The sequence below is a fragment of the Pangasianodon hypophthalmus genome, chromosome 13 (assembly GCF_027358585.1).
Source record: "Pangasianodon hypophthalmus isolate fPanHyp1 chromosome 13, fPanHyp1.pri, whole genome shotgun sequence".
NCBI lineage: Eukaryota > Metazoa > Chordata > Actinopteri > Siluriformes > Pangasiidae > Pangasianodon > Pangasianodon hypophthalmus.
In genome coordinates, this window is record NC_069722.1 from 5655663 (window position 1) to 5777894 (window position 122232).

The 122232-nt window shown below is 38.0% G+C and overlaps 2 protein-coding genes across 6 annotated transcripts; both read right to left on the reverse strand.

The window, feature by feature from the left end:
* Window positions 1-22646: 22646 nt before the first annotated feature.
* Window positions 22647-59800, reverse strand: mpp3a (MAGUK p55 scaffold protein 3a). Of its 2 annotated transcripts, none has more exons than XM_026916724.3 (19): window positions 59661-59800; window positions 49323-49381; window positions 48685-48803; window positions 47403-47480; window positions 46373-46453; window positions 41699-41836; window positions 40624-40705; window positions 39378-39463; window positions 38376-38450; window positions 38090-38286; window positions 37920-37984; window positions 36957-36977; window positions 30907-30972; window positions 30397-30558; window positions 29268-29348; window positions 28052-28145; window positions 26386-26494; window positions 25257-25382; window positions 22647-24043 (listed from the first exon to the last, which is right to left on the reverse strand). In XM_026916724.3, exons 2-19 carry the CDS (start codon window positions 49357-49359, stop codon window positions 23864-23866), a joined length of 1797 nt encoding a protein of 598 aa, XP_026772525.1. In that variant the 5' UTR covers window positions 49360-49381; window positions 59661-59800; the 3' UTR covers window positions 22647-23863. The 2 variants fall into 2 exon arrangements, with proteins under 2 accessions (XP_026772525.1, XP_026772526.1); XM_026916725.3 differs by lacking the exon at window positions 30907-30972 and adding an exon at window positions 35241-35282.
* Window positions 59801-65823: 6023 nt separating this feature from the next.
* Window positions 65824-97785, reverse strand: si:ch211-198m17.1 (mucin-5AC). 4 transcript variants are annotated; one of them, XM_026916298.3, is made up of 15 exons: window positions 97554-97785; window positions 80225-80845; window positions 78223-78732; window positions 76120-77190; window positions 75933-76034; window positions 75728-75837; window positions 75239-75297; window positions 75000-75127; window positions 73484-73621; window positions 72440-72482; window positions 72206-72243; window positions 71846-71939; window positions 70420-70591; window positions 69325-69339; window positions 65824-67690 (listed from the first exon to the last, which is right to left on the reverse strand). In XM_026916298.3, exons 1-15 carry the CDS (start codon window positions 97621-97623, stop codon window positions 67556-67558), a joined length of 3306 nt encoding a protein of 1101 aa, XP_026772099.3. In that variant the 5' UTR covers window positions 97624-97785; the 3' UTR covers window positions 65824-67555. The 4 variants fall into 4 exon arrangements, with proteins under 4 accessions (XP_026772099.3, XP_026772101.3, XP_034165794.2 ...); XM_026916300.3 differs by lacking the exon at window positions 80225-80845; XM_034309903.2 differs by lacking the exon at window positions 69325-69339 and having other exon boundaries at window positions 65824-66608.
* Between the last annotated feature and the right edge of the window lie 24447 nt (window positions 97786-122232).

The window sequence follows — 122232 nt, forward strand, 5'->3', positions numbered from 1 at the left end:
CTGACCCTGACCAGGAGGAAACGCTTACTGAAGATGAATGAATGAATTATTTTTTAGGTTTGAAATAAGCAAACACTTTCTCTCTGTCAGGACGAGAAATTTTAAATCCATAGTAGTGTCACAAACAAAGAATTGGATGCATGTGTCAGCATTTTTATTTTATAAACCAACATTCCATACATCTATCAGCCACAATATAAAAACCACCTGCTTAAGGTGTGCTGTGGTATCTGGCAGATCCTTTTAAGTCCTGTAGGTTGTGAGGTGGGCCTCCATGGATTGGACTTGTTTGTCCAACACATCCCAGAGATGCTCAATCAGATCGAGATCTGGGGAGTTTGGAGGGCAAGTCAACATCTTGAACTCTTTGAAAGTCACACCCCCTGTTGCGTCACTTCACCCATATCTTAGCAGGCACTTCCATTTCTGACCACTCAACAGCGTAAGTCCAACTAAATTAACAATAAGCAAACATGGGCTTCAGAGAAAAGCATTCACCCTGTTGACAAAAGATTATGAGTTCAGACCCCGATGATGCCACAGCCATCTGTGGCCAGGAGTCTATGAGAGCAATATTGGCTGTACTCTCTTGGTGAGAATGATGATATTCCTCCTTCTCCTGTCAATCAGTGACACTAGCCAATCATAGATGGCTATGAGCTCATGTGTGCGGAAGAGGGCAGTTAGTGCTTTCTTCTGAGAACTCTGAACTAAAATTGTGTTTGTACCAGTAGGAAATCTATGACAGATTTTTAGGGCCACTGTTTAAAAAATAAAAATACAAGAGTGTCAGAGTAAAGTCATAATATTTCAAGAAAAGACTGATGATATATCAATGGGAAAAAAGTCACATTATCAGATATTACAAGAAAAAAAATTGCAATGTTCCAAGAACAAAGTCGTAATATTTAGAGAAAAGTTATTATATAAGAAGAGCAAATTGCAATATTTTGCGAATAATGTCATAACACTATGACAAAATGGTCAGAGCAATGTCCATATGCCATAACACACTGAGGACTCGAAGCAGAGTGAGCCGGTGCGCCATTCCTCTGGGATCAATCATTTGATCACCATTCAAATTGTCCCCTGGGAAACTACGCACCCTCATTGATTGGCATTCAGATCAATAGTTATCGATAGCCTTAAAGACAACCACTGCCTGCATTCCAGTTCATCACAAAGGTGTTCAGTGGGGTGGAGATCAGGGCTCTGTGCAGACCACTCGAGTTCTTCTACACCAACCTTAGCAAACCACGTCTTCATGGAGCTTGCTTTGTGCACAGGGGCATTGCCATGCTGGAACAGGTTTGAGCCTCTTAGTTCCAGTGAAGGGAAATTGTAATGCTACAGCACACAAAGACATCCTGTACAATTGTGTTTCAAACTTTGTGGCAACATTTTTGGGGAAGAACCACATATGGGTGTGATGAACAGGTGTCCATTAACTTTTGGCCATATAGTATTATATACTTTTTTAGTCAAAATATTAGGATTTTATTCTACATTTTTCTAAATCTTGTATTTTTAGTTTTAAAACAGTGGCCCTAAAATGCAATCATAGAAAACATAGCCTAAGAGCTGTATTTAGAATGCAATTTTTACTCATGTAAGTAATTCACGAATTTGAACAAACAAAAGCAAGATGGTTGGATTTCATTCCATGAATAAAGTCATAAGATAAGGCACAAATGGTAACGCATCGCTTTATTCATTTGAAGTTCATAAAAATTGTTATATGAATAGTTATAAATTTGCAACTGTTTGTCCATTTTACAGTTGCTGATGCATCAGATTTGTACAGCTCAGACAACAAAGTAAACACTAAATGATCCTGTGTATTACACCTTGTCTTAAACATAAGTCCAAGTAAAGACATGGTGTCTGTGTTGCTCCATAAACTCAGATCAATAGCACTCTGTCTATAAAGAGCCTCAGCATTGCGGCCAGTTGCGTAAGCCCAGTGTTTCACTTCACTCCTGTCCCCATGTATTACAGCATTCTGCATTCACCCTACCTCAACTCATCTGAGATTCACCTCATCGGGTTATTAGCAAGTCCTTCAGGACATGAGTCAAGTGTGGCGGTGCAGGGAAGCAGAAAATGTGTTCAGCATGGGGTCATGCATTGAAAACCACTGTGCTAGCTAAAAACTGACTAATCATTAATGATTAACACTCGCTCCAGCGCACCAGAGCAAGAGCAGTTGTGTTCTTTACTTAGAACCCTCTGTTATTCCTTAGAGTATTAGCACATCACATCAGAGAGAACATTAAAGGTTTGGTGAATTACTTTGTCCATCATATTTTGGTAGGAATTTATTTAAAAAGGCCCTCCTTAAGGAACTACTTAATATTTATTTTTAAATAAAATATTCCTGCCTTAAAAATTCATAACACAGAGATTCACAGGAGGAAAACTGTGTGCATTAGGTTGCAGACATCTGCATAAACATTCATTCATTTCTGTATGTGACTTAGAAATTCATTATAGTTTTATAAAAAATTATAAATGTTTTATAAACCCCTTCATGTTTTATAAAGACCTTAAACTAAAGAGGCAACAATATTCCCTCACATCCATGTGCATGTCACAGGTTACTCCCTGAACTAGTACAAAAGTTGCAATTAAATTTTTACACTTGTATTTAATTATATGTATTCCTTTAAAGTCATAGGTTATTATTCAGTATGAAGTAGGTATTAGGTTTCTTTTGCATTCTTTTTGATCTTCCCAGGCAGGCATATAAAGCAAATGAATTAGGAATTATTTCATAACTGCAGTGTAACTAATCGGAAAAGTATGCAGTTACCACTGGTGTAGCCAGGCTTTTTACAATGGGGTGTCCAAGATAGACCCATTGAATTGGCAATCTAAGGTGGGGCAAAATACTAATCCACATCCATAGAAAAGGACAAAGTGGCTCCCTCTATGTGTGTACGGCCTGATTAGGATCATCATCAGACAGAAAACTCACACACCTAAGCAACATTTGTTTTGTCATCTAGCAAGTCACAGCTAACAAAACATTAGGTTACATCTTATGACGTACACAAGCCCTATGAATTCAGTATAATTGGCTAATGGTAGCTAATAATGTACAGAAGAAATCCAATGTTATGCTTTCAAATAATAAATATCATTAACATAAAAAAAACAGTGGTTTTTGACTAATGGTTGTTCATCTGTTTGTTTACTGTGGTCATAGTAATAATAATAATATTACTAATTCATAATAATTCTCTACTGTTAGCGAGCTAAACTTGCTTATTTCTTATATGACATTACACTCATCACATTGATAATCCTCATCAATGGACAATGATAAAATTTTCAAATTTCCCAATGATGATGTAGTGGGCATTCTGTTATTATTCACAGTCTACTGGGGTGGTCAGTGGGGTAGACAGTGGAGTGGCCAGTGGGGTGGCCATACTTCACACTAGGGTGGCATTGATCACCTCTGCCCACCCCTTAGCTATAGTCAGGTCCATAAGTATTTGGACAGTGACACCATTTTTGAAATTTAGCCTCTGTTCACCATTACGATAGATGTGATTGAAATGTAGACTTTCAGGAATTACAGCCATTTTTTTTTTACAGAGTCTCTCCATTTTCACAGGCTCAAAAGTAATCGACTGACAAGTAGTTTCATGGCCAGGTGTGTTTCCTGATTATTTAATTACAAATTAAGGAGATAAAGGGTCTGGAGTTGATTCCAAGTGTTGAATTTGCATTTGGTAGCGGTTTATGGGAACTCATTCATGGGAGCCGAATATGGGGTCCAAAGAGGTGTCACTGCAAGTGAAGGAGGCCATCAGTAGGCTGACAAAACAAAACGGACCTATCAGGGAGATAGCAGAAAGTTGCCAAATCAACAATATGGTACAGTCTTAAAAAGAAGGAATGCACTGGCAAGCTCAGCAACATCGAAAGGCCTGGAAGACAACAGAAGACAAATAAAGTGGATGAGCAAAGAATTCTTTCCTTGGTGAAGAAAAATCCCTTCACAACATCTAGCCAAGTCAAGCACTCTCTCGAGGAGGCAGGCGTATCATTGTCAAAGTCTACAATCAAGAGACACCTTCATGAATGTAAATGCAGATGGTTTACCTCAAGATGCAAACCGCTGGTAACACTCAAGAACAGAAAAGCCAGATTAGACTTTGCTAGAAAACATCTAAAAAAGCCTGCCCAGTTCTGGAATAAGATTTTTTTGGACAGATGAAACCAAGATTAACTTGTTTCAGAATGATGGGAAGAGAAGAATAAACACACATTATGTATATTGCCTTTCAGACTAAAACCTACCACCAGATATTGTAAAACCATTGTTGTGTGCTATAATTACAGAGTACTCTATGTTCAATTCCTCAAGCACAAAACATTAACTTGACATGGTTGAGCAGGTTTCTCCTATACATCAGGAGGATTCATCCATTCAGGAGCATTTCTCTCCACAGAGGCCACACAGGTGCTAGTTCAGTCTTTTATCATCTCAGGATGGGACTACTGCAACTCTCTCTTGGCAAGACTTCCCCTGCGTGCCATCAAATGCCCTGCAAATGATCCAGAATGCAGCTGCAAGACATGCTCTCAGACTCCCAATGTTCCACCACATCACCCAATACTGTGTTACTGATGCTTGCCTTCAAAGCCAAAAATGAACCAGTCCCCACTTTTCTGAAGGCACTGAACAAATCCCGCTCAGTACCACTTTTTGTCAAGCCTCTAGCATTACTTGACATGATCAACCATCCCTCAAGGTACAAGCAAGACATAAATCACAACTTTTCTCTGAGTTTCCTCTGGCTGTCTGAACAACTGAGTCAGGAAGACTAAAATCCTATCTCTTCACCAATGAGCACAAAAAAAAACCCTTTACTTGTACTGTTTTACCTGCTGTACCAACTTGTACTATTCCATTCTAACAGGCTCTCTTGGCTTTATTCATAGACCCTGGCCTGTTTCTGCTAGCATGAGGATATGATTTGGACAACAAAGCATTTCTGTAACTCACTCTGGATAAGGACACCTGCCAAATGCTGTAAGTGTAAATGTACAAAGGAAGAAGAAAAGGTAATCTTAGCCTGATGCAGTAAGTGTAGCCTCTGAAGAGCAATGTGTCAGAAACCCTTGAGTGAAAATGCGACTCGATGGCTGGTTTCAGACTGAACAAACCAAACTCTTTCTTAACACACTACATTTGCTTGAATAACAAGATCACCAACACCCAACAAAAGCCAAGCAGCTGGCTGTTAATATTCCTCAAGGATCAGTATAAAGAGCTTAAGTAAGAAATAACATTTGGAGCTGCTGTTATAGGAAAATAATGAATGATCAAGTGAGGCGATGCACCCTAATGCAAAGCAGAGTTACTCTTACCACTCCGAAGTTTATTATTTTCTAATAACATTTTATTAATTAAAGAATGATACCACCTAAGTCTATCAGTTTATAGATATGTAATGTTGTGAATGTTTTTTTTATCACTTAAGCTTGAACGACTATAAACAGTCGTTCCCTCACCACCCTCTCTTTCTCTCTCTTTAGTTAATAAGAAAGATTTGCACCTTGTCATGTTACAGAGAAAAATGAAAGCACAAACAGTGCACTAACACTGGAGACTCCTTCTACAAAATAAACAAACACCGCAAATAACACTTCACCTTATCGACTATTATACGTTTTTTCTTTCTTAAATAACACATTTTTATTAGCCTTGGACCATGTGAAGTGTCCGTTATAAAAGTCCCTGTGAATTAACTGCAAATAGAAACGAAAACGTATTAGAACGAGCACATTAATATTATATATTGCAGTGGAACTTATGTCTGCTAAAATCAATCAACACCTTTTGACCAAATCGATTTGAGAATTCCACAGTGCTGTGGTAAAAAAAACAAGATCAGTGGCTGAATAGCGAGTTTTCTTTAAGACAGTATAACACATAGTTGTATTCAATATTAAAGTTTTAATCCACTCTTGCAGTTAGTTGGTTGCTATTGCCAGAATGGCATTGACCTTTCTGTGACATTGCCTGAAAAGTTAAATGGAAATTTAAACACCACAGTCAGTTTAGAACAGTGGCTCTTCTTTGGTCTGGTCCAATAATTCCCCATGATTCTGATGTTTTTTTGTTTAATTTGTTTTGTGAAAGAAGGTTTACTGTGTCCCTGCAGAGAAGGTTTTACGCTTCAAGCTCATGCCAACTGAAATTCATCTTCCTTTATTTAATGAGCCTGGAATGTGTGTGATAACAAAATCAGTAATTTTCTTCTGACTCCTTAAACAAGCAGAAACCAGTTTTTTTTTTTTTTTTTGCAGATTTACCCTTGAGGTGTTGGTTTATGAAAGTTATCACATGATTAAGATTTGGAAGACATCGAAAGGGCTTAATAGCTTCACTTTCAGGGAAAGCCTACAGGGGATAATAATAAGGTAAGGAATATTGGTAACTTTCTATATTCGGAGTACACTGTGATTTAGTAACTAAAGACACTCTGCAATTTTGCCATCCAGATGCACAAATGTCTTTTGATTATAAAAAAAGGGCAAAGACAAACAAAGTTCAACCATTTCCTTCAAATCAAGAAGAAAAGGTCAAGTTGGTTCAAGTTCTAGTCTCAAATTATAATCACTGGATTGATTTCCAATTCTAGTGTGCAGTATATCAGACAGGCCTTGTGAAAGGAAAGGTGATATCACATCACATGAGGTCTATATAGAAAGGTCAGGTTCGATGTAGAAATGAATTTACTTTACGCAGAACTTGAACAATGCACTCAAATAAATCATGCACAATGTCAGGAGGCTAGCATCAAGAAAAACTTAAAATTAGATAACTTTTCAAAAAACCTTCTTCTACACAAAAGAAAGTTCGGGTCTCTTTCACTGATTTACTGTGTGTGTGTGTGTGTGTGTGTGTGTGCGCCATGTATTTCTTTCTTTTTTGCACAAGTCACCAGAGGAATTTTTCAGCAAAGCCTGCTAATCCACAAGCTCCTGAAATGAAATCATGACGGTTCTCTAAACACCTCAGGATCTCTAAAAGGAGCTCTAACCTTTTCAGAGCTAGACACCTTCACATTGCTGCTATTGCGTTACGCAGATAAATAGATTGATAAAGTGCTGATAGAGACCCAGTTGGCAAATAATTCAAAACCCATTAGGCAACATAAAGGCTATGGATGTTTCATAGGATGCCCATGGAGTCCCCAAAATGTCATCAATGTACGATGCGGAAGCAATTTTAAAAGCCTTTATCGAGAAAGGAGTTTTCCTTACAATAATCTTTTCCTGAGACTTTCCCTGCTCTTTAGTACTCCTTTCTGTATTTTTCTGTGGTTATCAGTAACACTTCGTAAGGTAATACTGCAGGAGAAGCAGTATTATGTAAAATAATTTATAAATTTGCATACGATTATCTAAAAATGTACTAAAACTTGACACCCGAGGATTATGAACAGGGTATACAAAGGGCTGTGTCTTTCAAATAAATGCAAGTACCTGAACAAACAAATTAAAAGCATGTTTTTATTAATATTGATAATTACGTTACTAATAGATATAAAATTTGAGTTGTTTCTATGCAAAACACCAAAATATGGGGTGGTGTCTATGCAAATTTTCACAAATTCCCCCTGTTTCATTGGACACCATGAGCATTGCTTTCATTCCTTTAGTACTCCATGTGCCTTTGTTTTGGTTTTGGTCCTGTCTCATCACTGGTCTGTTATCACTTGTATTCACCTGTTTCGTGTTTGATTCATCATAAGTTTGCCTTCTTATATACTGTGTACGTCACTGATCTTTGCAAAGTCTTGTCAATTGTATAGATTAGATTCAACTTTATTGTCATTGTGCAGGATATGAGTACAGAGCCAATGAAATGCAGTTTTCCTCATATCCCAGCTTGCTAGGAAGCTGGCATCAGAGTCAGCCATGATACAGTACACCTGGAACAGATGGGGTTAAGGGCCTTACTCAAGTGCCCAACAGCAGCAGGTTGACAGTGCTTGGGCTTAAACCCCCAACCTTCTGATTAGTACCACAGAGCCTTAACCATTCAGCCACCACTGCCCTATTGTGTAGTGCTGAGCCTTATACCACATTCGACTCAAGGTTGCAACATGTAGTTCCCAACCTTCAAGCAGGACAAGCAAAAGAAAACACCCCCACAACTAGAAATTTGGCAATTTGGGGTAGTCTTCTCGAATAAGAGTTCTTCATCTGCTGTCAAATCAACATGTCTGTGCACAGAAGTAAACAAAGTAGCACTTCTTAACTTTAAATGAGTTTTACTGTGTAGACAGAAGTATTTGCTTTAGACTAAGCCAGACAGACACATTGGCTTGTAAAATCTATAACATTGAATATACAGTTCACTGTTTGAGGAGGAAAATATACTTCACTCACAGTTAGATGGCTAACTTGTTGCTAACAAAAGACCCATGCCCATATTCTCGTTACTGATCATGGATTATCCTCTTTTGATGTTACCCATGTGTATTAGATCAAATTCGCACCTGCACTGTGATTTACCACAACCATTTCAGGAACAGAGAGTTTGTGTGTAAATTAATACAACCACAGGGCAAGTAATACATCTGAGGAAAGCCATATCTGCCAGCTGAAGACAGAAGCTGAAGTTCCTGAGAATGATCTAATATCCCGATAAAGTGGGAATATTTATTATATTCTCTGCTTGTTCACACATCTGAAGTCAAAATAATTTTAAACAGCCTGTGAAAAGGTTTTATTTACATTTAGCTTAGAAACAGAACGCACACTTGTCTATTTTTTGCATTAATATTGTAAACAAGTTTTACCACCTTTAACTGCCATTACACTCGACATCTAATTATGGAGGTGTGTGGTAAGTTTCAGTTTTATAATTCTACAGTATATTACTAGTGCAATTAGGGCATTCAGAAATCTCATTTTAATCCCTCTACATTGCGCATGACATCAATTAACGTAATTATTCTTCGTAAATCACCAGCAACCCGGCCCCTAACTGTGCTCACTCTAAGTAAATTAGTCTCTTTATTTGGGATCTTAGCAAATCAGGGCCAGAAACAGTTTTTTTTATAACAGTGCTTGTATTTAAAAGCATTAGGCGATTTTGCCAGCTTGCACCTCATCAGCAAGCTTTTAATTATTCACTCACTGTGGACTTTATGACCTTTAAGAACATCAGATAAACTTGTGTGGGTTAAACAGAAGAGATTCTAAATAGTGCAGTTCCAGGAGTAGTTCATTAATAACTGTTACCAAGATATGAAGATTTTTATGCCAGCAATACACTGGTTTATTACTGACATGAAAATATTCACATTCCAGTAACAGTTATTAATACAAACTTCTACACTAAACAGATTAAAGAACTGATTCTGCTGCCAACATCAAATTTAAAATAATTGGAAACACTTCAGCATTGGTATTATATTCATTATACCACAGTGTTATTGAATTCTCAAGTTAGAAGTAATTAGTTAGAAGTTACTGATTAATTGTCTAACCTAGCAGCTCCAGCTGCAAAGCAAATCACAAGTTTATAATAATGCGCTCGTTCTAATATGTTATTATTTACACAGGGACTTGTATGGGAGATGCTCCACATAAACAGATTTTTTTTTAGAAATCCAGTCGTAGAGTCTTTTGTGAGGAGATGTTTAACAGTTAACATTACTGGAATGAGTCTCCAGTGTCAGGGCTTTGTAACAGTCAAAGGTAAAGCTGTAGCTTTAGGTTTTCCACCATGGGAAAGTCTTCAGGATGGAGGACAAGCCGCTTTTATTTTTTATCTCAATTTCAAGAGGAAAAAAAAATATAGAAGCTGGTGAGGGAACTGTTTTTTTTTTGGCTTTATAGCTGCTATAAGGTGAGTGATAACAGGAACTAACTTGCTTCACTGACATTAAATGTAAAGAGATAAAATTCATAACATGTGCTTTAATAAATAAAAATGATAACTGTTGGCTAATTGCTCTGCTATAAGAGAAAACACTTCAGGATGTGCTGTAATTGGAAAATAATTAACTTTAAGGTGGCAAGGATAACTCCATGTCATCAGTGAATACACACATTAACAATGACAAACATTTGTTAATAGTCTGTCAAGCTGTTAACGATATATTAATGAAAGTTAGTAGAAAGTGTTTCCAACTCATAATGGTGTAAAGTTTGGTCCCAACTTTCTTTCTATAGCTCTATATTTTCATACTTCTTGTAATATCTGTTTTATCGAGAGTGAGTGAATTCACCAGCAGGCACCTCTGCATCTAAACAAAAATCAGCATGACTGAGGTGTAACGTGATCTTGAGTGAGCAAAGAGGCAGTTAAAATCAAACCAGGTTAAGAAAGCTAATTAATATGCTCTGAGGTGTAGAATAATAATAATTGGCTGGTTATGTGTGTGCACCATATGGCTCTTTAGCACTAGAGGAGAGATGAGGAGGAGTAAGAGGAGGATGAAATTGACACCAGAGACCTTGTTTTGTATTCCTTGAGCTAACAGAAAAACACTCTCTCTCTCTCTCTCTCTCTCTCTCTCTCAGTTTATGAGTGTCGAGGTCTAAATTCTTCCTTGAGTTAAATGTTCCTCGTTCATTTTTTTACAGGGGGTGGATACACAAGATGATTTAAAAGTTGTTTATATAGTTACTACAATTGACCTGCAATAGAGTTCCCGGTATGTTTATTGCGCTTTCACCTTCCCAGCTATGACTAAACTGCACTATAGAGGGAAAGGCACTAGTGTGCTATTCAAACAGACTACATGCTGTGTATGTGTGCAACAAGCTAATAATGTAGGGTTGTGTGATTATTGGAAGCTAAAAGGTTTAGATCGCTGGTCAATAGGCTTGTGCGATATTAAGTTACCACAACGTCACCACCAGTGATGTTTATCGATTCATTGGATGATGCTTGTATGAGTTATGACTCAAAAATACAGCAAAAGAGCGGGTGTTTTTCTCTATTAAACGAAAGGTGAGCCATCCGACATGTGAATCTGGAATGATTTCTGTCAAGCTAAAGGAAGAATATTTTTTACAGTTGTTATTGTGAAATAAAATCCATCTGTATATTGACTTAACTAACATTAGACACCTATATATTTAGCATCAGTTTACTATATTTATTAGGAATGTCAATGAAACAATTCAGCTGAAAATGATCAGGATGGTCAAAAAAAAGGGAGGGTGTTGATGTAATAAGATTCAATAGGCCTACAACAAACTGATATATCTAACCCTTTACAAATAATGTCAGTGGTGATGAGAATAAGAAAGTGATTAAATACACTGCTTGTGGTGGTGTTTTTTTTTGGGACTGGCACTCTCTTGCACTCTCATACTCAACACTGAACAGATCAACAGAGAAAATGTCGGCCATGTAGACATCATACACCTGATTTCGAAAAGGGTTATATTGAAATGTGCTGTTACTTTTTTTTTTAAATGTTTACTGAGCATTAATGCTGAATCACCACAAAAAAAAAAAAGGAAAGAAAAAAAAATCCACCATCCAGCTGAGTTTTCTACACTCCTTAAACCCGGAAATGGTGAGAATGCTTGTTTTCCTATCTTTTTCAGACTAGAAATTGAATCACTTATCACAATATTTTAAAATGAAAAAAATCTTGATCATGGATAAATCAATATCGCACAAACCTACTGGTCACTGATTCTTTCTGAAAATTTCTCTAAAACCTTCAGGAAAGTCCAACCCAATTCAAACACATGGTATTCTGCTAATGAATCTTTCCATTAGACCTAGAACATCTGGATCAGGAGCTGGATTTGGGTTCAGTACTAAATTCCGCACGATGCCGGATCTCCAGGAGGAGCTTCAGAGAACACTGTGGAGTCAACAGTTAAAGATAAATCGTTCTTCTGCCCCCTAGTGGTTGTGGAATTTGTCACAATAAAGCAGCACTAGTGGACTTCACATACTCTAGATTTACAATCACATTCATTTACATCCATTTAGCTTTAAAGCTGCTTTTATTCGAAGCACTTTACACGTGAAGCAGAGTCTGATCCAAGCACAGAGCTAACTACGATTGTACAAATTAGCCAGAACCATAGGCAAGATATCTGTAAGAAGAACAGCGAGGGAAACAATTAAACTTGAGCAATTGGAGCGTGGGCTAACACAACAAAGCACCCAATCAAACTATGAATGATACATTCTTACATTCACACTGGAGAGTGGAGAGTGATTCAGCATGAATTCTCGAGTCAGAAAAGCCGACCCGTTTTGTGTCTAATAACGAAGCTGACAAATGAAGTCCAGACAAATGAAATGAAATCAGCAGTTATTAGAAAACGCACAGAGCAGAGACAAAGCCTTGAAGGAAGCAGGAAAAAATGTGTGTCTCCATGTGTGAATCATGCACACACAAGAACAAGGCCTGCCTTAGATTTTCCCAGCAGCATGCTAATTGGATGAGCTGTGATAAGCCAGTGACATACTCAAGTGCTTTGTGGGAGCATTTTGTTCTCACAGGATCAGGCCCAGGAGTTTTGCTGCAAAGGGTGAAATCCCAATTATAATTCCTTCACCATGTCGAATAGGAGCTGTCAAGCAAGTCACATACATTGCAATTCTTCCCATCCTGTTCCTAAAGTGGCTACAGTTCAGATGGAACATTTTTCAGTTTTTGATCTCTTACTACACAGTACAGGAGCCAACTGAAAACGACATCTTTGTAGTTTTTTTGTTTGTTTTTTTCCCTTCAGACAAAACAGCGGTCAGGAAAAAAGTGAATACAATTGAAAGCCAAAAGCCAGTTTGCTGAAGGGGAAAGGTCATGGGATGTGAAAGACACTCATTTCATTTCTGGTTTCTTTCACATCATGCTACCTTTATATTGGTGAACTTTGACCTGACCTGGGCCGAGTTAACTTTTTCCCAGTTTTCTGAAAACCGAATTGAATCATTACTGGAGTGCAGTGTTACACACCTACTACATGGCACACATCTGGGGGTTAATTAATTAATTATAATTAATCATACTAATCATATTATGACCAATCATAATTGCTTGATTGCTTGATCAATCAATCAATCAATCAATTAAATAATAATAATAATAATAATAATAGCCATCTTGTGCACTGCTCTATGCAACATTCTGTGGTAATATCTTCTTTCTCTCTGCCTGCTAGCATTTTCTCATTGCAATGTTGGCACCTCTGTGTACTGTTCTTAATTATAGCAGAGATAATCTAATACAAATAACAAACATTAAAATAAATCATGCTGTTATTTTAGAAAGAAAGAATCACTGGTGGGTTGAAGCTTTCTGTACAGAGATGAGTTTTAATGTTTATACAAGGAGCCTCCAGTGTCAGTGCTTTATAAAAGTAATGTTTTCCGCCACGGCAAAGTGTTCAAGACCAAGGACGATCAAATTAGCTTATTTGTGTGATGATACAAGAGCACAAGAACATCTGTGTATAAAACCTTCAAATACCTAAAAAAAAAAAAAAAATCATTAATAAACAGGCAATGTCAGAGCCACCCAGCCCACGCATGTGTGTATTACACAGACGCTCAGAAAGCTGTTTCACTGACGAGGAAGAAATCTTACGTAGCTGTTGCTACATTGACTTTGAGAGAAAAATTGAGCCTTCATCATGACTCAGTATCTTATTTGTCATCCTGAACATCTGGCTATTATTTAAAAGAACACAGTGCTGCAGCCTAATTATCCCACAAAAGATATCCAGCGAGCTCTGCATTTTCCCTACATCATCGTCAATTACTGTGATGGAAATGAAAGATGGAAGATCTGGAAATGTTATTAATGTTGGACTTAAACAAAGAGACTGAAACGCTTAAGAATCATAAATTAGAATAGTGGTAAAGAAGCCTGGCTTCAGACGAGTTTCTCACAAAGCTCTGCAGACAAATTGGTGAATTAGTTAATTACAGTATTGAGCCTGTTCATGCAGAGCACAATTAAAGTTTCATGTGTGTGTGTGTGTGTGTGTGTGTAACCATGAACACACAGCTGTGTGTTTGTACAGTTATGGGATAAAAGCCCATATATTTCACGTGCTCATATGTTCATGTGTAATTATGTGAGTAATATGTAATTAAATGATGAAATATTTATGCCCCGAAATTGTACATGGCTACATGTGACGTGGAAAAATGAACATGTGAAAAAGAAAATCTTGAGCATTCAAATCAAATGTCAGAGAGAGCGAGAGAGAGCGACAGACAGACAGAAAGAGAGAGAGACAGAAAGAGAGTGAGACAGAAAGAGAGCGAGACAGACAGACAGAGGGAGAGAGATTGTGTGTAAGAGCACATAAGCAAAGAGGTGTATTTGCATTTATCGAATGCCATGGCAGGAGAGACAGAGATTAAGAAATTGAGGGTGAGAGATTGAGAGAGAGAGAGAGAGAGAGAGAGAGAGGGATGTAGGGCTGGTAATTGATGTGCTCTTCTTGGTGGACAGTGCCACGTTAATGAGATCGAGTGTTATCCAGTTTAATTGTTTGTGCCAGCAGTGGCTATGGATGAACACACGATGCTCAGAGAGTTAATCAATGAAGAGTGGGGAGGAGAGAGAGAGAGAGAGAGAGAGAGAGAGGAGAGAGGAAAGGATGTAGCCTTACGCTTTCCTGTTGGTGGTAATGAAGCTAGTGGTACTGTGTTGGTCAGGTTTTTTAAACTGGGAGTGCTGGCATTTTAACCTGCATGGATGTGGCATGTGTTATGACGTCACACCCTACTGACAGTCAAATCATTTTTCTTTTAACAGAGAATGTGCTTCGATTACAAAGATTTATATCAGAAGTTGCTGAAGCTCTAACAAGAGGTACAACTCTAACATAAATGATAAGGTTTATATTAATGCGCTCATTCAAACAGGATCCACATCATCTAAAACTACTAATAAACGGATTTTAAAAAATTTATTGTTCAACAAAAGAAACATGCATAATTGTTGATATGGTGAAGTTTACTTATTTATGGAAGGAGTCTTCAGTGTCAGCGCTTTATAAAATCAGTACATTTCCCAACACATCTCATCTTTACATTATAGTAAATATGAACAGTCGTTCTCTCACCTCACAACGTGAAAAAGGCACAAAAATAAGGCTGCTCGTCATGTTACAGAGAACGTAGAAATGCAAACTCCTCTGTCCTGAAGACTCCAGCCTCGTAGACGTTCAGTGACATTTATAACAGTTACAAAATTATAACAGTTAAAAAGAGCAATGTGTCATTCACTAATAAATTGAACATTTTAATTGTTGGCAAATCACTGTGGTATTGGGGGAATTCTATCTCTGACACCCTCAAAAAACTACTCAAAATACTCCATTTTGAAGTTTGTTTATCGATATTAGTTTAGCAGTTGCAGTTAAAGGAATCCTGAAAGTCAGAGGTGGAAGCTTGGACCCACAATAAGCTCGACTCTCCTTACACCCTTCACCTAAACAGGAGTCACAGCCAACCGGTGAGCCATTAGCTAACTGTAATAAATTTGATTAGCTAGCTAGCTACTAAATAAATACACTTTTGAAAAAAAGAATTCTTGGTTCTTTTAAATTTAAGATTACGCTAAGAGTACATTTGGTCATTGAAGTGTTAAAACCACAGTAACAGTAAAACTGCAGAAGTAAGTTTTTCGCTAAAAAATACCGTCTTTGATGCGAAAGATGCTGACCTCGGGAAAAGCAATAAAAAATTTTGAAAAATGATGACTATTGAATCATCATACGCATTTTCTGCCACATGAGAAGGAAAAAGGTCTCTAGTCTTCCTCACACATTAAATTCTGAATGTGCAGTGCATTACAGCTTTAAGCCATATTACTGATGTGTAGAAACACAGCCTGAGGTGTGAATAAACTCCAAGTTCATTCTGCTCCAGTTTGCTGGAGGAGATTTTGCAAAGTTTTATTCTCAAGAAGGCAGGATGAGAATGCAGGCCAGACAGAAGCCACATCCCCATGGCATGGAGATTATAATACTTTCAAGTTCAAGTTTCATGACAGCAATGATAACCCTGTGAAATGCCTGCTGAAAGCTGATTGGCTAATGGCAGCCATGTTTTTAAGTAACAGTCACCATCAGAAATCCAGTTACAGATTAGCACAGCGATGCCAAACACCAAATTTCAGCTCGATCGGATTTACTATGCTTCCTGAGAAGCAGGTATTTGGATTTAACCCCGCCCCCTGAGGATGACCACGCCCCAACCTTGGCACACGTCGTATAACTCTCCTGCTAATGCAACATGCAGTCACCTCACGGTTCAACATAAAGACAAAAATACGATAGCCAAAATCAAATAATTAACGCATGCTTTTTATGGTTAGTGTAGGTTGAAATTTTTTAATTTCTCATATGTTTTGTTTTTTTAAGGTTACCAGTACCTGTTTGAATTGTTTTTTTAAATTACCAGTAGCTGTTTGAGTTGTTTTCAGTTTTTTTTAAAGATCACCAGTACCCATGAGTTTGTTTTGTTTAAAGATCACCAGTACCCATGAGTTTGTTTTGTTTAAAGATCACCAGTACCCATGAGTTTGTTTTGTTTAAAGATCACCAGTACCCATGAGTTTGTTTTGTTTAAAGATCACCAGTACCCATGAGTTTGTTTTGTTTAAAGATCACCAGTACCCATGAGTTTGGTTTTGTTTAAAGATCACCAGTACCCATGAGTTTGGTTTTGTGTAAAGATCACCAGTACCTGTTTGAGTTTTTTTTTTTTTTTTAATTATCAGTAGCTGTTTGAGTTTTGTTTGCTTGTTTTCAGTTTTGTTTAAAGATCACCAGTACCCATGAGTTTGTTTTTTTAAAGATTACCAGTACCCATGAGTTTGTTTTTTTAAAGATTACCAGTACCCGTTTGAGTTTTTTTTTTAATTACCTGTAGCTGTTTGAGTTGTTTTTCTTTGCTTAAAGATTACCAGTACCTGTTTGAGTTTTTTTAATTACCTGTAGCTGTTTGAGTTGTTTTGTTTGTTTGTTTTCAGTTTTGTTTAAAGATCACCAGTACCCATGAGTTTGTTTATTTAAAGATCACCAGTACCTGCTTGTTTTCAATACCCATTTGCTTTCACTTAAAAAAAAAAAAAAGATGACCAGTGCCCATTTGTTTTGAGTTTTGTTTAAAGATCGTCATTAGCTATTTGTTTTCATTTTGTAATGATCACCAAATCCTGTAGTCATTTTTTGTTTAGATTTTTTTTTTTTTTAACAGATCACCAGTACCCATTTTCAGGTGCTTTTTCAAAAGCAGTACCAGTACCCATTAGTTATAGGGTTTTCATTATTAATTTAAAGATCACCTGTTTGTTTCAAGGTTTTTTTTTTTGTTTAGATCACAAGTACCCATTAGTTTGGAGGTTTTTTAAAAATCACCAGTACCCAATAGTTTTGTGTTTTTTTTATGATTAAAGATCCCCAGTACCCATTGGTTTTGTGGGTTTTTTTATGATTAAAGATCACCAGTATCCAGCTGTCAGGTTTAAAAGATCACTTGTACCTGTGTGTTCAGAAAATGTGCATGAAGCTCACCTTTACCTGGATGTTCTTCTGCATTCTCCAGCAGTCTCCCAAATTCTCCAGTGTTCTCTCCAGCATCCTCTGGTGCCTGTAAATCTAATCTGTACCTGACTTTTAAAGTGCTGATTTCATTTGTTGTCCATTCCTTTGTTGCTGTTTCCATAACAAGGCTTTTTTTTTTCCTGTGTCCAACCCCCAACCTAGAGGACCAGTGGGTCATGCTTTGTCATGCCTTTACCCTTTGACCTGTACATCATAAGTGACCCTACTAGGAGCCCAAACTCCTGCCATCATAGCTGTAAGGGTCCCTGAGGTACACAAGCCCCCTGACCATGACAAGGTGGCGATCCCCTCAAAAAAACAGGAAGGGGCCAAGGAGGTTGGCCTGGGTCATTAAAAAAAAACTACTAGCAATTATTATGACTTACTGAATAATAAAATCGGTAGTGAGACTAATAAAAAAAGGTAGTTATGAAAGTCAGCAATTTAAGTCTGGGCCCACCAACAGCCCCGGGAGTTCAGGGGGTTAATAATTTTACCAAGATACAATATTATAACCTTCCAACAAATTTTCAAATATCAATACAGATGATCTGGTATTTATCATTCCAGTGTCAATACTAATTGATTGAAAGCTATCTGATATTTTCAGACACTTTTATTTTTTATGACTAAAGCCTTACAAGGGTGAGAGAGGCATTGATTTCACACTCAGTACTGTTTATCTCTACTCTTCTACACCTGTATACTCTAATGAGTTATAATCCCTCCATCCGGTGTCACCCAGAAGAGGACAGGTTCCCTTTTGAGTCTGGTTCCTCTCATGTTTTTCCTCACCACTGTCACCTTGCTTGCTCATTAGGGATCTAAGGCTACATCCGGATTACTGTAAAGCTTCTTTGAGACAACGTCTTGTTAAAAGCACTGTATAAATAAATCTGAAATCAAATTTGAGTTTGCTTACAACTGCAAGTTTCGGCACTGTTTATTTTTGATTTAGTTCTTTCATGCTTGATCTATAATCTGGCTTTAGTGCATCCTAGAGTGTCTGCGGATCATTAATATGTCCAAGATTGCAACGTTTTTTTACAGACCTAGAATAAAATAAAGCCTAGAGGTGATTAGAACCGAAGAGCCGTTCGTGTTCGTGCTCTGCTGCTCCTGGCAGGATTAAAGACTTGATGTGTTTTATGACAGAACAGGACAACTTTAAAGACACATTTTAAGGCTCATGTGTGGGAGGTGAAAGGAAACGTTTCTCTCTTTGAACTGAATGTATTTAATCAAGCAGTCGTAGGTGTATGACAAACCATACACAGATTTCTCAGCGTTTTAATGATTTTATTTTAATGAGGTTCTTCAGTATTTTATTGATCATATTTTAATGAGGGTTGGTGCAACATGCCCTTTGGCATCACATAAAGAGGACTGCCTACTCTTGTTCTGTCTAAACTCCAAATGAGGAAGCAGAAGCCTTTATTTGTCACATAGAGATTACAGTGCAATGAAATTCTTTCTTCTCATATCCCGGGAAGCTGGGGTCAGAGCACAGAGTCAGCCATGATATGGCGTCCCTGGAGCAGAGAGGGTTAAGGGCCTTACTTAAGGGCCCAGCTTGGCACTGAACTCCTGACCTTCCTTCTGATCAGTAATCCAGACCCTTTAACTATTGAGCCACCGCTGCTCAAGAAAGTTTAGCAGAGATGTCTGTTTTATCTGTTAGGAGCTGCATAGACTAGTCACTAATATATTCACTAGTCACTGCTGTAGGGATGATGAAAAAGTAGTAGGGGCAGAAAAAAAAGTGAGGCAGACAGTGAAGAAAGCAGACTAAATGTACTTTGTTCGTCTGAAAATATTTCAGACTAGATGAAGCCAGTTCTACAGTCAGCTGTACAAGACTACGCTGTGCTGTTAAGTTTTATTTCGTTTTGTTTTGGTGTCACTTTGCATGAAGCATAGAGGTGTGCTCAAGACGGTTCTGTAATCCCACTCTTACTGCAGAGGCGTGAATTTTCTTGTGACCAGCACTGTGTGAAAGAGTGCTTTCAGAGCCGCGGGTTGCACATCACTATCCAGTTCCATTCAGTTTAGAGCTGCCAGTATGTCCACACATACATTTTAATGACTGATACATCCTTGAATAGTGTAATATGTTGCGTAGATATATTGTTTTGCACATTTACTCCACAAATTGTAAACACCATAAGCGGAAAATGACTGAGGCTGGAAATGAAATTTGTAGCTTGTTTGGCTGTTAAGTGAAGTGCCGTGTAATGCCTTCTTTTCTGCACAAATAAAACAAAAGTTTTGTTTTTTTTTTTAAAAAAAAAGGGTGTTAAAAAAACGTGATCATGTGTCATTGTAATTATATTGTATTGGATCTCATGACAGCTACAACTGTGCATTTCTTTTTTTTTTCTTTTTTTTCTTTTTTTTTGCTGTTTTGGATGTTATGCACACATCAGCAGGAAACACCCTCTACTAGAACACCTTGCTGAAACATAAAGACCTGCTCAACTATTATATGGCAGGATTTTTATTTATATTTTATTTGTAAAGGCAGCTGCCAGATATACAGACTAGAAGATGTGTAGAGAAATGGTTTTGAGTAAAAGTGGCAGTCAGAACACATCCAAATGATATCCTGAAACTTTCAGCACACACATACATCACTGTCGAAATTACGCAGGAAATGACAGATGCCCTGATGAAATGTTAGGTTATCATACAGTACTGTGCAAAAGTCTTAGGTACTCTATTTTTTTTTTTAGTACAAACTTTGTTATAGAGTTTTATTTTATGAATTTTAGATTATTGATTCAGACAAAAACATTTTAGATTTCAAACATTAGTTTTCCAGCACAAAATTAAATGTTACAGAAAAATGTTTGTTTGTCAGTAACGAAAGCAGCATATCACATAAGAGAGCAATTTTCAGACAAAAAAAAAAATTAATGAAGGCTGCTGGGTTTTGCTGTAAAAATTAGAAGCAATCGTGACAGTCAAAGTCTCCAGAAGAACTGTGGCTGCTTCTGCAAGATGCTCAGTAAAACCTTTTCCTTATAAAACTGCACAAATTCAATTCAATTTAATTTTATTTGTATAGTGCTTTTAACAATGGACATTGTCACAAAGCAGCTTTACAGACTACTCATACCTGAGACTACTATTTTTTTAAAGCAAAGGGTCATCACACCAAATATTGTCTTTATTTAATTTATTACTGTTTACTGCTCTTTATAATATTTTTTTCAATTGTAGAAACATTTAATTTCATTATTTTTGAAGGCGTCTTTTCTCTACAGCATTTCTTTGCATGCGCCTAAGACTTTTGCACAGTACTGTATACATACATAACCAAACTTGTCCTACAGCAGAACAGAATTATGAATGAAACTGTAAGAATACATGATTAAAGCAATGATTTTGTGACGAAAACAATGTAATTTACACAAACCTTCCGCTATCTAGTCAAGACATACTTGTTCAGGTGTTCATTTTCTGCATGGTTTTGACACTGGAGTTATGAAGCTTTTAACTGATGAACCATCAAACCCACAGTTGTGCGTGACATCTTGGATGATCAGATATAATTGAGAAAAGAAATGTGAGGTGGTCTGGGAAAACCCACTGGATGTTGCTGTGGCTGAATTTTGGAGAAAAAAAAAAAAGAAGAAAAATTGAAAAATTTTTTCCCAACCAATAATATATTTTGACACATTCGATTGTCACTTTAAATTTATTTAATTAAAACAAAAACCTGTTTTTTGTAAAATATTATTATTGGCTAAGCAGGCAATTTGACAAAGACAGTGGTATAAACCATTAGTCTGCCTAAAGATGTCTGAAACCTTGCTAGCTAAGAGTGATTTCCTCACACACTTTTATCAAGCTGTTGGATAGTTATGTGTCGTAGAGAAACAGATATAAGCCTAATCGATCAGGTTTGTAAGCAGATACTGACTATGATGATGTCCACCATGCTCTTGCACCATCACATCATCATCACCAAAACAGAGAAGAGCACTTATACCTTCTGTACAGATGGACGCGGACCAAGTTATAAAATGTTTCAATGAACTATTAAAAATATCGGAAATTATCGGAAAGCCAATAGAACAGAAGTGTCTGAATTATTCAGTGATTATTTCCCCACCAATATTAGCATGGACAGTTAACAGTTACTGCGTATTAAAAATCAAATGAATAAATAGCAATTGCTTTGTGAGACTCAACATCAAGAAAATGAAATATGGAGTAAGCAGAATTTAAAAGGCTAGAATTTTACTTGTGATTGGGATATGTGCAAATAATGCTGCATTCCACTAAATCTCGTAACACAAAATTTCAGAATTTCAGTAGTTTCCAGAGAATGCCCCCTCAAACACAATCTCAACCTGGAATTCCTGCTTGAAAAGTTGGAACGCTCTTCTCAACCTAGAGTTCAGCATGTGACATCAAATCAACATGGCTCACAGCATCAACAGTAAACAAAGTAGCGAATGAGTTATACTGTATATACAAGTGTTAGCTTTGGATCAATCAGCATACAGACATATTAGCTTGTCAGTGTTTATAACATTAACGATATAGTTCACCGGTTTGAGGAGGTAAATGTACATCGCTCATCACAGATGAACATGGAGGCATCAAATGTTTTTTTCTTCCCACTTTTGTAGCTTGAATGCATGGATGTAAAGAAGAAGAAAGAAAGAAAGAAAGAAAGAAAGAAAGAAAGAAAGAAAGAAAGAAAGAATGAGAAAGAAATAACTCCGAATTCCCACTTTCGAGTTAAGTGGAATGCAGCATAAGTCACTAAGTTCAGGAAAGTTTTCAGAATGATATAAAGTAGAAAATATGAATATTTCACCATGTGAAGGGTTTTCCCAGGATGCCACACACATTTATGCAAATTGTATTTACACATTTATTGAAATGCTCTTTGACATCAGAGACTGCTGCTTGCACACTATTTTTGTAAGCTTTGATTATTCAGGCATGCCTTTCCAAGAATTTCTAAGAGCCCACTTTGACTGCTAGCCGAGTTTAACACCAGAGAGTTTTAAACTGAGTATGTATACAGGGATCACGAACCTTCAAACCAAGCTGTAAAATGTTTTATTGCATTGAAACCCAACTCAGATGCTACTGTTGAGTGGTTGTGTAGGCATTTTGATCCAACAAGCCACAATCCTTCTGCTCAGAACATGTGTTTAATATGCTGCAGGAAACCCGTGGTTAATACGTTAAAAATTCCTGGACATTAATCAACATTAATCAACTGTATAATTCCAGTTACTCAGGTAGTTGGTCAATTTTAAAAAGATGGCTGATGAAGGTGAAACACTTTACATCGCACTACTGAGTGCAAAAGTTTACATCCCCTATGGTTTCTAGGTGGAGAAATTAAACATTTCAGGCAGTTATGAGGTATTAGAGAACATTTACTATATATCACATTCAGTGTTTCTCATTTGTTTAATTTGTCCACTATTAATAACTTAATATACACAATTTGACCATTTTTTGTTACTTGTGATAATGTTTTCACAGCTATGAAACCTAACAAACCTAATATCTTCATTTTATCCATGTATATAGGTGTGCAAACTTTTGCACTCCACCGTGAGTTAACAATTATCCCTTAGATATTTTGACACATCATATTAAGATGCATCTACAATACATATTTATAACATGTATCACATCACTTAAATGGGTACTGAATGTATTTCACTGAAATTGCTCTAAGATGGACAAGAAGAAATGTTGCCTTTTGATTTTTTTTTTCTTTTTCCAAATCAACGTTAAAGGTCAGAGGTTGGAGCTTGTCGGGGTGTTTGGTTGTAACATTTCAGGTTTAGCAGTCACTATAAACGCATTGCTAAATAAGCCGGGGAAATAATATAATCTACATTTAGGTGTGCAGTATGTAATATTTCTGGACACAGTGCATGAGTCTTTAAATAAAATTCCAAAACTGGTTAATAAAATAATTTACATGATTTAAATAAACGCATGTCTATAAACAGAATTCAAAAAGAAGCAGCCATGGTGCATATGTATAATCATTGTTCATACTGTGTATGCATATCGGTGTACAGAAGATTCTCAGATTTTTTTTTTTAATGCCCCAAGACTATTAAACTTTGATGGATCATCACTTTTATTCCTCTCCTTCAGGACGAGTCCGTCTGAGTTCTGGAGTTGTCTGTCTTTCCTCATCGTCCATCGTCCAGACAGACCTCAGTTATGTCCTGTAGTGAAGGAGAGACGTCCAGTGTCCTATTTTGTCCTGCTTTGGGATGATGGATGGTTTTTAGTTCCTGACCCAGCTGACTGGCAGCCAGAAGGCCTCCCTCTCCAGGCGCTCGAGGATGATGCGTAGTTCTGCACAGGCACTCGCAGTGTCCTCCTTAATCAGGACCCGATCCACCAGGTGACCGTACTCCTGCTCAATCTGCTGCGCAGACTGACGCATCTCCTGCAGATCCTCCTCCTGAGGAAGGACGAACAGATTATGGTCACTACATAGTAAGATGTATGATCCGTTGATCTAGATCATTTTTAAATATTATAACACAGTTATAATGCTGTTAAATTCTCGAATCTGATTGGCTAGAAGGTGTCGATTAATTTTCTGTAGCAGCAGCTCCGGCAATAGTTTTAGCTGCAAGGTTTATATTAACGTATTCAATATAATATGCTATCTTAACATCTGACACGTATCATGGACGCTCCACAATAATACAAAAAACTATTTTTTTAAAATTCATGCTGTTATTTAACAAAGAAAAATATATAATCATTAATATGGTGACGTTTTCTGTAAGGAGATGTTTATTTAACATTTATGGAAGGAGTCTCCAGTGTTAGTGCTTGACACTAATAACCTGCAGTGTATGTTTTATTAACATCAAGATAGAGAAAAAGTAAAGGTTGGTGAAGGAATCACATTTATAGCTGCTATAATGTCAGTGATAGCAGGAACTAACTTGTCTCATGGACATTCCACTACATTAAAATGTACAGTATGTCATTCATTAATAAATCAAAAAATGTGATTGTTGGTAAACTGATGTGGTATATGAGGAATAAAAGACATGCTGTTGTTGGAAAATAATCAACATTGGGGTGGTAACAATAACTTTTTTGGGGCCACATTACACCACCTCAATTACTGATTATTTTCATACAACAGCACACCACGCCCTGTTTTATCCTCCGGTTCAGAGGATATGAATGTAATTGAACACAGTTATGAAGGGAAAGTGTGTATAATAAATTATTAGATCATATTTTTCATGTTTCATAATTTATCATATTTATCATTTATCAAAGGTAAACTTTTGAAATGATATCATGTTGAATTGTTTCACTATTCATATTTTTTCTTAGTCTTCTTAATTTTGCAAAGGTTTGCACTCGACAAAAATTTGTTTTTCACATTATTTAGAAACAATGAGCCAAGCATGGACAGTCAACTCTGACTGCTGGGCTTGATTTTAAACTCATTTTTAAAATTTATTTATACAATTAATTAAAATCTGTGCGTACACTGTGTGTGCTGTGTGTATGGATGTTATTATGCTTCATTATTATGCGTCACTATGCTCATTACATCTGGTTACAGGTACTGAGCTGACGGCTGGAAATGGAAGAATGAAAAGAAAAAGAAATGGCTGAAGGAAACGGCGAGGTTAAAGACTCACTGTGAGTCTCCCGTGCTCTCCTGCTGCAGGCGAAGACGCACTGCGACGTCTACGACCCTCAGGGATCCGCGGTTTCACAAAGATGACGTAAGGCTTAAACTCAGCAGTCCTCAGGGTGTGTAATGCCTGCAGCAGCAACAAAAAATAATGGAATAAAAAGTCATTTACACAAATCCAGACGCCTTTAATTAAAGATCAGTGAGGTAGAACAGTGACCAGTCATTAACATTTGTCTAAGATCTGGTTGTGGTGAACAAATACAGGACCTGCCAACCCCTGAGGAGGAATAATGAGTATTCCCGGAAATCACTTGTCTAATAATCCTGGAAGGAACTGTGAAATGCTTCCACACGGCCGACATTTCCACTGATCTGCTCAAACTGTTTGAACATGTCTGATCTGACTGGTGCAGGAGAGCAAACATTGTGTTTAATCACTTTTTAATTATCATTACCAATACAATTATTTTAAAAAGTTACATCTGACACTTCGTTGTAGGCTTGTTTAATCTTTTTGACCATTTTCGGCAGAAAAATTTCAGTACTAATATAACTACTATACTACTAATATGAGGAAAGTAGGCGGGGCTTCCAGAGGTACCTGTTAATACAGGAGAGTTCAAAGCATGTACACAACTGTCAATCATTCCAGATTTTTCTGCTTTTTGTTTAGTCTTGACTGCTCACAGCTAACTGCTTGAGAGTGTGAGCCTGTTTAAACTTTTAATGCCTTACCCCGTCATATATTATTTTCTCGGGGCTAAAAAAATCATTATATTTTTAACGGATGAATTTTGCCTTCTAAGTGAATGAGATTGGAATATCAACTAAAAAGTTAATTAAAAGGGAATTCTGATTTCATGTTGTGTTTATACCCAACTGAGATTGAGATTTTTGTCAGTGCTGAATATTGAATTGTTTTGATCTAGTTTTGAGGACAAATTAAACATATTCATAATCTGTGGCCTTACACTGGTTTGTGATATCTGGAATTTATAAAGACAAAGTAGATTTGTAGGTTCATTTTTAAAGCCATCTTTAAATATCTTTATTTTTGGACATTGTGTAGTTTTTTTGTAGATTACTGCACTTTTTTCTGATTTCACACCAGCGTTAAACCCCCACCGCACCTCAGGCTGCACGTCCACCAGACACATCTTGTTCTTGGCTTGGACAGAGCGGATGGCCTCTATACTTGTGCCGTACTGGTTGTCCTTATACTCTCCATACTCGATAAACCTACACAGCAGGAGGAAACAGAACACAGAATGTATTAAACAAAATGAATTAAAGGAGCAGGTTGTAAAAAATAAAATAAAATTAGAGCTCGCTGCTCTCTGAGAAGTGAATTACAATTGCAAATCCATGAGCCAAAACTTCACCCCATGATGAAACTGCATGTGCTTTATGAGTTGCCTTTTAAATAATAGAGGCGGAGCTGAACAGCTGAACAGCTGAACAGCTGGGGGTGGAGCTCATTTCAGGGCCAGAAAAATGGAAACAGAAGCCAAAATTGAAAAAACTAACCAAATCCATTACCTAGCAATGTTGCAAATCCTAATTCTGAAGCAATTCCTTCTACAGTATTTCTAAAAATATTGTTATAGGTCAGCTTTTAAATATTACAAACCATATCTTTAATGTACAATATTAACTTTCTAATCATTTAAGCTCTATTCCCTCACATGCTTCAGCCTGTGTAACACATTTTTTCTTACTAATAGAAGATCAACACAAAATGACACTTACGACATGTTTGACTGAATCTTTCTATTCACAGCTATGCTGCATTTGACTTACTTGGGAAGTGGGAATTTGGAGCTTGGAATTACGTCATTTTTGACCGAGATACAAAGTGAGAAAAACATGGACGCCTCTATGTTCATTTCTTGATAGCAACAAGCTAGCCAGCTATCTGTGATGAGTGCTGTATATTTTCCTTCTGAAAACAGTGAACTGTATAGTCAGTGTTATAGATTTGTATGCAAATATGTCTGTATGTTGATTGACCTAAAGCTAATACTAGTAAAGGCAGTATAACTCATTTCAAGGTAAGAAGTGCGGTGTGAACTCGGAGTGGAGGAGACCGTCCAGACGTCCTGAGTAGGTTTGGAAATTACGACCAGAGTTACAGATTTCGGAAATTACGACCAGGGAAGTTACAACCTTTAGTCAAATGCAGCATTATACTACAGATTTTACTACAGATTCAAAAATTGGGTTTTTGTGTCTAACATGCTTTAACTATTTTTTAAAAAAGAGAGATAGAAATGTATTTCTTTCTAAACCTTTTTTTCTAAATTCCTTCCTTTTTGACTTTTGGAGGTAACTTGCAAAAGAGACACATTTTTCTTGCTAATAGAGGAACAGTACAAAAGGACACTTTCCACGAGGTTGGCTGAATCTTTCTAATATTTTAAATTACAAATGTTAAAATTAAATATCTGCAGTTTGTAAATCTGCAGTGACTTGCCGCTTTTGATTCCACAATTTACTCATTATCTTTAGTACTCCAGTGATTTATTAGCTTTTATAGCTTTCATAATAGAGGTACCATCTAACTTTTATGACTTTGAACAGAAGCGCCATCCAGTATACGATTGTTGATTCAAGTCATATTAACATCTTACAGCCACACAATGAGAGAAGTTTCCCGTTTGAGGCGAACTGACTTAAAAATGAACTTCCCACAAAATCACACTTCACTGTGAATCCATTCCTCACATATTTTCTGCCTCGGATGTTTGACGTGTGCTTTTACTCGGATTAGTCAGAGCAGTTTCAGAGCTCACTCACTTGTTGTTTTGAGCGTCAGCTTCGAAGGCCTGCTTGGAGACAAAGTGGTACTCGACCCCCTCCTTCTCATGGCTCTTCCTGGGCCGTGTCGTGTCTTTAGGAGAGTTCGAAAAGAACAAACTGTTACAGAAAATCCTCCTTAATGCTTTTGCAAAGTGTTTATTAAAGAAACAGGATGTAGACTGCGGTAACCTATACACTACTGCTCAAACACTCAAATCATAGCTTAAAGTTCTTCGTATTATAAAGTCCATTTTGTTGCAAAACGCACTGTGCAGCTTAATATTTTTCTAATAATTTGGAGGAAACTGAAAAGGTGTCTAGAAAAATGAAGACTTTCATATTTAGAATAAAGTTTTGAGAAAAGAAATTACTACATGTAGATTATTGCAGGATTTATCATTTAATAAATTATCATTTTTAATCCCCAAAGTATTATAAAAGCATTAATCTAACACACCTTTCCATATCTGGTTTCAATTAAATGATTTATTCTAGAAAATTGAAGATTTTGTGTAGAAAATATGCCAAGTGATTTTTAGTGTGAGAAATATTGATTCCAGAATGTTTTAGTCAATTAAATAATGTGTTAAATAGTATATGATTGGTGATTTCACGCTTTTTAGTTTAGGATATATATGATTTATTCTTGACATTACTAGGGAATAAAATAATGTAGTGAATAAAATATGGCAAGTTATTTCAACCTTTGTTTTAATTTAAGATAAATATTATTTATTCTAGATATTTTGTGAATAAAATAATGTGTTGAATAAAATATGTCAGGTGATTTTAAACTTTTCTTAGCATGTTTGTTCCAGTATGATATAAAATGATACATTAGTGTACCAAAACATGAATAATATAACATCTCTGTGGACAATACGAACTATATGGTGAGGTTCAAAAGTTTGTATACCCTACAGAAAACACGAAGAAGACAGTAAAATGACAATAGTGTAAAACAGATTATAGATACATTTTATTTATTGAAAAAAATGCAAACTGTTTTTATATTTTCTCAGTAAACTGAAACTCTGTAGAAACAGCATGAGCAGTTATAAATATGTGAATGTGATTTTCTGCAAAATACACTTTTCACAGCAAGTATATATTTATCATTGTTAATAGTTTGAATTGTATTTCTTCAGTAAGTGCCTTAGAGTGTGTGTGTGTGTGTGTGTGTGTGTGTGTGAGATGATGCGAAGGAACTCACGGGGTACAGCCACAGCATAGCGATGGGGGTTTTCTGCTATTACTTTCTGCTTCAGCTCATTAATTCGTGCTCCGAGAGACCCTGCGGGCACAAACACACCAATACTGCAGACCACACTCAACTTTCTTTCCATCGAGAGCTGCGAATTTACATTCCCGCTAAGACTTATGTTCACTGCAAAACAAATAATGAGCCAAAAGTTTTTCTGAGAGTTAAAAACGTACAATAGCCTTAGTGTGCGACTCTCAGGTCATCCAAATTAACCTTCTGTAGTATGCTGCAATGTAAAAGCTAAATTGGACTAAAGACAGTTCAAGAAATGAGATAAAGACACTGGGATTGTAGACCAATAATCAGCTGTTAATCTGTTTTATTTTGCTCTTTATCTGTACAAGCATCGCAAGAAAAAAATGCCAAAAATCTCCATCTCTGTATTAAAATAAAGACAGCTCGAAAACAGACATGTGCAATTTCACCCATAAAATCTCCCTAATATGTATTAATCTGTAAAGTGACTCAAAAATAGAAAAAAAAGACCAGAACACTTATTTAGTGGATTTTTTTCAACCACGCTACCACCACCAATCTTCAGGTTATAATTTGGGAAGTTGTGAAAAAAAATGTTGAGGTGCAATATCGATTTTTTGACCTAATAACTCACAAATTCATGATATTACATTGTTATTTTAACTAAGTTATTATGTCATCTTAATAACTCTTTATTCCATCTTAGCACTTATCTTTATGTAAAACTATTTTCAAGATATTATCTTGTTATTTCGACATATGGCATAATTTTACAACACCCCACAATCACTCGAAAAGACTAATTTATTGAATATTTGCTTATAATAATAATAATAATAATAATTCTTATGTCATGTCTTCTGTCTTATATAAGCCAGATATTGCTTTAGTGGAATTCAGTTACACAAACTGTACATAAGTCTTTTTAGACTGTGCTGTAGATTTGTTTACTCACTATAATAACCAAGGGTTTGTCTTAGATATTGATAATATTAATATTGATCTCTGTAAGCAGGTGCTTAAGCTTTTAATAATTCTGATGTACTGTGATTTCCCTCAGGACCGAAGCTTCTCATTGTGATGATGCAATTCGTTGTCTTACCGATCAGCACCACTAGTCGAGGTCTCTCATTGGGCCGTTGTTGGTATCGTGTCACTTCCTCGTAGGTGAGCAGCTCAGGCTCAGTGGGGTCAGATGCGTTGGCCTCCCCTGATGAGCTCTGCCGATCCTTACGGCTCAGACGGAAACTCCTCCGCAAACCAGCTGAGAGAAGATCAAAAGGTCAGACGAAAAGTTATAAAACAAAAAATTTCTGATATAAACTGGAGTATCAAATGTGGCCTTCATGCAACTTCCTGTTTACATAAACAGACTGGAATGTATATGAAGAAATCTACATTGCATCACTTTATTGGCATTTATTGCCTTTTTTTTATTAATGCTAGGCATTCCTTATATTTATTAAAATCATTTTTCGATCATTATGTACACATTAGCTTAGCAAAGTCTCAGTGGAAGCTGACAGTCCTGCTGTTAATTAGCACAGAGTAAAGGAGTGTGTTGGTGTAAATGGATAATAGGGCACCTGAGTGGAATGAACAGGGACTGTACCTGTATAAAAGTCCCAGGAAAACACCTGGCCACAGGAGGGCACCATCGCTTTACACTTCGAAGAGACTACAACGCGTATTAGACCACTAAACACTTGCGCACAGGACACTCTCTGCCCTCAACTACCAACCCTGGGTCAGTTCTCTCTCTCTTCCATCAGCTTTCACTTTCACTAATGTTCTGCTCAAGTCAAAATGACCTCCTTTCAATATAAATATATACATACATACTAAAAAAGTGTTTTCTTTTTCTTTTTTTTTACCAGATTGAAACTTCATAAACATGACTCCATTTCTGCATTTCAGAGTATTTGAAATTACAGACATTTGACTAAAGTGAAATGTCTGCATGTGAAATAAGAATGTAAATAAAACCTTTATTTTAGCTGCTGTCCCATTCCAGTCATCTCTTATATACACCTCCATCTACGCACATTAGGAGGATCCTTACAATCTGTTGCATGCCTGTTTCCTGAAATACTGTTTATGTAACTACTTACCAAGATGAATGTAATATACATAAGATATTTTAAAAACATGAACTACAAATTGATTATGAACTATGATTGGATGATTAGATCATGATTACATAGGTATAGATTTTTTTTGGGTTTTTTACGCTTTAAAAAATTGTTTCACAAAAAATTATAGTTGGATGGTTAACAGTTTGATCCAATTAAAAAAATAGTTAATAAATAAACTTATTAATTACCTCTGAACTAAAAAAAAAGATTAAAAAAGCTAACTCTTCTTAGATGATCTAATCATGATACTGTAGATTAATATGAATGGTTGGTTATATAAATGTATTTATTTACAAAAAATACTGTTTACTAAAAAATACTCTTTTATAATTTAGTTTTTTTTATCATTTTTAAAACTAATTCCTCTTGCTTGGATCTTGATTATATAGTGTAGATAAATATAAATTGTTAATCCCTCAAGGGTTCATTTAATGCTTAACAGTTTCACCGTCCAAAAACTTCAAGGTACTTATAAACGTACTGATCAAGGTACATTTTATAAATAACTATGCCTTCTTGGATGATCTAACCATGATTATGTAGATTAATATAAATGGTTGATTATATAAATTAAGTACTGTGTATATAAATTTCAAATGAGCTGAAGGCAAGATTTATCAGATAAATTTTTTAATACCCTTGAACCAAAAAACATGATTTTCAAAACAACTCTACTTGCATGATTGGATCCTGATTATATGCATTAATATTTTAAGATTAAGATGTTGATTATTCTTACTAAGAAAAATTACTTAAGGGGAAACCCTACGTTTAACAAACTGTATAATAATAATAATAATAATAATAATAATAATAATAATAATAATAATAATAAGTTTATGATTTCAGAATTAAAAAAAAAAAAAACTTTCATGTTACACAAATTATTAGAGGATGGCATGATAACCAAAAACCCATGTGCTAAGCTAGCTATTTGGTTAAGGTTAGTATTGAACACTTGTTTGACAGGTTTGTTTGATGTTACATAAATTCATGAGAATATGAGAATACAAATCGAGACACTAAAATCGTGTCAGCCTGTAACAAATGCAAGTTAGTTTATTAGCAGTTAGCTAGCCAGTTAGCTAGCCAGCTATCTATTTGCGATATCAGGAGATATCGTGTTTATTCATATTTATAGATAGGGTGTAGGTGTAGAGATGTTCCTAGGTAGATTGGGCTTTAAAATGATATTAGACAATCATCCAATCATAGATTCATTTTCTGGATTGTTCTAAAATCAGAAGCTATATTTGTTGCTAAGTCAGGAACAGAACATGAGGGTTAATCTGATTTTTTTTTTTTTTCTGTACTGTACCAGATCACCTTGTCTAGTCTTTTCTCTGGGTCTCTGGAACCCTGACCTCAGGTCAGTTGTAAAGGGCAGAGTGTATCAGCGTTTGAACACTTAGAGCAGTGAGTGAACGAGCAGCCAGTCGTGCGAGGCGGCTGATTGCAGGCCAGCAGCTTGGGCAGCGAGGGATCAGAGGGTAAAGGTCACGAGCCAAGGCATAGAGAGGCAGGAGGATGGAGAAAGGATGGGAAAGGACTCAGAAGAGGAGAGGGAGAAGAGCTTAATGCCTCAATCTGACAAGTTCAGCCACAGTTGGGTTTTTGATCAACAACAGGAAGTGTCAGGAAAGCTGACTTCCTGTCAGACATGATGGAGCCCTGATGATAAGATACCTTGATTTACTCCAACTAGATGATCACAATGACTGAAAACCATCACAGACGTGTTCCTGTCATTTATCTGTAATCTAAAAAGACAGGCTCTTTACTGTTAATACGTATTTAACCCTTTCATGCATAGTGTCCACACTTATTATTATTATTATTATTATTATTATTATTATTATTATTCTGTATCATGCAGCAGCATACCACCCAGAATCTTGCTATGTTTTGTTAAAGCATATTTTCTATAATTTTGGTCATCACTGTTAAATATGTTAAACCTTAATATTAAAAATTTTTGTAAACACATTAGAATATCTATTTTTTATTGTTATTATTTGATTCTTCTTTTTGTACTCGTGGTATTCCTATACGTCTCCTTTTTAATACACGCGATATTTCAAAAAAAGAAAGAAAAACATGCAATTTGAAGTCGTGTAAAAAATCTAAAGGATATGGATGCTTTTAAATGATTTATGCATGAAAGGATTAAATAAATAGACTTGAGCTAGCACTTCTGCTTTTCAGCACTAGATGGCGCTGATTGCATGAGCTTTGTGACATTACACCCAGACAGGAGGAAATATGGCGTGAAGGTGACCTTGGGGAGAGTAAATTATGTAAATTTGACATCCATAAGGGCTTTCGCCTGTGTGTTTGTGTCTGTATCTCTATATTTTCACACTATGGCTTTAAAAAAAATAATTAAAAATAGATTGTTTAGGTGTGGGTAACTTTGAGAAAAGGTTTGATTCAGTTTCAGTCCAGGGGTCCAACAGTATTATATAAATTCAGAACTATTCTTTGTGTATCTTTATGCATTTCTTTACCCTATAATATACATATTTATTACTAGTATGACCACTTTATTAATAAAATTGATATTTAATTTTAGATTTGAAGGGGTAAAAATTTACATTAGAAAAAATTTAAGACATTCTACTTTTATTCACATAAACTGAAGAACATTTGTGTCACTAACTAAGCACTTTTTAGAGTTTGGAATATGTAAGGAATGAAACACTTTGAGGTGTGCTGTTGTAGGAAAATAATTCATGACAGGGTTTGACCTGATGTGAAGTGGAGTTACTGTTACCACCCTGAAATGGATTATTTTCAAAGAACAGCGTGCCCTTAAGTGTTTTATTCCTCTTATAGCAATTTGGCAAGGATTTATTTATTTATTTATTTATTTATTTACAAAGAACACATTGAACTTTTTCACCATTTATAGTTACATACATTTAATGCTGTGGAACGTCTGAGAAACAAGTTAGTTCCTGTTATTTATGTACATTACAACAGCTAGAAACAGTCGTTTCCTCAACAAACTCTCGATTTAGTTTCTCATGAAGTTATTAAGACTAGAAAAATGCAGCTTGTCGTGTTACTGAGAAACCAGAAAACACAGACTTTTTCATGGCAGAAAACTGACACTGGAGACTCCTTCCATACATGTCTACTTAGAGAAAACTTCACCAGATCAGCGTTCGGCGGTTAGGCTTTTGTTTGTTAAATAATAACACATTTTTAAAAAAAATACATTCATGTACATTTATGTTAAGTTAATCAGAATCATGAATTCAACAATATAATAAATTCAACAATATAATTTTTTGTTTGATATTTTTGCAAAGAATCTTTTGAAGCAGAATCTTCCAGGACAAAATCATGTCTAAGTATCATTTATGTTTCCTATCCCTAGACTGACTATTGCGGGAGAAAAAGGCAAAGCTCTAAAAGCTCTAAAACTACTCACACTACGTTCACACTTCGCCTCACACCTCTCTGTGTGTCAGGCTCACATGAGAAAGCACATTCATTAACACCCTGCGCGTAATGAGGGTCTAATATGACAGACATTAAGAAAGTGACAATGCTTTCTGTCTCTCTCTGTATTTCTGTCTGCTCAAAAATGGCATAGTGAGTAGAATTATTAATAAAAATCACCTCATCCTCAGCAACAACCTCATATTGTTTATTCCATTCCGAGATTCACTGTTTCTCCATCTGCTTGCTTCAGAAGGCTTCAACCTGCTGCTACATCCTGAAGAGATGATCAGCAAGGGTGTGTGTGTGTCTGTGTGTGCGTGTGTGTGTTGTAGGCAGCTGAGGAAGGCATGCAGGCTCTCACCTATGTAGTGTCCATTGAAATAGCCCTCACAGTCACAGTCCTCTGTAGGGAAAGCAAGCAGGGAGAGAGGGAGTGAGCTCAGGAAAAAGACAGGAGGACAGGAAGAAGCGAGGAGAGGGGAGAAAACAGCATGGATGCAAGCTCTGGAGCAGCAGGCAGGAAAGCATACACACAAACACACTCTCACACACACGCGTGCACACAGGCAGGCAGGCAGGCAGCAGATATGCAGCATCGCAGTAAACATATGTGTACAGGGTGTATATATTTATGCAACATGTAATGGACAGGCAAATAGTCATCGTGATATAGGGTTAATATGGAGTAGGATTAGCTACACTGAGCCTTCACAGCACATTCATATGCTTTGTATACAGAGATTTATGAAGGATTATATCAGATGACATTAGAGGGGTTATGTAGTTTGTTTTAACATAAAAGGGGATTATTGTTACTGTATTTTTAAATTATTTTAAGTATTATTACATTTACATTTTTTGTCGTGTAAAAAGTAGAGAGAGAATGAGTTCAGCTCCAAAAAAACAAAACATTCGGCTCTAAAATAAAACTTGCCTCATGCGCATAATACAGTATGAATGTAATATAAAAAGAAGGTATGTTTTGTTCATGAGGTACGTAATAATGAAAATCCTTTCACAGGCTCTATTTAAATGCTGTTTGCGTCATAGGTGAGAACATGCCACGATTAACTAATATGAAACCAACTTTGCGACTGTGATGTAAAATCATATTAAGAAGCTTTCTGGTCATTCTGAGAGTCTAATGCATAATGATGATAAATCCTCTCATTAGGAAAACCTAGTAAATGGCATAATTTTTGAGGAAACGAGTTTCCTCAAATTTTATACCTGCTTTTCGGTTGTACTAATTTGCTAATTTTGCTTTTTGGTTGTACTAAAAGTAATTTTGAGGCTCAGTAAAACACATTATGGGTGTTATTGAATATATTTGCACATGTACAGCCATGTATTTTGCTTTTTTTTTTTTTTTTTTTTAACATATAAATGTCCCAAAATATATGCATTTTCATTAAGACAAATATGGTGTTTTGCTCATGTGAAAAATGCAATCTCTACATTAGAGCCTGTTAGTAAATCAGCTTCTGAGGTTATTTTTGCAGTCTTATTTTTCTTTAAAGATTTATACATTAGAATAAATATACAATGTACAATGTGTGAACTATGGTGTTCTTAAAGTGGTAGAATCATTTTGATAAATATTTGTGAATTGTGATATTGAGCAAAATCTTCATAATTTCATAATTATCATTTTAGCTGTTACTGTGCAGCCCTAATTTTTAGCCTTTTTTACTATTTTTATTTTTTCCCATTTCGTACAGTCATGCCAATAAAGCTAACATTAACTGATGAGAGAAAGAGGACTAGCCTAATTAAAAGTGTAGAAAGATATGAAAAGGAGAAGAGAACAGACAGGGATGACAGAATAGGATCATGGGAAATAGTGAGCTATGAAGAGTGTAGTCATGTCCATTTGCCAGTGTGCCAGTGTGCCAGTGTGCCTGTGTGTGTGTGTGTGTGTGTGTGTGTGTGTGTGTATACATGACTGACCATCTGTTTTGACTAAGAGCAGAGCTGGATGACAGACTGATTTCCTGATCACTGGGATCGTGAGCAGCATGTTTGTGTGTGTGTGTGTATCTGTGTGTGTGTGTGTGTGTATATCTAGTGTACCTACCTTTGTCACATCCCTGGTCATCTAGCGTAAGCCGTGGTAAAGGAAAGAAAAATCCATTACATATTTTGTGCTGCTGGATTGTTGGGTGTGGTGGATGTGTGTAATTACAGATAATTATATAAATTATATAAGCATTCTCATCCTGTGGATGTTTTTGAAACAAATTGGGGACAAATCAAACCACTTCCAACTGCCAATAGGAGCAAAACAGAAAGTGGCATAGAAAGTGAAGGGAAAGATTTTTTTTTTTTTTCTCTGGAACTGGTTCATCAGAAAAATTCAAATCTTGGTGCTTCATACCAAGACATGTGCAGTGGTTGAAGTGTGCATGAAGTGCATAATTAATATTATTTATAGTGTTCATATTTAGCAAAACATATGAGTATTTGTAATGTCCTGTCCTGATCAATTAGTGCATGCACTGTATACAAGATATTTCTATTAAAAAATAGACCACATTCTCTGTCTATACTTCTTTACATTACTCGGATGCCATACATTGCCTTCTTCAGATCAGGTCTGGAGACTGGCGAGTCATGGCAAAACCACTTTTCAAACATTGATTTCGCTGTTTTGGATTGTTTTCTTGTTACAGGATAAACCCATGTTACCACATTTCATTTGGAACAACATGAAATTCTTGTTTTTGTAGATAAATTGTAAAACAGAGATCTGCTTTCTTGTTTTTATTTAAAAGCTATGGGGAGCACAAACTTTTGCCCTACAATGCCTAAGATCATAAAAAGGAAATTAACAGCTGAATCACTGAAGTACAACTGTATGTTGATTTATTTTCATGAAACTAGTTTTTGCTACTATATCTTCTATCTACTATATCTACGATATAAATTATTGATATAAATGATCAATTTATTTGCACAAAGACAAGAACAATGATTGCAGTTTCTCCTGCATGTAAATCATTGCTGTGTATGAAGAGGAAGGATTAAAGGAAGTACTCACATGCAGTTTGTTTGTGTGATTTGGAATTTGGTAAAGTGCCCATTTTGTGTCTGTAGGCCAACCGCCTGAGAGCAAAGGGGAGTAATGTGATAGTGACACAGAATTCCTTTAATAACATCAAATAGCATGTTTGCATGACTTCTGTGATGCTGAATAAACTCATCTCTCACCTCTCCTGGAACTGTTTAGAGGGGATGAGTCCGGCGCGCAGGTTGCTGTCTCCGACTCTCTTTGCCTGCCACCATGTGGGGTCATCCTGACTCACAACCTGCAGGATGTCCCCGCGCTTAAACGGTAGCCCCGCCTCCTGACAGGGCGTGGCCTTGTCCTCTAAAGGGACATAGTCGAACAGCGCCCGCATGAAGACCTACGGAAAACACATATTAGAAAAAGAGTTCAAATTCTGCTCCATCTTTAAGTATTATGGAATGGATAATCATAATCGGTGTTACTCACCTTGCTCTCTTTCAGCCTGTCCTCCTCTTTAATGGCAGGGATGATCTTTAATGTGATGGAGCCTTGAGACTGAGACTGAGAGAAAGACAGAGACAGAAGTAAGGAAAATTCAGTTGCACGCTTACACAGTGCCAGGATTCAAGACACAATAAAGTGCAATGAATACTGTCACGTGAATTGTTTTTATCTTATTAACTTCCTTGTGTTACTGTTTTCTGTTTCTTGATGAACTGCTTCCTAAACTAATGAAGTAGAATTGAAAAGGCGAATAGAAACAACATCTTGTTACTTTGTGATGTGCTGTAACATCTCTGGTCTTAAATGTAATGTTATGAAAGGTTATGAATTGTGTCATGATATGCTCAAGTCATGTTAATGCAGCCTGTGGGCACAATTAGTGGTTTGTTTTAGCAAGATATAAGATGATATTTCATGAGTTAAGACTGTTAGCGTGAAATACATCTCAAAAGATCTGCCATAAACATGTCTGAGGCACAGACGCTCTACGCTCTACTCATGGGATGCAGAGCATCTGATAGCTTTTTTACACTTTTCTGGTGACAAGCTTCAGAACCGTGCAATCTGATTGGCTCTCAGCACTTCTGTGCTCCGGTTTACAGCAAGAAATCAAACAGTGTGACACAATGAGCTTTTCAGAGCAAAATATAGAGTCACTGGATTGAAAAAAGCTCAGTAACATCTTTAAACGTTATTAAGGATTTTTGCTTGTAGCAATCAGCGGTGTGTAAATGAGATGTTATTGCATGTTGGCCGACTGGCTACAGGAAAAACCTGTGATTGATCATCTGCCTTGTCATTCAAATTGTCTATATCTGTGAAAGTAGGTGTTTCCTGGCCACATTTATTGACAAAATCTTTGGATTACGAGATGAAACATATGCCATTTAGGGCAGTCATAGCTTCTGAGGCATTGTATGGAATAGAAATATTTTTTATTCACATCCCTACAAAGAATTGCAATGATGATGATGATTGTCATACTAATAGTTGGCTGATCTCGTCTGGCCTCTTGTGCATTACAGAGATGCCGTTCACTTCTCTAAGTTCGTCACCTACATGCACCAGACCTGCACAAACATAATCACACACTGCGTAAGAAATACGATCATAAGTCATTAATAACATTCATTAATAATTTATTTACTAATAATACTGTCCTACTTCAACCTTTTTTTTTTTTGCATTTTCTTCAAAGTTTCAGATTTTACACTCAGTTAGACTACACACATTGTCCACTTTCTTCAAATGTAGTTACCCAGGACATGTCTTTGTCCAATTTTGTCCAATCAACAACATTCCTTTCAGAAAAGGAGAGGATATAGGGACTGATGAGCGAGACATACACACACACTTAGTACTAGTGTGAATTTTTAGTAAGACATAGATAAAGGTGCATATACAGTATAATCTCTCTGCACACACAAAGCCTAAGTATAATGATATTATTGGAGCAGCTGTGTGGTTACTGAGTCTGTTTGATTCTTTCGATAGGATCTCATGGGATTCCTGGGATTCAGAAGAAATCACACCATAATTTGGCTTCTATATAAAGCCTATATAATATATAATGAATGCCAATGTGTGCTCATTTATGCCATATGACTAGGACATATCCAAACTTAAATGTCAATTTAGAAGAAATCAGACCTTAATTTAGCTACTATATAAAGCCTATATAATGTGTGTGTGTGTGTGTTTGTTTGTTTGTGTGTGTGTGCGTGCTCATGTGCTCATTTGTGCCATATGAACACTACATTATGCTTTTAGCTATGGTGGAGCACTCGATTATGGACGTGTGAACTTCTGTATGAGTCCAAAGATGTTTTTTTGTGTGTGAAAATCTGAACTGATTAGTTATAGACTTCCATTTACTGGCCTCGTGTGCTGAAGACTGAAGCCCAATGCTAGCCAGCTAGTTAATTATAGTATAACTAGTACACTTTGCTAGTAAACGGTAGCTCTCATTTCTCACACTGTATCTAACATTTGGGATTTCAGTATCAGCATCTCAACTGTTATTGTGTTTAAATGTAAAAATGGGACTTTAATGCAATCAAAGAAGACATAACTATAAAAAAAAACATCTACCATCACACCACTCTACACTCTACAAACACGAGAAAGCCTTGGGGCAATTTGAAATCAGTCAGAAGAACCAGAAATCCAACAAACTGCTGCAAAATTTATAAGCTGAATTAGCATAGACTTTGATTGAAGTGTCACTCACCGCTCCTGTCAGCAGCTCCACCTTTCATAATGCGTGCTACAATGACGGCTCCTGTAGACTCATCACGCCGAATGGTGGCCCCCTGAGAGGACACACACACACACACACACACACACATGCACGCACACAGAGCCAGACAAAGAATAGATTAGAAACACTATTATTTATTACAATGGTTCTCAAACTTTTTGCAGACAGAGACCCTATAAAATAAAATAAATAAATTTCATAGACCATCTCAGCACAGATTTATTCCATAAATAAAATTCCATACATATAATTAATAATATAATATAATTAATAATATAATTCCATACATAATCCAATTATATAAATACTAGTATAAATATAAATACATATAAATACTATTGATGAGCTAAATAATGGAGTTTTTTTTATTCCTGGATTTTCCACTAACATTAGCTACAGACAACATGTTTTTGACTTAACTATAAGAAATGAATAATTATATACAGGTTTGGTAATAGTGGGTTGTGATTTCCACCACTGACACTGAATAAAAAAAAAAAATTACAAGCCCCCTGCCTATGCTTCATGGACACCCCCCACCCCAACACACACACACACACACAAACACACACACTTTAAGAGGCACTGATATACTGTATATAAAATATTCAATGTATTGTTGCTAATTGGAACATACTAATGAACGTAACACGTTGCATAATGTTTCAATTTAAATACATATTAAATAGTATACTAGTTATAAACATTAAAAATAAATTAAAAGGATATGACTGATGATCCAAAAGCCCCCCTCCCAAGTATTTTGAATTTCAAATTTGCCTTGCATTCTAATACCTTATATATCATTGTGACGTTTTATACTTTACATTAAAACATAAAAAAAAACTCAACGCTGCAGAAGCCCAGCAGCATATTACAGAGAACCTTGATGCTTAGTCTAGCTGAACCTTTAAAACGCTGACAGATTTGAGATTCATAAATTTCTGCTGGCTTTATCATTCCTGTATGGTATAAAAATAATAATAAATGATATTCTCAGGATCTCTGTTCTCTCTTTTTCATTCCTCCTCTTTCCTTTCCTCACCAGCGGCTCTTTGTTCTTGACCAGACGTACAATCTTGACCGACTCTTCCTCCAGCTCGTCATCAAAGTCATCAGGAAGCGGAGGCAGCACGGGGTCAAAGTTCTTCTGCGCCACTGTGTCGTGAACGGACAATAGCGCCTTGAGAGAGATTAAAACTATTATTGAGTTGCTGTCTTTTTTACAGAGTCTGCATCCTGACACAATGATCATGTTAAAGAGTTAAGTAAGTCTAGTAAGGACAGTATCACTTACATCACTTTTTCTCTTACACTGAAATGCTTTTCTGTCACTGGGCCCCGACTACTGCAGCTATACACTACTGCAGCTACACTACTGCAGCTACACTACTGCAGCTACACAACTGCAGCTACACTACTGCAGCTACACTACTGCAGCTACCCAACTGCAGCTACACACGACTGCAGCTACACTACTGCAGCTACACTACTGCAGCTACACAACTGCAGCTACACTACTGCAGCTATACACTACTGCAGCTACACACTACTGCAGCTACACAACTGCAGCTACACTACTGCAGCTACACTACTGCAGCTACACAACTGCAGCTACACTACTGCAGCTATACACTACTGCAGCTACACTACTGCAGCTACACAACTGCAGCTACACTACTGCAGCTATACGCTACTGCAGCTACGCTACTGCAGCTACACACTACTGCAGCTACACTACTGCAGCTATACGCTACTGCAGCTACACACTACTGCAGCTACACTACTGCAGCTACACTACTGCAGCTATACGCTACTGCAGCTACACACTACTGCAGCTACACTACTGCAGCTATACACTACTGCAGCTATACACTACTGCAGCTACACTACTGCAGCTACACAACTGCAGCTACACACTACTGCAGCTACCCACAACTGCAGCTACACTACTGCAGCTATACACTACTGCAGCTATACACTACTGCAGCTACGCTACTGCAGCTACACTACTGCAGCTACACAATACTGTAGCTACGCTACTGCAGCTACACAATACTGTAGCTACGCTACTGCAGCTACACACTACTGCAGCTACACTACTGCAGCTACCCACTACTGCAGCTACACTACTGCAGCTACACAATACTGTAGCTACGCTACTGCAGCTACACAACTGCAGCTATACACTACTGCAGCTACCCAACTGCAGCTACACACTACTTTAGCTACACTACTGCAGCTACCCACTACTGTAGCTATGCTACTGCAGCTACACACTACTGCAGCTACACACTACTGCAGCTACACTACTGCAGCTACACAATACTGTAGCTACGCTACTGCAGCTACACAACTGCAGCTATACACTACTGCAGCTACCCAACTGCAGCTACACACTACTGCAGCTACACTACTGCAGCTACACAACTGCAGCTACACTACTGCAGCTACACTACTGCAGTTACCCAACTGCAGCTACACACTACTGCAGCTACACGACTGCAGCTACACTACTGCAGCTACACTACTGCAGCTACACAACTGCAGCTACACTACTGCAGCTATACACTACTGCAGCTACACACTACTGCAGCTACACAACTGCAGCTACACTACTGCAGCTACACTACTGCAGCTACACAACTGCAGCTACACTACTGCAGCTATACACTACTGCAGCTACACTACTGCAGCTACACAACTGCAGCTACACTACTGCAGCTATACGCTACTGCAGCTACGCTACTGCAGCTACACACTACTGCAGCTACACTACTGCAGCTATACGCTACTGCAGCTACACACTACTGCAGCTACACTACTGCAGCTACACTACTGCAGCTATACGCTACTGCAGCTACACACTACTGCAGCTACACTACTGCAGCTATACACTACTGCAGCTATACACTACTGCAGCTACACTACTGCAACTACACAACTGCAGCTACCCACAACTGCAGCTACACTACTGCAGCTATACACTACTGCAGCTACACTACTGCAGCTACACAATACTGTAGCTACGCTACTGCAGCTACACAATACTGTAGCTACGCTACTGCAGCTACACAACTGCAGCTATACACTACTGCAGCTACCCAACTGCAGCTACACACTACTTTAGCTACACTACTGCAGCTACCCACTACTGTAGCTATGCTACTGCAGCTACACACTACTGCAGCTACACACTACTGCAGCTACACTACTGCAGCTACACAATACTGTAGCTACGCTACTGCAGCTACACAACTGCAGCTATACACTACTGCAGCTACCCAACTGCAGCTACACACTACTGCAGCTACACTACTGCAGCTACACAACTGCAGCTATACACTACTGTAGCTACACTACTGCAGCTACACACAACTGCAGCTATACACTACTGCAGCTACACTACTGCAGCTACACAATACTGTAGCTACGCTACTGCAGCTACACACTACTGCAGCTATACACTACTGCAGCTACACACTACTGCAGCTACACACTACTGCAGCTACCCAACTGCAGCGCTACACTACTGCAGCTATACACTACTGCAGCTATACACTACTGCAGCTACCCACAACTGTAGCTACGCTACTGCAGCTATACTCTACTGCAGCTACCCAACTGCAGCGCTACACTACTGCAGCTACACACTACTGTAGCTACGCTACTGCAGCTACACACTACTGCAGCTACACACTACTGCAGCTACCCAACTGCAGCGCTACACTACTGCAGCTATACACTACTGCAGCTACCCACAACTGTAGCTACGCTACTGCAGCTACACACTACTGCAGCTACCCAACTGCAGCGCTACACTACTGCAGCTATACACTACTGCAGCTACGCTACTGCAGCTACACACTACTGCAGCTACACACTACTGCAGCTACCCAACTGCAGCGCTACACTACTGCAGCTACACACTACTGCAGCTATACACTACTGCAGCTACACACTACTGCAGCTACACACTACTGCAGCTACCCAACTGCAGCGCTACACTACTGCAGCTATACACTACTGTAGCTACGCTACTGCAGCTACACACTACTGCAGCTACACACTACTGCAGCTACACACTACTGCAGCTACCCAACTGCAGCGCTACACTACTGCAGCTACACACTACTGTAGCTACGCTACTGCAGCTACACACTACTGCAGCTACACACTACTGCAGCTACCCAACTGCAGCGCTACACTACTGCAGCTATACACTACTGCAGCTACCCACAACTGTAGCTACGCTACTGCAGCTACACACTACTGCAGCTACCCAACTGCAGCGCTACACTACTGCAGCTACACAATACTGTAGCTACGCTACTGCAGCTACACACTACTTTAGCTACACTACTGCAGCTACACACTACTGTAGCTACGCTACTGCAGCTACACACTACTGCAGCTACCCAACTGCAGCGCTACACTACTGCAGCTATACACTACTGCAGCTACGCTACTGCAGCTACACACTACTGCAGCTACACACTACTGCAGCTACCCAACTGCAGCGCTACACTACTGCAGCTACACACTACTGCAGCTATACACTACTGCAGCTACACACTACTGCAGCTACACACTACTGCAGCTACCCAACTGCAGCGCTACACTACTGCAGCTATACACTACTGTAGCTACGCTACTGCAGCTACACACTACTGCAGCTACACACTACTGCAGCTACCCAACTGCAGCGCTACACTACTGCAGCTACACACTACTGTAGCTACGCTACTGCAGCTACACACTACTGCAGCTACACACTACTGCAGCTACCCAACTGCAGCGCTACACTACTGCAGCTATACACTACTGCAGCTACCCACAACTGTAGCTACGCTACTGCAGCTACACACTACTGCAGCTACCCAACTGCAGCGCTACACTACTGCAGCTACACAATACTGTAGCTACGCTACTGCAGCTACACACTACTTTAGCTACACTACTGCAGCTACACACTACTGTAGCTACGCTACTGCAGCTACACACTACTGCAGCTACCCAACTGCAGCGCTACACTACTGCAGCTATACACTACTGCAGCTACCCACAACTGTAGCTACGCTACTGCAGCTACACACTACTGCAGCTACCCAACTGCAGCGCTACACTACTGCAGCTACACAATACTGTAGCTACGCTACTGCAGCTACACACTACTTTAGCTACACTACTGCAGCTACACACTACTGTAGCTACGCTACTGCAGCTACACACTACTGCAGCTACCCAACTGCAGCGCTACACTACTGCAGCTATACACTACTGCAGCTACTCACAACTGTAGCTACGCTACTGCAGCTACACACTACTGCAGCTACCCAACTGCAGCGCTACACTACTGCAGCTACACAATACTGTAGCTACGCTACTGCAGCTACACACTACTTTAGCTACACTACTGCAGCTACACACTACTGTAGCTACGCTACTGCAGCTACACACTACTTTAGCTACACTACTGCAGCTACACACTACTGTAGCTACGCTACTGCAGCTACACACTACTTTAGCTACACTACTGCAGCTACCCACAACTGTAGCTACGCTACTGCAGCTACACACTACTTTAGCTACACTACTGCAGCTACCCACAACTGTAGCTACGCTACTGCAGCTACACACTACTCCAGCTACACTACTGCAGCTATGCACAGTGTCTGTGCTTTAGATTTAATATGAAGACTAGAAGATGTGTGTATACCCGTAAGTGAGGTGATGTCAGCAAGTGGAGCAGCTCTTTCTCCTCGACACTCATGGGGCCACTCTGCAGCTCCTCAGCAACCTGCCAAGCATAAAAGGAAGAAATCAGATACATCTATCTTAACAAAATCTATTTTTAACTAAATCCCTTTCAATATAAAATCAACTCAGAAATCCTGTCAAATTTTCTCATGTTAGCTAGCTAGCAAAACCAGTAAAGTCTATGAACTTTCATGAACATGATATGATACGAAAATTCTTTCAGTAATTCTGTCATGTCTACTAGCTGGCTTGCGAAATATTCATAAATTCATTAATTTATGAATATGACTTACAACTCATAAAACTTTCAGAAATCTGCCCAGGTTAGCTACAAAGCTAGCAAAGAATGAAAAAGAATTAAATAAATAAAAGTCTATCTCATGTTAGCCAGTTAGTAAAAAAAAAAAAAGTGAAATGTATGAATATTGAAATGTATGAAATTCCCTCAGAAATCCTGTCACATTTTCTCTTGTTAGCTAACTAGCATTATTAGTTATATTTATAACCAAACCCTTTTCTAGGATTAGCAATGCAATATATGTGTACATATCCTTATTTATTTAATTCTTTAAAAAGTTGCAAGAGTAACCATAGTTAACTCGTACGTAGAGCCAATAAAGTTAGCTAGCTGATTTCCTTAGTAAATATTAGCTAAGGTACCATAGCTAAAGTACGGTGGTTTAAAAAGTTTCTCAGAAAAATTCTTTCATTTTAGCTAGGTGGCTAACACAATATGTGAAATATGATGCACTTAAATGAAATCCAATGACATCCTTCCTTCCACTTGAAGACGTCCATGTATATGGACTGAAAAAAAGCACATTGCCTGCAGACAGATCCTGTTAAATTCTGTTATATCCATTACAGGTGAGTGACTGATCTCAGACTGAATTACAGTGAAAAGTTTTCACGTCTAAAGTGCTGTAAATCTAATCCATGCACTCAGTGCTGCCGGGGTGAAGAAGGGACTGTGTGTGGTGTGCTCGTACATCTTCAGCGAGAGAAGAGGCACTGTGGAGCACCGGCGTGGGGCTCTGCCTTTCATACTGACGCAGCTTCTCGTGGATCTATGGTCACACACGCACACACACACACACACACACACAGAGTCAGGAATAAACGCTGGCCTAATAGCTTCTGTTACATAACATCAGGACCCTCACACACATAAACACAAGCCAGAAGGAGTAAAACCATACACTACACTACATTACACTACATTACACTACGTTACACTACATTACACGACGTTACACTACACTACACTACACTACATTACACTACACTGCATCACACTGCACTACATTACACTGCACTACACTACATTATACTACATTACAATACACTGCACTACACTGCGTTACACTACATTACACTACACTGCACTACACTACACTTCACCACACTACATTACACTACACTACACTACGTTACACTACACTGCACTACACTACACTACGTTACACTACACTGTGCTACATTACACTACACTACACTACACTACACTATGTTACACTACACTACACTACATTACACTACACTACACTGCACTGCACTACACTACACTACGTTACACTACACTGCACTACACTACACTTCACCACATTATATTACACTACACTACACTACACTACACTACACTGCTCTACACTACACTACGTTACACTACACTGCACTACATTACACTACACTACACTACACTACACTATGTTACACTACACTACACTGCACTACACTACACTACGTTACACTACACTGCGCTACATTACACTACACTGCACTACACTGCGTTACACTACATTACACTACACTGCACTACACTACACTTCACCACACTACATTACACTACACTACACTGCACTACACTGCGTTACACTACATTACACTACACTGCACTACACTACACTTCACCACACTACATTACACTACACTACACTGCACTACACTACACTACGTTACACTACACTGCACTACACTACACTGCTCTACACTACACTACGTTACACTACACTGCAGTACATTACACTACACTACACTACACTACACTATGTTACACTACACTGCACTACACTACACTGTGTTACACTACACTGCACTACACTACACTGCGCTACATTACACTACACTGCACTACGTTACACTACACTACACTACACTATGTTACACTACACTACATTACACTACATTACAGTGTAATTGATTACATTGTAGCACCAGGAACTCATATGTTTCACATAATTCTCCCACACACACACACACACACACACACACCTTCATGAGGTAAGTCAGGCTCCTCTCACTGAAGACGTCTCTGAGGAAGACCATGTCCTCTTTGTGATTGGCATCAGGACGCAGCTGAGAGGTGAGCAGGGCCAGCGTCTCGTGCAGCCCTGAACATGGGACATTAAGAGATAAAAGCAGATTAGTGTGTGTGTGTGTGTGAGTGTGTGTGTGTGTACAAGCACAGTAGTCCATATCAGTGGTTCTCAAAGAGGGGGCTGTGATAGCCAGAGACTCCGTGATTTTTATTTTTTATTTACAGTGGTGGAAATCACAACACACCATTATGAAAGTTGGTTGGTTGAACTGAATGGATTTTAATCCAAACCTCAATAACTCAAAAACAACCTATAAATAATGTTAAAGTTCAGGAGTAAAACGTACTGCAGCTCCAATAAATAGCCAAAATATAATTGTACATGTTTAAATAATAAGCCTAGTATTTGAAACATTGGAATAAGAGGGAATTTATTTTACAGTTAAATACCTGCCTGGCTGCAAAAAATTGGAGAACCCTTGATCTGACATGTCACACGTGCAGTAACAACTGTTTTGTATGCACTGCTGAGGACGTCTTATTGACGAATTGGATCATAATTGTGTATGTTGCTGTTTTTTTTTTTTTTTACCTGCACCTGCTGAGAGGACCGGCATGGCTTCTATCATGGATCAACTATCAGAATGTAACCTGAAGTAGAAAGAGAGAAAGTGAGAAACAAATACAGAGTTTAAAATACATTATAAAAATACAAGTTTTATAATGAAGAGTTATTCATTCCTTGTCTATAACCATGTATCCCATTCAGCGTCGTGATGGAGCCAAAGCCAACACCAGAAAAGATGAGTACAAAGCAGGACTATCCATTGCAGGTGACACATGACACACACACACACACACACATTCACTTCAGAAATACTGTATATCAGCCAAAATGAAATTTACAAAATTTCTTACACCAAAGCTAATCAGTCAGCCTAACTTGCACTGCGAAAAATGACATCTTAGCAAGTGAATATATCTAGAATATACTCAAATGTATCTAGTATTCTTATCATAAGATTACAATAAATCAAATATAGAATTATTAAACCTATTTCTAGACATTTTTACTCATTTTTAAAATACTCTTTGTCTATTGGCAGATCTTTTTTTTCCCTCATATAATTTTTTTATATATAATTATTTTTTTCTTATTATAACCATTTATTTCTAGAAAAAAAGCTAAATTATCTGCCACTAGAATAAGAAAACCTAAAACTTGAAATGAGTTAAAGCATCGAATAACTTTAGATTTCATTTATAACAATCTCATACTAAAAAAATATTAAATACTTTTGCTCATATTCAAGAGATTTTCACTTGCTAAAACACAGTTCTTTTGTTTTGTCTTTCCAGTATTTTTTTTTTTCACTTTTGCACTGGAGCTGCAAGGCTAGCTCAGTGATATAATGAAAGTCCTCAGTATTCTTCAAGTGAAAAAGACATTTTGGAGCAAAAAGACCAGTGTAATGGTTTGGGGTGTGATGTGGACGGAGCCCTGTCCCAAACATAACTCCTAAACACCATGCCTTTTGTTCTGACCAGAATATCACATGGTTTCTTGTCAATCAGTGAAAATGCCTCTTCTAATCGGGCCTCTGTGTGTGTGTGTGTGTGTGTGTGTGAGAGAGAGAGAGCACACAAGTGTATTCTCTTTCCTTCTGTCTTTTAACCACAAACATCTGTCTCTGAATGTAACTGCAGTTAGCAGACTAGCAGACACAGATCAATACTGTCATTTAGGCTGATCATATTTACTTTGTGTGTGTGAGTGTGTGTGTGTGTGTGGTCTGCATGTGAATCACAGGATGCTTCCGTCAAAGTTGTACATTCGTAAAGGATAAAAGGACGTGTACTAATGAGCTGTACATTGTTTAAGAAGAATGATGTTTATGTGTTCAGTAAACCATAAAACCAGTAAACCATAAAAAATGCCACAGGAAGAGTGATGTATTTTTTAATTATTAGTATTGTTTCTGCATTGTATTTGTCATAATAATTCAGAATTGCAGATTTCATTTTTGTTTGACTGACTTACAGCACATCATTAAATAAGGTTGTCTCACCCAATGTGTGATAGCTAACTTTCAGAAGCTTTATTACCAGTGGCGGCTCATCCATAGGAGCAGGTGACGCAGAGCCCCACCCTTTTCAACAAATGCTAATCTTCATAAAACCCTCATTCACAACCCCATACATTTTAAATTCACTTCTAATAATAATCTACTAATAACCTCTTCTCAGTGAACAACGATTTAATAGAAGCCCACTGGGGCAGAAATCATGCTGCCCCATGCTCGAGTTTTGAACATATTCAGTCGAGGAGGTGAAGCAGACAGGACAGTTAATGACAGGATTGCCAAACTAGGCTAGTTTAAAGTTTAGTTAAACTATACCGCGGCATCCATGTTTTATATCAAATAATCAGAAATCAAATTCATTTCCACAAACAAAGGCAAAGTGTAAGTGCAGACGGTGTGTCTATGATGTACAGAACCGTTTCTATTGTAAGATATATTGCAAAAATATATTCGGAGAGGGAAAGGTGGATTACGGAGTGGATAATGTCCATGTGCATGACAGAGAACTTGTTTACACATAAGCTGAGAAAATGAATAAAAAATGTGTCTTCAGTGTTCTCCAATGCCCAGATTTTAGGCGCTAGGTTTAAGTCTGTTGTATGGTTTTGGTGATGTAGTTGGGCTGGAGATTTTGCTGAAACCTGGCAAACACACTTGCTGTATCAAACATAGCTGAACAAAGGTATGTCTAAAACCGCTCAAAATGAGTTGCTAGACTATGCTGGATGAAGGTGTGTTGTCAACTCTCAACTGCCTATAATGGGGTTACTCTAAAAATTCACAAGATAGTAGACTATAGAATGAGTTAAGTGTGATAGAGCCTCGGCTCATTTTTCTTTGAGGCTATGTTGTTACTAATGCCTTCCTGCCTCAACAATATCTGCAGTCACGAGCTGCTGCTTCTTACTGGAGTTATGGCCTATATACAGTATACTGTACATGATTAGAGGGGAAAAAAAATTAAAATGCCAAACAGTAAACAAATGAAGGGATGAAGCATTATTTTATATTTTTATTATTTAACACACAAGACTGTCCAAACCCCTAACACACACAAGCAGTACCTCACCACTGACACCGCTCTTACATTCGCACACATGTTCCCAGCGGAGTATTACAGCATAAAACCTGTTGTAAGGAAGTATCTATTATTACAGTAGTGTCTCATCTGCCTGCTTATTATCTCCAGCGTCTGGTCCAAGCAGACTGTATAAATATTAATACTCATATGGAGGATGATGGGAGAGGAGAGGAAAAGATGGTAGCTTCCTTCCTTATAGGAGCACATATATACATATGCTGTGCGTAAAGACAGACAGAGAGGCACTCAACATACACACACACACACACACACACACATTTGCTGCACAGACCATAGCCAGTGCCTACAATTTAATCAACCTGGACATATTAGCTCTCCATCACTCCTTTACGCAGGCCAGCTCCATTTTCTTCCAAAGACAATCTAATAAGTATTAACTGTAACTGCTAACTCACTGTGTCAAACTCATGCTCGGTGAGTTCAAGGACAGGCTTCAGGCAACCATTAAACTGAGCTTAATGCACATAAAGCGAAGTTGAAATGTGTGTCATCGTATTCGTTCTCCACTCCTTCATCTCTCAGTGGGTGATGACATCATTCCCAGTCCCAGAGTCCTTATAGTGATATCATCACCTCGTGGGATCACTTATACCAAGTATTCAGAAGGCATGGAATACACATAGCTTGTTTAAGCCATGTGTGTGTGTGTGTGTGTGTGTGCAAACAGGAGTGGGAATATTTAGCCATCTCAAGATTTTGATGATTGTCATGATGCGATTATAAAAAGATTTTTTTTTGTTTTTGCTTGTTTGTCAGTTTGACTACTGACAGCTTTTAAAACGTATTATGCAAGACGTATACAATATGAAATATGCAAGACTTCATGCATTTCTACCCTTCCTTAAAAGAAGTATCAATTTATCGTTCCTTTTAATATTGTGGAACATCAGAGAGACAAGCCATTTCCTGTTAACCCTAAACAGCCATTTACTCACGGTCTCTCTTTTTTTATAGCTTGAAGTTAATAAAACAAACCAAAAACACTTTTCATGTTACCAAGAAACCATAAAGCCCCAAGTCATCTAACCTGAAGCCTTTCCCATGTCAGAATTAACTTACTAACTGTTACAAAGCACCGACACTGGAGACTCCTCCTATAAATGTTGAGAGTTTCCTTACAGAAAACTTTGCCTTATCTATGATTACACTTTGTGTGTTATTAGGATTAGATCATGTGGTGCATCTGCCAGATAATCTGATTGATCAGAAGGTGTTGATTAATTTTCTATAACAGCAGCTCTTACAGTAGTTCCAGCTGCAAGTCACAGGTTTATGTTAATGCGTTCTAACAAGGTATCATAACAGTTATCACAGTAACAGGGACTTATAATTTAAAAGCCATGGTGAAGGGGGCATGGTGGCTCAGTGGTTAGCACTGTTGCCTCGCACCTCCAGGGTTGGGGGTTCAACTCCCGCCTCTACCTTGTGTACAGGGAGCTTGCATACTCTTTGGGGGTTTCCTCCCCCAGTCCAAAGACATGCATTATAGGCTGCATGGGCATTTCCAAAGTGTCTAGTGTGTGTGTGACTGTGCCCTGCAATGGGTTGGCACCCCATCCAGGTCCCCCGCCCCCAGGCACCCCATCCAGGGTGTCCCCCGCCTTGTGCCCCGAATCCCCTGGAATAGGCTCCAGGTTACCCCATGAACCTATGTAGGATAAGCAGTACAGAAAACGGATGGATGGATTTTATGGTGAAGGCATAATAGGCAGTGTTTGCACAACAGCGCAGTTAATTGGATTTGCAGGAAGGCAATGAGTCTTTATGTTTGATAAATTCGTAGATTTGTACTATGTACCTGGAAGGTAGGGTTTTTTGTTTGTTTCTAAAAAATATACTTTAGCAGTGAAGTACATTTACTTAAGTACTCTCCACCTTTACTGATAATCGCAATGCAGTTTCCATTTGCCTTAATCGACAAAGAGCTAAAACATTTTTTGCACAAAATCCCACACATGGAAACCTGCCTATTGTACACTTAGTCTCTCATAGCGTAACGGTGATGTGCAAATTATCATCCCAGCAAAGACTCTTTTAGTTATAACACTTCCTATAAGACATTTTCTCCATTCTTAGACTAAGACTTAGCCTGTTAGACTTTTTTCTGATCTTTATGATTTCAATTCCTTCACTTTCATTGTCTTTCAGATCTAGTTTAGGCTAAGATGCAGTACAGCATGCTAAAGCAGGATAATATGTTTGCTGCTGTGAAAATGCTGGGCATTTTGTGGCTCCTGCAATAAATCCATGCACTGTGATCTCAGATGAGGCCAATCCCTGGGTTAGACTGTTACATGGCACAACAATAAAGGAAAAATGCATTCCACCATAAAGTCATTCCACCATGAATGACTTGAATATTAATTGTTATAACTAACATGTGATCTTCAGTGATGTCCATGATTTATTTTGGAATGCTGATAGTGGCGCCAGTGGGATTTAGGCCTCACTTCAACTCTAGCTAAAGAGAGTGATGCAGCGGGGCTTTAATCTTTTAGTCTATCCAGCTCTCTCACTTCCTCATATGTACACTCTGCTCAAAGCTTCACCTGCCATCAACACCATCTCGCTCGTCATCTCAGAGATCACAAACAAGCTGAACCGAGTCTCTGCCAAACTGTGCTGTACATAGTTGCATTGCATCCTGGATCTCTGAGTCTGCACCAATGTCTCCACTACTTCTGTGTTGGATTTCTCATTAATCCTGAACACTGCTAGAAAATGGTGAGTGAAAAAGGTGAAAAATTAGCTAGCAATATCCTCTGTGACGTATGAGTGACACAACTGCTAACTTCTTACATGAAAAAAAAATGAAAATACAGCATCAACCAACAAATTAGCATCAGAATTATTAACCACATCTCAAATATTTCAATATAATACATTTAATGTGTTTAAGGGTGGAGTTTTCCTATAATGTGATCATTTCTGTCAAAATCATACAGCCCTTTCTTGAATCATTACAATCCATATGTTGTTCAGACACTATCTATCAGCATCATATTTTGCTGGGATAATGGGATGATATTTTGCTGGGATAATGGGATGAAGTTTTGCTGGGATAATGGGATGATACTTTGCTGGGATGGGATGATAATTTGCTGGGATAATGGGATGCAGTAGAGAATTTATACTGCATATTGCATTGTTGAGGCTGATGCAGAGGCCTGCTGTGTTTCTGTGCAAACTGTTTTGTGGTTTTAACACAAGCCTGTTCTGCATAGCATCAGTAGATTTCAATAAGTCATGATGCACATGTATCTCTTAGAAGTAAATGTATGAACCACAGAAAACAACATATATTTATCCAATACAATTAAAAAACCATCAAAGCATTTAGCAGTAAGAGAAACTGACCATCTAGCAGAGATCATTATTAAAACAAAAGTATTTAACAGGGTCTCAGTAAATTAGGCTTAGACCCTTCTAGAAATAATTTTTCTGCAACATTCTAAAAACTATTGCTGTAATAAAGGTAACTTTGCTTCTCAAAGTTATTAGACAATGTTCCCAGTTAGAAAAAAACAGACATTAAAGAAATGTTAGCGTTAATATTTCTACAGCTAAAGATGTTGTGGTAATGTTGTAGGAACATGACTATATGTTATATATGAATATTCTCAGAACACCCAGAAAACTTGAGAGATTAAATGTTCTTGAAATCAAACGTTCCTAAAACCAGACTGTTCAGAAAACATTCTGCTTACCTAAAGTTGTTATTGAGTTATACAAGCAAGTGCTGCAGAGCTAATGCTACATTTACACAGTGTTGTGTGGTTAGCTCTGAGTTCACAAGTTATCGTGCTGTGTTGACCTTTTTGCAATATAGTTACTGGTTGAGGCTAAGTGTCATTATAGTGAAATTTTAGTCTTTTCATAGTAATTAAGAACACAAAACCTAAGGCACATGTGGATATTCCTGATGCTTTTGTTTTGTTGTTACTCTGACCATGCCTTCACTTAGTTAAATTATTAGCCTCAGTCACTGAACAGATTTATTAGCTAATTTCCAAAGTTTCCAACAAACACAATTTATCAACATATCTGTCGCAAATGTTTAAAATTACAGATGGTTTTTAACTAGTTTTCACTGTCACCATGTCTTTTGCCTTTAACTGTGAAAGATTCAATAGCCATGTGGTAGCTAGCATAACAAATAACTGTTTTCTTACAACTTTAACAATTTAAACAACTTAAACAACGAGGGAATCATGTTTTCTTCTTCCCATGTTGAATGTGCAAATTCACAATTTTCCACCAACTGACCACAAACAAGTAAGTACTTAGGAATGTTACAAACACTAGTCATAAAGTAGCCAGTCATTTTCATGGTATTAGTAATACACAATGATAATGATAATAGTGTAATGGGAGGATAAGCCGGATTGGATGAGTCAGAAATGAGGCACAAACAGTTGTGTCAGTTATCTTTCACATCATGTGCATCATTCTGGGTGAGTAAAGTTTGGTTTCTTTTAGCTGTTCATTCTATACTCACTTACTCATTTGACAGACAAGTGGCACACTGGCAGTGTTGAAATTACTCAGTGACCAATCACTGTTCACCATTGTTCTCAATGACCAATCACTGATCACCATTGTTCTCAATGACCAATCACTGATAACCGTTGTTCTCAATGACCAATCACTGATCACCATTGTTCTCAATGACCAATGACTGATCACCATTGTTCTCAATGACCAATCACTGATAACAGTTGTTCTCAATGACCAATCACTGATCACCATTGTTCTCAAGGACCAATCACTGATAACAGTTGTTCTCAATGACCAATCACTGATCACCATTGTTCTCAAGGACCAATCACTGATCACCATTGTTCTCAACGACCAATCACCATTGTTCCCAATGATCAATCACTGATCACCATTGTTCACGACGACCAATCACTGATTACCATTGTTCTCACTTAATCTATTCTCTATCAACTCTATTTCTATATATCTTTACAAGTAATAAAAAGCGAGTTATTCCATCCCTAACCATTTATTTCACATCTATTTCCCAACTTCTCACTACCACTGCTTTCTTTTTGTCTGCTCTCTTTATTTAACAAATTACTGTTTGTGATTTATAATATTAAACGTAAATAGTTTGCTTGTGGTGTCATGACCAAAGACGTCTTCTTTCAGAAACAAGTTCAACTTTATTCTATTCTGTTCTTTTTTATTCTTTGTGTCTTTAGAAGAACTTCCTTCTTCTCATAAAATATTTTGATGCAAATTAGTCTAGATTGTCATCTGGTGACTTCTACTAGTTTTTGAGCATGCATTACTTTCCCCTGAAGAGCGTTAGCAACACTGCTTCCAAAGCCCTTTTTTTTTCTCATGCAGTCCATCCTTTCAAACTTTAAATGTATGACCTGAATGGAATTCTACTGGGTAAAAGTGAACTTGGCACAATGAGCTGCCCCACGTTCTGCTCTTCTGCTCTTCCTAGTGAAAAACCATAAGTATAGAATCATGTTTGATTGGATAATGGAGTAAATCAAATACGGTCTGTTCTGGAGCTTTACCAAGTTAATGAGATATGGAGTCAACTATTAAATTATGATGCAGTGTCTAATCAAATAATTCCTTATACATCGTTTGTGTGGGTGATTTCAAGGCAGACTTCAACTACCAGACTATAAATCTGAGCTGTGTATGGATGTCTTGTGTTACAAAAGATTTTTAGCAATATTTCATTTTAGAGATAAGGCAACTCAAGGACCTGGCATGTAACTCACTCAGTCAATCAAACAGTGGCCACAATGGACTTTTGTCCCACCAGTTTCTTCTCCATGGATTTGGAGAAAATGTAGTGCTAACGTAAGAGAGCTAGATTTTTTTTTAATCAGAAAATAGGGACACAGCATGTCCTCTTGTTTGCTATTCTCACTCATACAATTCCTAGTATGGGTCACCATACTTGGCCACAAGTCACTTCACTATTGATGCATACTTGGGATTAATATGCATATAGATAATCTGGGTATGAAGCAAAATTAAACAATGTTGGTTGAAATGCCTTTTTCACATCCAGCTTCCTTTCATATTCAAATTAACTTTTCTACATATAAGGAAAAAAATAATAAAGAATGGTGTGAAAAACTGTTGAAACAAAGAACTGTTGGCAGAACTGTTCTTGATACAGAGGTCAGAGGAGAAACGGCAGACTGGCTCAAGCTGACAGGAAGGTGACAGTAACACAAATAAGCGCTCTTTACAACCGTGGTAAACAGAAAAGCATCCCAGAATGCACAACACATCCAACGTTGAACTGGAATTTGAGGCTCCAGTGGGCACAGGCTCACCAAACCCGGACAGTTGTATATTGGAAAAAGACCAGGCAATATTTTTTCAGCGTTCATCTGTCATTAGGTTCTTCACCTGTATCTGCATGATTTTATGTATTGTGCTGTTGCTACATTGGCTGAAAGGATTAGCATAAATGAGCAGGTGTACAAGTGTTACTATTACAGTGAGTGAATAAATGTTCAATATTAATAAATGGCTGTTGTTTATCAGGTGTCAGTGCGTTAGTATACTTCTGCTGCATGTATATTATGAGCGGCATAAATTCAACAGAAAAGATAATTAAGTCATTAACAGCAGTTATGTGCTTGACTCTTAATCATCAGCAAAAAAAATGTAAAAAAAAATAAAATAAAATTCATAATCAAGACCACAGAGTTTTAGGAAAATTCCGGCATAACTCTGAGCAAAAAGGTTAGGGTTAGGGTTAGGGTTAGCCCTAACCCTAACCCTAACCCTAACCCTAACCCCAAGGTTGGAACCTGAGCAAAAAAATGATGCAGTTAAAATCCAATATAATAATATTTGTGTGGTATTTTTACATTATGCCTAAAGAAGATGAACTATAAGTTCTGGTCTATATCATGCCTGAGGTACAGCCTCGAGCAGCCGGATTCACATTCACTTCATCATCATTCTTCTGTTCGTTGTCTGAGTGCTTCATCTCATCCATACTGTCTGTATTGGTCTAAAGATTAAGGCTATATAATAATATATAATAATACAGTATATATCATTTTTTTTAAATATTCCATATGAACCTCAAGACACATAATATCACACATAAAATCTCACACACCCTCACACACTCAGGACGCTGTGTGCCTACAACTGCTAAAGACCATCAGCCCATTACACTCCCTGCAGCTCGCTTGCACTGACATGTGGTCCCTGTGTGTGTGTGTCTCTCTCTCTCTCTCTCTCTCTCTCTCTCTATCTATCTATCTCTCACACACACACATACACGCTGAGATAAACACACGCCCCTCAAAACATTGTCTCATGTCTGCCTCTCGGTAAAGGAGGATCCCTTTGTCTCTCTCTCTCTTGGTCTGTTTTTCTGCAGTCAGTCTGCAGTGCTGCTCTGCTCTGTTGGTAGAGGAAATAAAGGTCCCTGAGATGCACTAATAGCAGGCAAGACACAGGCAAACACACACACACACACAACCTTTGTGTGTGTGTTTACACACACACACAAACACACACATATATATATATATATATGTATACATGTATATGTATATATATATGTGTGTGTGTGTGTGTGTGTGTGTGTGTGTATATATATATATATATATATATATATATATATATATATATATATATATATATATATATGTATAAATTACACACACATGCCATGGATGATATGGTGCCATCTCCTTCTTTGTATTTTTTGTATTTAAAAGAGAGAGAGCTATCCTACCTGTATCCCTCCCTTTACGTCTGTCTGCTTCTCGCTCAGGATCTGGATCTGTCGTTCCTCTCGGTTATCCTTTCACTATCCGTCTGCTGCTGCTGCCTCCCTGCCGCTTTTCCTCCTCCTCCCTCCTCTTTCTCTCTCTCTCTCTCTCTCTTCCTCTGTCTCACCAACACACACTCACAGACACACTCCCTCCCATTTCTCTCCTCCCTCTCCCATTGATTCATAATGCTCTCTCTCTCTCTCTGTCTCTCTCTCTCTTTCGTCTAAGCATTTGAGTAGCAGGTGGGTGTAGTAACAGATGGAGGGCTGCTGTGTCGTTAGTCAACACTGATACGTCCATTTGACTCCATCCATCCCTGTCTCGCTCTCACCCACCCACACATATACACACACTCTCTCTCCATCAGTCACTATGGCGTTTTATTTCATAGATAATTGCATTCACTTCATCAGTACTGAAAGCCCATGCACTCAGAGGGAGGAAGAAAGAAGCCACTCCCCTCATCTCCCATCCCCCAATCTCCAATGGTCCAGTGCTCACCTCACTTCCTGTGTGTGTGCGTGTGTGTGTATGTGCCATCTTTGGGCCTTTTTCCATTTCACAAAACTGGAACTGTGCTTTTTATATTGGCCACCAATCCAGTGCCAAAGGTTCTGGTTGTATGGTTCACGGGATCTGCTCAGGACTGGCACCAACAGGATCTAAACAGGAATACACTGGTGTTTTTTGACTCCAGTGTTTTTCAACAGCATCTGCAGTGTATATGTGATAACCACAGGCAAGAATTTTTACATATTTCTCTGTAGTGTGGAAATAAAAGAAAAACCTCTTCACTCCAAATGCACGTATGCACATGTAAGGGTGTTTAAAACTACTACTATTGCACTAAAAATAAGGGTCCTAATATGAGACAGACATGACAAAAACTGTTACCGAACTTTTTCCTATGGAGTACACAGTAAAAAGCAATTCTGGGTTTATCGTATCCACAAACCAAAAGCTAAAACGGTTATTTTAAGTTGTTTGAGTTATATTGCTACCACAGGGCTGTTTCTGGGCCCTTTTAGGCCTGTTAGTGAGAACTTACTCAACACCTGAAAAATGATCATTAGGCTACATAGCATGGTGTAAGGTTTGAGCTCAGGAGAATAATCGTGATCCTCTGAGTTGCTATAGTTCTTAAAAAAAAAGAAAAAGGTAGGTGATTGATGTTTTGACCACTTGAGCAGAAAAGGCTATTGTTTTCCTTGCTAGTAGTAATGAGCTAGCAACTCATGTGTTAGCATAACACTTCTTATTCTAGATAGTAGCTAGCTAGCTAGTTAGCCACTCATTTCAAATACATCAACAAGTGGAAGCAAGAATGCAGACAAATTGACTAAATCCATTGTTTGTCCATTGTTTGTCCAAATCTAGCAATTCTGGTACAGGTTGCCATGGTAACCAAAGAGTTTACTTAAAATTTTGGATTGGATAAAAAGTGTCCATGTGACCTCATAAAAGTGAAAGGCAAATTTTTAAACGATAAAACTACCTGGTTTTCTTTGTGGCATTTCTAAATGACACAGATCCATAGAGGATTAAGAAAAGGTGAAGATTTCAGATAAATGTTTATTGGTTCCCCAACACTTGCCCTTGACTTCTTTTATAAGTAAGTTTTCAGTAAACACATTTTTTTCTTTTTCTTTTTTGTTTCTTAGTACTCAGAAACAGTGACATTACAGTCTGTATAGACTTCGATAATCACTGCACATGCAGTAGATAGAGAACTGTCCTTTCAACACACTGTCCTGTTTGTCTTCTACACCTGTGTACTGTAATGATTTAGAATCCCACTATCTGGTGTCACCCAGAAGAGGACAGTTTCCCTTTAGAGTCTGGTGTCTCAAGAAGGTTTCTTGCTCATGTCATCTCAGGAAATTGTTTCCTTTCCACCGGCCTGCTCATTAGAATGAGGCATGAGGAATGATAACATCTTTCCTCACTACTGTCGCTTCTGACTCCTCATTAGGGACCTACATCCGGATTTCTGTAAAGCTGCTTTGTGAAAACGTCTATTGTTAAGTGCTATACAAATCAAATTGAATTGAATCAGGAAACACACTGACACATCCATATGTTAATAGAGCAGAACTGGAGTAGCAACCTGTGAGTCTAAACAAAATGTCTGTACACATTTCTGTTCATGGGCATGGAGAATACTGCACTGTGGTGTGTGTGTGGGAGTCATGATGAAGTGGCCTGGTGTGAGATTTACGCTGTGTGTCCCTCATTAATTAGTGTAGAGTTCACTCAGGGTCATGAAGGTTATTATGGGCTTCTGTCTAATTGATTCACAGGCGGCATCTGTTAACCCTGATTCGCCCCCTGTCTCTGTGAGAAAGATTTACACTAGACTTACCACCTGTGAACACACACACACACACACACACAGAGGGAGGGACAGAGGGACAGAGAAAAGAGAGATTTATCAAGCAAACGCCCATCATTATTCAGCCCACCTCCAATATTTTCTCCAAAACTGGGTTCGATGGGTTTTTATACCTCTTAAGACACAAAATAGAGAAAAGTACTACAGAAATACAGAAAAAAGAACCCTGTGTAAAAGATAACTATCTTTCAATATCTGCAAGACCCAAACATAATTAACTGATTATTATCTGAGTCTTTAAAAATACTATTTATTTTTGCAGCTGGTAGTGTTGTCATCTCGCAGATCCTGAGCTCGGAGTTTTACATGTTCTCCCCGTGTCTGTGTGGGTTTCCTCTGGCTTCTGAAGCTGAATATATAAATGAATGATGTCTAAAACAGCTGTAATGCATGCTAATAGCACTGTGCATGTTTTCTAACAGGACCCTGGAGAACCTCATTGTTCTCACCTGTCTAGCTGAATCATGAGTACTGCTGCATAGTCTGCTGACTCACAGTCAGTTTTGTTGGTTAATGCGTCATACCTGCATGTTGGTGTGAGGTGGGAAGGACAGTGGGGAACCCAGAGGAAGCCCACATCGACATGGGGATGAGAACATGCAAATCTCTGCACAGACAGTAACCTGATCTGAGGATGGTCCTGGGGACCCTGGAGCTGTGAGGCAGCAACATTACCCACTTAGACAAAACCAGAGCTCAGGAGAGCTGACTCAGAGACTTGGGATCTGAATTTTATACTCCTGTTTTGCAGAAAAAACCACATACACGTTAAAGGAATGCTTCTTACACTGCATATGAGTGCATTTATTACTGGGCTGGACGCCAAGACCAAGACTGAAATCACTTCTCCAAACCGCCTGGATGATTTACTGCACAGGAAGATATATGGCCTGATGTGTGTGTGTGTGTGTGTGTGTGCGTGTGTGTGTGTGTGCGCGTGCAGTAGTTTGTGTTATAATTCCATGCCTGGATTAGTAAGACTTAAGCCTAAAGGCCCAAATGCCTCATTTAAAAAATGAACCTATTTTTTAAATGATTATTATTTATTTCTTTTAATCGGGCTCATTCACAGTGTTTAGCTGAACTGGAAAATCTAACATAATGTTAAATAAACAGCTGCAGCAAACCTTTACAATCCTATCACTTTCCGACTTAATTAACTGACTAGTTAAAAAGGTTATAAGGCTCTTCTGAACATTGAAAAACACCAGACAATAGTGAGGGAAAGGACTGTTTATAGTAAGTGATAACACGGACGTTCCATGAAATTAAATGTAACTATAAACAGATAAAAAAATACAGTGTGTCATTCTTTAATAAATATAAATCGTTAGTGTTGGCAAAATGCTGTAGTGTCAGAGGAATAAAACACTTCAGGACATGCTGTTATAGGAAAATAAATACTTTCGGGAAGGTAACAGTAACTCTTCTTCATGTCGGGCCGCATCACATCACCCTGTCTTTGATTATTTTCCTGTAACAGCATGCCCTTTTGTCCTTTATTGCTTAATTTAACAGACTTTTTCCATTTTATAACCCTAGCTAAATCTTATATCTTAGCTATATCTTAGCTATAGCTTACATTATTTTTAGGTGTCATGTTATTTGATGAGGTGTTCAGTTTACATCTGACAACTTTAACAAAACATTACAATTGATTTTTGGCTAATTAAGCATTTCATAACTTTTCATAACTATAAGGTGTTGTGGGATAATATACAGTACTGTGCAAAAGTCTTAGGCGCATGCAAAGAAATGCTGTAGAGAAAAGATGCCTTCAAAAATAATGGAACTAAATGTTTCTACATTTAAAAAAAATACTATAAAGAGCAGTAAACAGCAATACATGAAACAAAGTCAATATTTGGTGTGACGATCCTTCGCTTTAAAAAAAAAAAATAGTAGTCTCAGGTACAGTGTGTGCAGTTTTGTAAGGAAATGAGCTGTAAGTGTTACTGAGCATCTTGCAGAAGCAGCCACAGTTCTTCTGGAGACTTTGACTGTCGACTCGCTTCTTATTTCTGCAGCGAAACCCAGCAGCCTTCATTATGTTTTTTTTATCTGAAAAGTGTCTCTTATGTAATCTGCTGCTTTCTTTACTGACACACACACACTTTTCTGTAACATTTAATGTTGTGCTGGAAAACTAATGTTTGGAATCTAAAATGTTTTTGTACTGAATCAATAATGTAGAAGTCATAACAAAAAATCTATAACAAAGTTTATACTAAAAAAAATAGGGTGCCTAAGACTTTTGCACAGTACTGTGTGTGTGTGCATATACATCTCATTAATTTAAGATTGGATTTCCTTCTGTATCTTGAACTTGTAAGATCTTATTTTGTGTAATCTGACTGCAGGACTGGAATTGGGGAAACCCAATGCAATGTCTTATATTTAAGATGAAAGCAAAGAGGAAAAATGCCCAGCCTGTTGGACACTATTACATAACTAGGAGAACAACTCGATATCTGATTATAGGACTGATGGATACTGATGGATAAAGAGAGAAATTTCTCTTCTGAAGAAAAATAACAGCTTAGATTGTGCTGTAAAATTCTCTCTAAATTCTCTAATTTCTCTAACTTGTGTATTGGAATGTCTGAGTGTTTGAGAATTTTGAGTTTGTGTAGAATATACAGTGAGAGAGAATGTACAACTCCAGTTATCTAAATAAATTTATTTGTCTTTTGCATATTTAATTTGGAACATCAATTTACAAAAACGATTTACAAAAAAGATTTACATTTAGAAAACAACACATTTGTAGACATTTGAATAAAAGAAAATGATATATGTATGTCTAAATAAATTACTCATTATTGGCACTGCCACTGCAATAAATGCTTATCTGTGCATAAAGTTCCTACGTGTAAAGGAGCACTGAGAGGAGTACAGAAACAAATACCAGAAATTCATACCAGTGTGCACATAAACAAGTCCCTTTGGAGAAATGAATCACGAGCCCTTGAACAAAGAGCTCCAGCCCTTCTTAAACATTCACTTATAACTAAGGCTACGCAATATATCATTTAATAGTCTTCATCACAACCTTTAATAACTATTAATTATTGTGATGCAATATTCTTTCCATGTTGTGAAGCCCTAATTATAGCATCCTAAAATGTGTGCAAAAAAAAAAAGTGCAAAAGTGAGACAAAAAGATGAAATGAAAACAATAAAACAGTTACAGTGCAACAATGATTAAATGTTGTAGTGAGTGGGATTCCAACATTCAGAAAAACAAAAATTTTGATCTAAAGCCTCTCTCTCTTCAGCCACCTTGACGTTTTTACTATTTCTGAAGCAGTTTTTCCCTCCCAGTGGACATCTCTTGCTGTTGTTTAAGATAATATTAAAATTGGTAAATGGTAACGATCACACCAATGAGGTGGGAGAAGTCGATTCACCCCACTGCATCAGAGTGACACAATCACAATAACGTAATAAAGATCATGAAAATAAATAAAATCAAACGCACACCATGTATAAGGAGTTATTCAAATGTATGTTTATATGCATGGTTCCAACCAAACCGTAATAATGCAAAGCACCATCTTTGGTGCACTGTGTGTTAGTAGTCTTTAATGTTATAATAGCTGAACTGTGAATGTCAGGGTCAAATCATGTGTCCTTCATGTCTCACTGTCCCTTACCTTCAACATTAACACTTATATTCTGTGTATATTTAAAATAGTCCTAAATGGGGAAAATTAGTCAAACTGTTTGTGCATGCCTTAATTTCTCTAATGAGCATTACAAATCTTTTTTTTTTTCTTTCCAAAATGTTTATATTGCAAATATTCAGGGCTGAGAATCTACAAAAAATCTAAGTCTTTACCCAATCACTGACTTTTGGTGGACAGTCTCCTCATAGTTATGTTGGCATATTCTTTCCATAAATAATAATGGATTTAATGTGTCTCTGTGGGATTTTTTTTAATAACCAAACCCTGATTCCCAGAAGGTCATGTTACTGTTTTCTTTAGGTATGTTCTCTAAAAAACTCTCAACTAATTATGTGACTTCTGATGGCAACTGCTTGCAGAACGAATTTAGAGGTTTTACATGAACGGGGGTGAATACTTATGCAATCACATCTTTAAATCCCATTTCCAAAATGTGGAAATGTTCAAGGGGAGTGAATACTTTTGCAATGCACTGTACAAACATCATCCCTCTATTTCAAGAAAAAAAATACACAAATATAAGGTTACATTTTTAGTGTTGTCTCATTTTCCGTTAATAAATTGCTTAAAATTGTTTGTTTTATATGTTTTTGGAACCAAGAACACCACCACCAATGGTTATAAGTAGAGGCTGGGCTGATTTCTTTCTAGCCCAGACTGTAGACTATAGTTGAACAGATTTAATGTTCACTGGAGCTAATTAATTTAATTCCACTTGAATTGGACTCAGAGGTTTCATAATAGTAATGCAGAGTTATTGATTTTTTTTTTTTTTTTAGACCTCTCATATCATGAGTAGCCGTCACTGCTCTGATTTATAGCCCCACCTGCAAACACACACACACACACACACACACACACATATCAAGAGGATTCCCAGATGCGGAAAGAGATTTTGTTTGTTTATCAGCATCAATTTTGTTTCTATAGCTAACTATTATAATCAAGATGTCATACACTACATGACCAAAAGTATGTGGACACCTGAACTTCACACCCATATGTGAACCTTCTCCAAACTATTGTCAAAATGTTGGAAGCACACAATCTTATAGGATGTCTTTGTTTGCTCTAGCATTAAGATTTTCCTTCACTAGAACAAAAGGGTCGAGCCCAAACCTGTTCCAACATGACATGGTTTGCCAAGGTTAGAATGGAAGAACTCAAGTGTCCTGCACAGAGCCCTGACCTCAACCCCACTGAACACCTTTGAGATGAACTGGAACATAGAATGTGCAAAAATCCCCACAGCCACACTCCAAAATCTAGTGGAAAGCCTTCCCAGAAGAGTGGAGGTTATTATAACAGCAAAGTGGGGACTAACTCCAACAACAAGCACATATGGGTGTGATGGGTCCACATACAGTATAGTGTATACTGGAATCTAAGGACATGACCTGGGTCAAAGAGATATTAATTGCTAATTAGTGAACATAATGTGAGGGTTAAGACTTCTGGAAAGCAGCTGTAAGGTCAATGCTAGCAAAATGTTAAAGGGCTCAAAGCCATCTGTTACAAAGACATTTTTTACAGTTTTACATAAAAACAGATTGGAAGGAGGAACTGATATACATTTTAAAAAAAAAAAAAAAGAAAAAAGAACAGAATTTTCCTGAACAGAGAATAAAATGGACCAATGAGTATGAAAGAGTCCAAAAAAGTCTCAATTGGATTTGTTAAAAAAAAAAAAAACTACACCCCTCTTCGTCATCTCCTACATTTCACAAGTGTCCTACTTATTAACCAGTCTCCTCTCATCTCCTCTTCTCTCCATTCAGGATGGCGTTTGTTCATCTGCTGTACTGAAGTAAGGGTTTTCATGGCCCTCAACCAAATAAGAATAGCGAGAGGGGTTTTTGCCCTTAAACGTTTTCATGTCATCTAATGGCATGAGGTCATAGGAGCCCATCTGAAAGAGAAGCAGCAGGGAATATTAGACAAATACTGATCAGCTTAAAATATACATCTCTGTCTTTCATCTCTTCTATCACCGGTAACACCGTCATGCAGGAGCGTAACTAAATTAATGAAAAAGTTGGTCAGTTGATTTAGTAATTAAGGAAAAACCATGCAAAGCAGGTAGGATATATATTGTACATTCAAATGGAAGTCGTAAATTTGTGTTTTCATGTGATCTCTTGCCTGGCAACTGGGAAATATGGACTAGTTAAAGACAAGAGCTAATTATTTAGCTAGCATCTAGCTATTACTTCTTTTATACTGACATTGTAAAGGCAGAGTGACAGTGGAAAGGAGACAAAAGTGTCTGGAATATCAACATTTCTCTCAGGTGTGATGGTAAATTCTGACGAAAAGACTTCAAACAAGTTAAATTCCACTAGAATTACACTTAGCACTGAGCGCTAGTCAAATGTCTATTATTGAGAAATGTCAACAAATCGTGAATTTGATAAGATCTGTCCTAAAATTTTGACTGGGATACTCATATGGACTCTTCTTGTAAACACAATAAGCACAACCCAGTTTCGAAGTAGCTTTAGCACTTGTGTAGCTGTCAATTTCTTTTGTAGGCTAACAATATAGCTAGCTGTTATATACCTGTTAAATATAAGTAAAAGAAGAGTGTCGGTGGAAACAGCACCATATGAAATATTAAATTTACCTCAGACGTTTTGGTACACGACTATGAAATGACTTTGAACAACTAAAATTTGACCACTAAGCGAATGTTCACGGTTTCCACCATACTGAATAATGGCAGTATTGCATCATGATTCGTGAGCTTAGTCAAAGCTGTCACATAATTTTAACCTTCAGAGCAGTAAATCCTAAGAGTACACTGAATACATGACAAACCTGCCCCAATTTAAATGTAACATTTCTTCTGCAGCTGTATCGCTGTTTCTTCCACAAGCTAACAATACAGCTAGCTAGCATATACGCAGCTGTCAAGTCGAAAGGCAGACAGACTGACAGTGGAGATGGAACCAAACTGTTCAGAATATCAACATTTAACCTTTTAAGTCAAGTTTAATGACTTGAAAGACTTGAGAACAAAGGCATCATGTATGCAGAAGAGGGCAGTCAGCGCTTGGCTCCAAGTGTGTTATGCTGCCCTGTGATGCAGAATTGCTTCACGTGTCACAGAGGAAGTGCGGATTAGACATTAGCCTCAACGGTTGGTATCTGACGTGTGATAGGGAAGAGCTGGCTAGTGGGAGGGAACTGACAGGTGATCAAATTGGGAAGAAAATGGGGGAAGAACATAGCATTGGCATTACAACATGTCACATTCATTACAACACATTCAGAGCTGTCAAAAAATTGTAGGTTATGTTTAATCTTCTTGCAAACACAACAGACACGACCCCATTTGAACGTAGCAATAGCCTTCATTTTCGAAAAACCTGTTTTGCACTATGCAGTGATTTCATCGTGTTACATTGTGAGTAGGGTAGTAAATGAATCTGATTAGAAAACGGGGAGTCCACCACCAGCAGCAGCCACACATGCACACCCAAAACACTTTGATTGGGCCGGATAAGAGAGGAGATCAGCAGATAAGGCCATATCATGTCTTACCTTTCCTCTTAACTTCTAAAACATCATAACGGAGGGATTGACGCACATGCAAGGGAAAGCGGGACAGACATCACATGCATAACAACAACAACAGCACACACACACACAGACGGTGATTTAAAAAGGGGTTAATGTGTGATGTGGGTCTATGCAGAGAAATACATCAAACATTCAAAAGTATGTTCTCTATCAAGTCTGTTATCTTCTCTGAAGTCCATTTGGGAGTACCCAGTGAGCACTGACTGACAAGAGATGTCTATGGATGTCCATTATGGGGTTAGGCTTGACTTAAATCAGTGCCTAAAATCGCCCCATTCACCTGAGCTAAATTCTGCCATAAGAATAAGTGCCGAGACTGTCTTCACAATGCGTTATGTATTCGCTGTAAATATCTAATAAAAAAAAACTAACTAAATTCGAATCATTTGTTGGTGCTGTAAAAAAACAGCTAGTGTCTGTTTAATTTTTGATATATTACACCACAGGCAACTAGGGATGGCTGATATAAATGGACTAGCAAGCCTCCTTTTATCTTTCGAAGATAAAAATACATCAATATATATCATTTTTGGCATGCATATTAGGTTATTTGCTGTTAACAAATGTCTTAAGGTGGATTATTTTGGATTTTTGTGGAAGTGAGTATATTAAAAAATACACCCAATGGTTTGAAGAAGCGAGGCTGGGGCTGATTTCTTTCCAGACCAGACTGTATCATGATCTCCTCATTGAAAGTCACTGAAATCACTAACTTATCCTTAATGTCTCACTGGGTATAAGGTCTGTTCTCTACTAACAGAGGCAAATGATAGAGCTTTGTGATAGATCTCAGCATCATGTGCATTGGTGGTGACAGCGGTGCTCTCATAATTTCTATTATTATCATTATCAGGCAGGTGAAATACAAGCAAGTGCGCATATCAGTTATTCTCATACTCACAGTGGGTGATGCATTATTTAACAACCAGATACATCAGTTTATAAATAAATGACGACTTAATTTAGGCAACCGAAGTCCACTGTGAGCTGAGCTATAACTGGCGGGATTTAGAAAACGTGTCGATGCAAAGTAGACAAGGACTGGCGGGAACTTACCAACCCGTTGGTGGGTTTTATTCTGTCTGGCATGGGCATCTCTGTATCATAAGTTTCAGAGTTAGCATTGTGGCCGACAGATGCACGAGGGATGGGAGTGATGGTGTGGGAGGGCCAAGTCTGGAACTCATCTGGGGCGTAAGGACTACCAGGGTTGGAGGCACGCTTTGTCCTGTGGACACACACAGAAGGAGCATGTATATTATTGAATTTCTCATTCAATTTCTGGATAAATATTCTGATTGTCCATAAGGGGACTCACACAATATGGACAAAACACTCTGTAATGCCATCATGTGTCATGATACACAGATACATTTAGTGAAACTTGTGAGGTCACAGTAAGACATTAATGATTGAAAGGTCCAACTGAATATTGCATACTTCTGAGATATCAGTATTGCAAAGTCTGCTGTTGCAATAAAAAAATATTTCTGTGAAGTCCTGACTGAAATTCCAAGCTCTGCACACAGGGTGGTTTTGTGATTTTTTTTTCCCCAGGAAAGTTAGATAGCTTCAAGAATCAATTTAAAGGCTATGTAAGGAATAAAACACACACTTGGTGTCATGCTGTTATAGGAAATAATGAACAGTAGGGTGTTTTGTCGCAGCCTGATGCAAAGCTGCAACCAAATTTTATTGATTAAAGAACAACACGCCATATATTCTATCCATTTATAGTTACATTTAATGTTGTGGAACGCCCACAAAACAAGTTAGTGTCCCTGCATTCCGAAGGAACATTTTTTTCTTTATTTAATTCAATATATTTTTCTATGTTTCATATAATTTTCATCATACTATTTTAAAAACCATATAATTTGTCATTTTATTATTAACGACATGCAACGACGACACCTTCATGTCTGAATGTGCAGAAAGTAGTACCACGAAGTTGGGTGAAGCCAATCACATTTCACATTTCAAGGAGAATAGATTACTGTAATGCACTTTTATCTGTTTTATCCAAGAACTCTGAACTTAAACATGCTCTGAATTAACACCCGTTACACCTTTTCTCAGTTTTCTCCAGCTGATTTAACATCCTAGTTTTCTAATGTCTTCATTATCTTACTCCCATCTACAAGAATAATACAGTGACAAGTCTGATAAAACTACATAATTCACTAGCACACTATTTTAGTGCCATAAATTCACTATTTTAAAAACATCATTTTAAACATATTTGTACGCTATTTATTTTGAATAGGTGACCATTTCCCCTGGATTTTATTTTACACTATGTGTAAAAAAAGCAGATAAAATGTTTCAACATTATATACAAAGTATATTTTAATACTTCTTTGATGAAAAACAGAAGTAAGGTATTCATATCCTTAATGAATTTTGCTTAAGAAAAAAGTCTGATAGAACTATATAATTCCAACGTATTGATTTATATTATTTTTCTCCTACGTGTACGCACCCGTAGAGCCCACAGAAGATGAGCAGGGCCAAAACCAGGATGAGCAGAATCCCACCTAAAACGACGGCAACCACCACCAGCGCCAACAACGCCGCTATCACAGAGAAACACAGTGTTAGTGTGTTTATGCCAACATATATACATGCTCATACAGTGTACCTGCTTTTAAAAAGTCAGGGTGATGTCTTGGGTTAAAAATCAGGAAGTTAGTAAAGGACCAGTTTGTCATTTCAGTTAGAACACAACGATCCTTTTCATTCCCTACTGATCCCAAAAGTTTCCTTATTGAACCTACATATGTATTATGAGCTATCATAGCAGAGGTCACTTTAAATCCTGAATAAAATGATCGTAACTTACAGTCATTACAGTTGAAGCCAGAATAACCAAATGGACACCTGAAAAATAAATGACAGGATTAAGACTGTTGAAAAGTGACAGTGACAGCAACATTATTAGCCCATCCATCTCTTTATCATGCTGATATTTCACTACAGCACTAGGGGGCAGTAGTTACAACCACATGAGGCCATTGTAACAAGGCCAGGCTTGAGTTTTACTCAAGGTAGATTTGTTTAAGAGCAGGTTACTCACGGAACACACTCCTGGCCCTCTGCTCTCTGGCCACTGGGACAGGCTGAGAAAAAAACAAGGCAAGTAACAGACTGTTTGTTACACTGGAAAGGTTGAATCATTTTTGTCATTTTTTGGGCCTAAACATCTCAGTAAATGGGGATGTTGTCACCTCAAACCACAGAAACAGATCAGCAAACTAAAGACAAACATAAGCATGTTTCTAATTTGATTATGCTTGGAAATTCTATTGATTGCATCTATAACTACAAATCTATAATCCAAATCTACACATCAGTAACTAATCTTTTAGTCAGTTTTTTTAGTCAGTTTTTTTTAAATCCATTTTTCAGTCCATTTTTTGTGGGGACCATTAAATATATCTGTACGGAAGAGGTCCGTGGAATTTATTTTACAGTTAAAGTGGTCCTGGGATGCATAAAGTTTGAGAACACCTGTTCTGCATTCTGAGATGCTTTTCTACTTTTTTGAGATACTGTAGACCTCCATGCCACAGTCAAAGTTAGTGAGATCACAATTTTTCCCCACTCTGATTTTTGATGTGAACATTAACTGAAGCTCTTGACATGTATCTGCATGATTTTATGTGTTGCAATGCTGCCACATGATTTGCTGTTTGGATAATTGCATGACTGAGCAGGTGCACAGGCGTTCCTATTAAAGTGGTCGGTGAGTGTATATTCCACAGTGAGACGTCCATGAACATTAAGACTTGAATTGATCCCATAAAAAGATTCTGTCACTGGTCCATTTTAAGTCTGTCCTGATCTGCCTTGACCTGGTCCCTAATAATAAAACCTGGTTCACTCTTGATCTAGCTAATTCACTAAGCTAATGTTTAGATACAGCAGGGTTATAGTGTATCTCAAACACTACTGGCTGTTATGTCACTTCAACGTGTCGTCACACAAGAGGAAATACACCAACATACAGATGGCTCTCAAGCCATTTCATGGTTAATTTAAAGCAATTTGAATGCCTTTGTGAGCACTCGGTGTACTCATTCAAACACACACCCACACAAGCACACACATTCTCACACACCTGTACAGCTTCTTGGAGTAAATAGACTTGATATGTAGCCCGGCATGCAGGAGCACCTAGCAGAACCATCTGTATTATCACTACACTCTGTGGTGCCGGTGTCACATGGAGCTGGATTCTGAGCACAAAGACTCGTAGCTATACACAAACAGACACAAGGAAAGGAAGAGTGAGGAGGTGCAAAAAAAGAAACTGTTTTCAAAGTAATGCAGTGTTCCATTAGAGCTATCTATCCATCCATCCATCCATCCATCCCATTCTGGCTGATTGCTGCTTATAAGCATACATCTTTTTTGGGATTTAAAAGATGAGATTCTTCACCCAGAAAATAAAACCCTAATGATCATTGGTCAGCCTGAAGTTTGCTTCTTTAGTTTTGTACTATCCCAGTAAAGGTAACATTGCTAAAGTCTAAGGTACACTTACGGCAAATTTATGTTAAAATCATCACGCTTCAAAAGACATTGACTGACATAAATCGCTTCAAAAATAACAATTCATTAACTGAATCACTTCCATAATACAATTCCACATTCCACAACAGACTCTATTCTAGTCTGTTGACAGCTGTGTCAAAAGGTATACTAGACACTATTTACAGTATTAGGGGTGTAACACAATGACAATATCTGTATCTGTTTAATGCTCTAATTATTGGCATCTACACTATATGGCCAAAAGTATGTGGACACTTGACCAGCACAGCCATACGTGGTTCTTCCCCAAACCGTTGCTACAAAGTTAGAAGCACGGAATTGTCTAGAATGTATTTGTTTGCTATAGAATTAAGATTTCCCTGAAACAAAGAGGCCCAAACCTGTTCCAGCATGACAATGCCCCTGTGCACAAAGCAAGATCCATGAAGACATGGTGTGCCTAGGTTGGAGTGGAAGAACTCGAGTGTCCTGCACAGAGCCCTGACCTCAAGCCATTTTCCAAAGTGTAGTGGAAATCTTTCCCAGAAGAGTGGAGGGTATTATAACAGCAAAGTGGTACTAACTCTGGAATGGGATGTTCAGCAAGCACATATGGGTGTGATTGGTCAGGTGTCCACATACTTTTGGCCATATAGTGTATATCTGTATTCAGATTTAAGCCAGAAGTGGGTGTGGCCTAAATTGGAATGCCCCAGGAAACACTGGAAAAAAAACTGGAAAAACCCACAGGTAGAAATGCCAGCATTGTCAGCATGTCATAATTAGATTTTTTCCCAGAAATATATTTATTGTAATTATAATTAATAATATGATTAAAACTGATTTAAGTAAACTAAGTAAGAATTACTGAGCCCCGGAACTGGCTTTATCATTTATAATAACAATTGAATGCATTTTGTTGTCATGGGGTAGAACTTAGTGACTGAAACACTATCACTGTATGACACACATAAACAATTCCATTTGATATACCAAACAACTCGGCAGAGTTTACTGAGTTACACTGAATTGAACACAATGGCTTTCCATAATGTAAACATGAGTTTTATTCAAGTCCGCAGTGCCAGAGCTGAACTTACAAGTATAACTGGCATTAGGGATTCTGCCATTTTTTATGGCATCCGTTATAAGCTGCTTTGTGGTCTGCTCCGTAGCAGTAGAGTTGTTATCAAATATACTATTCACAGTAGCCACCACACTGCCATTACTGCAAACACACACACACACACAAAACATACATGACTGGTTAGCACCCTGGAGTGTGGTAAAGTGTGAGAGAAAATGGTGAGAGTGGGGAGATAAGTGGGAGGACACTTACGTTAGCTTCAGTACTGTAGATTTTAAGTAGCCGTTTGATTTACTGAAAATGTCATTCAGCTAGAAAAATGAAACAAAGCGTAAGAGAGAGAGAGAGAGAGAGAGAGAGAGGGGGTGGGTGTCAATGTATATTGCTCCTAAAATATAGTGGCAATGCAATGCAACATAACACCTATTAAATTACAAATATACTGTCCTGAAGTGTACAGTAAAAATTAAATCTGTTCCCAAGTCTGTTTTTGCACTCTGTTCATTTATTTAGTTTTGTGAAGTTAACAGCACACGGCTTTAAACTCTCTGTATGTGTACAGGTTCAGCACAAGCCATGTTCTTCCCTGTGTAGCTCCCAAGTAACATATTTCAACCAGAGAGAATCCCACATTTTATATCCTGTAGCTTAGAACTGGTAATCAAGCCCATGGTATTTCATAGACAAACTAATTTGACATGTAGAATAAAGATTGATGAGTGGAGTTCATCAGTGCCTCACCGATTCAGTGATACTTTTAGCTGTGTTGCGAAATGCCTCAGAGTTACGATCATTCATTTCAGGTTTAAATTGTTCATTTAATAAATGCAGCATTCCTGGAAACACTTTTGCTAAAGATAAAAAATAAGAAGACAGGCATATAGTTATGTCAAAATGTGGAGTATTAATGATTCTTATTTTCCCAAGCTTGTCCTCTGACCCCTACCTTCAACACACTGGCCTTGTGACATGTACATTCCAGCCAGACACTCACAGATGGAGTTTACACACACGCTGAGAGTTGGACAGGGTATGGCTGGACAGGTAACTACATTACAGAGAGACAGAGAGTCAAACAAGAAACTTTTCTAATATTTTGTTATGTATAAAGGCAGAGAAGTAAGCTTACACACCTGGTATGGTGGTTGTGTTAGTAGGTTTAGTAGTAGATGGAACCGGAGGCTCAGCTGTGACATTGCTTTTTGGTGTAGTGATGTTGTTGGTTTGTGTAGTTGCAGTAACGTTGTGTGTGGGTATAGTGGTGATGTTTGGTGTGGGTGTAGTGGTGATGTTTGGTGTGGGTGTAGCGGTGATGTTTGGTGTGGGTGTAGCGGTGATGTTTGGTGTGGGTGTAGCGGTGATGTTTGGTGTGGGTGTAGCGGTGATGTTTGGTGTGGGTGTAGCGGTGATGTTTGGTGTGGGTGTAGCGGTGATGTTTGGTGTGGGTGTAGCGGTGATGTTTGGTGTGGGTGTAGCAGTGATGTTTGGTGTGGGTGTAGCGGTGATGTTTGGCATGTGGGTAGTGGTGATGTTTGGTGTGGGTGTAGTGGTGATGTTCGGTGTGGGTGTAGTGGTGATGTTTGAGGGTATAGTGGTAACATTTGAGGGTGTAGTGTTGATGTTTGTGAATGTAGTAGTTACATTAAAGGGTAGAGTGGTGAAGTTGTGTGGGAGTGTAGTAGTGATGTTTGGTGTGGGTGTAGTGGTGATGTTTGAGGATGTAGTGGTGAGGTCTGAGGGTCTAGTGGTGACATTTGTGGGTGTAGTGGTGATGTTTGAGGTCATAGTGCTGACATTTGAGGCTGTAGTAGTGATGCTTGGTATGGGTGTAGTGCTGATGTTGTGTGTAGGTGTAGTAGTGATATTATCTGATATTGTAAAATTTTCAGTTGTTCTTAAATAATGTGTTGTAGCAGTGATTGGCATTTCTGTACTATGTACTGTGTCTGTTGAGGTATTGACTGTTGTTACAGATGTAAATGTAGTGTTACTTGATGTAAAATCTTCAGTGGTGCTCAAATCAAGTGTTGTGGCAGTGATTAGTGGTGTTTCTTTTGAGGCATTTACAGTTGTTTCAAAATGAGATGTTGTAGCATTGACATGTGTTGTAGCTGCAGGAGTGGTTGTGTTGTCCGTCACTGTTGAGTCTGTAACAGGTGAATGATCTGGGGTATTAGTTGGCGTTATGCTGGAATTGTCGGTCACTGAAAGTTGTAAAAACAGAGAATCATAAATGGAGCTCAAAGTAAAATGTGCTTTGGAAATTCACTCTTTTCTTTGCTGAATAGCTGCTGAAAATGTACTAATGTTCTAATTCACATTATTACATGTTAGACAATTTGAAAATACCTGTCACACCTAGATAGCACAAAACTGATTACACATAGAACACTGAAAACAGATGGATATCAGGGCCAGCTGGTATAAATATACTAGATGGACTAAGCCCTCCCTCTTTTCCTAGAATAAATACTAAAAATAAGGTGGAATTTTTGCTATTTGCTGGTACCATGGCTTGAATTGGATTTCTTGTAAAGAACACCAGCACCACCATTGGTGGTAAGAAAAATACGCATAAGGCTAGGGTTGAATTCTTTCTAGCCCGGACCATAGATTCATGCAGCCTATCGTTAAAAGTCTTGTCAAGTGATTACATAGAGTGAAGCACCCCCTATATTTGGTGTCTATTGAGGCTAAATGATTTAAGCCTGGTTCACTGGCACATCTATAACATGTCACTAACAGAGATTGAGAAGGCACACATGAATAATCATAGCTGGTGTAATAAACGTTAAAGAGGTGGATTACTTTATTAATTCATTATTAATGTGGTAAAGCTGTTTTTTTATATTCAATATTAGCTGCATGTTTATTAATTCGATGGCATTTAAAGAGAGTCTTGACATATAGTTTATGAACGGAACACACATTCATGTCTAGATTCAATGAGAATTTTTTCAACATGCACATTTACACATGTATAAGACTCAGTTTTACTATTCCAGGAATGTCTTTGAGATCCAAACTCGCCACAGCTTTAGGGGAACAAATAGCACGTTCACCTTTTTTACATCTGATACCAGTTACGCATGGACCCTACTGTACCTTTTTTGATGGTACCTCTTATATACACAACATGTGCACTATGAACCCCTATTTTGCACTTTATCAAACCTTACAAGGCTTCTTAAGGTGGAAAAACATACTTTTCTAAAAATTAGCATGGAGCATCATACCTTCATGTGATGTAGTTGGTGTATAGGGGGTGGTGCTGTTGTCAGACAAAGGTGGAACTGTAGTATGAGTGCTGGACATGATGGTACTCATTGTGCTATTTGAAGAATGAGTGGGGGTAGATTCAGTGTGAGTAGAAGTAAGTGTGGATTCATGGTTTGTAGTTGCACCAGCAGCCGTGCTCTTTACTGCAGTAGTGGAATCTCTGAAGGTAGAGGATGGCGAGTCTGTTGTTCGGCTCTCAGGAGATGATAAAGATTCTGATGTGGTGGTGTCGGACATATCTGTTTTTGTGATGGAGGCCATACTGCTTGTCAGGGAAGTCGGTTCAGTGTGGTGTGTAGTTGGAGAAGCTGTTTCTGTCGTAACAGAAGTTTCTGTGAAGTCTATTTTTACGGTAGAAGACTGTTCTGTTTGTGATTCTGTTGTGCCATGAGTGGTCATGGCTGAGCTGGCTGTTGTCTCTGTAGGGGTAGTGCTGGAATTTGAGTTTGCTTCTGTGCCAATGAAAGCTGTAAGCACAAATATAACAGTAAGTAAGTGGAAAGTAACAGTAAAACAGACAGGTTAGAGAAACTAAGGGCTTCACATTTGTTTAAATCATGGAGATTCCTACAAAGCTTAGTATTAATCTTAATCTAAAACACCTGATCCAGTTAATAAAGCCTTATACTTCAGGTTGGCTTGTTGGTGAAGGGATCATGAGTCTTTCACAGGATTACACAAGATAGCAGTTATAACATTTGGTTGATATCCTGTGTAATTTTGCCTATTTTGTTCGTGTAATGTGTATAAGTAGACCACACAGACTCTCATGATTAAACATAAAAAAAAGAAAGAAAAAAAAAAGTGAATATGTATTAAGATTTAACCAGGTGCTCAGTACATGTGATGTCACTTAGAAACTGATGTGATAGTGTCATGCTAGGAGCCACCGTTCCAGGAAGTGGCTCCATTCCAGAATTCGCTCCAGCTCCAGCCCGGACTTTGCACACTCTTAATCACCCATTTTAGTTCACACACCATCACATAGAACATTTATGTAGCTCCTGTCCTGCAAATTTTAGTGTTTTCCCCACTCTAACACAACCACTTGAACTCAGAAGGAGCTGTTGGGTGATTAGTTGAATCTGGTGTGTTGGGAGCAGGGAAAACACTAAAATGTGCAAGGCACATGGTACTCCAGGACCAGGGTTGTCCTTCCCAGAAAGACTATGCCAAACATGTTGGGGTAAGCCTTCCTCTACTATCACTTTCAAGACGTCAAATTATTGTACTAGCAATTCTGTGACCACTCATTGTACTTTCAAGCCCTTCTAGACTCTGGCTCAACAGCAAACATCATAGACAGCAACTTGGTGAAACAACATAAAACACAAATCCACCCATTACACTGCCCCAACTTATGTCATGCTATCAATGGTCAACCCAGTGAGGAGGGTTCTGTGACCCATTACACCAGTCCATTCAAATCAGAGTAGGGGCAACACATGATGAGATCTTCCATTCTCCATCCTTCTTCCATTCTTACTTGGCTCATCATGGTTGCAACAACTTAACCCCATTATTGATTGAGAAGGCAAAAACAGATGTTATACCATAAAACTTTTAGAAGGCACCATGTACTTGTATATACTCTCAAAAAGAAACCAATCCATTCTTCAGCTTCTCCAGTCTCAGCTAGATTTTTATTCATTAAAATGAAACAAAAAAAAAACACCATCTCCTTGCAACCATTATAGAGGCTTAAACACCATCACTGTCAAGTACAGATATCCCCTTCTATTAGTGCCCATGGCCACTGAACAATATATACATGTACAAATGTATAATTTCTGGCCACAGCTTCCTAACAAGCTGGGGTATGAGAAGTAAAGTAACTGTACATGTGACAATGTAGGCTTTTTTTTCTTCTATAAGCTTTTACACCTTATTAGCCCCTAATAAGCTTCTATTTTCCTATAAAATAAATAAGCCTCATATAATTAGCATGGAGCACCATACCTTCAGTTGATGGAGTTGGTGTATTTGGAGTGGTGCTATAGCTGGGCGAAGATATGACAGTAGAATGACTGGGCATGATGGTGCTCATCGTGCTGTCTGAAGAATCAGTAATGGTGGGAGTAAATTCAGCAGTGTGAGTAGAAGTAAGTGTAGATTCATTGTTTGTAGCTGTACCAGAGGCCACATCGCTGAAGGTAGAGGAGACTGAGACTGTTGTTAGGCTGTGAGGAGATAAAGGTTCTGATGTGGTTCTGTCAGACATATCATTTTCTGTTTCTGGGATTTCGGTTTGCTGTGACCTTGTAGAAGTGAAAGATACCATTCTGGGATCTGTTGTTGCACTGGACATAGGCCCATGAGTTGTAAGTGTTGCTGTAATGGATGCAATGCTGCTCTCTGGAGAATTCAGCTCACTGTGGTGTGCAGTTGAAGAAGCTGTTTCTGTCTTAACAGATGTTGTTGCAGTACTGCTTGTGCCCATGTCTGGGTTGTCTGTCACTTTGGTAGAAGAAAGTTCTGTAGATGTACCATGAGAGGTCATGGTTGAGCTGACTGTTTCTGTAGAGAGAGTTGTGGGCATGGTGCTGCTGGAATACGTGCTTGTTTCTGTGCCCATGACAGCTGTAAGCACAAATATATAAGGAAGTTTTACGTCCCTTCATTCCGGAACACTGGGGTGGTTTCCTTCAAAACTAATGGACTTTTGTTTGAAATTTGCTTGTTTCCTTAACAAGTACTAATAAAGCACAGTCATCACCTGACTGACCATGACCTTGTGTGTAGCCTATAAAAGGCCCCCACTACATCACACCCATTCCCTTTCCCATTCTTGGCTTGTCAAGGAGTGGATTCCAAGACACTGAGTCCTGTACTCTAGTTCCTTGATTTTTGATGACTCTGCTCATCAGTCCCATGGAAGAGGAAAGAGTGCCTTTACTGTGTTGGAACAAAGATTAGAGGTGCTGACAGCAGGCATGGGTCAAATACAAGAGCTATTAGCTAGAAGCTGGCAGGCCACTGACCAGCTGTTTGTATACATTGAGGAACACCATAAAGGGGCTCTGCTGATTTAAGACAGGTTAGCCTGTTGGCTAGAGGATTAGGAAATGATCATGCCATCAGATCATGCTACAAACCCTGAGGATGACTCTGTGTTGGAAACCACCTGAATGACCCAGATGGACCTGGTAGTCCTTTACCTAGTTGTAGAATAACGGTTACATACATGATCTTCCATTCTACTTCCTTTTGTTCCAGACCACCACATCCCCCATGGACACTCAGATGGACAAGAATGGCCAGAGGATGAGCGTAACATAGCAGGACCCTTTTATAGGACAAAGTTATGGTCACAAGGCTCCTGTTAGTACATGGCAAGGAAACGAGCAAACAGGAACCTCCACTGGTTCTGAAGAGAACTGCTTTCCAGTCAATCAGAGAACCATGGGTACATATATATAACCTACCATAAGTGGGAAGTAAAATACATAAAGCACACAAAGAAGAAAAACAAAGGGAAGAAGACACAACATACTTCATGCATTATAAAAGCTTAACTTTATTGTTTGAATCATGGCAATGGAAAATAATGCAAACTTTAGTCTTAATTCTAATCTACCATACCTGACCCAGTCACAGTTGAAGTAACTGTTGATCCAGTTGAAGGCCTTCAATAGATTCTAAATTCTTCAGTCTGGTGTCTCACACACAAGGTCAATCCTTGTATGCAGTGCCTTTTGGATGGCAAGACTTTTACAAAACTTACTGCCTTTTTGGTGCAAGCACTTAATCGTTAGTCTTTACTGATATTATAAAAACATTTACATTCATTCATCTTCAGTAACTGCTTTATCCTGGTAAGGGTTGCAGTTTTTCGTCAGGGTGTACGGCAGGAATACAACCTGAGTGGGACTCCAGGCACCACACTCACACATTTCAGACACTTTACACCCAGAGGCAAGAACATTTACTTGTTATGTATATATTCCAAAAAGGAATCATAGAGCTAACATGGTGCAAATATGGAGGGAAAATTAGCACTGGTATCAGTAAAGTTAGAAATTGTGGTTGAATAATGGTTGAGTTTGAACATGTTTTTAAATCGCTCACATATTTATAAAATATTGAAAATGTAATTAGTTTCTCTAACAAGGTGGAATGTCTGAGAGTAGAAAAAGTAGACTGTCATGGATAAAATATCAAGAATATAAAACATTAAGAAGAGTAAACTGAATTGGTCACAATTGTACTATCTATTTAGAAAAGTTATATAATATGTAGGCTGGCTTTTTTTTTTTTTTTTTTTTAAGCAAAACTACTACATTGTACAGGGTGGAAAGTAATACTGGGTACAGGTAAACATGAAATATGACTGAATACATTTGAAAAATATTCAAGAAAAATAAGAATTTATTAAAGACGTTGTACTAATTGTGCTAATTTATTTACTTTTAAAATATTGTACACTGGTAAGGGTGGAAATACATCATACTCACTGATAAAAGGTGGTAAAATGCATTAAACATATTTTTTTTTATTTATATAAAGTCTGAAAATAGGCTTTACAGGTCATATGACATGGATTTCTTGAGGGGCAATGAAAGTTCTGCAAACAAGGAATCACACAATATATTGCTATACTCAGTACTGCCACTGTGGGCACTTCATAGTATAATCACCATCCCTGTGTTTCATTCAGGACAAGGCTGCCTATGTAGGTATTGAGCAGTGGCCAGTTATCTTGGTGAGGTTCCCTATTTTGGACAAATGTGAAGGCAGCAGTATTGTTCAGATACAAAAGCTAATAACCCTTGTGATTTTATTTAGAGCTCAGATAAATCTTTATTGTGAGGAAACAATGTCTGTTTTCCATCAGTAGGGGGGCTGATGCTGTTATTACCAGATCAAGTCAGATGGACTGTGAGGTTGTTTTTATGCTGGCATTTTATGTGTGTGTGTGTGTGTAATCGTACACCCTGCCTTCAGGCCTAATTAGCTAAGACATAGCATGAGCATGCAAGGCCAGCATTGTTCTAAGAATTTGTTCTCAGCTGGTAAGCCTGGTAAGACAAAAAGATCTTTTTTTTTTTTTTTTACAGGCTTTCTCTCTCTCTCTCTCTCTCTCTCTCTCTCTCTATCAGACAGGCATCAGATCCTGGGCACTGTGGTTAATTTGATTATTTTCCAGGAACACACAGTGATATAGTGTGTCATGGTTTATTGCCTAGTAACTAAAATGCAATGACAGATTAAAAAAGTAAAGAAATGAGCTGGGGAACACACCCGCCTTGTCAAGGCTGGTTTTATATAGCAATTTGTTGCTCACTGAGCGAACACACCCACAGCAAAATATAGATATTGATACTCAGAAGTTAATGATCACCCAAATACGGACACTTCTATTCCACTGCACATGCGTGGGTTCATGTACAGACAGATGCCTGTATTAATCCCTGTTTAAGCAGCTGTACTTTTAGATTAGATTATCTCTATATTAAAAAAAGCTTTAATATAAGAGGCAGGCTCTGGTAGTACATGCAGGGATATTGTTGTGGTGTATAATGTTTTGGAAAAAGATTTTCCATATGACGGGAAGTTTTCCTGTGATACTCAAAATGAACACGTATACACACACACACAAACACACACACACTCAAGTGGAACCAACAGGAAGTAGAGCTTGAATGCTGTGAGAAGTTCGTTCTTTAGACCTCAGATGTAAATGAGGACTTAAGTGCTACTCAGACGGTTGCACGAGAATTCCGTGCACCGGCAAAAACAGAGGTGTGTCTCAGGCACAGCTTTTGGACTTAAGCTCATATTTCTTGAGCAATATCACCTTGAGCAAGGAGCTGTATTAAGTAAAAACTTGTTTTTCCCACAGACATTGAAGGAGACAGCGTCTTAATCGGAGACGTTACTCATCTCAAGGACAGAATTTGTAATGGATAAAATTATGCACAACTTAAGTGTAGCAGATGAGTGCTCAGTCAGCTTATCCTTCAAAACATGGGCACTATTTCTTTACGGGGGAGCATATCCGATTAACCAAAACATCTGTATTAAGTATAGTATTGTGTTAACTCGACAAATCAAAATAGTGAATGTAAAAAAAGGGTGAAAAACTTGCCTACATCCCATGCCCAAATTACAATTTCATGACCTCGATTTAGTATCTCCTGGCTACATTAATTAACAATCACCTGTCAGTGTGCGATATAAAAAAATAAAATAGGATGTGCTATTTTCTAAGCTGCTGAATAATGAGGTGGAAGCCATATTGTTAAATTAAACCAAAATGACACTGATTAATGTAATAATTATTATTCATGTAGCAATATACTGCCAATATTATTACATGTTTATTTCAATGCTTGCCATCTTCTCATTCATACATATATCATCATATTATTACTTTTTCATTTTTTCTATTTTTAAAAATTGTCCCTTGCTTTTATGTTGTCCCTTGCTTTTGTGTTCAAAGACAGTGGGCTGTCTTTAAAAATATTTTAAAATGTGGGTGGCTCCACATTTCTACAGCACATTCTTGGAATTTGAAATACATGTAACCACATTTCTCTGCTTTATATCTCCATATATTAACTGGAGAATAAACCTTTGGTTTCAAAAATGTAAATTACTATAAGATGTTAAGGAAGATGATCAATAATGTGGATATTTCACATCACATTAGTCTCAATTAAGCATGGGAAACACGGGCAGCTTTTTAAATCTGTTATCAGCTTGTTTTTACCCTATACAGCAGAGTGGGATGTGGTGGTGTTTTACTGACTTCTGAAAAGTTCTTCTTCTTTTGGCTGCTCCCGTTAGGGGTTGCCACAATGGATCATTGGTCCGCATATTTGATTTGGCACTGTTTTTATGCCGGATGCCCTTCCTGATGCAAACCTTCCCAATTTTGAGAGCACCAAGGCCTAACCACTAGTCCTCCAGGGACTGTTACTGAGTTCTGAAAATACATAGTAATAAATATCATGTTAAAAAATAACGTTAAAATATTGAAAGCACACACGCCCCAGGCAGAAGTGTTGTCCTAAGCTTCCAGCTATGTATACAGTACACTGTATTTACACAGTAATTATACTGTTGTTAGAGAACACACCCCAATACACAGCAGAACTGATAAACTGAACTTTCACATTCCATAAAATTTCAAAAAAAGTTAGCTGGTGGTCCTGCTTACAACCATAAACATAAATATATATTGGTTTCTGCATTTACATAATAAGGATTAAGATGAATCAAATTTTAAACATGTACAGTGATGCAGACAGACAGCGATATTTTTATGATTGTGAGGAGTGACTCAGTTTACACCGTCTCTGAGTGTTTGCTAATAATAGTCATGTGCAGCATATCACACACTCACACACTCGTATGTTATGTACATCACTGTCCTTTTGCTTCTTTCGGGATTCGTGCAACTGCTGTGAATCATGCGGTGACTCCCAAGTTGTCTCTATCAACATTTATATCTTTGGATAAACAGAGAAACCCAACACCATACCCAAGTGTGGGAGGAGCTACAATCTACCTTAATCTGTTTTAAAGTCTCTAACACAGTTTAGAGAAATGTGACGGAGTAAAATAATACAATAATTTTATCTAACATGCTGCATCGTAGTGGAAAAACATTGTTTTAAATCTATTAATTTAACATTAATTTCTACAAACATACACAGACAAAATTTACAGCCATACAAATTTATTACAATGCTAGTTTGTGTGTTAGCCTGTTCACTATAATGCTAATTTGTGTGTTTGTGTTAGCCTGTTTACAGTTCACTATAATGCTAGTTTATGTGTTATCTATGAGACTACGAGAAACTTGTGTGTTTATCTTCAAAATAATGCTAGAAATGCTAATCTGTCTAATGCTAGTTTGTTACTCTGTTTACTATAATGCTAGATGTTGTGTTAGCCTGTTTACTATAACCCAAGTTTGTGTGCTAGCTTGTTCACTATAATCCTAGCCTGTGTGTTAGTATGTTTAGTATAACGCTACGTTAGTGTGTTAGCTTAACTACAACAACTGTTAGCCAGTTCAAAAAAGCTAGCTCGTGTGTTTGCCTTCACTATAATCCTAGTTTATGTGTTAGGCTATTTATCACACTATTATGTATGTTAGTCTTCAAAATAATGCTAGTTTACATGTTAGCCTGTTTACTATAAAACTAGTGTGTGTGTGTTAGTCTGCTTAATATAACACTAGTGTATGTTTTAACCTATTCACTATAACGCTTGTTTGTGTGTTACACTGCTTACCATAACACTAGTTTATGTGTTAGCCTGTTCACTATAATGTTATTTTGTGTGTTAACCTTTTCACTATAACACTAGTTTGTATGTTAGCCAGTTCACTATAATGGTGTTCCATGTGTTAGCCTATTTGCTATAATGCTAGTTTGTGTATTAGCCTGTTTACTATAACACAAGTTTGTGTGTTAGCTTGTTCATATAATGCTAGTTTGTGATAGCCTGCTTACTGCAACAGTAGTTTGTATGGCATGGTGGATTCAATCCTATAACTAACGCTTGTGTGTGTGAGCTTTCTCGTTTCCCCGCAGCGTGATTGTCAGCATAATCTTCAACAATATCTGTGTGTGAAGCTAGCAAACACTGTTGCTAACATGGTGCTGGTTACCAAAACATGAAACTTGATATGGAAAAAAAAACAATCAGCCAAAGTCAGACAGGGACCTGAAATTCAGCTGCGGTGTTTAAGTGTTTGTTATTTGTGTGTAGAATCTGTTTACAATATGCACTGCACTTTTATGCATTTTATTTTATTTTCATCGTGTATGCTGTAGTGTGTCCTAGCTAATCTTTTATATTATGTACTGTATGTTTTTTTTTAATAGGCTCATGTCTTTTATTGTATACAACCAAAAAAAAACAGGCAGAAGACAGAAAATCTGGTCTCTCTGGTGTCCCACCAACATCCAACCAATCAGAAGAAGAAGAAGACATCACTAATCGCCTGTCAATCTTGTCTATTCAGAAAGCTCCACCTCTTGCACCTGGTGTTTTAGCCTATGCTTAAATCGAGAAGTCTAATAGGTCATGGGCTTGTTCCTCTGGAGGAACTCTGAAGGCTTATTCATAGAACCCTACAACGGTGTGTTTCCTTTTCAGACAGGGTTCCAAGTCAAACCCTTGAGGAACTATTCTTCTAAAACTATAAGTAGCAAGGATGTATTTTGATGGGCGTGGCTTCGGTGGGAACATTGAAGGGAGGGGCTGTATTTGTTTGGGTTTGAGTTTCAAAACAGCTGGCTTCAGGTAACTGCCAGCAAAATCGCTGAGTGTACAACATGGAATGGAAACAATAAGGAATTTTTCTTCCATAATGTGTCATATTTTCGGAGAGAAACCGGGAAACCAGATATTCAGGATTTGATTGGATTGCAAAAAATGGCCAGTAAAAGGGGTGGGGGGGTAGATCTCAGTGATTTTTAACCATGGTATGGTTGCTGGTACCAGGCAGGCTTTCAGAAATCACTGATGTTCTAGGATTTTCACGCAGAACAGTCTTTAGAGTTTACACAGAATGGTGCAAAAAACATCCAGTGAGTGACAGTTCTGTGGACAACTCTGTTGATGACAGAGGTTAGAAAGAATGGCCAGGCTGGCTCGAGCAGACAGGAAGGCTATGTTAACTCAAATAACCACTCGTTACAACTATGGTGAGCAGAAAAGCATCTCAGAACACACAACACAACAGGTTTCACTCCTGTCAGCCATGAACAAGACTCTGAGGCTATAGTGGGCATTCACCTAAGCTCTACAGTTCAAAACTGGAAGAAGACCAGGCAAGGTTTTTCAGATCTTTAACTATGACTTGGGATATTAACTCCGATAATATTTTCCTTACCTGCCTGTGTACAAATTAGATGAAGATTAGAGGTGGGCAAAAGTCATTTTGATTGAAGATTATGGAAAACAAGAATACTGTCTTTTACGTGGTTGATACTGATGAGCAGGAAAATGAACTGAAGGTGAAAAAAGGTCAGCTTTAATTTCAGTTTGTCTTTAAGTGAGCTGTAGTATTGACTCGAGCCTTGCTTCTGTGAATGTACCATAGTTGATAATCCATTTCGCTTATATTATGGATAAACTCCACGTGCCCTGTTCTACTGTGTTGAGTGATATAGCGTTGCCATAGAAACGGCCCGTCTTTTTCTGAGTCAGCGAGTGAGAGGGAAAAAAAAACCCAAAGTGGGCACAGGCCCTCATTCTCTGTTCTCGTCACACAACACCACATCTGTGTGTGAACCGGAACCGGACTGCTTATGAATGAATCTCTGTGTGTGTATGTGTGTATGTGTGTGTGTGTGTGTGTGTGTGTGTGTGTTGGCTTGGGATAGACTGACCTTGCAGATCACTTCTCGTCTCCCACATCCACCCACCCACACGCACACATGCACCAAACAGACAAACAGCAGCTTGGAGAAAACCGGTGCCCTACATGACCTGTTTTGCTTTTTCACATCACGGAAAAAACAATGTATGGAAGTAACAGATCGATATTGTACAACAGGAGTGTACACAAACAACACCCACTTAGCAAACACCAACACTGCCCTCTAACACATACACTGACCTGGAGTGTCCATCACAATTACAGAATGGCAACTAGAAAAATATAAGTTTTATTTATGTAATAAAACATAATGGGGCATGCTGTTATAGGAAAATAATCAATGATAGGGTGGTGTGATGCGATGTTCAGTGTTCCTATAACAGCATGTCCTGAAATGTTTTATTCCTCTTATGCCACATTTTTTAAATTAAACAATATATATATTTTTTGTATTATATATTAATATTAAATTAATATTAATATTTTAATTACAATGATCTGTTGTACATTCTGTACATTAATATCTATAGTTACAGTTAATGTTATGGAACGCCTGTGAAACAAAACAGGTCCTCATCCATACGATTTCAAGATGCTAAGTTGCGTTAATGTGTTATGACGTACACAGTAAAACACAAAGCGTGTATTTGGAAATATATTTACTCTTGTAACCTAAATGCCATTTAGATTTGTTCTAATGCTGACGCTCTGAAAGCTAAGGATACACTGCGGTTTATCATCTCAGGAGCTTAGGGTTGGTGTGCAAGATTCCCCTCCTTCCCGCCCTCTCTATCCTTCCATCCATCCTTGTACATCCCTCTACCTTGTCATCTGAATCTGAGTATTAGAGAAGAATGCAAACAATCCAGCCTCATAAGTCACTCTCATACCAGATATATCCTCAGATTTGTGTTCCTAGGAACATTATGAAGAGAGAAGGGATCTGTGCGTATGAAAAAGAGGAGCCCTGAGGGTGTTGCTTTCTGCACTCAAGGGCCGCGACATCAAAGGAGAGAGTCTGACGCCAGTGCAGGTATCTGATGGTCATGAACAGCTTTCACTCCCACCTCTGACAGGCCTGCCTTTTCATCCGACTCTCTTGCACCCAAATGCTATCTCTGCTTCATTCTTTCCTGGCAGAATCACACCCACCTCATCTCAGCCCCCACAAGCATGGAACGTAAGGTTGTGATACAATAATGTGCTCTTACACCACAGCACAGGGGCATTCTCAAATTTGATTTGTCAGAAGGTGTTGATTTATTTTCTATAACAGCATCTCTGAGAGGACTTCAGCTGCAAGATAAATCACACATTACTTTTAATGCTTTTGTTCTAATATGATATTGTTTCTACAGTAACAACTCGTTCACAGGGACTTGTATGGCAAACTCTCAGACATAATTTTTTTAATCATTGATACAGTGAAGCTAACAGACTACGTTTTCAATAAGTGATGAGGAAAGTGATGAGTTGTGTCTACAAGACTCGGTGCTGCTTTTCGACATTTTGCAGCACACAGCAGTCCTCCCGTACACGTCTGATCTAGAGTTGGGCAAGTGAGCAGCATAAAGTTAGTATCCCCAACACATCTAGTTCATATTGTTACATGATGCTGTATATCCCAAGTTATCAGTTAAGAGACAACCAGGAATGAAAGCCCATGGCTGCAGGGCCTATCATAGCCCGATGACATCATCATCATCCTGCTCTGGACTTTGGACTGTTGGTCAAGGAGGGGACATGGGTGTTTTCTCTGACTTTCATTACAGCCAGGATGCCCAGGTTTGACACCTTTAACCCAAGCTCTAGGCAGTTTGACCCCAATAAACAGAATGAAAGGAACCATAAGCATTTAAGGGTATTTTTACGCAAAATAATGTTAAGCAGATGCAACAGGGACAAACTAAGCAGGCTAAGAATAATACATATCAGTGTCATACTCTAGATTTTACAGTTTCTTCAATTGCACGTAAACTACGGATGTAACCAAATACGAATACGCTGTTCAGATTGAACAGATACTGTTATGGTTAATGTTCTAAACGAATGCAAATACACATGAAAATACGTAGCACACTATTCGTTTTTTTATGTGTTTTTTTTTTTTCTGCCGGAAAGCTGTGCATCAGATTTAAGACCCCGCAGTTTTTACTTTAATGCAGAGCTTGAAGGACACAATTATGAATCGGGTGGACACGGTTGCCAGGTCTCTGCAAAATCCCCACCATAATTTAAAAACCATACAGAAAAACCTGAGGCATTTCTGATTCGCAGCATCTATAAAACACTGACATTATCCACCACATAAACACCTTTTCCCTCTTCCAGTGTTTGCAATATATCTGAAAACAGAAAGTGTTCTGGATATTGTAGTTACACTGTCTGTACTTACACTTTCCCTTTGTTTGTCATAGCCAAGTTTACGGAAATAGGATTTGCAACTTTGTTCACCAGCAACTTTGTTCCAAAACAAGTTCAAGGTGGTGTTAATAAGACCATGTTCATTCACATGTTATGAGTAGGTGATGCACTATTTGCTTTTTTTTATGCAGTAGTTTGCTTTAGTAGCCTGACAGAAACACTGATTTACTGAGCTAAAGCATATCTACCATAGTTCTGTACCACCACACACACAGACCATGTGCTGTTCGCAAGGCAGCATATCTCTGCTGGAGTCTCCAAAAAGTAACCATTTAATTCATTTTAACAATATTAAATTGTGCATTTACTGTGTGTTTTTTGTCATTCTTAGATAATCATTCTCCACCATTATTAAAAGAAAATCTTCCCAAAAATTCATATAGGCATTATAATGAAATGCCGCTTAAAGGACCCCAAGTTGACTCATAGCAGCACCAGTGAACTTTTCTGATCCTTCTAGAAAGTAAAGCCAAGACCTAAAGTAAATCTGTCGAAGATGGCTATTATTGTCAAACAACAGTTCCAAGATCTTGGAAACGCACTGCTGTTTAGAAACATAGTAAGTTTGCTTACTGACTCACATTAGATAGAACGTTTGCGAGAAAGTTCCACAGTGTGTCTGGTTCAGGAGGTGAATAAAGTTATGTTCTGCAAATTGCTGTTTGTTGTTATAATTCGCAAATGAAAATTATTCTTTTTTTTCCAACAGTCTTGTTTTTTTTTCAGTATTTTTCAGTGTCAATTCCAAGACAATCTCCGGTCTAGGCCACGCCCATTACCAGTTGAAACTGAATATGAATACAAATACAAATATTTGGAGTACTAAACAAATACAGATACAATTACAGACTGTGGCAGTGTGTTACACCCTTAATGTAAATATATTCGTCAAGCTTATTTTTTAGTAATTATAGCGAAACGAATAGCAGTAATGAAAATGAGGAATATGGACTCACTGACAGGTCCTGGGAGTTCATACGGGTAGTATCAAAGCCCCAAATTTCTCTTTTTATCCATCTGATATATAGATCATAAGTGTATCAATCATAAGTGAATATCATTCAACAAGGTGCTTTAGACTTACGATTGCCACAATTTCCTACTGTTTATTGAGGTTATAATTGTATTTCCAGATTATATGGTCTATATTATTTTGTCTACATTACTCTGACAAGGATTTTGATATTGTTTCAGAGATGTGTTGAACAGAATATAAGATTTTAATACAACATATGAAAGAAAGCTCTGTTTCCTGTTTTCTAAATGAGCTGAATTATCGTCATGTCTAATAGCTATTTATATCTCCTCCTCCCTCAGTTCATCGTAATATCTCTCCCTACTTCCTTCATATTTCCTCTACCAGATGGCCCCCAGGAAGAGCACTTGTTCAGTGGGACCCGGAAGAAACACACACACACACACACACACACATGCTGTCATATCCTATTAAAGAATGGCTAGCACATGGCTACCAATTAGGGAGGCGGATTTATGGTCAGTAATCCAATAGAACAGAAAAGGGAGCGAGAAAGGGAGTGACTCTAAGAGAATGAGAGAGAGAGAGGGAATTGAGGACAAGAAACAAGTGATGAACAAATACACCGGCAATACGCCTTATTAATAAACACTGAATCACTAAGAGGGAGAAAAGAAACTCAGACTAAACAAACTCAGATTGATTAATTGCCAGTTTCGATTGATATTTATACGTGAGTGAAAGAAAAAGGCAGTGGATGGAAAGAGCTTTACTGAAACAAAGCATTATTAACCTACAGGCACACAGATTAGCGTTAACCCACCATCTTTAGATTACTGTGCACTCCAACACACACACCAACAATCCTCTTAGCGCGCACACACACACACACACACACACACACACACAGTAGCCTCACGCACTCTGGCTCAAGTGTGCACTCCCTCGTCTCCTCTGAGCCTGAGACAGTTTTCATGTTCAGTTTATTTGCTGCACTGGAGTTTGACTTTTATGACGTTGAATCCTTTATTTACATTTGATTTTAATTTGGTTTAATTTGGTCACGTCACTTGGTTTCGAGTACACCAAACTGTTTGTACACTCTGACGTTCCTTGATTGGTCAGGAATTTAGTCGGATGTGATTTGTTGGTTCACAAAAGCTGTTTTAACCTCTACAAGTTATGCATTTTTATTAGAAAAATGATATATTATGATTGTTAGCTACCAGTTAATAATTTGTCAATATTATGCAGATTTTGACCAGTAAACCATTTTCTCTGATAACATTCATTCATTCATCATCATCAAGCGCTTTATCCTGGTCAAGGATTCTTGGGAATACCGGGCATGAGGCGAGAATACACTCTCGATGGGACGCCAGTTCATCAAAGTTCTCCGGCACAAAGGTCTCGTTTCTGTTGTGGATGATAAAACTTTCCATAAAATGTATTTAAGCCACTAAATGGACAATACAAATGCATGTTGTTCATCAGGAACAAGTAATCTTTTTTGTATTAAGACAAACAACATAGCTGTATGTTGCATTTTTTTCTGACCACAAAACAAACTGATCTAAAGAAAAAGCTGAATTGTGGAATTGAGCAAATGAGTGAGTGAGTCCAGTAGTCATGGTGTTAATGCTTCCTTCTATATCACACATCCCCATTCTCCATTATCAGCAAATAAGACACTTTGGCTAACAAAAATGATGTAATATTGTTTCCCATGATCTCTCCAGTTTCCATTTGTTCCCTCACTCCTCCTTCGCATACCTCCTGTCTTGCTCACAATCATATCTCTGTGTCTTCTCTCTCACTCTCAATGTCTCACACTATCTCACACTTACTCCCTTTTAACCCCCCGAGACTCTCCTCTCATCCCTCACTCCTCTGTCTATGGCTCTCCTCCTATCCTCTCCTCTCCAGGAGGTATACGTGGTGCCAGACACAGGCAGATTTCAGCCTCAAGGCTGTTCTTTTATTCTTGCTTTCAAGTTTATGACTGCTTTTCCCTCTTACCCTCATACCCACCCCTTATACACACTTTATTAGAAGCAAAATCACCCCCTGAGGCAGGTAAGACCAACATGTGGCACAGTAACCTGCCCTGACTGGGTCACTGTTCTGTCTGAGAAGTCCTCATTTCCTGGAAGAGGGTGTCTCAATGTCAAAATTGCCTTTGGAACAGTCAACTCAAATGACAGCTGTGTATATATACACAAACACACACCTGAAGATATACGTGTCACGCCTGATAAATAAAGCAGGTCGTATCTATTAAAGGAACAGTTTGACAAAAAAGGGAACTTGACCCACTTTTAGGTAACATGAGTCCTATTCGAATTGGATTAGTTTTAAATAGGGAGGTGAGTAATGTCATGTCTGACATTTTAGTCTTGTCCTAATCTGTTATGTCAGTATTTTTTATAGACTTAGCATGCATGCGTCTGGAAAGATTACAGCATATATTATGTTCAATAAAATAACCTGTAGAAATAACCCCAGGTGATATACTGCATGCTGTCCAAACTGACGTGTCATATAACGTTATATCCGTATGACATTATATTTATATATTTCCTGTTGGAAAAGAGGTTTTGTGCTTTTTCTTCAAACTATATGTTATGGTCATGTATGTAGATTTGTGGTCATTTGGTGTCATGACATTGCATACATCGTGAACACACTCCCATCTGTGATTTATTACTAATTACAAACGTTCAGCGACATTACTTAACAGACATATCCCATCCAAACTACTACAGACGTCCATTATTGTTAGCAATAACAGTGCAAAACGAAACAAGCAAACCCCAGACACCAAACAAGTCTTGCTTAGTCATCTACATTGAGTGGAAAACTGTCTACATGTGTAAATGTCGACATTTTTGGCTCCACTGCTTCACTGAAATCTGCTTAACCAGAACAGATCAAGGACTGATCATCTACTTTAGCTGAAATAACAATAACCAGTTCATTATATCCTGAACAAACAACTAATCTGCTCGTGACACTGCTGTTTTGTCATACAGTTACCCAGATAGACTTTGCCAAGGGCAACACGCAGGTGTAGCAGAGCTGCGACATCAAAGTTTACGCCGGCGAATTTCTGAGAATCCGAAACAAACAGGAGAGTTTCATCAACAGAGCAGTGAGTCACACACCAGCACCTCACTGAGCATCTCAGTGCCTTGAGGGTGACACTGTGACTCAGGCAGGACTAAGCACCAAGCAGGATATTTAGAGATTATGCAGAAGTTCAAGCAAAATCCTAATAACATTTTATAAATACTGCATTCTTCGGTACTACAGTGTAGCATGTCACTCAGTATCCGACAGGAATCTGAATCATGTTCACTAAGAGATGTTTCACTAAACAAACCATTTCGTTTACATCCAAATGTGCTCCAAACCCTTGCAGAACAGTCACATGACAGTCACATAGGAATAATAACATGATTCACATGTGAATTTTACACATACAGTTTCATACATTTTTCACATGTGGTGTACATGTTTTTATTTTATTTTTTTTCATGTGATTTTTAGATTTGTACAATTGATTTACATGGAAATCAACCACATGATTCATTTGTCTTCATTTATGTTCACACGTAAATGAATTACATGATTCATGTTCATTTATGATCGCACGTAAATGAATCACATAATTCATGTTCATTTATGGTCGCGCATAAATGAATCAGATGATTCATTTAAGTTCATGTTCACACTTAAATGAATCACACGATTCATGCTCATTTACGATCACACGTAAATGAATCACGTGATTCATTTATCACATGATTCATTTATGTTCATCTACATTTACATGTGACTTTTTCAAACAAATGGTTTATTTTCAAAAGGTGATTCTTTTTTTCACGTGATTCATTTATTAGTTTACATGTAGGACATGCAGTTTTATTTATCCTATTATTCATACGTCATATGTTTACTTGAGTTGTCACTCAATGTGCAGTTTCAGGCGATAACATTTAGAAATGAACTTCCACAGGTTTTTTCCATATATAGCCCACATAATCACATGAAATGAATGTCATTTTTTCACAGGAGAAGAATGTTAGAGAAATAGAAAATCTGCTTGTAGTACTTGTAAATTTGAAATTTGCAAGAGTTCTGCATTTCATCCCACTGAAATCAGTAACTCCCACATGTCGTGGTGGGTCAATTGCCTACATTTAACTGTTAGTTTCACTGAAGTTACTGAATGATTCAGAGTAGTTACTGAATAATATGCTTTTGTAAGGGAAACTTCCAAACTCCAGCATGTTTGGAATAAACAAAGATGGTTCATGTTTCAGGACGTAAGGTTTATAACATTCATTGTTGACCAATCTGAATTTTTGTTCATTAATCACCATTAATCAGAACCAAAGAAAAACTTCAATCTGCTTTTTTCTTTACATATTTTCCTTTCCTGTCACTTTTATGTTTAAGACTGTTATATAAAGGGTTTTAAAAAGGATTGTAAATGAAGGGTTTCAAGTAGAACCACTTAAGAAAGCTAAGGACTTTGAACTATCCAAAAGACACTTTAAAAAAAAACTCCTTTTCCTAAGTGTGTATCTAGCAACAACAATGTAATAATGACCTTTATTTTAATAATACAGTATCATTAAAAAGGATCATGATTAATTATTGTTATTACCAAACACCACATGGCCACTCTCAGGTCCAAATCCTTATCCTAAACCTGTGTTTCCCAATCCTGCTCCTGTAATTCCCTCTGCACTGAACATTTTCAGCGGGTTCGCCATAACCTCATGATGAATTGGGTCAGATGCATTAGACCAGACAATCAAACAAACAAACAAACAAATCTAAAATAAGCATGTGACACTGTCCTTTGGCCATAGTCCTTAAAATTCATGTCTGAAGAAGTGATAGAAGAATTGATGTATTGTAAGTATGTATTGAGAAAATAACACAAGGACTGGTGTAAAGGGTTGAACAAAGTGTCTTATCAATGCCGTAAGATTGATAGAAGTGTGTGAAAACACACATTTTCAGGTGTGGGGGAAATTATCATAATCACAATTAGCAATTTACTATAATGTATGTCTTGTTTGGTAAATTTACTATTATCAGATCAACTAAAAGAAGGCAAGATTTTGGACTTTTTGGTTAAGAGAATTATTTTCAGCCATTTTTTTCCCCCTTTAAATAAATAAGGTGCTACTGAAATCACAGCAAAGCATGAGATTTATTCAGGACCACAGGAAAGTTCCTTACTACCTGCACACAGTGGAAAATAATGAAATAAATGAACAGAGGGATCAGCTTTGTTACAGCACCACTCAAAAGCAGATGGCATGAAGGAGGACTATCATGAATGAGCTGCTACACACTCAGACACACAACAAAAGTTGAATCTAGGACCTGTAAAGGTTCTTCAGTTTTGCGCACTGTAACTCATCAGGATTGGGACTCTACAAAGACTTATCCTTAAAACCCCATGGCAGCATGTCAAAGGTTTTTTGTCCTCCAGCTTCTCTAGCAGTAAATAAATACAGTTCCGTTACCTGATGTCAAGCACAGCGCCAGGACAAGCTGGTGCAGGAAAGCCGCGGTGCGCCGCTCAACTCGGACCATTGCGCAAACTCGAGTCTCCGCTTCAAAGATGGAGAAAGAAAGAAAAACTTGTAAAGCAATCACAGGTAGACTTCAGGATGAAAGCTGGGTGAGCTTGTGATCCTGGGACGTGGACAGGAAGAACAGTGATGAGCGAGCAGATCCGCTACAGGTGCTTTTTCATGAGTGTCTCACTAAACAGCATGCTGAAATACACCGCCAAACCGCGTCCTAAGTAGCTTCCTATTTAGTGCGCTTTTGTGCGGTTTGGGACGGAGCCACAGATACGCGCGTCATTCTTCCTGTCGGGAATTTGGACTGTTTCGCGCGCAGATAGTTCACAATGATCCCCAAGTGTAATATATATAGATATTTAAAACATTTTTAAATAGACCTCAGAAATCCGAACCTTTAGAAAAGAAACAAGAAAAAAATATATAGCTGCAAGCAGCGATGACGGGCCCAAGCACTGCGGTGCCATCGCCACCCGGTGGGTGCATGAAAACAATGCAAAATAAAGTCCTGTAGAGGAACTTGTTTTACCCTGATCAGTTAGATTAAGCCCAGGTCGAAGGCTTTACAACAGCTTCCATGTCCAAACATCCAAACATACAGCTCATATTTGGTGATATAATGCATGAAGAAGATAAGAGATATATGTTGTTATCCTTATTAGCCATTAATTAATTGTAGTGAAGTAATGTGTAGTGGGCACTTGCGTTTAAGGGCGTGCAGCATAGCCCCCATGACCAAACATACAACACCAGTTTGATCTAAATCAGACGATACACTTAGAAGAGATGAGACTCTTCCCATTTACCTTTTTCGTCATTAATTTAATCCCTCACCATGGCCACACTGCTCAAGATATCAAAAATCCATTCACAATTTTGCATCTTCAGTGTCTTGGCATAATGTTGACCATATTTGGTGAGAATCGCATGAATCCCCTTGAAGGAGTATTTAAAAATTCAGAGCCTGCAATTTTAAAAAAATCCACATTAAATCTAAAATGACCTACTAACCCGACCACCCCCCCCCCCCCCCATCCCATGTGCTACCCTCTGCCTGGGCCTAATGACCAACAACTCTGATGTGTGTGCCAAATTTCATGAGTTTTTGAGTATATTAAGGGCCCCAAAAGCCCCGAAAACCTGGAAAAAAATAAATAAATATAGCGATGACGGGCCCAAGAGCTACAGTGCCATCGCAACCCTGTGGGTGTATGAAAACAATGCATAGTGAAGCGAGCGCTGTAGAGTAACTTGTTTTGTGCTGACGTGTTAGATTAAGCCCAGGTAGAAGGCTTCACAACAGCTTCCATGTCCAAACATACAGCTCATATTTGGTGATATAATGCATGAAGAAGATAAGAGATATTTGTTGTTATCCTTATTAGCCATTAATTAATTGTAGTGAAGTAATGTGCAGTGGGCACGTGCATTTAAGGGACAACAACAAAGCTCTGTTTATGTGCCTTTTTCCTAGTTTGTGATTTGATTTGTTTTGAATTACAGTGTAACAGCTATGCAAAGATTAAGATCCCTTTTTCACCATAAATGTTTTGCCTCACTGTGGCGAAACTGTTCAAGATATCAAAAATCCCTAAAATGGTGGCTTGGTGGTTAGCACATTCACCTTGCACCTCCGGGGTTGGGGGTCTGAATCCTGCCTTTGCACATTCTCCCTGTGCTTCCTCCGGGTACTCCGGTTTCCTCCCCCAGTCCAAAGACATGTGTTATAGGCTGATTGGCATTTCCAAATTGTCTGGAGTGTGTGTGTGTGTGTGTGTGTGTGTGTGTGTGAGATTGTGCTCTGTGATGGGTTGGCACCCTGTCCAGGGTGTCCCCTGCCTTGTGCCCCTAATCTCCTGGGATAGGCTCCAGGCTCCCCCGTGACCCTGTGCAGGATAAACGGTACAGAAAATGGATGGATGAATGATTAAAAATAGGCTTACTGTTAAGTGAATGGAGAATGTGTATTAAGAAAATAACACAAAGATTGAAGAAAGTGTCCTAATTGGAAGTCACTCACTCCTGGTTTATATGCCATAAGAGTGCCATACTTTTTATTCTTTAAAAACATTTTGTTCTGGGAAAATAACCTAAGCTAAATTTATTAAAACCCAACTTTACATATATTCATAATTATCTGCCTCACAGCTTCAGGGTCTCCGGTTCAATCCTGAGCTCAGGTTACTTTGTGTGTGTGTGGTTTCACATGTTGTCCCCGTGTCCTTGAGGGTTTCCTCTCCGGTTACCTCCCACCTCCCAATAAACACACAGTAGGTGGATTGGCTTAAATAAATTGCCCCTAGGTGTGACTCTGTGAATGTGTGCGTCACATCTCAGGATAGGCCCCGGATCCACCCTGACCAGGATAAAGCAGTGAGTGAGTGAGCTTCTTACTATTATGAATACCTTGTCCAGTAAAGTTACTAATAATTATAGAATAAAGAAGTATTGGAAAGTTCATTATTATATGCACCTTTATTACAGTACCACTCCTACACTCACACAGATGTATTACAGTACCACTCCTACACTCTTAACAGATTATATCTAGCAGGGCTTATAATAAGGGTTAATATATTATATAAGGGTTAATCAGGGTTCTTTGTTTCTTCTGACTGGGGGAAACCCTACAACAGTATCAGAGAGAGTTCAAACAGAGCCCCTTTAGAAAACTTAGGAACCTGCCTTATGGGAAAAATCACGTGCATTGGACATGTGATTATGTGAATAACACATGACCAGATCATGTAATGCCCTGATTTTTGTGAACTCAAGTAAATACATGTGCCATCATGTAAACAATATGAAAACAATGCAGTATCACATGTGAAAAAGAACAATTCATGTGAGGAAATCCATCCATTTTCTATACTGCTTATCCTACACAGGGTTGCGGGGGAGCCTGGAGCCTATCCCAGGGGACTCAGGGTATAAGGCAGGGGGCACCCTGGATGGGCTTCCAACCCATCACAGGGCACAGTCACACACACACACACACACACACACACCCATTCACAGACTACAGACAATTTGGAAAGGCCAATCAGCCTACAGGGCATGTCTTTAGACTAGGGGAGGAAACTGGAGTACCTGGAGGAAACCCCATACTCCACACACAGGACAGAGGTGGGATTTGAACCCCCTACCCTGAAGGTACAAGGCAACAGTGCTAACCAGTAAGCCTCCATGCCTCCTCATGTGAGGCAGTCTAGACACTCTGTGAAATATAACATCTCAAAACAAATAGCGTATGTGGATTTACTGATTATTAACATGTAAACTTTCATGTGACTTTTCTGTAACAGCTTATCTATACAAAGAACCCTTCCATAGTATATGGAAATATTCAATAATTTTTCATTCAATATTTTCCCATGTTCGAATGAACTCCATGGCGACCAGTAAACAAAGAGAGACCTATCATAACAACTAAAAGCACCTCGAGTTTGGTGAAAAATCTAATTTACAATTCATAAATGCAACATGTAATCAATTATCTGAGGTATGTTCAGTGTCTGACATTTTGCTTCTTTAGTTTTGCACTGGCGCTACAAGGCTAATGGACAAGGCTAATACATAATGGGGTCAATCTCACATAAAATCTACTTTGCCTAGAGTTGATAATTATTTGTAAAAAATAAAAGATTATTATTTGTATAATAATGAACAAAACTTCATTTAGTTGAACTCTGTAACATGGGGGCGGCCATTTTGATTTTCAGTGCAACAAAGTTCCACTGTTTATTAGCTACATTAACCTTATAGCTCTAAGGAAGGAAATGTGTAACACTAAACAACATTTCATGGACTACATTTCAGGTGATGAGAAAACTGTGTAGGTTTTATTATTATTATTTGTTTTGCTGAATCGTTTAATTGCCCAATTGTTTAATTGCTAATATGGATGCCTGAATTATTTGTGTACAAAAGGAGTTCAGTCAGGTGAAGTGTAGAAACAGCGAGGACTGGACATTCCCAGCTTCGCCTGTGGTGTTTAGTCTTTTGTTTACAGGCCAACATGTAGAAGGCGATGTCTTCATGTTGGGCATGTTCCTAGATAAATTACTTTTTGTTTATCCAGGAACAGACTTCTTTTCAACCAGTCACTGCCATACGATGTCAACACTGTGTGCCTCCGTCTCCACCCTCTCGCTCCTGATTCTCGTGGAAATTCCCTCCAGACACAAGTAAACAACCTGCCATGTAGCTCTGGTTTTCTGTTCCTAAAATGAATTAGCATTGTTGAAAATAATAGATAATTTCTAGCTAGATGATATTTTCCAGCCCTTAAGAAACACCCATCAAAACATAAGGAACCAGGGGCACAAAGTGATTTGCTAATTTCTGCTGTTAGTTAGCGTTCAGTCAAGAATGCCAGTGTTGCTAACAGTAAATAAAAACAAACTGACAATTATGTAAATGACAGCATGCTAGCTGGTAACGGACTGCTGGCACAAATTTAGTTTTAGCCATGTTAGCAGGCGGCATAAACTTAATTGTAACCTGTTGTCAGAGCGTCTCAAATAATCAGATATTCTTTAATCGAATTTATACCAATTAAGTAGATATCAAATTAGTAGATAGCCAGCTACAACATAAATACAGAATTACATACACTATATTGCCAAAAGTTTTGGGACACCCCTCCAAATCATTGAATTCAGGTGTTCCAATCACTTCCATGGCCACAGGTGTATAAAATCAAGCACCTAGGCATGCAGACTGCTTCTACAAACATTTGTGAAAGAATGGGTCGCTCTCAGGAGCTCAGTGAATTCAAGTGTCGTACCGTGATAGGTTGCCACCTGTGCAATAAGTCCATTCGTGAAATTTCCTCACTACCAAATATTCCAGGGTCAACTGTTAGTGGTATTATAACAAAGTGGAAGCAATTGAGAACAACAGCAACTTAGCCATGAAGTGGTAGGCCACGTCAAATTACAGAGCGGGGTCAGCGCATGCTGAGGCACACAGTGTGCAGAAGTCGCCGACTTTCTTCAGAGTCAATAGCTACAGACCTCCAAACTTTGTGTGGCCTTCAGATTTGCTAAAGAACAGTGCGTAGAGAGCTTCATGGAATGGGTTTCTATGGCCGAGCAGCTGCATCCAAGCCTTACATCACCAAGTGCAATGCAAAGTGTCGGATGCAGTGGTGTAAAGCACGCCGCCACTGGACTCTAGAGCAGTGGAGACGCGTTCTCTGGAGTGACGATCACGCTTCTCTGTCTGGCAATCTGATGGACGAGTCTGGGTTTGGAGGTTGCCAGGAGAACGGTACATGCCTGACTCCATTGTGCCAAGTGTAAAGTTTGGTGGAGGGGGGATTATGGTGTGGGGTTGTTTTTCAGGGGTTGGGCTTGGCCCCTTAGTTCCAGTAAAAGGAACTCTTAATGCTTCAGCATACCAAGACATTTTGGACAATTTCATGCTCCCAACTTTGTGGGAACAGTTTGGAGCGGGCCCCTTCCTCTTCCAACATGACTGTGCACCAGTGCACAAAGGAAGGTCCATAAAGACATGGATGAGCGAGTTTGGTGTGGAGGAACTTGACTGGCCTGCACAGAGTCCCGACCTCAACCCGATAGAACACCTTTGGGATGAATTAGAGCGGAGACTGAGAGCCAGGCCTTCTCATCCAACATCAGTGCCTGACCTCACAAATGCGCTTCTAGAAGAATGGTCAAAAATTCTCATAAACACACTCCTAAACCTTGTGGAAAGCCTTCCCAAAAGAGTTGAAGCTGTTATAGCTGCAAAGGGTGGGCCAACTCCATATTAAACCCTACGGATTAAGAATGGGATGTCATTAAAGCTCATGTGCATGTAAAGGCAGACGTCCCAAAACTTTTGGCAATATAGTGTAAGTAGCACAGTTAGCTTCCTAACTTTCTAGTCATTAAACAAAGAAATTTATACCGCAGCACTAAAATCACTTGAATTCTCGATTCTGATTGGTCAGAAGGTGTTGATTAATTTTCTGTCACAGTTCCTATTATCACTTATAGCTGCTATAAACAGTTGTTCACTCACCAGCCTCTCTTGTTTTCTCTCTCTTGAAGTTAATAACACAAAAAATGCAGCCTGTCATGATACATAGAAACCTCAGAGTGCAAAATCCTCTGTCTGGAAGACTTTGACATAAAGGACGTACAGGAACATCTTTATCTCTGACAAAATTGCTAAATAAATGTCTCGTCACAGAAAACCTTCTACAGGCCTTTTTTTATTTATTTATGTGGAGTTTCCCCAATCCAAGTCCTTGTGTAAGTTGTTACTACAGAAAGAATAACATATTAGAATGAGTGAATTAATATAAACCTGGTATTTGTATATAAAGTGGTTTGAATTGCTGCTGGCACTATTCTGTGAGATGCTGTTATTGAACATTAATCAACAATTTCTCACCAATCAGAATCGAGAATTCCACAGTACTATCATATAAATAGTTTTATTACCTTTTTTGTTATTTTTACTCTAAACAGTTTGTTTGCGTTTGGGTTCTCGATCATATTCTGTAATTTTTCTCATCCATTTTTTTACACTTTAGTTGTTTACATGGCTCTTTATGAATTTGATTTCTTATGTAATTTGAAAAAGTCAGTGAAATTCCATTTTAAAGACTTTTGTATTAACTCTATTCACTGAGCCAGCCAGTGTGCAGTCCATTCTCCCACTCGTTTGTGTTGTATCTACCCTTTACAAAGCTTCTGTGTGATGCTCATACTCATGGGAAAGGCTCTGTCGCATGGCTTCCAGTACACTTCTGCTACCATATGCATTATATTTCTGGTCTAAAGTGAAGAGAAAACAACTGATTTAATCATTAAATTACAGACTAATTATAGCCTAACATGTAAAATTAAAGAGGCAGCAGTAAATAGGCTCGAGCTCAGACTCAACAAGTTCCCACCTGCCCAGCTCAGGAATCTGTAAAGCCCATCAGTTTCATAACAATAAACCCGTTAAACAAGTGCTCAAGTTTCAGTCACCTTATAACAGAAGTTTTATAACGGCATGATTAAGTCACACACAGTCTTATCTGAACACTATGCACTTTTTGGAATAGTTATTTTGACATGTTGTGATAAGTTAGTCCTCATAATATTGCGCAAACCATTTTACACCACAGCACTTTTGAACTCTCAAATCTGATCAGTTAGAATCTTCTAGAAAATCAGCTCTGGTCTTCTAATACATAATTGTTTCTATAGTAACAACTTACACAAGGACTTATACTGTGGACGCTCCACATAAATGGATTTTACAAATGTCTAACTGTTGATAAGGTGACATTTTCTATGAGAGATATTTATTTAGCATTATTAGAAGGAGTCTCCAGTGTCAGCACTTTCTAAAAGTCAGTGGTAAAGCTGTAAATTTAAACTGCTGTGGTAGAAGAGGGAAAAGGGCATATTATTGGAAATTAATATACTTTTTAATGAGCCCCAGTGTTTTACTCCTTATACTGTATGTATGTATGTGTATGTATATACACCATTGGGTGTGTGTGTATGTGTGTAAATCCATATATATAGTTATCTTTATATATATATATATATATATATATATATATATATATATATATATATATATATATATATATATATATATATATACACACACACACACATATATATATATCCTGAATATATAAATGCAAATCTGAATATATATTGTATACATCTGAATATAATATATCTTTATGAACAGGCAAAAGTTGCTTCAAGAATAACTATACACTACACACACAATAACCTCTAAAATCACAATGTGTGGCTTTAAAGCTTTAAATCTTACTATAATTAAGATATATGATTTAAATCTTATTGTAGTCAATAAAATCATTGAACAGTGTTCTTATCTGCATGGAGCTATCCTATCCTAAGCAAACATTTTCTAATCTTTTGCAAACACAATCAGTAACGCGATCTGTCCCACATGACATCGCTAACAACGCTAACAACATCGCTAATGATTCCGACAACAGCATCTGGAAATGAAAAGCCTTTCAACACAATAGAGATGCATCTACTTCACTGTATGTTTCCAGTAATGACGGGAGGCGGATTTATGTGGCATTTTGAGAAACCCAGAACAAACTTGCCTCATTTTGATCATGTTACTTTGAGATCATGAGGTCTGTGTATTTAAAATAAAAACTTTCAGCGTAGCGCTGTTGAATTCTCGAATCTGAATCTGGTCTGATCAGAAGGTGTTGATTAATTTTCTATAACAGCAGCTCTGACAGTCACGCAAGGCAAATCACAGGTTTATATTAAATCGCTCACTCTAATACGTTATTGTTTCTATCGTAACTTGCACAAGGACTTGTGTAGCAGACATTCCACATAATCTAAGCTTAATTAATAAATGGATATAAAGAATTTGTTGCTATTTAAGAAAGATGTATCATTGTTAATATGCTGAAGGCCTCTCTAAGGGGACGTTTATTTAAAAATTATGGAAGGAGTCTCCAGAAGTGGTACCAGTAACACTGCTTTGCGTTGTGCCATATCACACCACCCCTTCATGGATTGTTTCACTGCAACAGCATGCCCCTAGGTTTAAAAAAAATAGTAAAGTATATTTATAGTTTTATAATTGTTAAAAAATATATGGCAGCATTAGCCTTTATAGATTTATAATTTGTTTTTATGTTTTGTTGTCAACTGTTAAGCGCCTTGAGATGTCAGGCATCGTAAATTAACATGAATTGAAAACATAAAAACAAGTATCATAATAAAAAAGGGCTTGGCTGTTTTGTTGTAATTGGATCTACATTGCTATAACAAGTACACACATGTGTTAACTGTTGATCCTGAACATCGATGGAATTAGATGATCTCAACGGCCTGGAGGGGCTGCAGGCTTTCGTTCACACACAACTTCAACTGTATAATCAATCAATCAGTTTGTGTCAGTCTTCAAACAACTGATAGAACTAATCAGAGTCAGTTCTTGCCTTGTTGAAACTTGTCTTTGGTGGATAAGGTTGTTTGTCTGGTTAGCAACAGGTGCTAGATGGTACACAGGTGTTCATATTGTCAAGGATCACTTCAGCAGTTCGGAACTCATTTCTGTATGAAATGGTTTGCATTCCAGAAAGTTCCTCATTGTATCAGCCAAATGCTCTCAGTCTCTTTCTCCTTTCATACTGCAAGTGAGAAACTTGTGGATTTCCAAGGACAACTGGGCAAAACAAGCCTCTTGTTTCAACATGACTGATAAGAGGACAGTAAACATGAGTAGATCATGTTCACAGAACTGGACTCATTGCTTAAGAGTTTTGGTGTCTGTGATCCTTCTGGTTACAATTGTGAACTCATGAGTCTCTTATGACTGGAATGCTTTTCTTTGAGCACTCATTTATCAGGAATGGCGAATTCTTCTATTAGATAAATACTAGATAGAAAAGAATTTTACCTTTTTACCTTGTTAGTTCATGTGTCTGGTGTGACTGATCACCTAAAAGACCAAATTTTTGTTTTACTTTCGCCTGATTCTAAATATCGTTTTTGTTTCCATGCATATCTGTCATTTTTCACCTGCCCTCAAATCCACCCATCATCCAGCAGAAATGCTGAGCTCCGGGACATATGGTGGACAATTCCAGAGCCTAGTGATGTGGGTAGTCCTTCTCGACTGACTACAGATTACAGCTTAAAGAGTTCTTTGGTTTGTACTTCTGGCGAAACCCCCTACATCAGAAAATTTCCTTTTCAAAGAGGGTTGGATGATCAATACTTTTAGGAAAGAACCCTTGGGGAACCTCTTTTAAGATTGTAGCACCAGATCTGAAGTTTGTTTTGTAGTATTGATCTGATTCCATGTTTATTTTGTAGCAATGAATCTGATTGTGTGTTTGTTTTGTGGCACCAGATCTGGTTCCATGTTTGTTTGGTAAAGCCAGATCTGCATCATGCATTTGATACTACGCTCTTGTTTCAGGTCACATCTGATAAAGCTAAGCCTTTTCACGCTGCATTCGCATACTAGCATACGTTCCATAAGCAGTCTGATGTTGGATAAGCAGTACAAACTGGCATTCAGACTGGCACTGTCCTGCGGCTACAGCCACGTTAGCTGAGCCGTGACATGCAATTAGCGGCTCTCTAGATGAAGATAGTAGTGGGTTGTGTAACAACGAGTTACTCCATATCTGCAAAAGTATGTAAAGCAGCTCCGCCTTACACACTCTGCTCAGGGACTGACACGGCAGCGAGGTTATGGCCAAATTCAAGTTGACGCTGGAGTTCAGCCATTCAGTGCCCTTTTGCAATGACTCGAGACCTGCTTTTTTGTATAATGTATATATTTTTTTTTAATTGGACAACTACATTCTATTGAGTAATGGTAATAACATTATCACAAATTCCAAAAAGTACATTACTTTATGAAAAAGCTTGGCCAGACCTGGAGATTTCATTATCTTTGGGTTCATCTGCAAGATAAAGGGTCAGGTACATTGCCAGTCTGGTGGCAGGCATGTGATGGACAATCTTAGACAGAGTAGAACTTTGGAATGGAATATACTTAGTAACTAATCTGTAGTTTTGGGGTTTAAGAAAGTGCTACATCAGGTAACCTCACCGGGCAGTGGTAGCTCATTGATTAATTTTTAGCATTTGTGACAGTAAAGTGGTGAGGTCAAATCTCATTTGTACCAGAAAGTCACTGTTAAGCCCTTGAGCAAAGCACAAAGCACAGGAAGTTAATAAAATGTCAATAAATTAACACATTATGTAAATCATTTACAGTTACACACCACTGGGTTCATAATGAATTCATTCTCCACTTGGAATGGATTTTGCTCTTTTTGTTACTTTGGATAGAAGAAGTAGGTTTTCATTTGCATAATTGTGCTTTACTGATATTATAAGAATATTACACATCTGTGCTCTGACATTTGGCTCAGATTCAAGCAAACTTTGAAAAAACTTTGTCGTCTTTCAGCAATTATCCAAAGGAGGCTTCAGTAAATGATGAGCTGTGTGGTGATTTGAGCATTGTAGGTCAGACTGACTGAGGGAAAGTTGTTGAAAACTGAGTTGGATCTGAATAGCACTCATTAGTACATTTTTGGTCTGAATGCACACAGAGCATATACAGGTAGAACTCAGCAAACAATATGAAAAGGTAGTGGACACCTGACCATCACACACACATGTAGTTCTTCCTCAAACTGTTGCCACAAAGTCTGAAGCAAACAATTGTACATGATGTCTTTGTATGCTGCAGCTTTACAATTTCCCTTTACTGGAACCAAGAGGCCCAAACCTGTTCCAGCATGACAGTGCCTTTGTACACAAAGCGAGCTCCATGAAGACATGGCTCACCAAAGTTGGAGTGGAAGAACATAAGTGTCCTACACAGAGCCCTGACCTCAACCCAAGTGAATACCTTTGGGATGCAACACAGCCCCAGGCCTCCTCATCTGACCTCACTAAGGCTCTTGTGACTGAATGAGCAAATCCCACTGCCATGCTCCAAAATCTAGTGGAAAGCCTTCCCAGAAGGGTGGAGGTTATTATAAATTCAAAAGGGGGACTAAATCTGAATGGGATGCTCAAAAAGCACATATGGGTGTGATGGTCAGGTGTCCACAAACCTTTTGCCATATCATATGTTAATGTTAGGCCATTTGGCTACTGTTGTTATTGTGTGACCTACTTTAACCCGCTTCACAGTTGTGCTACAAGCAATTCTCTGATGTTTCAGGCTATATTTGTTACAGGATCATATCGAATTTGTTCTTTTTTTCTTTGTTATTCTATCCATTATTTGGTGCTGGTATCACTCTGATAACAATCCTGGTTATTGGATCTGTGCCATCTCTAATGAAAAGCTGGTGAACAAAAAAGAAAACCAAGTATCTCATTTACAAACTTTTCTGACCTTCTACCCTTCTTTCTGAACATTCATTTCTCAGTGACTGTCACCTTCAAGGCCAAAACTGGGGTGCATTCCAATGCTCAGATACATTAACCATACAGTAACTGTTCCACAAAAATAGCTGAAAATCAACTGATATCTAATCTACATGTAAGAATTTCCCTAGTACTTCCTTGACTGTAATTGTTTTAACATTTACGAAATTTGTTAAAATAGTTAAGCCTTAAGGGGCACGGTCAAGTGGGAGTTAAAATTGTGCTTTTATTATAGAACTTAATCTCTATTTACCTCATCTCTAGAGTATCTGACACATTTGAGTGTCCTGAGAAAAGAACAGTAACCTTATTTACTTGAAACTTACACTTTTTTTTATTTACACTTATAATGGGAGTCTAAATGCAGTTATCAGGGTATTCAGTAATTAAACATTTTTCTTGAACATTTTCTTGAAATTTTTAGTCAATGGTATTTGTAAATTAAGATGTAAATCTATGATCTACATCATCATTACACCCCCTTCAAATACACCTACGCTAAAGACTGAATTTCAGTCTCAATTTTTTTCCACAACTTTTTTTCCCCCAAAATATTAGCAAAGAGACAGATTATATGAGCTTTTATTTACTATATCAGATTTTCAGTGTGTCAAAAGTTTACAGACACTTTGTTAATATTTGGTGGCAATGGCTTGTAATGGCTTAACTTGAATCAAATGTTTGGGGTAGTGTTCCACAAGCTTCTCACAATACTCTGCTGCAATTTTTGCTCATTCCTCCTGACAGAAGTGGTGTAACTCAGTCAGGTTTGTGGGCCTCCTTGCTCAGACATGCTTTTTTCAGTTCAGCCCACAAATGTTCTGTAGGATTCATGTTGTGATGGTTACTCCGATACTTTCATTTTGTTGTCTTTAAGCCATTTTGTTACGGCTTTGGAGGTATGCTTAGGTTCATTGTCCTGCTGGAAGTCCCAGTTGAAGTCCCAGTTGAAAGTTTTAACTTTCTGGCTGGTGTATTCAGGTGTTGCTTGAGTATTTCTAGATAATCCTTCTTCCTCATAGCACATTTTCTGAAGTGCACCAGTCTCTTTTTCTAGCAAAACATCCCTACAAAATGATGCTGCCACTCCCGTGCTTCACAGTTGGGATGGTGTTCTTCAGATTAACAGCCTCCTCCTTTTTTCTCCATATGGAGCACTGATCATTATGGCCAAACAGTTCCATTTTTGTTTCATGTAACCAGAGAACACTACTTAAAAAGGCTGGTGATCACCTGAACACTTCAGTCTGGCTTTTTTATGCCAGTCTTGGAGTAGGACTGCTTCCTTGCATGACAGTCTTTCAGGCCATGGCAATGTGCCAACAACATGAATCCATGGCCCAAACTCTCTTAATGGTCTATGTACATACTTTATTACCTGATGCCTCCAACTCCTTCACTAATTCCTTTGTCGTTGTCTTAGGGGTCAGTTGAACCTTTCGGACCGATGTTCTTTCAGGCCTGGCAGTTCTTTCTGTGTGGTCCCAAGATTTATGTATCTGCATACAAATACAAAAATACAAATTGCTGATAAGGAGAAACTGGACCTGTGGAGGTCCACATTTTTTTCAGAGGTCTTGGCTAAGTTGATTTTTGACCCACTGGAATTCTGATACAGGGAATTAAAGCTAAAATAAATCTGTCTCTGATCAATTGTTTTGAAATTTATATAGTCAATTTATTCATTATAAATATGATGTAAAATGTGTTCAAGCGGTTTTGGTCAGAAACAAAATCTACGCCCACAGAAAGAACATTTATTTTACATTACTGCAACAAAAAGAACAACAGAAATTTTAGCCTGCAAGCGTTCATCTGTCACTGCTGAGAAATAAAAATATAACTGGCTTACAATACAGTTTATACATTCCTATCGGTAACCGCAATGGTCTTTTTTTATTGACAAGTTCCAGTGTGCAAGTCAGGGCTCTTTTATATAAAAAAAATAATAAAATTTTTCCATTCCCTGCTTTTGTAATTACTACATTGACATTGTGGTCCCATTCATATGTGTCTTTATTTACGATATTTCTGACAGGATTTCAAGGCACCATGTTTAGGTAGCTTACACAGGATTGCTGAGGCACCTAGAAATATACTACATTGTAAATGAGATGTGCAGGAATGTTCAGCAGTGACGGTATAATGGGCCATAAACTGCCTTCATGCAAAACATCATGTGCACTATTCAAAGAGCAATCAAATGTGATACCAAGTTGTGTGTTAATTAATAACAGACTATGAAGTAAGAACTATTCTTGGAAGTACTGATTCAGTTTTCATTGTGTTTTCTTTAGGTGTGTTAGATGACATTTTTATTTCATCATTGTATTCTTAGTTTCTGTTGCATTCTTAGGACATTTCCCAGCACTGTAAGTCAGTATGTAGTGATAAACTTGGATGAAAGGCAATTTGTATTTGTAACATTCTAGGATGTTAATTTTATTAATAACAATATGCAATAGTGTTATTAATAACACAATTATATAATTGCACCCATCCATCAAGCTCAGCTGCAATTCATTTTATCAGACAAACATTCTGTATTAATGTTCTAATTTTAGCATGGGAGCACTTCAATTTGTTGAGAAAATCTATTTATGCTGGTATTTAGCATCAGTACATCACTATTTCTTTGGAGTAAGGTTTGAATGAGCATTCTTCCATGGAACGAGCATTCTTCCCTCAAATAGTTTTCACAGAAGAGTTTCTCTGGGATGCTTGCCCTAGAATTCAGTATGTTTGGTGAGGTGTGAAAGCTTGGGAGCAGTCCAGAGAACTGATGCATGTTGGTCCGGGGCTTGTTCAACTGAACCCTGGTATGGTCCCGATCAGGTGTGCAAGCTATCTGCTCTCATCGCTGTGCACCAAGTAACGTTTTGGGTTAACTTTCACATTACTTCATGTTTCAGTTTTCATGACAGGAGGGAAAGGTTTGTTATGGTCACCGGAAGCCTAATTGAGGATAACTTGTGAAACGCCACACAGATGGTAACTAGACCTCAGGCTTTAACTCAAGACCCTGGAGCTGTGAAGCATCAGTGGTACCCACTGTGCCACCATACCATGTTTTGAGAGGTTATTTTTTTAAAGATTTTGAAACCTTCCTAGTTTGACATATGACCCATGACATAGTAGATGAATCAGTGGAAAAGGACCACTATAGGACCTCTCGAAACAACTACTCAGCTAAATATCAGCACATCCTGTGTTAAAGGGGGTATGGAGCAGGCAGAAAAAAAACACTAAAATGTGCAGGACAGCAGGTAGTCCAGGAGTAGAAACCTGGAAACCTTGCATTGGTATGAGTGTATCAGTGTATTGCAGTGGTATGAGTGTATCAGGTACAGCATTGTTGCTGGGGTTAAGAATAGTCCAGCAACCAAGATGAAGATAAAGGCTAGAGGACATATGGAGAAATATGAGCTCTATTAAAGAATAGGGTACAGAGAGACTTCTACTGACCTGTAGGGTAAGTGACCTGATAAATTGCACAATGAGTGTGGCCAAATGATGTTTGACCACAGAAGCATGTGAGCACCACAGCTCAGGGCAAATGGGAACAAGGACTTCCCAAGTCATTAAGTAGCATCAAAACCAGAAGTAGACGCTTCAGCTGACCTACACAAATGAATAAGTGTCTTTTAAAATTAGGAAACAACAACAAAAAAGCGTAATTGCCCATACATGCAGGCAAAATGATAAAAAGCCTGTAACTAATGTTAATGTGTCTTTACTCTGACACCATATGAAAGCTTGTCTGTATACAGAGTAATGATTCATTCCACCAACTGACCATGTGTAAGTAAAGTTTAAGGCCTTGCCCTATAGCACCCCACCCCGAAATTGGATGATCCAGTCAGCCTTGCACAACATTATCATATTTTCCAATCCATTTTGACTGTTGGGTTTAATGAACAACTTTGTCAATCAATGTCGAAATGATGATGTTGAAATAAATAGGAATCTCAGTGAATCATCTTCATGTGTTGAGGCCAAAAGGGAAGTTTCACATGAGTCATCTGTGAAAAACAGTAAAACGTTTCATATTTCCTTGTAGGAAAAATGTGGCATAAAATCCAACCTTCAGTAACTGTTAAATAAGTCATCATGGCAAATTTGTCATCCTTAACATCCTCTAAGAAATACACTGCAGCTCAAAAGTCTTCAAATACATGGAGAACATTAGGTTTTACATCTTAATGGCACACTAAATAGGTGCTTTAGTAAGGGCAGGCACACATGGAGAGTAAACCAACTATTCCAGTCAATTAGATGTCAGCTACAAGTTCATAGTTGGATCTAGATTATTTCCAATAAAATAAGTCACAAATGTTTCTCAATTCACATTGATTTTCTAACTTTAGACCTAAAATGAGCCCACTGCTTGTTTAACAAAAAATGCTCAAAAATGTATCACTGGAAGTGTATGTAATTTAAACAGATATGCCAAATATGTGGTGTGCTAATTCAAACTACTATTAAACGATGAGACGGAATAAGTAACTCGGCACAATCCATGAGCCAGAAGTACAAGAGTTCATCTTTTAAATTTTAACTAGACATTAATTAAGAAAACATAGAAGACGTCTACCAACAATGGGTTTCAATTATGCTTACGCAACTAGACATTATTTCTTAGCTAGCAAACAATTAAATATCAGTTTTATATACTCTCACTGAGCACTTTATTAGGAACACCTGTACACCTACTCATTCATGTAATTATCTAATCAGCCAATTGTATGGCAGCAGTACAATGCATAAAAATCATGCAGATACGGGCCAGTAGCTTCGAGTAATGTTCACATCGACCATCAGAATGGGGGAAAAAATGTGATCTCAGTGATTTTGACCGTGGCATGATTGTTGGTGCCAGACAGGCTAGTTTGTGTATTTCTATAACTTCTGATCTCCTGGGATTTTGACACCCAACAGTCTCTAGAGTTTACTCAGAATGGTGCAATAAAGAAAAATCATTCAGTGGAGCTTCAGTTCTGTGGCCAGAAACACCTTTTTGATGAGAGAGGTCAACGGAGAATGGCCAGACTGGATTGAGCTGACAGAAAGGCTACAGTAACTCAGATACTGTACAATTGTGGTGAGCAGAAAAGCATGCAGACAGCTACAACAGCAGACGACCACGTCGGGTTCCACTTCTGTCAGCCAAGAACAGAAAGCCGAGGCTGCCGTGGGCAAAGGCACACCGAAACTGGACAGTTGAAGACTGGAAAAAAGAAGCCTGGCCTGATGAATCTCAATGTCTGCTGAGGCACACAGATGGTAGGATCAGAATTTGGTGCCAACAACATGAATCCATGGGCCCAACTTGCAGGCTGGTGGAGGTGGTATAATTCAATTCAATTCAATTTTATTTGTATAGCGCTTTTAACAATGAACATTGTCTCAGAGCAGCTTTACAGAACATAAGAAACAAAAAGCATGCAAACAGAAACAAAAACATGCAAACAGTCCTAGATCTTAGACAGAATTATCCCTAGTGAGCAAGCCTGAGGCGACTGAGGCAAGGAAAAACTCCCTTAGATGATATGAGGAAGAAACTTTGAGAGGAACCAGACTCAAAAGGGAACCCATCCTCATTTGGGTGACACTGGAGAGTGTGATATGGACAATGTCCTTGCTGTATTTATTTATAGTCATGTAGGTTGTTGTCTTCCTCAAAGTCCGGCTGGAGCAGGTCCATCTCTGGATGCCTCAGGATCCTCATAGGGTTGGCCTCGTCTACTGGAGCTGGCACAATCTCTATGTGCCTCGGGGATGGGTAGAAGAAGGAAAACAAGTGGAAAAGGAATTAGCGTAGCTGCTGTTCAAATATTTGTAAGCCCTAAGTCGTAATTTGCAATTAATCAGATGTACTGAAGCACAAGGTTATGGTGTGTGTTAAGTGTATGCCTGGCTAAAGATATATGTCTTTAATCTACGTTTGAACTGGGAGACTGTGTCTGAGCCCTGAACACTGTCAGGAAGGCTATTCCAAAGTTTAGGAGCTAAATACAAAAATGCTCTACCACCTTTTGTAGACTTTGATATTCTGGGAACTACCAGAAGTCCGGAGTTTTGAGATCTTAAGGAGCGTGGTGGATTGTGACGTGTTAGAAGACTGGCTAGATACGTGGGAGCTAAACCATTTAGAGCCTTGTACGTAAGTAGTGCTAGTTTATAATCAATTCTAAACTTAACAGGTAGCTAGTGCAGGGATGATAATATTGGGGTTATGTGATCATCTTTTCTTGACCTAGTAAGAACATAATGGAGTGGAGAATGTTTTCTTGACACTCTTTGGGCCCGTTAATACCAATCAATCATCGTTTGATTGCCACAGCCTATTTGAGTGTTGTTCCTGACCATGTGCATCCCTTCATGGACACAATTTACCCATCTTCTAATGGCTACTTCCAGCATGATAATGCGCCACGCCACAAAACAAGTCATCTCAAACTGGTTTCATGAACGTGACAATGAGTTCAAAATGTTCTTTAGTGGCTTTCCCAGTCACCTGATCTGAATCCAATAGAACACCTATCTGATATGGTAGGACGGGAGATTTGCTTAATGAAAGAGTACCTGAAAAATTTGCAAGAATTGCATGACGCAATCATGTCAACATAGACCATAATCTCAAAGGAATGTTTCTAACATCTTGTGGAATCCATGCCATGAAGAATTGTGGCTGTATTGAGAGCAAAGGGAGTCCCTACACAGTATTAGTATTAGTGTTCCTAATAAAGTGTTTAGTGACTGTATAAAGAGAAAACTTTTGCTAATGTTAAACCCAATCATTGAATGCAGACTTCCTCAGTGTCTCAAAATATGGCAAAAAGAATCAGCTTGGAAAACACATACAGTCAAATAGCTTAAAGCAAACTACAGAAGGCTGACAAATTAAAGGGAAAAAATTTGAATAATTGAGTGGAGACACACAATGATGTGTACTGCAAGATACAGTACGCATCCTACTATGTTTTGTGGCATGTGTCAAAATGCTCAGCAGGACCAGATGACCTGATCAAAATGGCAAGAGGAAAAGATCCAAGTGACTTTGAGAGAGGGTTCAGTATATTCAGAGCTCCAGACAAACACTGCTCAACTGTCTCGCGTCTCACTATGAGCAGTGAATAAAGTGACATCTGCATGTAGAGTTGTCGGAAAGTCATGAGGAAATAAGGTTGGAAGTTGTGTTTGAAAGTAAGCATTCAAAGACTGTGATTCTTGGAATGAACAACAGAAGAGCAATGGTTTTTCAGTGACAGAGAACATCAGTGCAGGATGTGATCAGACTATCAGCAAGAACAGTCTGTCTACAACTCTATAGAAAGAGATGTAATAGTAGGGCTGCAGTGAATGGACCCCTCATTACAAAAACAAATTCTGAGAGTTGAATGGTGGGGGGAAAAAAAACCACAGGCATTGGTCTACAGAGATTAGGAAAAGATGCAGAGAGTAGTAAAAAAGGTGATCTTGTCAGACAAATCAACCTTCATCATATTCTCGGGTTGGAGAGTGTATGTGCGGCATACTCCAGGAGAATGGAATGCTTGGACCCCTACAGTGAAGGAGTCCATTGGCTCCATTAAATACAGTGGAGTGCATTTATTTTTGCTGGCATGGTTTTGGTCCACCTGTGCCCAAAGTAACTTTGACTGATCATTTTTATCCTATGATGAAACATTTCTATCCTGATAGGAGTGGTCTCTTCCAGGATAACCCTGCACCCGTCCATAGGGCACAGGGTCTCACCGAATGCTTTGAAGAGGATGAAAATGATGTAAATCATATGCTATGACCTTGACAGTCACCAGATCTCAAACCAATTGAACACCTGTTTTGAAGATGTTACAATCATCGTCATGAAAACACCAACAGAGGGATTATCTTTTGGAAGAGCAGTATTCACCCCTCCAGTACAGTTCCAGAGACCTGTAGAATCTGTGCACAAGCGCACTGGGGAAGTGTCCTGTCCTCTCGTGAGCAATAGAGGGGAAGTGGACGAAGTTCTACAGTTATTCTACACTGACAATAACATCAAACTCACCATAACAGTGAAAAAGGAGAAATGAGTAATGAATAAGAATTATTTGACAAAGCCAACATATAATATATTGACCTCACCATTTGTATTACAAGAACCAGATAAACAAATGTTTAACCAAATTAAAGCGTTAGTCAGGGATGAGCCATTTTTAGATGCACAGAGTTTGTAGATTTGATAAAGGGATCTGAAAATACAATCCACTGAGAAAATGTTTATGAAAAAATTATGACCTTGAATGAATTATAAAGCTCTGTTTTATAATTTCAAGAAGTACTCAACAGGTTCAGATATTGAATAAGTATTCAACAGGTTCTTTCATTAAGACATCTATTAAATGTTGCTGCAATGTTTTAAAAACATGTGTAATAGTGGCTTGCTTCACCCCAAAAAAAAAAAAAAAAAAAAAAAAAAAAAAAAAAAAAAAAAAAAGCCAGACAAATTTTAGACAAAAAAATAAATAATAATGTTCTATTATTTAAGTAATATTCCTAAAACTAAAATGCTGAAGGAATGTTTCTAAACTTTATGAAAAACCTTTAATTTAATATGTCAAGAAATGTTGACATATTAAATGTCATTGGAAGCAAACGTATTCAGAACAACAACGTTCAAAAATGTTAAAATTAGTGGCTAGGATCTGATTTTTTTTTTTTTTGGTCAAATGATGCTATGTATATGCTACTGAACGCATTACATATACACATTACAAAAGGAAAAAGTTTCTAAGAGAGTTTTCTTCATTTATACTATTTAAAATAGTAATGAAGACATTATGACATAACAGTTTTTCACTGTTTACAGGCTGGTGAGGGAATGACCGTTTATAGCTGCTATAATATATAAAAGTTACTAACTTGCTTCACAGACATGTGAAACGTGTCAATCTTTAATAAAAAAAAATATGAAAAAGTTGGCAAACTACTGTGGTACAAGAGGATTAAAACAATTCAAGATGTGCTGTTATTGAAAAAATAATCAACTTTGGGGTGCCAACATTAACTCACCAAAACAATAATCCACATCGTTGATTACTGTCATATAACAGCATGTCTCATTAGGTTTTATTCCTTACTTAACACATCATAATCCAGATATGGAGGTTTGTTCAAACGCTAGGACACTGTAAACACACATTAGAACTTCTGATGTTACTGACTGGTCATCCATTGATTTAAGATCGTCTGTTAATGATTAATGGAAGTCTACATATTTTCAACTCCACACAGTGTAGTGGTTTTTTTTTCTTTCATATTTCATATCAAAATATGCAGCATTACCTGAACCCTACGAGAAACATGAAAATGGAGAAATCAAGAATGCTTGATAAAAATCTTTCCTATATGTAATGGAGATTCCAACTAAGCATTACTGCTGGATGTTTTCTAATATTTGCATCTGAACCCAACCTTCAGACGAAACTTCATCCATTTCACAAGCGAAACTTAGGCATGGCCCAACCCACAAAGCCACTCATGAAAATACATTCAGGGTTATTACAAGTGTAATAAAAACGTTCTGTAATAAAACCAGCCTCTGTTTGACCAGGTGTTCGTATGTTTTAACTAAGACTTATGACTTTAAATATTAAGTAGTGAAAGTTAACGATGCTCCCACACACTTAAGTAACATATATATATATACACACACACACACACACTTTTATAATGTGTGTCTATATTAATGGGACGCATGGGTGAGTCTAAACAAACAGATACTTATATTCAGTCAACAGTGTGTGTGGACTTCAGCCATCGTGGTACTGGGAACAACATGTATGTACATGTATGTGAGGCACCAAGTGACGCAAACCGTTTAAGAGATAAACTTAAGCAAAAAAGGATCTGGACATATCCTTAATGCAAAAATGATCATGGGTTGGAAACCTGTTGTTCTGGCACAACATTGAGGCAAACGTTTAAAAATGAAAATTACTATTTATGTATAAAGAAAGATTCTGGAATGGTAAAAATGAATCCTGCAAGAAGACAACCCAAAACAGCTCCTGGACCAGATGTCCATATCATCATATGTAAAGCCAACGTGTGGGAATGGATGCAAAATTCTTGAATCTGACTGAATTAACAGAAATTTTAACTTTTCTAATAGAAATACAAAATTATGAGCGAAGAAATTATGGCTGTAGTATAAAAGGAATAAACACTTTGGGATGTGCTGTTATAGGAAAATCAAATGCAGGATGGTAACTAACTTTTCTTATTATATTATATCCTAATATCCAGTTCTTTTCCTATAACAGCTGGGTGTACCGGACCAACACTGTGTTAATGCCCATGGTTTTGGAATGAGCACATATGGGTGTAATGGTCAGGTGTCCAAATACTTTTGGCCATATAGTGTATGTGTAACATTCAGAAAGGTAGATGCAAACATTTAAATACTGATAACACTATTTAACCATTTTACTGATGATTGAAGAAAAAAAAAAAAAAATCTGTGAACACACTAAAATGTGTACAGACTTTTGCACTGTATAAAAATAGAACACCTGGTCCATGTTTGCCAAAAATGAAATATTTCCCAAGGTTTTATTGTAGGATTTCTTCCTGCAGTGACAGGCCTCTGTAGAACCGTTTAAACCTGACTGACATGTACTATGTTACAGAAAGGCAGGGAGCAGGAACTTGTGCTGACGGAACCACATGTCGCAATTCATCTTCCACAAATAGCATGCAACAAAAGCAAATACAATGGAAGCCATGACCTTTTTTTCAAAACGCTATTTCATTTCACTTCTCAAATACAGAGAATAAAGCATAAGTGTTGACAAATGTTGAGCAAACAAGCTGATAATCATCATCAGACTTCCTCAATAGAAGAGTCTACATTTTGTTCCACTTCTTTTTCTTGAAAACAGAGAATGAACCAGCTCAGGCAAACAGAGTAGCTTTCAAATATTTATCGGCAGGAGCGCTGAAAGAGACTGCACACACAGCTTAAACCAAACTGATATTTAATAGCTGATTAAATATCTCTCTCTCTCACACACACACACACACACGCACGCACGCACGCACGCGGGAACGGTCCTGTTCTGTGCTGTGTAGGTAATAGTGAGGAAGTGGAGAAAACAAGTTCTCCTACACTAATTACATTTGCCGTAACTGACCCCGAATTAAAACAGAGTCATGAGAAATGATTCAGAAGAATAATTCATATGCACTATACACTGTGTATATAGCACATATAAACTGTGCTCGTCATTCTCCACATTCCTATCTTCAGATAAAATGATTTAACAAGTTGATGGACGGCACTGAATAAGACCAAAACCGTCTCATGCATCACTGCACACATCTTTCAGAAGAAAACTGACACTCATCCAAAAATTCAAATGTCTTGACCTGTACATGTGCTTTTCAAAGTGACATTCCAAAGGAACCAGAGCAGTGCACGTGACACTTCCAGCAGAAATGAAGTTTATATCTCAAATAAAAGATAAAACAGATGATGCTATTTAATTTTTTTTTTTAAATACTAAGTATTCTAGGAATTCTCCTCTTGATAGTACGTACCACCAGATTACAGAAATATGCTGGACTGTTTGAGCAGGGGTATAATCAGAGGCAGAGTTCTGTGTTAGCCAATGAAATGTTGCTGGTTCAAATCCCAGAAAGTTGCCATTGCAAGAAAACCCTGAGCAAAGCGCATAATCCTGAACTGCTTTTTATGCTTGGATTGTGTTCTCAATGTTCTCAATCAAGCAATGTTGAAAGCAAACAGTAGCAATCTTAGTATTGTTGCTAACTATATGCTTCCCTTTATGGCCACTGATTACCCATTTTATAATGGCTACTTTCAGCATGATAATGCACCATGTTACAAAGCAAACCTGTTTCATAAACATGAATGAATTCAGTGTGTTTCAATGGCTTCCCCAGTCATGAGACCTGAATCCAATAGAGCACCTTCAGGATGTGGTAGAACAGGAGATTCCCAGCATGAGTATGGGTTCCTCCAGACATCCTGGTGTGAATGTGTGTGAATGTGTGTGCATGGTGGCCTGAAATGGACTGTCTCATCCAGAGTGTATTCCCACCACACACCTAGTACTTCCGGGCTACTACAAGCACTATAGTATATAATATAACTATTATAATAACTATAGCTATTACAATAGTAATAATTATTGCCTCTTATTCTCTATATGTGGGCTGTGCATAACAACAGATGAACTACAGTCAGTAGTTATATACTAACAAAATGACCACAATAGGTAAATAGGTTTACCTGTTAGACTACACACTTTCACCTTCCTATAAATGCTGTAGTAATCACTGCAGCTTCCAGAGGATGGGTGGGAATCTAAACACTTCTCTGCGACTGAAACACAAAAACATACAGTAAGAACAGCAAAGATTTAACTGAATATAGTGGCAGATGTGAAAGCGCTATGGGAAACCGTGGCAGAGGCTCTTCACCATGACACACTGAGCTGTAAAGGGCAGGGCAGGGCAGGACTCTGAGCTCTGTGGTAACCACTGGAGAGAGATACAGTGAGATAAACACAAGAGCATCGTTTGAAATGATGCATGATCACTCACATGCCTTTGGTTACGCTCTGATTTAAAAAAAAAAAAAAAAAAAATCCTGCTGAAAATATATAGAAAAAAGATCC

Coding starts and splice junctions, on each gene's coding strand:
- si:ch211-198m17.1 (XM_026916298.3), bottom strand. CDS start 97,623: ATGGTCCGAGTTGAGCGGCGCACCGCGGCTTTCCTGCACCAGCTTGTC. Junction 75,128..75,238: donor TCTACAGTACTGAAGCTAAC/GTAAGTGTCCTC, acceptor GTGTGTTTGCAG/TAATGGCAGTGTGGTGGCTA. Junction 71,940..72,205: donor TGGCTTCAACTGTAATGACT/GTAAGTTACGAT, acceptor TCTCTGTGATAG/CGGCGTTGTTGGCGCTGGTG.
- mpp3a (XM_026916724.3), bottom strand. CDS start 49,359: ATGATAGAAGCCATGCCGGTCCTCTCAGCAGGTGCAG. Junction 28,146..29,267: donor CTATGCTGTGGCTGTACCCC/GTGAGTTCCTTC, acceptor ACTCTCCTAAAG/ACACGACACGGCCCAGGAAG. Junction 25,383..26,385: donor TGGTGGACGTGCAGCCTGAG/GTGCGGTGGGGG, acceptor TTGCTGCTGCAG/GCATTACACACCCTGAGGAC.